The sequence below is a fragment of the Globicephala melas genome, chromosome 18 (assembly GCF_963455315.2).
Source record: "Globicephala melas chromosome 18, mGloMel1.2, whole genome shotgun sequence".
NCBI lineage: Eukaryota > Metazoa > Chordata > Mammalia > Artiodactyla > Delphinidae > Globicephala > Globicephala melas.
This window is the reverse complement of record NC_083331.1, coordinates 25,280,273-25,424,451: the sequence shown is the minus strand read 5'-3', so window position 1 is coordinate 25,424,451 and position 144,179 is coordinate 25,280,273. Positions and strand designations below refer to the sequence as shown.

Here is a 144,179-nt window from a genome sequence, read left to right as displayed (position 1 = left end):
CAGAGGTTAGCTATTGGGGCCTCTGGCTGGTGAAAGTTGTTGAATATTTTTTTCAGGATGGCTTAGCAGAAACTTGGCAAACTGAAATGTTTTTCTGAGCTGTGGATTTAAAGGTAGAGTCTTCCTCTGTAGAAAAATATCAGCCAGATTTTTTTTTTTTTTTTTTTTTTGCGGTACGTGGGCCTCTCACTGTTGTGGCCTCTCCCGTTGCGGAGCACAGGCTCCAGACGCGCAGGCTCAGAGGCCATGGCTTACTGGCCCAGCCGCTCCGCGGCACGCGGGATCCTCCCGGACCGGGGCACGAACCCGTGTCCCCTGCATCGGCAGGCGGACTCTCAACCACTGGGCCACCAGGGAAGCCCCCTGCTGCCTTTTTATCGTCAGTTGAAACTAGTACCATGCTTAGCTTACAATAGGTGCTGATCAATGAAAAGAAAGAACAAAGGAATGAATGAATATTTTGTTTTTATAAGTATACACCTGAATAGAACTGCACTTTATCATCTAGAAAGCATTTTGCAATAGTTAAGGTCCTTTCACATGGACTGTCTATCACCTAAAGTCACAGCCCTGTGAGTGAGTGTTTTCTCACTTGGTGGGTGAGGAAATACCCAGAAAGGCTGTGTGTTCCCCAGGATCACGTAGCTAATAGCTACGGACTCAGGCTCAGATGTTCCAATTCCAAATCCAATCATCTTCCCACAAAAACAAACCATCTTAGTGATCCATGTTAATCTCGAAAGACTTTGATTTTGGTATTTTCTCTTATTACTAAATTCACAAGGGTCAAAAATACAATTTTAGCTTCTTAAAGACTGTGTTTCACTATTAATAATGCTCTGAGTGACTAGTTTAGAATTTATTATTTTGAACCATGAATAACAACTGAATACATTTCATTATTTAAGAGACTGAGTTATGCTCTTGCCTAATTAGTATTTTAAGATTTGTTTACAACTTTTACAGAAGCAGACTTTTCAATACTGACTCTTCCCTGGGGCTTTCCAAGTCCTTGCAGGTTATGGTTACTCTAGTTGCCCCTGAGGATTTTAAAGCTCTCTACACTTTCACTCATTTCCATAATCTTCCAGGAACAGGAGCACAACACAATCATAGCTAACACTTACTGTGTGCCAGGCATTGTGCAAACTACTTTACATGAATCGTCTTATTTGATTTTCATGAGAATCTAGGAGGAGAGTACTATTAATATCCTCTTTAAAGAAGAGAAGGCCAAGTGTCCACGATGGTAAGTAAATTCCCAAAGTTATCTAATGCTGGATGCAGATCTGGGACTCTACCCCAGGGCTGTTTGACTCCAATGCCCTAGTTAGTAGTCACTTTTTGTAAGGACTCTAACTGGAAACAAGGGGACCTGGGTTCTACATGACCCTCTGTCACCAACCACGTGACAAGGGAGGGAGGAATTCCCAGAAGTGATGCTATTGGAGCTTGAAGGTAAGTAGGCATTTGTAGCAGAGGAAAATACAATTCAAGCAGAGCATCTTCAAAGGCTTGGAGAGGCATGAAAGCTGAAAGCACTCAGGTTGACAGTCATCAAGACTCTCCAAGGTGCACCTTTACGTAGCAACAAGAAATCAGCAACATCCACAGGGGCTTTCTCAAAATGTTTTTGGATACTTTTGGAAGACGTGGAGTAACCTCAAGAGTGATTAAATCTGACAGAGCTTCAGGGTAGCTCAATAGCACTAGGCTTCAGATGTCCCAGAAACAGAATTGTGACCTGGTGACCTGAGTGCCATAGAGCAGAGGCAACTCAAGTCAGAAGCCACTTGGGTTCCATAGGGTAGCAAGTCTATATCAATGTCTTACCATCCTCTTTACTGTGAGGAATTCTCTCTCCCAGCTCATTTTATTGAGCTGCCGGTCACAGAATTCCTCCCCGTGACTACCAGGGTGGCCAAGCATTCCAAAGAGACCAATTACAGGCCTTCTGCAGGGAATCTGAAGCTTTGAACAAACAGGGGAATCAAGAGGTAAGAGCTACACCATCCAATGATCACACTTGAGAGTACTGGTCCAACTGCCGAGGTACCCAGAACTGCCCTGGTGTCTGTCCTACCTGAGGCCTACTTGTTCAGCTACTACTCTTTGCGAGCCACTCTGAAGCCTTCCCATAATGCATTTTTGCCTCAGTTAGTTAAAAATCGGTTGCTTGCAGCCAAATGACTCTAATACTCACTAACAGGAAATGTGAACCTAAGAATGTTTTGTGTGGTCTTAGGCTGATCCCAGGTCAAGCCCAAGATGCCCATTATCTGGGAAGGGGTATCTGGGCATTCTCATAATCTGCTGGACTCCAAGAGAACTCTCTTGGAAATATTCCTATATCCAGCAAAACCTAACACCACCACAACTAGAACCAGATATCAACTTGCCCAGAATATTCCACTCCAACACTGGTGAAGTGGAAAGAGTGGCATCCTCCCCACACACAGTGACAGTCTCCACTCCCTCCATCCCTCTCCCCGCACACTCCTTGCAGCCCATCCAAATACTGTAGCCTAAAGATAAGGGGTCAAGAGGCCTTCTCCTGAAAGCCAGCGGGATTGAAGAGAGTCATATTATATATTACACCAATCCTTAAAATCCTGCAAGAGAGACATAATTGTCACCATTTTATCCATGATGAAACTGAGGCGAAGAGATATTAACTCACTGAGTAGTTTGCACAGCTGGTAGCCACCAAGTTCCATCCTGGCTCTTTTGCTACATGTATCAGACACATCTTGGTACCTCCTCAGCTTCCCCTGTCTTCCAGACCTTTATCCTCTTGCTTCACTTCAGCCACTGCTTTGGCCAACCAATTCCCCAAATCCTACTCCGTTCTTCTACCTGAGGTCAACCAGCCACATAGGCTGTGTGAGGGTCTCCAAGGCCACCCCCAGGTTCAGTAATTCACCAAGAGGACTCGCCCAACTCCAGCATAGATGTGTATTCATGGCTATGATTTGTTACAGCAAAAGGAAGGTAAGCTTATTCTCTAGAAGAATTAGATAGTCATCATTTATATAGCAAATTACTTATTAAACACTGCTGAAATACCAAGTACTGTAATGACCTTGGGGAAACAACAGTGAGTTGAATAGACGTGGTCCCTGCCCTAGAGGATCTTTCAGACTTGTGGAAGACAGAGTTGACTAAACAATGACAAAGAAATTGTGGTAAGTGCTAGGATAAAAATCAGGTGCCGCGCGAGTGTGTGATAGGAGACCTAACTTGGCTCCAGGAGATGAAAAAGCCTTTTGGAGCAAAAGGTGCTTGCATGGGAGATGGAAAATGAGTAAGAGTTAGCCAAGGGAGGGGCTGAGAAGAAGGAAAAGCTCATGGGAGATATCCGGACTGCAGACATGGATTTAAGAGTGTTCTCCATATATAAGCACAGTGATGGGAGCCAGGGCAGTGGTTGAGAAGGTGCAGAGAAAAGTGTTTCTGTCATGGATCAGGCTCTTAGCTGTCTCTCCCTCCTCTGAGCTCCCAAGGAACTCTCTGAACAGCCAAAAACTTTTCAAAGTTCATAACATTTATCCGCTACCTCAACTGTGAGTTAACATCTCATCTGTATGAGTCTTGTGTCCACAACTAAGTTGTGGTCACCTTGTGAACAAGGGGAACAAGAGCCTTGTCTAGCCCTGGAAGCAAGATAAGGGAGAATGTTCGCTTGTCTAATTGCCCTACTGATTTTTTTTAAATATATTTATCTATTTATTTGGCTGCGCTGGGTCTTAGTTGCGGCACGCAGGATCCTTGTTGCCACGTGTGGGATCTTCTTTGCGGCATGCAGGATCTTTTAGTTGCAGCATGTGGGATCTTTAGTTGCAGTAGGCAAACTCTTAGTTGCAGCACATGGGATCTAGTTCCCCGACCAGGGATCGAACCCAGGCCCCCTGCACTGGGAGCACGAAGTCTTAGCCACTGGACCACGAGGGAAGTCCCTGTCCTACTGACTGATTAGGATCCTGGAAAGGGAGAATGTCTTGAGGGTTTATCTTTGTTAACATCCTCTCATTTTGCCTATAGGAAAATGGGAAACCAGAGAGACGAAAAATTTTCCCCATGTCCCAAGGTTTATCACACTGTACTGCAATTGCCAGTAATAGTTCTGTCTCTCGTATTAAACTCTAGAATCCCCGTGAAGGCAGGTCCTGTGTCTACCTTGTTTGCTTTTATATTCCCAAGTTTAGCACAGTGCCTGGAACACAGGAAGGACTCCAGACATGTTTTTTGAATGAAGGGATTAATAAAAAAGCTAGTTCAGGTGAAACTCAACCTAGGAAGCACGTCTTCTGACCCTACGCAGCGTTCCACCCATCAACCCTAAGTCGCTTCCCCGACACGTGCTGAACCAGACCCCTCTTTCGGAGGTTGATAATCCTCTTTCTGGAGCCCCAGACACAAAGTCTGCCCCTGGCAACTGCTCTGAGTGTCAGAAGTATGTAGGGAAAGTACTTTCATTCAAGCACAACGTCCATTTCAGCCCCAGAACTCCGAGAGCTCTATTGATTTGTTGCGGGGTCGGGGGGAGTTGGAACGAGCGGCTGATTTTCTCCAAATGGCACATTTCATTCATGATGCATGATTGTAATCGTGCCTGCCTGAAGCCTGCAGTCCCCAGCTTGGCAGAAAAAAAAAAAAAAAAAGAAAGAAAGGAAAAAATCAAAGAAATGGCTATTTTTTGGAGTGAATACACTGAAAGGGCAAGAAATCCATATTCATTTTCTTGCCTCTCGGCTGGACTCTATATTTCTCAGGCAGGTGGAACAAAAATCTTTAAATATCATGCTGATCCAGGAAGTGCTCGGCAATATTTAAAGAGCTCTGCCTGCCTGCCTCCTGCCCCTCCAGCTCTCGGCAGGCAGGCCTCACGTCACCGGGCTGGACAGCCACCAATGCTGTGACAGCAAGCACCGCTCCAGACCCCGGGTTCAGATTAAGTAGCGCGTGACCTTTACAAAGTACTGTAGTTTATAGGAATGTTGAATTTTTCAGCAGCTAGGGAGGACTGGCACTTGTGGGAAGCGAGGGATGGGAAATGACTCCAGGCTGTTTAAGCCTCCAAGGAGAAAACTGAACTTGGCTTCGACTTTAATTATGTCCGCAGCCCTCCTGAGGTCCATAAAGAAGACAATGGGCTGGGACCATTCATAACGGCTCTCCTGCCCTCACCTCGATAAATAACTTTAAGAAAGTCTTCAGAATATCATTTAGGTTCTTCCCCCTCCCTCCTCCGGTACTGACTTCCTTTTTCCCTGGCAGATGGTTGGAAATCTCAGGACTCCCCGTGTCTTGACCTCCTGCAGATGCTGGGCTCGGGATGAAGTGTGACCGAGGGCTGCTGGGAGAAGAAAAGAAAGAGCGTGAATGCAAATTCAGGGTGTGCCACGGGGTGGTCCACTCACTGCTTTCTTACGATTGTCACTTACCAGCTCTGATTTACCCACACTTAAAGAGTTGTGTGGGCAATTGCAGAGGGCTTCAAAGAGACAGCCATGCGAGGGAGGGCCTAGTATGATCAGGAACCGGGTCAAATGGACGATGAATGGACCATTATGGGTAGGTGCAAACTGCCACCATTAGGGATGCCGTCACAAACTAGATGCTGATATATTGTCCTCTCTGAGGTCCACCGACAGGCCATTATGGCTCCCCTAATGAGATTGGCATGCATTCCTCTTTATGTAGCTATTAAAGTTTTGTCTACATCTGCTGAAGGTTTCCTGGGGAGGGGTGTGAGGGGGCAACGAGGAGGAAGACGATTTTTCTCTCTTCTGCAGTCTGGATATGCCAGAAAAGGCTCAGGCAGCAGACAAACCTTCCAAGGGAAGCACAGGGTGGGAAGGGGCCTGGGTTCAGAGGGCCATGGGAGAGGAGGGGTCAGCAGAAGCCTTCACAAAGGCCACTCCTGATCAAAGGGCCTGCTTGTCCCACCACTTCTTCCTCGCCCCAGATGGCGAGATAACGCGCTCTGTGATCCTCATTCACTCAAAATCCCTGGACATCAATATGTGGGTGGCGACCCAGCTGAGTCCATTTAACGCTGCTCAACTCAGGCACAAAGACTTTATTTTTTTCTCTGTAAGACTGGAGGAGGAGAGATTCGAGAGAAGAGGCTCTGACACCTCTATGACTCACCACCATGTAGGCTGCGGGTTTGGGACCATCGAGGGCCGTGCATGTGTCTGGGGAGACTGATAGCACTGCATGCAAAGCCTTGGCCGCTCTGCCACGCAAGGAACTTAAGGAAAACCCTGCTCCCGACTCCAACAGGAACTCACTCCTTGAGATCCATCGCCAAAGGCCCTGCCCGGACCCTCCGCTATGACTGAGCCGTTTGGTACCTCTTCGCTCAGCGCTGAGATGTGTGACATTTGTCGTCAACATCTCAGGAGCGGATCTCCATGTGTACTACTGGCTCAGTTTGAAATAAAAAAGCACCTGTTTTTTTCCCAGAACAACCACTACCAAAACACACATTTAAATGTTAAGCGGAGTGACTCGGAATTGGTACTAAAACGTCTCCGAAGGAGGCTTTTCAATGAATACATCAGAAGTCTGGAAAGAGCGTCACAAGAGGTGTGCAGAGAAAGCCCCTCTGATCTAATGAGACGGTCAGCGGTGGGTGAATACATTTTGATACACAATGCTTCAGTGTCTGGTTTGTTTTAGAAAAACAGGAGCCCCTTCCCCCTTTTTCAGGCCAAGAGCAGCACAATAGAGCCAAACCCCATGAATCTATTATGCTTATAGGGATTTTAGCAGGAGTATGACTGTTTAACCAGGCAGTGACACGAGAAGAATTATTAGTAGACACTCCAGCTGAAAGTAGAGATTTTATTGATTCCCCACACTGGCCTGCCTTTTTATCTCTGATTGAGTGGCTTTCATGAATCCAAAAAGGTAACACTCTTTCATTGAAAGCAGCAGCAGGCAGTGCAACCCAGACTGAAACCATCTGTCAGTCTAAAAGAAAGATGAAGGTACTTCCCAAAGTACCATCTCTCTGGGCCCCTCTCCCCCAGGGCCCTCCACTGCCCACCCCAAGGGCAGGACCCAGCCCCTCTGTGGTACAGCTTCTCAAGACAACTAAACCTTGACAGAGGGTTTGCCGGAGAGATAAGCAAAACACACCTTCGTATAATTAGGACACCAATTGCACCCTGAGACAGAGTAATTATGTCCCCCTTTTTAGGAAAGCAGTTCGTTCTGCACACTCCTACTTTTGAGGTTTTGAGATCATTATTTTTTTATTGTTTCTGAGGTCTCATTTGGAAAACCATTGGATTTGTCTCTCTGTTTACTAAATATCAGACACGATGTACAAACATCTTTCAATTAGGTGTTCTTCAAGGAGCCCGCTCTCCCCTTCTCTATTTTACACAGGACTCATTTGCATTCATGGGCAAATTAGAATGCAGAAAAGCAGATAAGCAATGTGCAGGTTTACACTTCAGTGAATATTCATAAAGTACCGACTCTCCTTGCAAACATTTCCCCGCAAATGGCCTTCCCACTATGTTCGCTGTGTTTGTCATTCAGGGGCCTTGCCATTTGTTTTAACGTGCTAGGTTTGGAGACAACACAAACGGATTCAGGCAGGCCCTGTGAAAGCCGGAGCTGGAAGGAAACGGTATTTGTGTTTCATGCCACGACAGAGCACGCTGGGAATCCTTGCGATTGACGATGCTGCCTGCCCATGCAAGTATAAGGGAAATAATCCGAAGTGACAAATGGGTCAGGCTGGGGCTGGAGGAGAGCTCTTGCCCAGCAGTACAGGCTCCATCCTCCAAGCCTCTGCCGGGGCAGGGTCCTCCATGCACAATGTCTAGGATGAGGGTGTCTCCTTGCTCACCTCCCTGGGCCCTGTCTTCTCCAAGGTTAGGTCTGCAAGGATGGGATCAACTGGATAATTCAGACTGGATACATAAAACCCTCTTTTGCCTGTATTGTGTTGCTCCAATGAAATGTAAGGTAATTGCATAATCCCCCTTCACATCAAATAAACCCCTCAGTGAAATGCAAGGAATCAATAGGCAAGGGAAGAATAGGCAAAATTAAAGACAAAGGCTTTATCTGAATCATCTGTTGTCTGGGAAGGAAGCACATTTTTGCAGGAAGCCATGTTTCCAATCCCCCAAGTGTCTGTCTGCACTTCCAGTGAGGAATCAGTCAAGCAGACAGCAGGATTAGGGCTGTGTCAGCCCGTGCAAGAGAAGAAAAGAGGGCCCCATATGGACCTTAGGGCCCTGAGTCCTGGGAACAAAGACTGTCGGGCAGACCCTTCTCCTCCTACTTCCTCCCAGGAGAGAACTGCTAAAGCAAGGCTGCCACAAATAGGACCCTGGCTTTGGTGTTTACAGCATAAGCCCTGCCCAGAAGGAATTAAAAAGCATGAGAGGAGAACTATATAAAAATACAAATCGGAGTGGGAAAGAACTAAAGGAGCCAAGAACGCTGGGGTGGCGAGATGCCAAGGAGCTTCTGCCCGACCGCCTCTTGGCACACGGGGGCATTTGTAATTCCAGATGATAAAACCGTGAACAGCAGTCATGACCTGAACTCAGTGACCCAGCTTCCTCCACGGGGGAAATGCAAATGTATGCTTTGTTGACCCATACTGGTCAATCGGCCAACCAGATTTGCATCTTGGGGGGGCAGACACTGGTAGGTGGCTCATAGACCCCCCAAATGCCCCACTATGAGATCCTCAAAGAGGAAACTGCTTCCCTGAATGGCTGTTAGCAATGGACAAAAGCCATCTCTCTTCAGACAGGCAGGTGACCCCAGGCATATGGAGTGCCTTCCCCGGTTCCCCAGTACCACACTTTGAGTTGGCAGATGGTGGAGGAGAGAAAAGAAGGAAGGAGGAACCACAGACACCGAAAGCTAAGCCACAGAGAGAAACGCACCTACTCAGAATCCCCCCCAGACTCAAACATGGTTGAGGACACGAAGATCAAGATGAGCTGGAATCAGTCCTTGGAGACCTCACGCGCTGTCAAGAAGCAGGGGTTGCAGGTTCTTTTGGAAAACGGCAGCCCACGGACCTGTCAAGCATGTCTGTCAAGCATGGTTTTCTTTCCAAGCCAATCGGGAGGAATGAGATGGCATTGGTAGAGCTGGACGCTGCCCCGTCAAGCTCGGGTGGGTGTGCAGGAAGGGAGATTTGCCCAAGGTCACAGCCATCTGCTCTGTGCTCTCCACGACCTCCAGGCATCGACCCATTCTGTTTTTTCTATCATCTTCCTCCCAACCTCAGCCCAGCCCTAAATCCACACTTCCCCATTCTTTTTTTTTTTTTTTTTTTTTTTGCGGTACGTGGGCCTCTCACTGTTGCAGCCTCTCCCATTGCGGAGCACAGGCTCTGGACGCGCAGGCTCAGCAGCCATGGCTCACGGGCCCAGCTGCTCCGCGGCATGTGGGATCTTCCCTGACCGGGGCACGAACCCATGTCCCCTGCATCGGCAGGCGGACTCTCAACCACTGCGCCACCAGGGAAGCCCACACTCCCCCATTTTTACAAAGTGCTGGCTCCCCGGCCCCACGCCTCCCCCAGTCTTGTCCTTCTGCAGTTTCCCTGCCCCGGCCCAGCACTGCGTCCTTTCCCGGCCCCTGCTCCAGGGCTGCACAACATCATTGGAAAGCACTTTCTAACTGGAGCCCAACACAATGCAAGTGGGGAGGAGGACGGGGTGAAGGCTGCTGCATTTGTTATTCCTTCTTAAACTCCCTAAAGCAGCTGATCTAAGTGCCTTCCCTCTCTCCTGCCACCAAGCCCACTCCCAGCACCCTTTCTCCCTGAACATGGCCTTTCTTCCTCCTTCACCAAAAGACCGTTTGATTCCTTTCTGCAGGGAAATCTCTCTTTCCCTTCCTTCTCTTTCGCTGTGCCTCTCCCAGCGAGGAAGTGCCCTTTCTTGCAAAGGCTACCCCTTCCCCCCCACTCCGCAACGCCTTCCCTTGCTTACATTCCAATTTCCCAGTCTCTATCAGCCCCTCCCACTCAGCCTACAATCAGGCTAAGTCACCATGCTTCCCTCTTGGGTCCTATTCTTATCTTCCTCCTTTTCCTTCCCTTCCAAGGGCATTGAAATAGGCACTGGCATTTCCTCTGCTTCATAACTCAGTCCCTTTTCACCCCTTAGCACCTTCCTCATCTCACAGGGCTCAGGAATGATGGTCCCAGGCGCGTAGGGGAGACCTTTCCTCGTTCCTCAGCCCCCTGACTGCCACGCAGCATTTGACCCTTTTGTCCACCAGCCCCTTCTCCAAACGCTCTCGTTTTTCCTGCTACTCCACCTCCCTGAGTGTCCCACCTGCTCTCTGATCACTCCTGTTGGGTCGTTCTTCACTCTTTCTCCCTCACTCCCTATATCTGAGAGCTCCCCAAGGTCCCAAGTCAGTCTTCTTCTCAAGCCAGGCTCATTGCTTCACCTTTTTGCAGAAGACCCACAATCTGTCCCTGCACCCCTGCCCCCTGACCTGAGCCCCAGCTCCTCAAGCTGCCTGTGGATCTCAGACATTCTAGCCAAGCATATTCAAAATGGCACCAATGCTTTCCTTCAACACAAATCTGTGTGGACCAGATGCCAGGCAATGCGCTAGCACCAAACATACAAGGACTAGTAAGATCCAGTCCTTTCCCTCAAGGCCTTCATAATCTAGTGAAAGAGATAGGCATATAATCAGGTGATTGTAAAACAATACGGAAACGCAGAGAGAGAGACACACAAAAGATTATGCATGGAAGAGAAGCACTTAGGAGGGAGTCAGGAAGAGTTTTTGAAAGATAGGATGCCTAAATTGAGTCCCGAAGAATAAGTAAGAAAAGATAACTATGAAAAATTCTGAGAACATAAGTAAGCAGAACTTACTGATCATGTGGTATTGATTGATTTGTACTTGGCAGAGATGCAAAGAAGTCAAGCACGACACCTGAGATTCTGACACCATTCTCCCTGGTACCCAGTGCTCAGAATCTCAAAGCCACATTGACTTCTTCCTTCACCCCTTCCAACCCATAGCCTAGTTCAAGAAATTATACTCACATTGTCTCTAAAGCCATCCTTACTTTGCTTTCCCACTGCCATCCTCGTAGCTCAAGCGGCCATTGTGTTCTCGCCTACTTTTCACTCCCCATCATCTTAACCCTGTTGCTTCAGTCGCTTCCCTGGGGAGCAACACTCATACCTTCCTCCCCTTTGGTCAGAAATCTTCAGTGCATCCCTTCCACTCTTTGTCAGTCAAAGCCCTCTACAATCTGACCCTAACCAATCATTCCAGTTTCTCCATCTTTCTTTCTCTCTCTCTCCCTCTCTCATCAATCTGTTATCTGTTTGCTCTATTTACTCTCTCCTGATGACTCTCCCATCAGTGTGTCTCTGCTTCTACACTGGAATTCTCTCTCTTCCACCCCTAACCCTGCCTAAGATAACCTTGTTCTCCTTGCAGAATAATATCATACCATCTTAGTGAAATCAAGACCCTCTATATTGTTTGTATAAATAGATTCACGTGTGTTTATATAGAATAGACAGGATGTAAAAACATAGTAAGAGCTGGCAAGAAATGAGTGCTTACCCTTCTAAGCCCTAATGAATTGACAATCCTATGAGGTGAGTAAACTTTTCCCCATTTTAAAGATGAGCAAACCAAGGCAAAGAAAGGTCAATAACTTGCCTTATGTCAAGCAGGGAGTAAGTGACAGAGTCAGCATGTGGACTCAGGCGGTAAATTCTGAACCACTGTGCCTCTTGCCAAGAAGATGGGGCGGCGGCAGGGGTGGGGGGCAGATCGTAAGAAAGAGCTTTCATTTTTCACTTTATGCACTTTGGTATTGTTTGAAATTCAAAAAGGGTATGTGTTGTTTTTGTAACTGGGAGGGAGGGATGGAGGGAAGAAAAAGGAGAGGAGAGGAGAGGAAGGGAGGGGAAATAAGAAGAGAAAATAAGGGAGCAAGGGAAGGAGGAAGAGAAAGAGAATGGGAGGGAGATGCAGACACAGAAGCAGATGCAGATGCAGATGGAGGAAGCCAGGGGGCAAGGAGAGGGAAGAGAGAGGGGCTATTTTTGACTCCCATTGCTGCTGCAGCAAATTACCACATACTTAGTGGCTTAAACAATAGAGATTTATTACCTTACAGCTCTGGAGCTCAGAGGTCCAAAATGAGTCAGCAGGACTGTGTTCCTTCTGGAGGCTCTAAGGGGAAGAATCCATTTGCTTACATTTTCCAGCTTCTAGAGGCTGCCTATAGTTCTTGGCTTATGGCCTCCTCCTTCGTCTTCAAAGCCAGCAACGCTGTATCTTCAAATCTCTCTTTAACTCTGACCCTCCAACCTCCCTCTTACAAGGACCTTCATGATAACATTTCAGGCTCACCTGGATAATCCAGGATGACCTCCTCATCTCAAGATCCTTAATTTAATCACATCTGCAAAGTTTCTTTTGCCACATAAGGTATTCACGTGTCCCAGGGATTAACACGTGGACATTTCAGGCAGTGGGGGCATATTATTCTGTCTACAGGGAAGGAAGGAAAGAAGGGAGGAGGGAGGGAAGAAAGAATAAGTTCTATCCAAACTTTAGGATTCCTCTTCCACGGCATTTGTCCTGATTTTTCAACTGGATACTTTCTCTTCCAACTTGGGGCCCCAGCTGTCCTTTGCTTCGGCTCCCTTGAGGCTCTGAGAGAAGGTAGCATGTAAGCTCCTTGAGGCAGGAACCGTCCCCTTCTCCTCCTGAATTCCTCTGCAGCCACGCACGGTGCCTCGTGCAAGGCGCAGGCTCAACAGTATTTGTGGCACTGGATTGAACTGTGGAAAGCACGGCTTCCCTGCCTGGACCTGCCCTCACGACCTCGGCCGACAGCCTCGAGATGAACTGCCTAATGAATAACGTTGCTGAGCCTGGCCAGGCTGTGCCTTTCAGAGTGTGTTTGGGTTTGCTTTGCCAAGCGCAGTTGATTGCCCCTGTCACTCACTTTTCAAGAACCTGAGCTGCCAGCACAGGCAGGCAGAACCACCTGACTGCAGTTTGGAATCGCAGAGGCTGCCAGCGCGCCGTGGCTTCGACTCACCTGCCTGTAAGTGACAGGAAACATAACGCTGGCCTCCGAAGCTGCCAACGGCAAGGCTGCGGAAGCCTGGGGCAGAGCTGTCCCCATCTACCTGGATGGTTCCAGGCGGCCTCTCCCCACCTCCACCCCAAGTCCCCCAGCTTAGCTTGTGCTGGTGATGTTTTAATAAAGATGTTGGCCATGGAAAACAAACTTATGGTTACCAAAGGGGAAAGGGGAGGGAGGGATAAATTAGGAGTTTGAGATTAACATATGCACACTACTATGTATAAAATAGATAACCAACAAGGGCCTACTGTATAGCACACAGATCTAGACTAAATATCTAAAATGGAAAAGAATCTGAAAAGGAATATGTATATACGCACACATATATATATAACTGAATTACTTTGATGTACACCCGAAACTAACCCAACATTGTCAACCAACTACAATAAAAATTTTTTAATTTTTAAAAACTGAAAAAGAAAGGTATTGGCTATGGGTGCTCGGAGGGTGTCCACAGTCTTTTTGTTTGTTTGTTTAAGGAGTCAAGTATATACAGAATATCAGAAACATTAGATCCAATGTGACTGTGAACCTTCACACAAGGAGTCTCACCAATACTGAGGCCACAGATGTCTGGTTTGAGGCAGCCTGGAATGCAGCCCCGTAATGAGTCCCAGGGAGCAGCCCCGAGGCCGTCACCCAGGCAGTTGGCCAAGGGGGCTTCCATCTTTGGATGGGACCATCAGGAAAGCCCCATGGCGTCCGGGACAACCCGACAAGGAGACCCAGTGCAGTCCCTGTGACACAGGGCACGGCCCCCCAGAGCAGTCCCAGCCCAGGAACGAGGATGCCTGGCTGCGAATGTGTGGTTCTTGTCTGCGCTTCCCTCTGGCAGCCTCCCTCCTTGTCCCCCATGGATGGTGGGGTCCTGTCGCCTGGGGCTCCCTGCTTCATCCTCTCTCTCTCTCTTTCAGTCGTTCTCCCCCTCCAGCAACACATCCTCCAGACACCGGTGAGACACCCAAAGTGAAATGAGGAGACAGTGAAGAGAAACCTGATCTGGGAGCAATGAGTGTGATGAAGGTCTAAAAGCAACATACCCTCGTGTGTTTGGGAATCACCACTCATTCATTCAGCAAATAGGCACTGAGTGCCTGCCATGTGCCCAGCACTGCTCTGGAGCTAGGAAACAGTGGTATATGAAACAGACACTGCCCCTGTCCCTGCTCCTGCCCCTGCCGCTGCCCCTGGGGAAGGGAGACAGAAATAAATAAGATAAATAAGTAAAATAGACAACATTCAAGACAGCAATGAGGGCTTCCCTGGTGGCGCAGTGGTTAAGAATCCGCCTGCCAATGCAGGGAACACAGGTTCAAGCCCTGGTCTGGAAAGATCCCACATGCAGTGTAGCAGCTAAGCCCATGCACCACAACTACTGAGCCTGAGCCCTAGAGTCCGCGAGCCACAACTACTGAGCCCACATGCGACAACTACTGAAGCCCACGCACCTAGAGCCTGTGCTCTGCAACAAGAGAAACCACTGCAATGAGAAGCCTGCGCACCGCAATGAAGAGTAGCCCCCGCTCACCGCAACTAGAGAAAGCCCGTGCACAGCAACAAAGACCCAACACAGCCAAGAATAATTAATTAATTAATTTTAAAAGACAGCAGTGAATGCTAAAGAAAAATATGAAGCAGAGAAGGTGGGTAGGAAGTGCGGAGGGAGCTTTGATTTTAGCGGCTGTGGCCAGGAACAGGTGAGTTCCCAGTGGCAGCCCTAAGAGAATGTTTTTAGAGTCCATGTGAAGCCATTTCACTTTCCAGATCCCTGAGTCTCACTGTTCCTAAGACTTTGCCTTTCCTCTTTTGCCTTTCTGCCCAGTTTCATGCCCACTCCACTTATGCCCGCTGCCTGGGAGCTCGCCTATCTAGATTTTAGTAACTGAAACTACAAACACCCTGCACTATTTGTAGAAAAGCCCTCCCACCTGGTCTGAGGATGATTCCCAAACCCAGAGAAGCCAGGTGGCAGATGGAACCCCCCGCCCCCCCGCCTCTTCAGATAACCTACTACGAGCCCAAAGCGAGGCAAGGCTGGATGCGTGGAGGTGCTCACCACAGCACTGAAAAACTGGCACAACTAATGTCCAGCAACAGGAGCCCAAGATGCTTGAGTAAACTAGGCATCTGCTCAATAGACTATGAACTCACCATTTTATATAGTAACGGGATTTCTCAACCTCAGCACTATTGATTTTGGGGGCCAGATGATTCTTTGGGGTGCAGTGTAGGATGTTTAGCAGCAGCCCTGACCTCTATCCACTAGATTCCAGTAGCACCATCCCCTAGTTTTGACAACCAAAAACATCTCCTGATATGGCCAAATGTCCCCTGCCAGGCAAAATCACCCCCAGTTGAGAATTAGAAAGGCCTCGGTGATGGCCTCGGGGCTGCCCCCTGGGACTCATTAGAGCTGCGTTAGAAATATGAAGCCTATGTCAAAATATAGAAAAGCGAATAAAAAATTAGAACAGTGTGACAAAGAACTGCTTCCTGATGCATGAGTTTATTTCCACCATCTTACAAAGGAATACAACTAAATCAAATCTTGTTATACACTTAATGATTTGCCTTTTTAAAAAAATAATAAGAATATTATTCTTGGGCTTCCCTGGTGGCGCAGTGGTTGAGAGTCCGCCTGCCGATGCAGGGGACACGGGTTTGTGTCCCGGTCCGGGGAGATCCCACATGCCGCGGAGCGGCTGGGCCCGTGAGCCATGGCCGCTGAGCCTGTGCATCCGGAGCCTGTCCTCCTCAATGGGAGAGGCCACAACAGTGAGAGGCCCGTGTACCACAAAAAAGAAAAATTGTGTCTCCGCCCCCGAACTTTCTAGCCAAATTTCATGCTTGTTTCAAAGGAGCACAGCAGCTCCCACTTTAAAGCTGACCCACGTGTTCACAAGTTACGTCTTTTCTTCCTACGTGTCAGCACAGTTGGCTGTGGTTGGCTGGAACAATCAAGTCTTTGCTGATGACTAGGGGTAAAAAAAATGGAGAAGCACAAAGCATAACCGAAAATCTAGGTCATCTCTCTTGTAAAATACTGCCTACTCCTTTTCAGTTAGCAGGGCACCTAAATGCCCGCCTCTTTCCTGTCTCTCACTCATCTCAGCATGACAGCCACCATCCTCAACATCCACCAAGCAGGCATAATTCTAGATCGTCATTCTTCAGAGTCTTGACAAAAAGAGAGGGATGCGTTCCTCATAGCTGGGTTCCTGACTAAAAATCTATCTCTTTCCAAGTTACGAGACATCGGAGAAACAGATAAGGCCACGCCTACCCAGAGGAAGCCACCCAAACCCCATGCGTCCTGTCTGAAAACCCCATAACACTATCCCTGCATTCGCTTAAGAGATACACCCAGCAACCTGCAAAGCAATCGCACATTCTTCCTATGTGCATGGCCCATCAAGTCCGATCACTTTCTCTGGTACCTTACTTATGCTCTTAATTCTCATCCAACACAGCATCTGGCAGAGGTGACATCCTATGTATTGGCAGTGAATTAAGACAAGGAGGCAGGTCAAAGCAGGCCAGTGAAAGACAGGAGCCTGATGGCTTGGGTTCAAATCCGACCGTTTGTTAGTTATCTAACTCTTTGTTAGTTATCTAACTCTGAACAAAGGATTTAACTTTTTTGGCACGTCAGTTTCTTGACCTATAACTTGCAGATTGGAATGGTGATGACGGTGATGGCGGTGATGGTGACGATGATGGTGATGATGGTGGTGGTGGTGATAGTGATGGTAACGATGATGATGGGATAGTTGAGAGGAATAGTTAAAATAAACCAGGCAAAGCCCATAGCTTCTAATAAGCACTCGAATGCTGTCATCATTAGACCAATGCAACTTCAGAGCCAGTCCCTGCCACTGAGCTGCTGTGTGATCTCAGTTTAGTCACCAGCCTTCTCTGTAACTAGTTCCCCAGCTGAGAAGTTGCAATCCTTATTGCTTTGAGTTGCCATGAAGAAAACTTTATTACAATTGTGTTCAGCCTCCCTACAATGAGCTCATAGAGCACACCACCTCATTGTTGCTCTGAGGAGCCCTGAGGAAGGCCAGCGGTCAGGGTCAGCGCCAGAACTCTGCTTAAACACAGAAAGTTCCTAATAAACGCTGTCAAAGCTTAGCCGGAGAAGAAATGCAAAAAGGAGCACAAACAATGTATTGCTCTGTCTTCCACATATAAGGAGCCTTCTGATACCACAGAGTCAGAACAATCGCCTTACTCAAGAGAGGCTCAGTGGGTTTCACTGTCATGGTTGACCAATTACCATGTCCCCGCCTGCCCCTAGTGTCCCTATAACTTCACATAGTGTCTATCACCTTTGGGCCTACAGACCATCCTTCTTTCAGGGAGGGACAAGTTTGGGGGCAGGTACCAAATCCATGCAGGTGTAAAGAGAGAAATCAAAATGGAGTTACTCCAGCTGTGGGTGAGCACGCGGCATTTCTGCCACAGGTCCCTCCACAGCTTGGCCTTGGAAACAAATGTGGTGTGGTTTTAATCTAAGCTTAGCCCTGGATGCACACAAAATCTAAGTTGTGCCACTTCTACTCTCTGATTCTCAGTCCCCTTTACTGCTCCGGATGAGCTAAGTCCTCCCTGTATCATGTCACATGACCCTTGGAGTGACAGTCAGGTCATGTGATGCCTTTGGGATGTGGAGGGAGGGGCTACACCCCAGCAGCACGCTGCCCTCCACTGAGAATGAAGGATGGAAGAATCTGCCTCGGCTTTCCCCAGGGAGTATCTCCCTCACTGGACTGTCAGCTCCATGAGAGCAGGGACCATGCCTCACTTTGCATTCCCAGCACTTAGCACAGTGACCACCACATAGCAGGTAAATAAACGAACGAATAAAAATGACTGAATGAATGAACAACTCTGGGAGGCAGGTCCCAACCACTGCCACTTTATTTTTATTTTTTTTTAATTTTATGTATGTATGTATGTATTTATTTATTTGGTTGCACCGGGTCTTAGTTGCAGCAGCTGGGCTCCTTAGTTGCAGTATGCATGTGGGATCTAGTTCCCTGACCAGGGATCGAACCCAGGCCCCTTGCATTGGGAGCATGAAATCTTAACCACTGTGCCACCAGGGAAGTCCCACCACTGCCACTTTAGACAGGACACTGAGCTGGATGTGAGGAAGAAAAGTGACTTGCCAATGATTACACAGCTAGTAAGTAGCAAAGCTGAGACCTGAACTCTGTTCTTCTGATGCCAAATCAAATAAAATATCTCTGTCACTACACAGAGTATCACTTTTTCTGAGAGGCTGGTGGTATATGACTAAGTGTGAAGAAATAGAAACACTGACAGCTCTTTCTCTCTAAAAATAAAAGTTCCAGACTCGGGCATTGAATTTGTATCAATACACTCAACATAAAAGAATTTCCTTCTAAGAGGCTGTAGTAAAGGCTCAAAAGGATTCTTTCACTCAACCGTCATGTCTCCTTTTCTGACTTCATAGCCCCTCTCCTTGGCAGGTCGGGGGTCCGTTTCTCTGTAGTGCCTTGCATCATTTCCCTCAAAGCTTAGCTGAGAGCCCAGCTCCTGCACCAACTTCAAAAAGAACTTTGAGCTTCCATTAGCCACAGGAGGCAGGTACACGATGAGAAATGGGTCCCGCAAGGAGCACAGGCTACCGGGAGAGCTGTGTAGGCAGAACAGACATTGAGGTGACTTGGGTACTGCCTGGACCCTTCCTGAGTAGACAATGACATCAGAGTAACTACTATCCAGAAAGCAATGGGGTGATTTCCCGGCTGCTATCTCCTAGATATGGGAAGGGGTGGGACTTATTTGTAGAAACATCTAGATAGTTACAAGCATGTAGAAAGAACAATGACAAGGCAATCAGGAGACCCTCATTCCAGTCCTGGCTCTGCCACGAACCTTCTGAGCGGCCTTGGACAAATCTGTTCTGCTCTTAGTATGCTGGTTTTCTCTTTGGTAAAATGAGGGAGTTGGGATAGGATGGCCTTCAAGACTCCTCTTCCATTATTATAATACCCGATATCTGCCCTCATGTCGGGGGGCGGGTAGAAATATCACTTCTTTAAACTTCAGAAAAGAGTGTTGGTATCAAGGTGAATTGTTGAATTATTAAGAACTGAATTATTTCTATTGCTTCTGGGTGAGCTGGAAACTTTCTAAAACTATCACCGATCTTGATTTTTTACATTCATGGGAAACTAGGGAAATATGAAATATATAGATCAAACCTCATCTAGACATTTCTTCCAACTTCCTACCCAGAAAAGTACTCAGGAGAACAAAGATATGTAAAACATGAAGAATCACCTTCCAGGTGGGCGGACAACATCAGGAACACGGATGCTGACGCCGGCCAACCAAGTCCTGGCAGAGGTGAGCCCTTCCAGGAACCCTGGGCCAGGAAACAATTTGCCTGTGGATAGTAAGCCTCCAGACTTTGTATCCCGTTTGCCCACATTTCTGTAAAACGCTCTGGTGGATTGCAAGCTACATAACTTTAAGAACCATGTCTTTATGTCAATCCCAATCTCCCAATTCATCACACCACCACCCTCTAATATCTATAAAATGGATAACTAATAAGAACCTGCTGTATAAAAAATTAATTAATTAAAAAAACAGTATGATGAGTATACTGGCATTTCATACACAGTGCTTTCAACTTTTCTGTATGTTTGAAAATTAAAATAAAAAGTTGGAATAACGAATAAATAAATAAATTTAGCCAAAGAAGCATAAGACTTGTACACTGAAAACTATAAAAGATGGTTAAAAGAAATTAAAGGTATAAATAAGTAAAAGACAGCCCATGTTTACGGACTGGAAAACGTAATATTGTTAAGATGGCAATACTCCCCAAATATAGCTACGTATTCAATGTAATTCCTATCAAAATTCCAACAGACTTTTTGCAGAAATGGATAAGCTGTTCCTAAAATTCATATTCAAACTCAAGGGACCCCAAATGGCCAAAACAATATTGAAAAAGGACAAAGCTGGTAAACTGACGCCTCCCAACTTCAAAATTTACTACATAGCTACAGTAATCAAGTGGCACTAGCATAAGAACAGATATAAGCCAATGGAGCAGAATCAAGAGTCCATAAACAAACTCAAATATCTACGGTCAATTAGTTTTCAACAAGGGTGCCAAGACAACTCAATAAGGAAAAGATAGTTTTTTTCAATAAATAGTGCTGAGACAACTTGATAGCCACATGCAAAAGAATGAAGTTGGACCTCTACCTCACACCATATACAAAACTTAATTCAAAATGGACCCAAGACATAAATGTAAGAACTAAAATAATAAAACTCTTCTTATTTATTAAAAAAAAAAAAAAAGAACCATGTCTTACTCTGCTTTGCGTCCTTGAAAGACGACTGCCTTACAAATGAAGCCGGGGCTCAGTTTATCGAAGTAATATTTCTGAGCACAAATCTCATTGTGGAACTTCTTGACATAAAATCAGTACCCGTGTACTCTCTGTCCATTTCACAACTTCCTTAATCAAAAGAATCACTTGGGGGAAATGGTTACAAAACAAAAAATCCTTCCCCCCACCCCCCCCCACCCCGCCAAATTGCCAGGCCCTCTGAGCGAGAATCTCCAGAGAAAAGACCTGGAGCTCTGTTTTTGCTTCGCGTTTTATTTGTTTTCTTTATAAATCCCCACTCTCCAAAATGGTTTTCATCATCCGGTTTTCTCATCATGAAAAACTGGACACGGCTTCCCTAGAGAAATAAGGGTAACGACATTGATTGCAACATCATTTTTGATAGTATAAAACTGGAAACAACCAATACCCCCATCAATAGGGAAACCGATTAATAAAATGTAGTATTCATAAAATGGAATTCTGTGCAAGTTAAAATGTATAAACTTGACCTATCAACATGGATAGAACCAAGTTGAGGGGAGGAAAAAGCAAGATACAGAATGATGTGTTATAGTATAATATAATACTTCTGTGTGTAACATGTGTGCTTTATACGAACCTAAAGGATAAATATCAAATGGATGATCATTGCTTTGGGGAAGGGTGGAGAGAAAGGAATTAGAGGTGTCGGGGTGTTGGTTAAGGGGGCTTCCCATGTATCTGTAGTGTTTGATTTCTTTTTTAAAAGGCTAGAAAAAATATGGTGAAATGCTAATAGCTTTTAATTCTGGGTGGTAGGAATACAAATATGGGTGTTTTTATACTTTTTTTTAATTCTCAAAATTAAAAACAAAGTATAATCTCTTTAACATGACATAGAAACTCTCTCTGATCTAACTCCTGCCCTTTCCCTGTGCACACGCTACATTCTCCAGTTGTACAAAAATACTTCCTGTTCCCCCACACTGTGGTGTGACCAGCTCCCAGGACTCTGCCCATAAGATTTCCTTTGCCTGTCCTGCCTCCCAAGAGCCCCCCATCTGCTAGCGATGTTCTTGTTCATCCCTCAATGCCCAGTTTTACTGCCACCAGCCCTGTGAAGAGCTCTCCATCCTGCTCAGACAGAAGCGGGCGCTCCCTTTGATCCTCAGGCATAGATCTTATTCTTTGAATGTTCAACATCCAGCCCAGTGCATGGCATACAGTCTGTACCCTGTGAAACCCTTTGAACGAATAAAGGGATGAAATGGAAGATTCATATAGTTCCTATAAGCAAGACTCATCTGCATAGATACACATTAAATGCCAATTAAAAGAAACGAAAATATTTCAAGGACACGAACCCCACTCATCCTTAACGATTTGTGCAACAGATAAGACAAAGGCAAGAGAAGGTGGAGGTAGCCATCTTCAAATATATGAAAGGCTTTGAATGGAACTTTGAGAATAATTGCTCTATGTCCACCAAGCACTGAGATAATGAGTTTAAATTATAGCCGGAAAGATACCGATTAGATATTGAAAAGAACTGAATAAGAGCAACATAGGGCTTCCCTGGTGGTGCAGTGGTTGAGAGTCCGCCTGCCGATGCAGGGGACACGGGTTCATGCCCCGGTCGGGGAGGATCCCACATGCCGCGGAGCGGCTGGGCCCGTGAGCCATGGCCGCTGAGCCTGCGCGTCCGGAGCCTGTGCTCCGCAACGGGAGAGGCCACAACAGTGAGAGGCCCGCGTACCGGAAAAAAAAAAAAAAAAAAAGAGCAACATAAAGTAGAGGGAAAACACATGGTTTTGGAGGCAGACAGACCCGGCAATAAATCCCAACTCTTTTCCTCAGTGGCTGGTTAACTCTGGACATGTTATTTCATCTCTCCAAGCCCCAGTGTCTTCATTTCCAGGATGGACAAAATAATACCTACCTTACATGTTACTGTGAGCATCAAAGGCAGAACATGTAAAACCCTTGGCGCACAGTGGTTACTTCCCTTAAATCATCATAGACCTAAAATAGGAAATCTCTCTCTTGCAATTTTTGAGGTTAGATGGCGTAACAGTTGGTTAGTAGTAATCCTAGCTCGAAGCAGGAGGATGGATTCCAGGAACTCCACAAGGACCTTGGATCCTTCGGATCTATTGTGTCATAGAGGGACTTCCCTGGTGGTCCAGTGGTAAAGAACCCACCTTCCAATGCAGGGGACGTGGGTTCGATCCCTGGTCGGGAAAACTAAGATCCCACATGCTGCAAGGCAACTAAGCCCGCGTGCCACTGCTGCTGAGCTCACACGCCTCAACGAGAGAGCCCACCTGCTGCAAACTACTGTGCCCACGCACCCTGGAGCCCGTGCACCACAACTACAGAGAGATAAACCCGCACGCCACAACTAGAGAGAAGCCCATGCGCCACAACGAAGAGTCCATGTGCCTCAACGAAAGATCCCGCATGCCTCAACGAAGATCCCGCCTGCCACAACTAAGACCCGACGCAGCCAAAAACAATAAAGAAAAATAAATAAATACTGTGTCATAGAGCCCTCAGGGCTACTCAGGGAAAAGAGTCTTAAACTCTCCTTTGGGAGTTAAGCCACAGAACTATGAGGTCACTATTTGAGCTACCTGTTATTTCTGTGGCCAGGTATTCTGCAATGGTGTTTTTCTTTCCTCTCTTTAAAAAGAGATGTCATTTGTAGTTCTGTTAACAGCCTAGGCTAAACAGTTTAGCACCTCCATTTTAAAGGGAGATGCTTAAATTGTCTTTTTAAACCTTCATTGTAAAAGGTAATAGTTGAACTGTCTCCCTTCAGCCCTAACATCAACACCTTCCCTAGCTCTTGCCCTGATAATAGGCTCTGAGATTGTGCTCAGACTGCATTTCTCCTTCTCCTCTTCTCCCAGTTGGAGACAGAAATGTGGACGTGCTCAAGACTCTTCGAGATTCTTTTCTGTTCCAATCCGTTCATACTCAGCCCCTAGGAGAGACCTGATCTGATTCTAGCAGCCTCTGTTGATAACGAGACCAGTCTTTACTATAGCCTACTCTAGATGGAGAGTGTATCTCTTGGACAACAAGATTAGAATTCACCTCTGATTTGAAAAATACATGATCCACAATCCATAGGGCCAGCAGAGCTAGTCTGAAAGGCTGAGGTGCCACCCACCCCACCACAACTCTCTCCCACCCTCTACTCTGCCCTTTGCCATCTTCCATCTCCCCTCACCTGCCCCTAGTAGAATGACAGAGCGGTGTCTTCTCCAGAACTCCCAGCATTATGTTCTGTAATTAATACAGCCTTTCCCCCATGGAATCATGACATCATTTACACTTGGTCTCTCAACGAGCGACAGAGAAGGTGGTTATTGCCTTCATGGGCTATGACAGGATTCAATACATAAGGGAAAAAATGTCATAATAGCTTGATAAAGGCACTTTGTAAAACACATGGAACAAGTAATTTTAAAAAAAAAATGCTCTAAATGAAGATTCAGTTCAAAGGGAAGAATGCCTTTGGGTGTTTTGACAAAACAAAATATTCCAAAATTCAACTGTTTAATGGGGCTTTCCCCAAAGCTCTAGCACATATTAATTCTCATTTCAAGGCAGTATGTTTATGTTAGTTCCAACCTACTTTCAATGGTAGGTAATTAGGGAAACTAAAAGTGCATATCTTATTGCTTAATTTAGAGTCTACCACTTTGTTTCTAGGCCTTTCTTGGGATGTGTTTTAATGATACAGAACGATGAAAGGGTCTTATTCAACTTTAACTGCGTGAGAAAGGCAGTGAACAAAAATCAGTTTACGTATTCTGATTTTTAAAAGAAACCTTATCTTATTATTTTAAACACCAGCGTTTACACATCCAAGCTCAGCTCCTGGATAATAAATTGCACCAGAAGTTCTCAGAGCTCCTGACATCATCGTTCCAGTCATTTCTCTGAAGTCCGTACACTTGTCCCATGATTCCCACCAGCGTCACCAATAAAAATTGTCTTGAGTGGCCATCGTGGAAGCCACAAGTGTTTATGGAGCGTCTTTCTATCTAAAGAGATGTAAGAATCCACATCAGAAACAAGAACAACGGTGTAGAATCATAAGCTCCCAGCGTTGGCAGAGACTTAGAGCAGAACTACGCAACACAAATACAATTCAAGCCCGTATGTCATCTCACATTTTCTAGTAGCCCCATTTTTTTAAACATGAAATTAATTTTAACAATTTAACCCAACATTTGCAAAATGTTATTTAATGTTTAATTAATATAAAATTATTAATGAAGTATTTTACCCTCTTCTTTATATTAAGTTTTCAAACTGATGAGTATTTCACTCTTGCAGTCATCTCCATTTGGCTTCTAAATTTTCAGTGGTTAAAGTTAAATGTAGTCTTATGAAAACAATGAAGTAATTTTTGATTTTTAGTTTTTGGGTTTTTTTTTAATTGAAGTATAGTCGATTTACAATGTTGTGTTAGATTCTGGTTACAGCAAAGTGATTCAGTTATACATGCATATTTTTCAGATTATTTTTCATTAGAGGTTATTACAAGGTATTGAATATAATTCCCTGTGCTATACAGCAGGACCTTGTTGTTTATCTATTTTATATATATATCAATAGTAGTTTGTGTCTCCTAAACCCAAACTCCTAATTTATCCCTCCCCCTTTCCCCTTTGGTAGCCGTAAGTTTAATTTCCATGTCTATGAGTCTGTTTCTGTTTTGTAAATAAGTCCATTTGTATCATATTTTAGATTCCACATATAAGTGATATCACATGATATTTGTCCTTCTCTGTCTGACTTACTTAGTATGATAATCTCTAGGTCCATCCATGTTGCTGCAAATGGCATTATTTCATTCTTTTTTATAGCTGAGTAGTATTCCATTGTATATATGTGCCACATCTTCTTTATCCATTCATCTGTCTATGGGCATTTAGGTTGCTTCCATGTCTTGGCTATTGTAAATAGTGCTGCTATGAACACAGGGGTACATGTATATTTTCAAATTACAGTTTTCTCCAGATGTACGTCCAGGAGTGGGATTTCTGGATCATATGGCAACTCTATTTTTAGTTTTTTAAGGAAACTCCATACTGTTCTCCATAGTGGCTGCACCAATTTACACTCCCATCAACAGTGTAGGAGGGTTCCTTTTTCTCCACACCCTCTCCAGCATTTATTGTTTGTGGAATTTTTAATGATGGCCATTCTGCCCGGTGTGATGTGATACCTCATTGTAGTTTTCATTTGCATTTCTTTGATAATTAGCAATGTTGAACATCATGTACCTATTGGCCATCTGTATGTCTTCTTTGGAGAAATGTCTGTTTAGGTCTTCTGCTCATTTTTTGATTGAGTTGTTTGGGGTTTTTTGTTATTGAGTTGTATGAGCTAAAACAATGGAGTTTTTAATTTAATTGTTTTCCTCTAGCTTTATTGAGGTATAATTGGCAAATAAAATTGTGCATATTTAAATTGTACAAATTGATGACTTGATATACACACGCATTGTGAAATGGTTACCACAATCAAGCTAATTAACACCCATTACCTCACATATTTACTCTTTTGTTGGTGAGAATGCTTAAGATGTACTCTCAGTCAATTTCAAGTATGTGATACAATATTATTAACAATATCACCATGATGTACATTAGATTTTTGGAACTTAGTCATCTTATAATTGAAAGTTTGTACCCTTTGACCAAAATCTCCCATTTCCCCCACCCCCACCCCCGGCAACCACCATTCTACTCTGTTCCTATAAATTTAACTTTTTTAAAGATTCCACATATAAGTGATACCATACAGTATTTGTCTTTCTCTGTCTGGCTTATTTCACTAAGTATAATGTCCTCCAGGTTTATCCATGTTGTCGCAAACAGCAACATTTCCTTATTTATGGCTGAATAATATTCTGTTGTGTGGATATATATACCATGTCTTTATCCATTCATCTATTGGTGGGCACTTAGGTTGCTTCCATATTTTGGCTATGGTGAATAATGCTGCAATGAACATGGGAGTGCAGATACCTCTTTAAGATACCTGTTTTGTCTCCTTCAGATATATACCCTTAATTAAAATTTAAAATTCAGTTCTTCAGTTGCCCCAGACGCCTTTCTAGTGCTCGGAGGCCACACGTGGCTAGGCTACTGTACTAGAGTGCAGCTCTGAAGGTCTTATAATCCAGGGCCACTTGGTGCAGGAATCTTAACCAAGGTTTTGCCAGGACCTGACCCTGCCAGTAATGAGGTTCCCACTCTTCCCGCAAAGTGGCCCAGCCCGTTGTCAGCTCAGATGGGCAGAAAGTTCTTCCTCATGTTGAGCTGAAAACTGCTGCCCTCTTATTGGCATCTTCAGATCCCAGCTCTGTTTTCCACAAAGTCTCTCCCCTCCCTGAGTGGCGGGGTGGGAGTGGGGGTTGATGGGAGGAGCCCACACAGGCTCCAGAGGCCAGACAAGCCCAGGTCAGGCCTTCTGAGGTCCCCAAGGGCACCGCTTGTCCCAAGGGCACCATGTCCATTTAAAAGGAGTCAGGCTTTCTGAGAAAGCCCTCTTTCCCAGCCCTGTCCCCTTGATCAGGACAGAGGGGAGGGTGGAGAAGAAGAACAGTTAATAACAGCTTTTCCCTGAGGCAAAGCAACTCTGCTTTTTCTTGGCTCATGCCATACATAAGGCAGCTGCAGAGCAGTGACCCTAAATGTTGCAGGAAAAGATCCCACATAAAACTGAACATACTTAGTACCTGGTACTGGGAGATTTTTCAGAGGAAGCAATTCTGAAGAAAAGATGAGCAAAGTAGGGTGAAACAGTTAAACTTCAATACATATATAGATAATAGTTTTGCATAAATGAGGTCATCTGATAAATGCTGTTATCACAGACGCCTTATCCCACCTCATATCGGCATCCTCAGCGCATTCTCACACACTCCAACCTCTGTAAATCGTTTTAAGAACTCAGCATGTGCCCTAGATTTTCCTCTGAATTTATATAATCTGGTACAGCCCTTTATATACCTACACACAGAATTTGTACCTTTCTTTCAATTTGAAAGAAACAATTATGCAGCGGATCCAGGGAGGTGCACTCGTTTATCTTGGGAAACATTCAATCGCCACCCATTACTTTGCTCACTTCCTCTCTCCCATCCCTGCCGTCCTCCCCAGATCCAGGCAGCAGTGATGCCCCCAAAGACACAGATGTCCTTTAATACCACTTGTCTTCAGGGATGGAGTGGGAACTATGCTCCCCAAAATGTTTCAGGTGTCAGTGCCTGAAGTACCACCAGAAATCATGGGGAAGGAAATGTTTCCTTCATCCATTTTTAATTCCTGCAGCTCGTAATGACATTCTTTGGAAAATAAATACTTAACCATCTTACCTTAGATTTTTCAGACCTGAGGAGGGCGGAGATGTAAAGCTTTCAGCTAATAGCTTAGCTTATTCGGGTGTCATTTGTTTTACTTCCTCTCGGCCGGTTATTTATGATTAAATTTTTTGCACCCTGGTGCTTGGCCTGTTTTCCTTGGGAGGATAATTAAGAAGAAGAATGTAGATGTTCAAGCACTTTTTACCATTGGGCTGGAGGCAGTCGAAGTGTTTAGGGGGGAGAGAGGAAAATATGAGAGAAAGGAGCAAACAGTACCTCAGTCACCACCAAGACCCCAGAATGAAATCTATTATTTCTCTAAAGTGCATTAAGGTGTTATTCTTGGCATATGGGATGGCGCAACCTATTATTCTAACACTCAGTGAATTCTGTCAGGCAAACAACTAAAGGACAGGACTCTTGTGTGTGGACAATTTACCATAGAACTCATCTGTGACCAAACAGCCCTATAATTGAAATGGGATCAAGGCTCTCCAAAGTGTGTGTGCCCTACAGCTGACCTGGTCTTGTTCCAAGTCCAAGGACATGTAAGACAAATAGGATCAGAATGGAAGCCAAAATAAAAATGGAAAAATTGCTGCTCCTGTTACATAAAGAAATTGGTGTTTAATTAGGGGCCATGAATTGCAGCCTCCAAAATAAAATGGAGGGGAAAGAAAATAAACTTTCTCCATGAGTGACTCTTCCTACCCTTGAAGACAGTGATAACGAAACTGACAAATACACCTCGCAGGCTGGCTGCAAGAATCAAATCGATTTGTTTAATAATTTAGGAATCACTTCCAGCCATCTCTCCCATTAAAATCTGAGGGGCCATTGTATTCTCTATTTCCTTGGTTCCCTTCCCTTCTCTTAGTTATACCTCACTGGCTTTAATAAATAAGTAATACAGAGGGGAAAAAAAACACTTATCTGGAGTGCCTCGACTTCGCCTTCACCCTGCAGGGCTCTCTGATTCTTTTCTACCTGAAATAAATGGAGTCGGGAGCAATCTTTTCTCCCCGTAAAGGCTGAGACAGCAAGGTTGGACCCCTAAGAGTGGTGGCAGCAGCCCCGGAGCCCAGAGCACTGCTCCGTCCCAAAGAAGAACTGCAGAATAAATAACAGGATAAGGCAAGCTCGGAGAGGCAAGGGCTCATTCCAAAGGCAGAGCGTGTGTGCACAGGCAATGTCCCTCCTAGTTAAATGGCAAGAAACCACGGCGACTAGTAGGGGAATTCTGAGGGCATCAAAGTAAACTGTGATTATTTGTAGTTTATTGCTCAAAAGCAAGGGCTACTGAGCCCAGCTGCAGTTATATTTCCTCGTGATGTTTTGAAGAAAATGGGAAAGAGATTGCTATTATACAGTAGGTCTCAGAAAGCAAACTTGCTGACGGACGGGGTAGGATTGTGGCTCCACTCAACTACAGTTCCTCCGCTCTCCCTCTGTGGGCAAGCATACCTCTCCCTCACCCTGACACCTCGGGGACCTGGAAGCTCAAAAAAGCCACTGCGCACCTGGAGTGGGAAAGACCCGACTCCCTGCAGAGAGCGGTTCCAGTGGAATGATGGCACAGGAACCACAGCTGGCCGTTGAGAGCCGTTGATAGCGCTGCCGCCATCCCCCACCAACACCCTCAGCCTCTGGACAAAACCCAGGCCCATTGGCCGGACCAGCATCCATTTGCCAACCTCCTCAGGTCACCTCTCAAGATCCCTTTTGCTGCACCTGCCATCCCTACTATTTACAGGTCTTTCTCTGACAGGGTTACTCCCAATTGGAAAGCCTGGCCCCTACATTTTTCCTACCCCTGTCTCTAGCTCCACTGATTTCTTTTTGCCCTGTAAGACTCGTTTTAGGGGTGAGCCACACCCCCGCCAGGAATTTCCCCCATGCCCCTGCCCCACCCATGACACAGAGGACATGTGTTTCTCGCCACTGATCACCTGATAACGTAATTGTCTGCTTACATGCCTTCTTGGTTTGCATCCCCATCCTTAGCATATGCCTTGCACACACAGTAGGTGTTTAATAAATGTATGTAAACTCAATGTTGAGGGAAGCTGAGTTGGCTTACTCTCAGGAGTCTGTGGCTACCAGGTGCTTCCTGAATTTTTCAGTTGTCGGAAAGAGAAAGGAGGAGGGTACTGAAGTGCTTTGTCTCCCCTGGAAACCGGCATCCCGGATCTTCATCCAGCAGCCATCGTGAAGGTAATTTATCCCTGCCAGAAAAACATGGGCACCCAGCCACGTAGCAACTTCTCTCCTTCCACAAATTAATGATGATTCCGGTGTTAATTCCATAAATAATTCATGAAGTCAAATATAAGATATCTCTAAGCCCCTGCCAGCCATGCTGAGCTGCTTCACTCACAGGAGAAATTTACACACAAATCTGGAAGCCTCTTTGGTTTACAGGAAGTTCTGATATGGCTACACACAAGTTCAATTTAGCCAAATGTCCTTTATTACATAAATAGTTATTGACGCCCTGTCTGTGCTGGGCATGGTGCTGGGTGAAACTGGACAAAGGACGTGGTCATTGCAATAAATAAAGGACACAGTCTCTTCCCTACAGTCGCTTAAGAGAAACAGGGAAACATCAAAGAGTGTTAAACACCAAACAGACAACATCGTGCTACATCGTAGCGAAGGCTCTGTGCTCAGGGGTCAAGCAGACCTGGGTTCTAACCCCAGTTCCTAGCTCTGTAACCTTGACCCAGTTCACTCTCTCCAAGCCTTTGTCACCTCATCACTGTATGGTGACAATAATACCCTTTTAATAGATGCAAGTCTCCTTTTTTAAAAAGTATTAATATTTTCAAGACCGTGACCACAGAGCATTTAAAGCAAGTGCTGAGTCCTCGTAAGCAGAGAGCGTGGGGCTATGGCACAGGTCGTAATCCCACGAAACCAGCCCTGGGAAAAGGGATGTTCTCCACAACCCCAAACACGTGACTGAGACTTGGCCTGCAGTAGTGATGGTTTTCGCTTCCAGGAGATTGGGTTCTAAGCCTCAGTGAGAATAGAAGATGCTTCTGACTGATCTAAAGCCTCAGAAGTGACCTTGCCAGTAGCTAGATATTCAGGTTACGTGCACACATGTAAATGATGTCATTGCACCCCCCACCCCACCCCGACTCCTCCGATGCTTGTCCACAAGCAAGAGAATGCACGAGGCCACTTTCCCAGGTCCCTTACCTGGCCTAGAGCTCCTAAAAGAAATCAGTGTGAATCCCGGGATCTAAGGTTCAGGAGTACTGGGTACCTGCCCCAGGTGCTCGCTCAGGGCAAGTCGCCTCACATCTCTGGACACCAGTTCCTCACCTGTGAACTGCAGAGAGCGGACTCGCTGGTCTCTATGGTCCCTTCTGGATAGAATATTCTATATGTTTGTGCAATAGCAGCGGGAGGAAGAAAATAAAACTCTGCAGAGCCAGAGTAAAGTAACAACAATTTTAAAACAAGTTATAGGGCTTCCCTGGTGGCGCCGTGGTTGAGAGTCCGCCCGCCGATGCAGGGGACACGGGTTCGTGCCCCGGTCCAGGAAGATCCCGCATGCCGCGGAGCGGCTGGGCCCGTGAGCCATGGCCGCTGAGCCTTCGCGTCCTGAGCCTGTGCTCCGCAACGGGAGAGGCCACAACAGTGAGAGGCCCACGTACCACAAAAAAAAAAAAAAAAAAAAAAAGCTATATACCTGCTGCCTTTTTAATATACCATTTCTGGCCTGGAAAAAAAAAAAAACTGTATTATGCAAACTAAAATGCTCTTGAAAACTCCCATAACCTCCCCATGTGCGTTTTATTTCGCAGGTGTGGTATATTTCATGCCGTTAGGCTTTGTGTAACAGACCAATCCCTGATAAGGCTGTATTTAGACCACTGGGCCTGGGGAGCATACATTTCCTGTACTTCACTGGCTGGTTTTATTACTTAGAACATTTGCATAAAGTCAAACAATTATCCCCAGGGGGTGGATCATTTGTTCCCGCTTTTCCTTACCTGAAGTTGCCATCCTTCAAACCCCCTTCTTGGAAGCAACTCCCCGACTACCAGCTGAGACCATCCATTCAGCAACAAGCCCCAGGAACTTGGGCAGACCCCACAGGCTGTCGGAAACTCATCGAAGGAATGTGGCATCTTAGAACATCATGGCAGTTACCAGGAGGGCTTGTTAAGCACCGTTGCTGGACACAGCTCTCAGAGTTTCTGATTCAGTGGGTCTGGGTGAGGCCTGAGCAATTGCAAGTCAAACAACTTCGCAGAGAGGCTGACGCTGGCCCCAGAACCACACGTTGAGAACCACTCTATTTGAGAGTGTACAGTAGCAAGTTCCTAGTTGACTCATAAGATGAAGGGCGGGTGGGAGGGTGGTTCTAAAACTTGATCAGGAGAAGCTCACCTCTGCATAATGAATGAAGGGCAAGGCAGTCAGAACTCTCTGAGACTGGGCCTCCCCTTAAGAAGGAATCAGTATCTCCCAGGTAGATTTCCACCTCTGCATACAGAAATGGGTGTTTTCCTGGTGGCCTTTCTGGATATGGGGGGTGGAGAGCAGGGGGAGGGGACCAGCAGGAGAGAACCGATGACTCGCTGCTCAGGGCAAGTCTTCAGTGTGCTCTGGGAAGGGGCCTTACTCTCAGCCTCAAGTAGAGACACGTTTCCCCGAAGTTCCACTGTTCCCTAAATCCTTGAGCTGGCAGCATCAGGATCACCTGGGAGCTCATTAGAAATGCAGAATCTCAGGCCCCACCCCAGATCACCTGAACCAGAATCTGCATTTTTAACAAGATTCCCAGCGATTTGTAGGCGCATGGAGGCCCTTCCCTAAGGGACATGGGGTTGGGGAGAAACAGCTCCAGCACCAAGAAGGGTTTTTCAAGGGTGAATCTCCCTCTTGTGAGGACTTGAGCCTGGGCTGGAGTCTAACTTGGAAAGAGGGAGGTGGGAGGGAGGGGACACATACAGCAACACCGGGGCGCATCCCCTAGTCCAGAGCAATGGCAGCCCAAGCGTGTCCAGGTCTTAAGAGGGGTCGCACACTCAAACGCCGGAATGGAGCACGCGATCAATGCGCGAATCGGAGTGGTATCAATAAGTCCCTAGGGGGTGATAACACCTCTGGCCTACTGGAGGGCATCCTTCCTAAAGCCTTTCAGCTTCGAAACTTTCAGAACACTGTGCTAACCAAACAGAAGTGTTAGCCGGCTGGGGTCTGTCTGCAGGGCTGCCAGGTTTTACTCCCTGCCCTGAAGTTATAACCATATTGCCTAAAATGTTTTGACCACGTACAACACACCAGGCACTATTGTCATCATCCCATGTTACACTTGAGAAGACTGAGGCCAAGGCCAACCAAGTCACTTGCCCTGCAATCATGCAGCTAATAAAGGCCAGAGCGGAGATCTGGAAGCAGGCAGTAGAGCCACAGAGCCTCCTATAAGTGACAGCCACCCCTGTGGATACAAAATGGCATCTCTCCTGGAGACAGGCAGAAGCAGACTCTCCTAGAAGAAACCAGACCTTGTCAGGTGGTCTTAGGACAAACATATAATTCATCATCCAAAATGAGATGCTTAGTAATAACTATGCTGGGACAGATTTGAGTCAGCACGGTCTCCAGCAAACCAGGTGTTTGAGAGGCTCATCATAGGGTTCTCCGGTAGGACTAAAGGTTAAGGATGGTCTGTGCCAGTCTGAGGACAGACAGAATCTAAACAGGAAGAAAACAGGAGGTGAAAGTGCAGATGAAGAAACCAAGACTCAGAACCTGATCATCTAGTTGGTAGTGAGGGCACGGGACTTTCCGCCATTTCTGCCTGTTTGTCTTTCATTATCCACAAACTCCAGTAAAGACTTGTTAAATGTAGCCCTCCCCCTTCTTACCACACCCCCCCCCCCGACAATAGTTAGATAGAACCAGCCAAGAGGGAGGACAGAGTATGAAGCAAGGTCCAACCTTCCCTTTCTCCCCACACGGAGATCCCTCTCACTGTTATCCTTGGAGGGTCATGTCTTACAAAGGGACACTTTGCCTAAAATTAAAATTTCCCCTTAAATTCTCTATAGCAAGGCCCCCATCCAGGAATCTGTAACTCTATACTGCAAGCAAATAAATGCATTCTTTGATCATTTTCAAAGCACTGTCTCATCCCTATCTAATTTCTGCCCTCCCAACAATATGAGAGACAGGTTACATTATCCCTGTTTTATACATGAGGCTCAGACAAGAGCGGTGAAAGCAACCAATTCTGAAATGGAGGTAATCAAACCTGATGAAAAGCAGAACTGATTGGCCTGGGTCCGTTAACTGGGAATTATTACCATCTCATTCCTTTAGGAACTCCCACGGTGACCATTGGGTGGTCCCTCTTGAGTAAATAAAATGAGTGAGGAAACACTTTTGTTATGTATGCAGCTGGCTTGAGGTGGCAGGTCCACAGGAGGAAGCAGCCCCTGGGTCGTGCCTAGTCCCGGCTCATCTTTCTTCCTTTTCCAGCTGCCAGCAGATGTCCTTCCCACAGCAGCCTCAGCCCTCCAGATGGCACGGAGCGCCTAATTGCCATTGTGAGCACTGATGGTGCATTCCAAAAGAGGAGAGAAAATCAGCCAGGAGAGAAACTATCTCTTCTCTCTGAGGAACCACCTACTGCCTGTGTTTAATACAGATGAGCATCCCGCAATGTCACTTCTGCCACCTGTGTCCAAGGGGAAGGACCAGCAGCCGCTTCTGGCTACAGGAACCATGTGGACACCATCAGGAAGGGTGCCCTTGCCACTTTTTGGCCCAACCCTGATGAAAAGGCACTAGCTTCAAAAACTAAAAAATCTGACAAGACCAAGCATTGGCAAATATACGGGACATTCGGATCTCAGATTCTGCTGAGGAGCCTCTAAACTGGGACAACTGCTTTGGAAACCTGTACAGCATTATCTACCAAATTCAGAGATATCCATCTCCTGGGACTTTGCAGTTCCACCTTGAGGTATATGCCCTCTAGAAATGCATGTCCCTGCGTGCCAGGATACACAGACTAGGATATTCATAGTAATATTGTTCATAATTACCACAAACTCAAAACAACCCAAATGTCCATCAGCGGTACAATGGCTAAATGAGTTGTGGTGACGGCAATCAATACCATTGCCATCGTTATTATACCGCAATGAAAATAAATAAACAGAATCTGGAGCAAAAAATATGAAAGACAAAAGAATACACAATGTATGATTCTATTTACATAACGTTCAAAATCATCAAAATATCAAAAACATCCAACACTATACCATATTGTTTAGAGATGCATTTGGATGTAGTAAACATTAATGTAAAGCAAGGAAGTTATGAGCAAAAGTCAGTATAGTGTGGATAGTTCTAAGGGAAGGAAGGAATTGTGAGGGGGTGGGGATTGGAGGGGGTTATATATGAGGTGCTGGCAATATTCTATCTCCTCACATGAGGAAGATGGCCACACAGGTGCTTGCTTGCTTCTGGGTACGTATGCTTTGCGCATTTTCCTGTGGATAGGTTATACTTCATACACGCACACAAAAGAAAATGTTACAAGAAAAAAGAAAGTCTCTCTCAGGCCTGATGACCGCTGCCCCCTACTGGAATCCATGGGAAGTGCAGGTTCCGATGGGGCGTCTTCATTGCGTGGGAGGAGGGCAGAGAAGTGAAAGGGACACAAGAACCCGTAGTGTCAGAAAAGTTGTACCCACATCCCTTTAGGAATTTTTTTTTTTTTTTTTGCCCTGTGTACCGCAGGCCTCTCACTGTTGTGGCCTCTCCCGTTGCAGAGCACAGGCTCCGAACGCGCAGCTCAGCGGCCATGGCTCACGGGCCCAGCCGCTCCGCGGCATAGTGGGATCTTCCCGGACCGGGGCACGAACCGTGTCCGCTGCATCGGCAGGCAGACTCTCAACCACTTCGCCACCAGGGAAGCCCCCTTTCGGAATTTGTTTTAAAGTTCTTACTATGAGTTAACCATTTTGTTTACAAATAAGTTTATTCCAGTGACCTCTGTGGAGGCGGCAGATGGCGGTAAAGAAACCCTCCTAAATGCAGCCCTGTGTGTTTGCTCACCCTCTGCTTATTCTGCCCGGGTTCCCAAGGTTCAGAGGGCCAGAGAGGGAGGGGAGGACGATGACAGCCGCGGGAGGGGTGCGTGGGGATGTGTACACCCGGGGCCTATACAGCAAACAGCCGCCCCAGAACCCAGCCGCTTCCTTTGCTCCGAGAGCCCGCGGATGCACACAGATACCAAAGCCTGGAAAATCTGAGCCGCTAAATGTAATCGCTGGGGCAAGAGCCAGGATTGTGCAGGAGAAAAAAGCAGGGACCGCATGAATTTGTATGAGAATCCAGCAAGGAATTACATGAGAATAAGGACAAGGGCCAAGAGGCTAGAACTCTCAGCTTCCCAATGTACTCAAGAGTCCCATCTTGTCCTTCCGCCGCAGGAGAGAGAGTCGCGGCCTGACAATTCCTCTGCAAAGGAAAAACCAGAGCAGACTTTTTCAGAGAGTTAAGTCCTGCGTGGGAAGGGCGGGAAGTGAGAAAGCCACAGTGAGATGTAGTTCTCTTCTTTAGTATTTTGCAGAGTGGCCTAAATGGGACTATTCATTAGTCAGGTTAAAGTGTGGTTCTCCTGTGTCTAATGTTAGTGACAACCCGATTGAATCAAAGAGAAACTTGAAAGAGTCCTTGGGTCTGTGCTTTTTACATGACATTTTGCCTCTCTTAGCTTTTTCAAATTTGAAGATGTTTAGATTTCCATCATCGAACAAAGGCCTTCCCACAGTTCCTAAAGGATCGTATCAAGGACTTCTGAAGCCATTTCTAATTCATTGCCTTGGCAGTGTTGCCCCCAAGAATAATGACATCCCAAGCCCGAGGTTTCAGGAAGCTCTTCCCATTCAGAAATGGCTATAAGAAATAGGTTAAAAACAACTCTCCGTTTATTCGCCAAATATTCATTAAGTGTTGATAAGATGCCAGGTTTGGAGCGGGACACTGCGGCTAACGGTAGAGCTTCCTGTGTGGTGGGGAAGGAGGGGAACACAAGCGCAAATGAGTTGGGATGGTTATCACTCTGATGCAGGACGTGCAGAGCACTGTGGGAGCACAGAAGGGGCTTCCACCAGGCTCAGGGGGTCAGGGAAGGCTGTCCAGAAGGAATGACGCACGAACCAAGTTTTTTTTTAGAGGAGGAACAGAAGCTGGCCAGGCGAACGGCAGAGGAGAGTGGAGTTCTAAGAGAGGGACCAGCACATGCAAAAGCTCGGAGGTGGGCAAAAGATGCTGCTCAAGTTTCAGAGTCGGGAACCCGGGGTGGGGGTGGGGGGAGGGGTGTGAGAAATGAGGCCCTAAAAACAGGAGGCATCAGCTCATAAGGGGCCTCAAAGACCACCTGAAAGAGCCCAGTGTTGTTCTAGGCACGTGGGAGATCCCTGCAGGGTTGTGAGCAGATTGCTAGATTAGAAAGAGTACATTGGCTACTGTGTAGAGCCTGGATTAGAGGAAAATAAGAAAAGCATCAGGAAGACGAGTTCGGAAACCATCTCGGCATCCTGATGTAAGACGAGGGTGAGCCCCACCAGAAAGTGAGGGTGGCGTGGAGATACACTGGAGAGCTGGCGAGAGAATTAATGGTTCTTGGAACACAGAAAGGGAAGGACCTATGCCTATTAGGTAACTTTGCCTCACGACCCTGATGAAAGGAAACGCTTCAAAGCACAGAGCATTAACTTCTAATACGAGCAATCAATCGTTTCCTTTTAAGGGACATTGTGCACCTACTGTTGTGCTAGGTGAGGACCAGTGCTAGGGATTCGGTGATAACAATAAGATGCCCAGCAAGCCTGCCCACCTGGCACCATCCCAGCCTAGGGGTGAGGGCTCCAAGGTCAGAGTGATCTGGGTTCAAATTCTGGCTCCACTTAACTCTCTATGTGGCCAGGGACAAGTCACTTAATCTCTCTAAACTCATTCTTCTATTTATAAAGTGCCTGCCTTCTAGGTTTGTTGGGAAAATTAAATTGGAGAACGGAACGTAAAGAGTCTAGCATGGCACCAGGCACAAAAGAGTTGTTCCATAAATAGCAGCTCTTGTTATAACTGGGGGTCGTGGTGGTGGACTTTTTGCACTGCTTCCGTAATTCAGTTCTACCTATCTTGTTTTAGCACAGCTGGTGAATCCTGTGCAGACGCGCAAATGTTGTTTCCTGCATTTTTCCTGTGGTTGCCTTGCAGGTGAAAGTCGATGCTTTTGGTCCCAAGTGCCCAGATGACAACGTAGCACAGTTCAAAAGCACATTGATCAGACACTTACAAGCAAGGGGATGCGGGGAGATGCCACCGGCATCAGTATGGTCACCTGAACATGATGATGTTGATGATGACATCGTTGAAATATAGAAACTCTTTCCTCTCAGATCCTATACCCAAGAAGATACACAAGTGCATCTGATGGCTTCGCTGAGTCGGCACAAGACTCTCCACCGACAACAAGACCAAGAGCACATGGCAGGTTGCACAAAACGCTCCACGCGTGGAGCTCGAAACATTCTCGAGTACCACGTTGCTGAGAGCTGGCCCGAATGCTGTTGCCTAGGCAGCAGAGCATCCAGTGATGGACTGTGAACAAGAAAATAGAAAAATGGATCAAGAAAAGTGGCATGACCTTTGGGAGACTGAAAAGCAGAATGTGGCCAGCGCTTCATTTAGCTCCACACTAAACCAACACTTTATAGACCAGAAGTTGTGTCTGATTTTCTTCTTGGCTTCGCTCTCTACTTCTTTAATTTTTTTTTTTTTTTTTTTTACTTTGCCAACAACAGGTCCAAGAGAATCATTCTCAGATGCTCCAACATTGAAGCAAATCAATCTTCAACTCAGCCCCATGGGGCTGAAACTGTATGGAGGATGGATGTAATAACAGCAGTGCAGTAGAAAAATACCTTGAGATTTTAACCAAGGTTCTCATGCTCTGCAATACCCTTGTTCCCTCTACCCACCTCTCTCTCCCCAGGCAGACACTCGACATCCAACACTTAGTGCCTCAAGAAAGAGATGGCACAGCAGAAATGTTGAGAAAAAGAAAAAGTCAATTCTTGATTTGGGAGTTTCAAATATGAAACTCACCGCTGAGTTTAAGGCAAAGACTTCTGCATTCCTAAAGCTTAGGAGAAAGCTATTGTCCCACTGGACTCCTACAGAAAATGTGTGCAGACGAAGGGGAAGCGAAGGTCAGCAGACCCTGGAGTGTATCCCCATCACATCCCCAGGCAAGCACTGGTGCAAAGGGTACCATAAAGACCCCCACAGGGATTCTACCTTAAGACCTTTCTGATGAAGCGCACACACGGGGTAAGGTGGTGTGGGGATTGTAGGCAGCCAGACCTGAGAGAGCCTTTCCTCGCTCCAGCGTGATGCGGGGAACAGCCAGACCTTCCATGTGTCTAAGAAGAGCACAGAAGTAACCAAGTAAAAGACAGATCTGGAGAGGCCGTGCTGGTGGGAGGAGAAAATAACAGCCTCCATCTTTGCTGACAGAAGCTCAGAGGGCTGTGGACTGTGAAAGGGGGGGGGAAGGGAGGAGGCAAGAGATGACAGCAGCCAGTAACCAGATCTCCTCTCCAAGGATGCAAGTAGGCTAAGACGCTGAATTGACTGAGATGAAATTTCCACTACCTGACAATATGAATGGGGCCTAAAAAAAGAAAAAAGAAAGGAAATTAAGTTCAGGTATTAAAAAAAAGAATCATTTTACATTTTTGCGTGCCTGTGAGGCATCACCCTCATTATTAGTGAGTACTGCAACTCCCCCTTTGTAAATCACCTACTATGTGCCAGCCATTAAGGGTGTCACCTTGTACCAGGCACTTTATAAAAACTGTCCTACGCGTTCCTCCCAATAACATTCTGAAGGGGCATATTACTCTCTCACTTCTGCAAATTAAAAAACCAAAGGAGAGATCCGAGTACCTTGCCCAAAACCTCATGGCTGTTAAAAGGCAGACCTGGGATTTCACCGAGGTCTTTCTCTCCCCTCAGGCACAGCCAAGAAGATTTTGCATGAATAACAGACCTGGAACAGCTCTAAGCAGTGAGGGTGAGAGACGGAGGTGTACAAATTTGATATCACTCAGGGAGGCACACTGGCCAGGCTGTGCCGACCCCCTTCACTCACATAAGTGGGCTCCCTTCCCCGAGGACCGGCACAGGGCACAGCATCTGTGATGCACGCGCTCTTCCAAGGTTCCATACCTCCTCACGCCCATCCGCACATAAACACTCACACGTGCTCAGCCCGGTCTGGGAGGGGTTAGCCCCACAAGCCTCCTGAGGACAAGTGCCCTGACTCGGGCTCCAGGAAGGCCAGACCCAACAAGAGTTGTGCTTATGTTCGAAGAGATAGCACAAATCCCTGTTCAATATGCATTTAGGGATGATTTATCATTTGTTCAGTAGGCTGATGGTCTCTCATCCCGCCTGGTGGAACTGATGACACCAAGGCAGCAGAGTCCTGACAGAGGGAGGGACAGAGCTCTTTCAAACTTGTGAATAAATAATCCTTTAAGTAACGGATTTGAGCTAAAAGGAGAATTTTGTCCTAAACAGAGTCATTAATATACAGTCATCGACTTCCATAATACACATCCTCTCCCACCAAAGGAGTATTCCAGTTAGGAGGTGGTTTCCCTTACGCTGGGGTATTTGAGGAGCATGTGAAGCTTGCAATTCAGACTGCCTGTATTCAACGTTTAATTGTCACTATATCTAACAGTAAATCCCTGATCTTCCAAATTAAATCCTCCCTTCTAAATCCTAAAACCAATATCTCAAATCCTTTTTCTTTTTTTCCATTCCCTACCCAGTCAAAATCCATATTATGTTGATTCTTCCTTCACAGTAATCCCCAGAAGGGTCCCTTCCCTGCTCCCTAGTTAAACCCTGCATTCAAGTGTAAATCTCTCCCTGTAACAATCGACCTGGCCTCTTCATCACCTCTCCCTCAGGTTTCCTGCTTCTGCATTAGTTTCCTTTAACTTTTTCAGTAGGACCCATTTTTACTTTCCTCTAGGACTACCAAAAACCCAGGTAAACCACCTGTTTTTCAAAAGAGCAAAAGACAAATGCTTTGCCATATGCTTCTTCTGAATCAAATTTAATATGTTGATTCAACCTTTAGAAGGACTCTACTCCCGCCTACCCTACACTGTGACTCATTGTGGGTAAAGGAGATAAATTACCCTCCATGATACACAGAGTCCAATAAAACCAGACACATTTATTGAGCTCTTGCTTTGTGCCACATTCAGTGCACGAGGCCAGAATCGACAGTGGATGTTCCATAACTCTTCATGGCCATCCCCACACAAACACTCACACACCCAGGAAGCCCAGTCAGGGCAGGGCTAGGCCCACAAGTCCCCAGATGCACCCACATGCCCGCCTGAATACAGGCAGTCTGAACTGCAGTCTTCAGACAGCCCTCAAGTATCCCAGTGTAAGGGAAACCATCTCCCGGTTGGAATGCTGCTTGTTGTGAGAAGAAACCGTACATTCTGGAAGCCAATGGCTGTTTACAAACAGTTCTGTTAAGGGATAAAAAAGTAGTAAACTACAAGCTCGAATCTGATGTGCAGAAGATGAGAATGTTCACAGTAACACATAAATACTGACTCAGCCCTCAGCTCAAGAAGATAATCTTCACCCTCTTTACTTACATCTTGGCACTTACGCACAATGAATTATAATTGGCAGATAACTTACCCATTTCCCCCATTAGGCAAGGAGTTCTTCAAAAGCAGCAACTGCTTGATTCACTGTTGAATCCCAAGTATCCGCCACAGTGCTTGGTACCTGGCAACAAGTATGTGCTCAATGAATATTTCTAGAATGAATGAATGGATAAGTGATGTGTCATGAGAACATGTGAGGTGGGTCAGGAGAGCCTTCATGGAAAAATAAGGTTAGAGGTGTGAAAGTTCTTTGTGCATCTGTGGACCCGCAGGGAAATTAATGTGCTGGAGCACTGGGTTTGTCAGGGGCAGAAAATCAGACTGGACCGGCAGGTGGGGCCCAGTGGGAAAGGCTTCATATGATGGGAGGTTGGACGTAATCCTGTGCGATGAGCACTTTGATGGTCCCCCTTCCTGGAGTCGCCCAGCCCTCTTGAGTTACCCCTCTCCTTCTGGCAACCGTATCAACGTACGGCCACATTTCATTAAGGAGAAGAGAGTGGTATGGGAGTAAAATTTCTAAGGCTCACTCAACATCAGCAGAAGATATACAGCTCAACAGAAGATATACGAATGGCCAATAAACACGATGAAAGGATGCTCAGCATCTCTCGTCGTTAGGATGTTGCAAATCAAAACCGCAGTAAGGTGACAGACACTTCACACCCATTAGGATGGCTAGGATTTACAAAAAAGAAAAAAGAAAAAAAAACAGAAAATAACAAGTGCTGGTGAGGTTGTGGGGAAACTGGAACATTTATGCACCTGCTGGTGGGAACATGAAATGGCGCGGCCGCTGTGGAAAACCGTAGAGTGGATCCTTGAAAATTTAAGCATGATACGATCTAACAATTCTACTTCTGGGTATATACCCGAAAGAACTGAAAATATGGAAAGATATTTGTGTGCCCATATTCTCAGCAGCACTTTTCACAGTAGCCAAAAGATGGAAACAACCCAGATGTCTATCAACAAATGAACGGATAAACAAAATGTGGAATATACATGCGGCGGAATATTATCCAGCCCTAAAAATAGAAGGACATTCTGACACACTCTACAGCATGGATGAACCTTGAAAACATTAAGTGAAATGAGTCAGACAGAATCTAGAAGAGCAGCTACTAGGGCCAGGGGAGGATGGAATGGAAAGTTATTTTTAATGGGTGCAGAGTTTCAATATGAGACGATGAGGAAGTTCTGGAGCTAGATGATGGGGATGGTTGCACAACAATGTGAATACACTTAATGCCACTGAGGACATGCACTTAAAATGGTTAAAATGATAAAAAAAATTGTATATATTTTTTAATTAAAGTATAGTTGATTTACAATGTTGTGTTAGTTTCAGGTGTACAGCAAATTGATTCAGTTAACATATATACGTATGTATATGCATATTCTTTTTCAGGTTCCTAAAATGATAAATTTTAAGTTATGTATATTTTACCACAATTAAAAGAAATTAAAATTAAAAATTTCCTAAGGCCTTGGTTTCTTTGCCGTAGTGAATTTGAGGGACTGGGAAGCATTCCATGGCTGCCAAATCCCCTCATTTCTCTCCCAGTTACAGCACTGGTATATCCTATCTCGGATACTTCCCTTTGGTCCACTAAACCCCTTCACCTCTTTCAAACTCTTGAAGAACGTGTTTTTTTCCACGACACATTTCAATGCTCTCCCAGCCCTGAAAGCCTTTCCCAGCGTTCACCGGGCTCCAAGAGGGAAACATGGCGTCTCTCACAGTTAGGTTGACCAGGTTCCCACTAAAGTTTTTTAACTAAATTATTGCATCCACCTAAGATGCTAAGCCTTTAGTGCTTGTTTATCAGCATCCCATAAATAGGAAGTGTTGTTTGCCTGCCTGTAGGTGTGGCCGAGTGCTCTTGTGAATCTTTTGAGGGAAGCCTCCTACGAATTTGTGAGAGGAAGAAATGTCTGCTTCTTGCCATCAAGAAATGCCATGTCTGCCCAGTCCTCTCTGAGAGCTTCATGGGTACAGGAGCCAAGATGGCGGTAGGAGCAGGCAGGGGGGCAAAGAGAGATGCCCTTGGGGATCTGGGCACAGCTCTTCCAGTTCCTTATAGTGAATATGAGTCAGGCATGGGTAATCGTTTGAAACATTAACTGATGCTCGCCAGTATTTCCAATACAGAGTGGCCATACTTTCTGCCGCTCAGGCAGACAGCAATTCTGTTTTTGTTTCCTCAGGGAAGTCCTGACACAGAAGAGAATGAGAGCCATAGTTTGAGAGAAAAGGGTTTTGAGTTTCAAAAGCCTAGGACTTGGGGCATAAACAAAAGATTTGGAATAAAATGTGATCCCTCAGAACCAGTATTTTTCTGGAGAGAGAGCTGGATAAGGTTTGCCCCAGCTGGGTAAGGAAAAGAAGAGACAGGGTTGAGAAATCTCTGAGCCTCTGCAAGGGCTCTGTCCTTCACCCCTGCTTAAATCCACCCGCACGTGGCATCCCAAGAAAGCCCCAGGGCCCTGCCTCATGCTAGGAGACCAAACATCATGCCCACATGCCAGGGAGGACCTGAAAGCAGCTAACAGTCAGACTCAGGAAGCATATGGTAGAGTCAAAATCCCCAGCAGTGATCCAACTGAACAAATGACAAGTTACCAAGTTAGAATGACCACGTCCTAGCAAGCGTATGAGTAGATGACATCCCAGAACCAGATGCACGCCCCCCCCAACTCCTGCGACCCGACACAAAGCCCCTCCTCCCGCCAGCCCAAAGTAAGTCCCTATTCCAGGAAAGGGAGGGGAGACTCAGAAGTGAATCCAGTGAAGTCTCTACCTCTTGGTGCTGTAGCGATACAAACCTGACAGAGGAAAGAAAGCAAGCCAGATTGCTTAAATAGGTGAGTTTGCGGTCCACGATTGTACCTGCTACATATTAGTGTGTTTGTTACTTTTAATTAATATCCAATGGAATCACATTTTACTCAAGGGTTAAGTTCCAAAGTTGGCCAGTGTGGTGAAAACCAAATATATTCCCAAGCACCCTTGAAAAATCTCTTGATCTACTCGTAACAATACAGTACTGTGCCATTATTCAGTACATTCAAAGCAGCCAGCTTTTCTTCGGCTTTGAAACAGATTGCTGGTTTGCATTTTCCAATCAAGAACCAAATACAGTAACTGGCATTTGTTTAGAAGTATGTTGTACAAAAAAATTTTTCCGTAAGTGTTTTATTTTCAAATATGCTCAAATCACACTCATGTTACGATTCGATCATACGAAGGAACTTGAGGAGAGTAAAATTGCTTTATCACCTGCACTTCCGTTTCATATCACGTGTGTCCAGGCAACGAGACTTTCATGTGAGCACCCTGGAAATGGCAGTCAACTCAGGGTCCAGCTTCATCCCCAGGATCATGGTGCCCAAGAAAAGAATGGTAACAAAACCGGCTACCTGATCCAACCTCACCTACTGACCTTCCAGTTAAGAATGACCACGTGACAAAATTCTGACTAACGAGATGTAAATGGAGGTCTTTGGATGGGGTTTCTGGGAAAACTTTTCAAAAAGGACAGACTGGCTGACCATTCCCTCTTCTTCCTGCCTGAATCCTAGACATCATGCCTGGAGATGCAGCAGTCATCTTGTGCCCACACAGACAAAAGACACCCGCTAAGATGATGCGGTGGAAAGATGGAAAGAGCCCCGACAAAATGGCTGAGACACGTTTTGGCTGTGAATCGCCTACCCTGATCTGCTTTCTATGGGAGAAAAATGAACTCCCTCTTTGCTGAAGCCACTGTTAGTAAGGTATTCTGCAACTTGCGGTCAAATGCATTCCTAACTGTTCCAGTCACTTTCTGTGACACTTGACAGTTGATATGCAGTCTCTTTCCTGCCACAGGACACGCCTCGACAGTGCCCACTAGCCAACACTAGCCAAGGGCTGACCACGGGGCTGCCCCACTCAAACACACCTCGGGGGCTTCCTCCTCTGATATAAAGCCATCAGAACTGTCCTGCCTGGGGCTGCAAAGCCAAACTCATTTAGCAAACATCATATCTGGAATGAATCAAAGTTATACAGGCTGCGCCTTCATGGAGTATGTGATTAAAAGGATTAAAAGAATCATATGCTCATGGCGAAAGTTCTTTTCATATTTCCATAAATTTTGTTTTTAATGGCCAGCTCCCCCTGGGTAGATGGGGTCTCTCGCTCGTCTCCTGATACACTGTGAGCTCTGAATAGCAAGGTTAAGGTCAGAAAGAGAAATTCTGCTGCGTCACTTTCAAACCACTATGTGGGTTCCCTAATGATCATGGGCTAGGAGGTTTGAACATCTGAAAACCAAAGGAGACACCAAGTCTGCCGAAAAGAACCCAGCAGTTTGGGCGGTTAGCAGCCACTGTTTGCCTCACGTTGAATGTCACTTAATAATAATGATGTCGGCAAGCAGTGGGCTTTGCTGTATTCATACTGGCATCGAAGAGCATGGAAGAAACCAGGCTCAGGGCGTCACGGGACTTGATGTATCGCATCGGGGCTTATACATATCAAAACTTTAGACATTAACCCCTATTTACAACATTTGTTCACAGCATATGGCTGAGAACCTTTTTCGTACATCACTTGAGATAAGCTCTCTGGCCCCAAATAAAAGATGTTTGCCAATTCCTTGGTAAGACAGAAGAAGAGCTCTTTATCAAAAGCATATTAGCATATTTTGCCTCATTAATAAATACACTGCAGCATTAATTTGCTTAATTATCACATTTGGAATTCAACATGGTATCTAATTAATTCAAAACTCAAAAATCAAATCCACATTTATAAAGCACACCGACCTGCTTCTGCTTTCGCATTCCTTCTTTTCTTTGTATGCGTGTTTGTCCAAGCGAGTATGTGTGCGCTGTGTGTTTACTCGCTGAAATTCTTTATTCCGTTCCATGTAGTAAAAATTCATTATTTTAATAAAATGTTTTCTTCTAATGAAGTGATTTTCTCCTAGGCCTAGCAGTTTTGTTTTCTGTTACCGTCACCTCTCTTGCTCTTATTTTTTTCTTTTTCTTTTTTTTTGCTTTCTTCTTTTTCACAAACCTCTCCTAAGGTTTCAAATATACATACTTCAAGAGGAAAAAAACATGACTTTTTGGCTTAAGGAACTGTGTCATCACCTTTCCTTACCAGCCAATGCCTTTAGCACTAAGTAAACTAACCGTATTTGTCCACATTTTCTCCTCCACGGAAAGTCCTCCTAGCCAATTTCCAGGAGCCCAGAGTAAACATTAGTCAATACTATCAAAAATAAAAATCAGAGCCTATCGGTTGAAGCCTCCTGAAAGGTTTGAGTTTGTTCAAAATGAAACTGCACAAAACTTTAGTTCAGGACTGGAAACAACAGCTTTAGAGTCAACAATAATATCCTCTCTGTTCACCCAGGGGCTTCTTACTTCCCACAAGAATATCTGATTGTAACAATAGACCATATGCTGCCATTGTAGTGGAAAGATACAGAAAAGACTTAGATCTACATGACATTATGGGGGGAAAAAATAGTTGTTTAAATAAATGCTTTCTCCGCTATTCTGGCTTCGAGGCTATTTTTAAAGCATAGTTAAAGCTGTGGCTAAGAACAGTCAGGTCAGGTCAATGCACTGGGGAAATTGAGATTTTTAAAACTGCTGGTAACAACCCAGTGGGAAATGCAGCTCTGGCAATCTAAGATTAAAACGTGGAGCCTGCCTTCTTCAGGTAATTCATTCTAGCTCAAAGAGCAGATATTTATAGATTATAAGGCATCTCCTGCTATAGGTCAGATCCCCACCAACAATAGTCTACTTCCCTTGGCAGATAATTGCCTGTATGAATGCAGATTTCAAATACTTCTAAACTATAAGCTTAGGGTTTTTGTTTCTGCTGTACCATCCTCGTGACCAAGAATAATCCAAATCCAACAGCTCAACCCACGAATGTCAGCAATGACCAAGAAAAAAAGGTAATTGCTCTGTAGTTGAGTTTTTCCTTCTGGTATGTCTAATGTCAACATGCCCTTGAACCTTGAGACCACCCCCACCATGAACAGACTTAAAATCAATCTAGCAAACTTTCACCTTGCAGGATCCTACGGCAGAAGGTGGACCTCTCAAGGTCTTGATATCTTATCTTAGGATCAGGAGTAGATCACAAATTTTTCAATATGCAGGGACAAAGTTCTCAGGAATACATGAGTCAGTAAACCTTCAACAGAAGAATGAATCCATTTCAAGCCAAGCTATGAAGTAACCCCACGGTCAACCCTGCCTTGTCCTGGAACCAGAACACTGATCATCCGAGCACTGCCCACTGCAGCACCGGGCCTGCCCTCCACCAGACACAGGCTGAACCACCAGCCGTACCCTGATGACGGACACGGGCTCTGGCTAAATCACCAGTAAAAGGAGGGAAAAGGCATTAAAGTCTCTCTCATGCTGCTCTGAAAATAGGCCTGAATCCACAGCGTAAAGCTGCCACACCATCAGGAAAGATTTACTGTTTATTCAGGAGACAGAGGCCCCGAATAACAGGGGTCTAAGGTTAAATAGCATAAGCAAGGAACTGTGAAAGCCACACTCCCCAGCTCTGCATCTTCACGTCTGGGAGCCCGGGAGGCATGGGATGGGCTTTCCAAACCTCAAAAAAATTTAAGGAAAAAAAAAAATGAAACCTAAAGCATTTTAAAATCCTTCATACTCAATAAAGACTGTGCAGACATAAAATCCCTCATTTAAATGGCTGCAGTTTAAATATAAAATGTATTTTACAGGAAAAAGATTTTATGACCATTAAATACTCGCTGCAATCCAACAATGGAGGAAACTGACCTTGATTCTGAATCTCCTGCCTTTTTCCCCTTTTATTGTCTTTACTGTTACTTACTGAACATACTTTCATTATTTCCACTCCTTTTTGGAGCAATAATCATTTTCCCTAGAAGGTAAGAAAATGTGCATTGTTTTCTCAAGACAATCCAACTGACGGTTTCACAAAGAAATGTTAATAAAAGAATAGAGCTGAGACTCTGAAGACCAAAAAACTCAGTCTTGGAAAATAAGAATGGAAACTGGCTTTTTCAGGTCTTACAGACTCAATCTGAGGGGAAAAGGGAAAATTCAAAGAGCAAGTAGTAAGGCAAAAGGAAGATGAAAGATGATAAAATAGCCCTTCCGGAAATTATAAATAAGAAATCCTTAGGGAAAAAAGAGGAGACAAAAATCATCTCCCTCCTGGTAAAATGGGTGTAACAGCAAAACGTTAAGTATGATAGCACTAAAAGGATGTGTACCTGTATCGGTCAAGGTCCCGGAAGGTAACAAATGGCACACTCATGTTGAGCAATCCAACTGTCTTAATAGAGGGGCTAATTTACAAAAGTGTGGGCAGTATCTAGGAAAGCACAAGGGACTGTGCAGTACCCAGGGGCTAGTGACCTAATGTTACCCCTAAGCCGGAAGGGACAAGGGGAAGGAGCAGGTATCAAAACCCAGAAATGCTGAGTGAAATAAGTCAGACAGAGAAAGACAAACACTGTACAATATCACGTATATGTGGAATCTAAAAAATACAACAAACCAGTGAATATAACAAAAAAAAGAAGCAGATTCACAGATACAGAGAACAAACTAATGGTTACTAGTAAGGAGAAGGAAAGGAGAGGGGAAATATAGGGGTAGGGATGTAAGAGGTACAAATTATTAGGTATAAAATAAGCTACAAGAATATATTGTACAACACGAGACATATAGCTAATGTTTTACAATAACTATAAATAGAGTATAACCTTTAAAACTTGTGAATCACTATATTGTACACCTGTAACTTATATGATATGGTACAGCAAATATATTTCAACAACAAAAAAAAAAAAACAGAAAGGGGAATTGCATGGAGAGGGCCACCTGGCCTTCAGTAGAGAACCCAACAGAGAGAAAACTGGGGAAATCAACACCCCAATCTCATTTCTCACCTATCTGCCCTCCAATGCCCTGTTTGTGTTTCACGTTGGCCAAACGCAACTGTAAGCGCAAGAACAGGGTAACCCTTGAAGCAGTGAAGACAGGTCAGTCTACCAGGTCACAGAGCAGAGTGGAGGAGGGTGGAGAGGGGATCCGGAGGAACAAACAGAAGACATCAGCATATGGCCAAAGAGTTCAAACAAACAAACAAGAAGAAAGTCAAAAGTCAGTCAAACCCAAACCTCATAGTAAGATTGGCGAATCTGCATAAACTGCTGATGTTCAGCAGATCTAGATTCAGGTAAAGCCCAGCCCTGTTAAAAACTGTATGGTATTGAAAATCTTACACGTTGAGCCTCCGTTTCTTCCCTGTAAAATGGGGATAACACCACACAGCTCCATGATGAATCATAATGAGGCAAAGCCAAACATTTAATAGATTCTCAATAAATACTGGTTCCACCGCCCTCCCCACTAATACTTCTTCCCTGTCTACAAAGACTGTTAACTGAACTCCTGTTACAAAGATGAAAGAGAAGGAGACTTGAGTCACCGGTCTCTGTGGGTGTAGACACAGCTTCACAGCACCCGTTGGAAGACTCAAGGACACTTCATCCCACTCTTAGCATCGGTGGTTTTGCCCAGCAACCTGTGGCCAGAGAATGAGCTAGGAATGGCTAAACGCAAAGCTTTGAAAGACCCTATCCTGCATCACGTCATGACCTCCATGGGCAGCAGCGCTAGTTATGCGGAGTTGCTGGCGGGCACGTCACGTGGTCACACTACAGTGGGACCGACAGATCATCTTCGTCCTCCTGGACCCTAATTTCCTTTGATTCACCTTACAGCCAAAACAAGAGAGCATTGTGACAGGACTGGGTTAGGCACAAATTCCTTATAAGAACCTCATGTTAGGCTCTTTTTTTTAAAAGCACAATGCCTGTCTGTTTCCTTTCGTTTTCTGAAAGATTCAGCATCTCATTCCTCAGGGCCATCCCCCCCAGCACAAGGATCGCCTGGCCCTCTAGTTTTCAGGAGACACGAGGAAAGAAACTTTACAGCTCTTCTGCACTAGAATGTAATAACTTTCTCCACACGGCTGCACAGAGGATTTCTCTGAGAACAAAGGACCAAGTTTCACAGTTGCATAAATATAAACTAAAGGAGAAATCCATCTTTGAGTCTGCAGGCACAGTCAACAATCCCATTTTTCAAGAGTCTCAAGGTCATTCTTCACTCTGTGTTCTTTCAGCTGGGCTTTAAAGTTAAGATAGTTTAATAATTCATGACATCATACCCATTAAAATATAAGTATTTGCTACCAAAGGAAACAGCCTTTCTTTTTTTTTCCCTTTCACGGTGGAAGAGTCCCAGACAAGCCCCCACCTAGGGCAGCAGTGACATTCTGCAGTTCTAACTGATGAAGTTTCAGAGAGAGGCTTGCAATTTCATCTGCTGCTGCACACAACCAGCCTCATCATGAAAAGCCAGCGCCATATGCCAGAGGAGACAGGTTAAGCCTCTTAAATATTCCTGACAACAATGCGCTTTCATTTGGAAAAAGTAAACATCTGCCTCCTGGGGAAATAATCCACAAAACAATGGAGACGGTTATTTATTTGTTTGATTTATTGTGACCGCACAAGGGGCTGGGGGGTTTCAGATGGCCGTGATAAGTCCAAATAAAAGGAATTTCCTAAACATTTAAAAAAATATTTTGAAATATTAAAAAAAAATTTTTGGAGTATACTTGACTTACAATGTTGTATTAGTTTCAGGTATACAGCAAAGTAATTCAGTTGTGTGTGTGTGTATATATATATATATATATATATATATATATATATATATATATACACACACACTCTTTTAGATTCTTCTCCCATATAGGTCATTACAGAGCATTGAATAGAGTTCCCTGTGCTATACAGTAGGTCCTTATTAGTTATCTATTTTATATATAGTAGTGTGTATATGTCAATCCCAGTCTCCCAATTTATCCCTCCCCTTTTTTCCCCCTGGTAACCATAAGTTTGTTTTCTACATCTGTGACTCTGTTTCTGTTTTGTAGATAAGTTCATTTGTACCATTTTTTTTAGATTCCACACATAGGCAATATCACATGATATTTGTTTTTCTTTTATTACTCAGCCATAAAAAAGAACGAAATAATTCCATTTGCAGCAACATGGGTGGACATAGAGATTGTCATACTGAGTGAAGTGAGTCAGACAGTGAAACTTTCTTTTAAAGACATCAAAGGGGAGCCTGGCCTGCTATAGAAAATTACAGGGAGGAGGTGTTCATTTTAAAGATTAGGAAAGAGAAGACCAGAATTCAGTCCCGGGCTCTGCCACTACTAGCTACGAATCTTGGGCAAATATATTTAACTTCTCAGGGCCATATTTTCCACACCTGTAAATGAGGGTCAAAGTGAAATCTATTCTACTAAGTCAAAGAGCTATCATGAGACACCAGTGATTTATGACTTTAGAAGGACTTTGTAAACTGTAAAGCAAAACAAATGTTAAGGTGGTGGTTTATATTAAAAAGACAAAAGGAACATTTGGTTCTACACTTTTAAAAGTCAATAGACAGAAGATTTATTACCTACATGGAAAAAAGAAGTTTCCTCTTACTTATGCATCTTCCCTGGAAATGGCGGCAGCCCCCAGCTTACCTTAATGCGGCTCAGTGTGCTGGTGACCATGACCACTTGACTGTCACCTGGGAAAAGCCAGTCCATGGTTATCGTTGGTGTGCCTGGGAAGAAGGAAAGATGATAATCATTGTCATGAGTCCCTGCGGTTTGCAAAGTCCCTTCAGACTTTTTTTTTTAGTGTGACCATCTTAAAAACTGCAAGTACAGGGCTTCCCTGGTGGCACAGTGGTTAAGAATCCACCTGCCAATGCAGGGGACACGGGTTCCAGCTCTGGTCCGGGAAGATCCTACATGACGCGGAGCAACTAAGCCCGTGCGCCACAACTACTGAGCCTATGTTCTAGAGCCCGCGAGCCACAACTACTGAGCCCACATGCCACAACTACTGAAGCCCGCGTGCCTAGAGCCCGTGCTCTGCAACAAGAGAAGCCACCTGCAATGAGAAGCCTGCGCACCGCAATAAAGAGCAGCCCTTGCTTGCCGCAACTAGAGAAAGCCCGTGCGCACCAACACAGCCAAAAATAAATGAATAAAAATAAATTAATAAAAAGAAAAAACTGCAAGTACATATACTTAACCTTATACAAAAATGAGAAAATTGGGCTTCCCTGGTGGCGCAGTGGTTGAGAGTCTGCCTGCCGATGCAGGGGACACGGGGTCGGGCCCCGGTCCGGGAAGATCCCATGGAGCGGCTGGGCCCATGAGCCATGGTCGCTGAGCCTGTGCGTCCAGAGCCTATGCTCCACAACGGGAGAGGCCACAACAGTGAGAGGCCCGCATACCGCAAAAAAAAAAAAAAAAAAAAGAGAGAGAAAATTGAGATTCAGAAAGACTAGATTGTGCATAATAGCAAGAACAGTATTAAAACCCAAACCCAAGGAGAGAGAAAATTGTAATCGTTGTCCACTTTTTCCGTGTGCCCCCTGGTCCCAGTACAAACATTAGCATGGCCCTTGTGACCTTCTTACTCTGTTTATGTGTCTCTCTTCCCCTGCCAGGCTGTAAATCCTTGAGGAATCATCACCTTTGAACCCCCAATCAACACTTAACACAAAACTTGGCACACAGCTGGCACCTAAAAGGATGTGTTGAATAAATCAGAAAAGAAATCAGAAAATAGGAAAGTGGGTGTGTTTTTCTTCTTTCTTTTTTTTTTTTTTTTTTCTTTTTCTAACATGTAGAAAAGTCTCTCTACTTCTGCAAGTCCTTAGGCCGTGGGAACATGTTCCTCTCTTGGGCTCAATTACGGAGTCCACAGTTAGATGGAAGGAAGCAGCTGAGTGCCAGCAAGATTCAAGGAGGCTCCAGGCAGGTAGAGCTGGCCAGGGAGGCAGTGTGGAAAGGGGAATAGCGCAAAACGCCTCTGGAAATCATTCCAGGATTCACTCAGGGAGATGTGTGCCAGAGTCCGACCAAACCCATCTATTGTAGTCTGGGCTCTGACCACACAGGGCTGTATCGGCGAATACAAGCAGCCAGCACTGGATCTGGAGGCGGATACGCGAGCTGTGTAGATGCCACAGCCTCTGTCCAGCGTGGGCCATGTGCCTCACATCCTCAAGCAGACAATCAAACACATCCTGCAGTTGATGACGCTTCTGAAGGAGCAGAATGAGCCAGCTTGAGCAAACCCTTTTAAAAGACATTCTTGCAGAAAAGTCTGTTTTAGACATTAATAACAGCCACTGGCTTAGCCCCTTTTTCCCCTACCTCAAAACTGGGCACTTTTCCCAACTTCACCAATACTCCTCCCAGCTTCCTAACTCTGATCACTTTGTTTTGTTTTATTTTTATTTTAATTTGAAGATGTCAAATATATACAAAAGTAGAAAAATTCATAGGATACACCCTCATGTACTCATAATCTAGTTTCAATAATTATCATCTTGTGGTCAGTCTGGTCTCACCTATACCCCACCCTCTCCCACCCTCATCTTTACATTTAATTATTTTGAATCAAATCCCAGACATTATATCATTTCATCCATAAATATTTCAGTATTTGTCTCCAGAGATAAGGGCTCTTTTTTAAAGCATTTCTGGCACCATGTGTAACCTTCTTCTTCATTCTTCACATCCAATTTATCAATAACTCACAATAGTTCTTTTTCCATCATGGCATTTCCCTTTTGTTTGTTTGTATTTCTGCAAATCTCAAGGTGATCTTTGTTCTCTGCTTAGAAGACTGAAAATGCCTCCTACTCAGTGTCTTTTTTTTTTTAACTTTTTATTTTACACTGGAGTATAGATGATTAACAATGTTGTATTAGTTTCAGGTGTACAGCAAAGTGATTCAGTTATACATATACATGTATCTATTATTTTTCAGATTCTTTTGTCATTTAGGTTGTTCCGTATTATTGAACAGAGTTCCCTGTCCTGCTCAGTGTCTTGACTCCAATCTCTCCCTGCTACAAGCTGCCTTGTGTTAGGCAGCCATTCTCCTCGTCCATCCACACCCTCTCGTTATCCCTTTTTCAAGAATCCATGGTGGAGACTTCTGTTTCCTGTAACTAGTACTGGACTAGTCCTCCTGTCAAAACACCTTAAAACCAGACAAAACATATGATGCAACTGTTTTCACAAATCACACACAAAAATCACAAAACTGATTTCTTGAGAGAAGGAAAATTCACAAGTTGAGCCCCCAGCTCTGCACCAGGGAACAACTTCCTAACTGGGTGGCAGTAAGCTGGAAACCAAGCAGAGCAGAGAAGTCCCAGTTAGCTGAGTAGGCAGAGGTCAGAGTTTGGGGCAACTGGAATGGATTCTATGAGGTGAGGCATTGTTGAAGAAGCTATGCAGAGGGGTCCTCAGAAGTCCATGTGGGGATCTCTACACGTGCTTAGCCAGGGACTGAACTACACACGGGCAGGGAGAGTTTAGATAAGGGGAACCAGAATTCGGCTATTCTGTGGTTACGAGCAGAATAGAAATACCAGAGGGTAAGCAGAGTTGGGGGATATTGTCAGCAAGTGTGGAGAGACCTTAATAATACCTGTTCACAGCCGAGGCACCCAGCTGAGACACCAGAAATACGATTCCTCAGGAATAAGAATCATGCCCCAGAGTAAGGCTTACCAAAAACCTGCCATACCAAAGTCTAAAACCAGAAGAAAGAGTGATTGGCTGTTGAGTCCAACAAGTTACAGTTTTTATGCTTTGAAAACACGCTGAGATTTTCACAGATATATTTTCACCCAAGAAAGCATAAAACCAAGACTTACGCAAGTTCAAAACCAAGCCTCACCCAAGTTCAAGGTGATCTGCTGGTAATCTTGCTACCTACTAAAACAAAAATCAACAGAGGAATATCACAATACCCAGTCTCAACACTGATTAACCCACAACATCCAGTATTCAATCAAAAATAACTACACATGCACACATACACACACACATACATACAAGTTGAAATGTAATACACAGTAAAGAAAAAAAGCAGGTAGTAGAAGCCAGACTGGAAGTATTCCACATAAGTAGTTTATGAGACAAAGAAACTGTTATAAATATATTCAAAGAATTAAAGGAAGATACATCCAAATCATAAAGGAAAACATGGTTTTAATAAATGAAAAGACATATAATCTCAACAGAGTAAAGGGAAACCATTAACAAATGGAAACTCAAGAACTGAAAAGTACAATAACAGAAATGAAAAATTCACTGCACTGGCTTCAGCAAATTGAAAGTGGCAGAAGAGAAATTCAGTGAACTTGAAGATAAATCAATAGAAATTATCCGATTTGAAGAAGAAAGAGAAAAAAGAGATTGAATTAAAATGAACAGGGCCTCAAAGATCCAAGGACAATATTAAACAGTCTAACATATGTGTAATTGTAGTCCCATAAGGAGAAGAAGGTGATAATGGGTCAGGAAGATTTTTTTTGTTTAATAAATTTATTTATTTTTGGCTGTGTTGGGTCTTCATTCCTGCATGTGGGCTTTCTCTAGTTGTGTTGAGCGGGGGCTACTCTTCATTGTGGTGCACGGGCTCCTCACCATGGTGGCTTATCTCATTGCAGAGCACAGGCTCTAGGCATGCAGGCTCAGTAGTTGTGACTCGCAGGCTCTAGAGTGCAGGCTCAGTAGTTGTGGCACACAGGCTTAGCTGCTCTGCGGCATGTGGGATCTTCCCGGACCAGGGCTTGAACCCGTGCTCCCTGCATTGGCAGAGTGGATTCTTAACCACTGCGCCACCAGGGAAGCTCCGGACAGGAAGATTATTTGAGGAAACGTCAGAGCGCAGCTGAGCTGGGAGAGAGAGAGAGCTGAGCTCTCAGGTTTTCAAGTAGCAAATTAAAGCAATAAGCCCAAAAATGAAAGAGTTAAGCCTTTAATCACTTACTGTGATGGGATACACAGGAGGCTAAATCTGGAGAAAGGAAAAACTCTCCTTTGTTTTATTTTTCCCCATGAAATGGCACAGCAGTCGAGGGTCAGGTGGATCAGAGCAGACATAGAGATTGTCTCACTGTGGAGAAAGACCTTAACACAAGTCTCCAACAATTTTATGGACCTTGAGGTCAGGGGAAGGGAAACAGGGAAAAGCCAGGACTGGAAAAATACTGGGCACTGGGTCGGAATGGGGAAAGATGTCTTTAAAGTTTTCCCCTCTTCCCTTCGTAAGGAGACCTCAGCAGAGGCACCTGAGGAAGGCCTACTGCCCAAGATAAAGAGATCTAAGAATGAAGGTGTCGGGCTAGAAATGCAAATATTCAAAGAGAATGGCCGGGGGGCCAGAGTCCTCGGTTGCAACTCCCTGTAGGTCCCATAATGCATTGCCTTGCACCATGTCTGGGTGAAGAGGGCAACCTGTTCGGAAAAGCCTTTGTAATTGCCTATAGTCAGGCCTAAAATAGCACACATGTGTTTTTAACCAGAAGCTGGACTCCTCAGAAGTAAATAGCTGAATATTTTCCATACTTGATGAAAAATTTCAGCTTAAAGATCCAAGAAGCTCAATGAACCACAGCAAGGTAAAGACAAAGAACACCACAGATAGATACAGGCATACCTCGTCTTATTTCAATTCACTTTATTGCACTTTGTAGATACTGTATGGATTTTTTTACAGATTGGAGGTTTGTGGCAGCCCCGTGTCTAACCTGTCTATTGGCACCATTTTTCCAACAGCATGCTCACTTTGTGTCTCTGCGTCACAATTTAGTAATTCTCACAATATTTCAAACTTTTTCATTATTATCTTTGTTATGGCGATCTGTGATCAGTGATCTTTGATGTTACTACTGTAATTGTTTCAGGGCACCACGAACAATACACATACAGGATAGCAAATTTAATGGATAAGTGTGTGTGTTCTGACTGCTCCACCAACAGGCTCTTCCCCCATCTGTCTCCTTCTCCTTTGGCCTCCCTATTGCCTGAGACACAGCAATATTGAAATCAGGCCTCTGAGCGTTCAAGTGAAAGGAAGAGTCGCACATCTCTCAAGATGACTAAGCTTAGTGAGGAAGGCATGTCAAAAGCCAGGTTAGACTGAAAGCTAGGCCTCTTGTGCGAAACAGACAAGCTGTGGATGCAAAGGAAAAGTTCCTGGGGGAAATTAAAAGTGCTACTCCAGTGAACATACAAATGATAAGAAAGCCAAACAGCCTTATTCCTGAGATGGAGAAAGTTTTGGTGGTCTGGATAGAAGATCGAACCAGCTACAACATTCCCTTAAGACAAAGCCTAACCCAGAGCAACGTCTTAACTCTCTTTAATTCTATGAAGGCTGAGGGAGGTGAGGAAGCCACAGAAGAAAAGTTTGAAGTTAGCAGTGGTTGGTTCATGAGGTTGAAGAAAAGAAGCTGTGTCCATAACACAAAAGTGCAAGGTGAAGCCTCAAGTCCTGATGTAGAAGCTGTAGCAAGTTACCCAGAAGATCTAGCTAAGATAGTTAAGGTGACTATACTAAACAAGAGTCTCTATGTAGACGAAACAGCCTTCTATTGGAAGAAGATGCCATCGAGGACTTCTATAGCTAGAGAGGAAAAGTCAATGCCTGGCTTCAAAGCTTCAAACTACAGGCTAACTCTCTCATGAGGAGCTAATGCAGCTGGTGAGTTTAAGTTGAAATCGATGCTCATTTATCATTTTGAAAATCTTAGGGCCCTTAAGAATTACGGCAAATCTACTCTGCCTGTGCTCTACAAACTGAATGACAAAGACTGGATGACAGCACATCTATTGACAACATGATAGATATTTTAAGCCCATCGTTGAGACGTACCACTCAGAAAAAAAGATTCCTTTGAAAATATTACTGCTCATTGACAATGCATCTGGTCACCCAAGAACTTTGATAGAGAGGTGCAATGAAATTAATGTTTACATGCCTGACAACATCCATTCTGCAGCCCATGGATCAAGGAGTCATTTGGACTTGCAAGTACTATTATTTAAGAAATATATTTTGTACGGCTATAGCTGCCAGAGATAGTGATTCCTCTGATGGATCTCGGCAAAGTAAATTGAAAACTTTCTGAAATGGATTCACCATTCTAAATACCGTTAAAAACTTTTGTGATTCATGGGAAGAGATCAAAATACCAACATTAACAGGAGTTTGGAAGAAGTTGATTCCAAACCTCATGGATGACTTTGAGGGGTTCAATACTTCAGTGGAGGAAATAACTACAGATGTGATAAAAATAGCAAGAGAAGTAGAATTATAACTGGAGCCTGAAGATGGGACTGAATTGCTGCAATCTCATTATAAAACTTAAATGGTAGGGCTTCCCTGGTGGCGCAGTGGTTGAGAGTCCGCCTGCCGATGCAGGGGACACTGGTTTGTGCCCCGGTCCAGGAAGATCCCACATGCTGTGGAGTGGCTGAGCCCTTGAGCCAGGGCCGCTGAGCCTGCGCGTCCAGAGCCTGTGCTCCGCAACGGGAGAGGTCACAACAGTGAGAGGCCCGCGCACAGCAAAAAAAAAAAAAAAACTTAAAATGGATGAGGATGTTGCTTCCTATGGATGAGCAAAGAAAGTGGTTTCTTAAAATGGAAACTACTCCTGGTGAAGATGCTGTGAAGTTGGTTGAAATGACAACATAGTGTTTACATTATTACATAAACTTAGTTGATAAAGCAGCAGCAGGGTCTGAGATGCTTGACTCCAATTTTGAAAGAAGTTCTACTGTGGGTCAAATGCTATCACACAGCACTGCACGCTATAGAGAAATCGTTCATGAAAGGAAGAGTCAATCGATGCAGCAAGCTTCACTGTGGTCTTCTTTTAAGAAATGACCATGGCCACCCCAACCTTCAGTGACCACCATCCTGATCAGTCAGCAGCCACCAACACAGAAGCAAGACCCTCCACCAGCAAAAAGATTACGACGCACTGAAGGCTCAGAGGATGGTTAGCAATTTTTAGCAATAGAGCATTTTTTAATTAAGGTATGTACGTTGTTTTTTAGGCATAAAGCTATTGCCACTTAACAGGCTAAAATATAGTGTAAATATAACTTTTACATGCACCGGGAAACCAAAAAATTCAAGTAACTCTCTTTACTGTGTTATTCACTTTATTGTAGTGGTCTAGAAACAAACCTGCAGTATCTCCGAGGTCTGCCTATATTTCATAGTCAAACTGTTGAAAATCAAGGATAGAGAAAACTTTGAGAACGGTCAGAGAATAAAAGACCCGACAAACAGAGAAACAATAATACAAATGATGGCTGAGTTATCGTCAGATAAAAGGGAGGAGGCAAGGAAGAAAAAGAAGAATGGAGGCCAGAAGACAATGGAATCACATCTTTAAATACTGAAAAGATAAGATGATCAACCCCAAATTTTGTATCAGGCAAAAATATCCTTCCAGAGTGAAGATAGACATTTTCAGATAAAAGAAAGCTGAGAGAATTTGTAGCCAGCACACTTACACTAAAAGAAACACCAGAAGATGTTCCGTAGTCTTGGGAAACGATACCAGATGGAAACTTGGATCTATTAAGAGGAATGAAGAGCACTAGAATTGGTAAGTGGGTAAACATGAAACACTCCTTTATTTTCTTCTCATAATTTCCTTAATAGAAAACTATTTCGGGACTTCCTTGTGGTCCAGTGGTTGAGAATCTGCCTTCCAGTTCAGAGGACGCAAGTCTGATCCCTGGTCGGGGAACTAACATCCCACATGCCGCAGGGCAGCTAAGCCTGCACACCACAACTACTGAGGCCGAGTGCTGCAACTAGTGAGCCCACATGCTCTGGAGACTTCGTGCCACATCTAAGACCTGAGAAAGGAAGGAAGGAAGAAGGAAGGAAGGGAGGGAGGAAGGAAGGAAGGAAGAAAACTATTTCAAGCATAGTTGTACTGTGAGGTGGTATTTACAGTTTATGTAGAAGTAGAAGAGACGGCAAAATAGGACAAAGGTTGGGACAAAGGGAAATGGGACTATACTGTTGTAAGATTCTTAAATTTGTCATGTGAGAATTAGGGAGTAAGAATTATCAGGTTTGAAGTAGTGTATGAGGACTAAAAAGGGGAAAGTGTGTAGGAGTGAGAAGTGGGACATGGGACTCCAGCACCTGACAATTACAGGCTCACCTAATACAAACTAAAGGTCTGACTCCTGTCCAGGATGTTTTGCTGATGGTTCCTAAGAAGACTTGAGACCAAAAAAAACAAAAACAAAAAACCTAGCTCATGATTAAATTACAGGCTATGGGATTTGAACTGTGGAGTAGAAATCTCTACCACCACCTCCTTAAGTCACACATACAGACCACGGCTTGCTGAGCTGAGGCAGGCATCCAGACCTGATTCCAGCTTTCAATTTACCACAATCTTCAATTTATCAGAACCTCCTTTCACATACTCTCTGAGATAAATAACAATAGAACTTAATGTTTTATCTTCTACTGAATATAGTCATGTATTCTACTGTTTATTACATATAAATATATATAACATATAAAAATACATCTCCTATTATGTTCTATTACAGTGTATTAAAATTATGTACATGGTATGATATGTTATCTTCTAATCTATTGTATTATTGTGTCAACTACTGTAAATCTCAGCATTTTCTACCACAGGCTTGGGAAAAACAGGCCTGTTACAGACAATGATCAGGGCATGGAGCATTCCCAGGAGTCAGCATAGCAGGAAAGGACAGAGAGGTTCTTCATTGATTCTTAGAAGCTAAGCCCTGGAGCTGGTCAATGTAACCTAGGAGGAATAACGTTATCACGATGACTAAACATTAACTCAAAACTTGAAGTAAAAATAAAAGAACTTGGGACTTCGTTAGTGGTCCAGTGGTTAGGACTCCGTGCTCCCAAAGGAGGGGGCCTGGGTTCCACCCCTGGTCAGGAAACTAGAGCCTGCATGATGCAACTAGGACCTGATGCAGTCAAATAAATAAATAAATATTTTTAAAAAATAAAAGAAAAGAACTTGCTCATCAAACACATAGAAGCAAAGAGGAGAATGGTGGTTTCCAGGGCCTGGGGGGAGGAGGCAACGAGGAGATGATGACCAAAGGGTGCACATTTCGGTTATCCAACATGAAGAAGTTCTGGAAATCTGCTGTACGACCCAAGGCCTGCGACCAGCAACGCTGTAATGTATGCTTAAAATTTTGCTAAGGGGATAAACTTTATGTTAAGTGCTTTTACTACAAAAGGAAAACAACAAAAACTATACAACAATGACAACAACAAATAGAGATAAAAGTAAACTTTTGGAGGTGATAGATATTTATGGCATAGATTGTGGTGATGGTTTCACAGGTGTATACTTCCCTGCAAATACATCAAGTTGTACACATTAAATATCTGCAGCTTTTTTATGTCAATCATTCCCCCAAAAAGAGGTTTAAAAAAAAAAAAGGAATAGTAGGCAAGGAGGATTGAAAGAAAGAGAGAAAGAAAGAAAGAAAGAAAGAAAGAAAGAAAGAAAGAAAGAAAGAAAGAAAGAAAGAAAGAAAGAAAGAAAGAGAAAGAAAGAAAGAAAGAAAGAAAGAAAGAAAGAAAGAAAGAAAGAAAGAAAGAAAGAAAGGAAGAAAGGAAGGAAGAAAGAAGGAAAGGAAGGAAGGAAGGAAGGAAGAAAAAGTATGCAATGGCCATGTACCCATCAGTCAGATTTGTCTCCTTTGTCTACCTGCTTCCCTCCCCACATCAACCTCATCACCTCTTCCTACACCCTTCCTCACTCTGTTCTTCATTTATTCCACCAGTCTCTCTCTTGTCATTTCTGTGGGTTCCCCCAAATCATTGCTCTCAGCTCTCTATAAACCTTAAGTCTATCCTTCTCTGGGGCCAGGCATTATTTCTTAGAGCCTGTCAGGCACAAGTTTACAATGGGATCCCTTCCAGAGAGACCATCCCATCCCACAAATATAAATCTGGCATCATGAAATAAAGATGTAGGTTTTAATCCTGCCCTTTTATTCTCTGTTCCTGACTACTTTGTAATTTGGGGCTGGTGAATTCTACTAACTGTATGTCCATGCCTTAATGTGTCTGTTGTTTTGATGGAGGAGAAAGCTACAAACATTTCATTAATAGCCCTTTTTGTTTTGCTGGCTCTTGAATCCCCCAGATGTCAGGATGCCAGTTAAAATAATTTCTGATGGCCTGAACCTGTTATCATTTCAGGCCTCAAGCCCAGACCTTTGCAAGTCAGTCAGTAGAGCAGGCAGCTTACTATTCTCAGTTTTTAAGCTTTCTCCGGCAGATACGGTCTGACTGAATTTTCTTTTGCTGGAGAGCATGAGATCAGTGTTGAGACATCTCACAATGGCTTTTCTTCATCATCCCCAGGTGTCTGGAGAATTGATTGGTAAACTCTGCCTGTGTCTGTTTCCCGTTTCCATGCTTTCTATTGCTGCCTCTGACTGCAACTCATTCCCAGGACCAAAAAAGGATGGGACGGGGGAGAGGGCGGGCAAGCATGTCCTTTCTAACTTATGCCTCTTTTTATTTTTCTTCTGTGCAGTGTGGGTACACCCACTCCTAACTCATTTTTAGCTTTTGGTCAATAATTCCCTGAAATATTTACGGAGCATCTTCTAGGCACAGACATTGGGCAGCAGCAAATCAGAGCTTGGCATCTAGTGGGGAGGAAGAGCAAGACATTAAACAAAGAGTTCTTCAATTAACAATGTAATTACAATTGTGAGAAGTATCAGATGGGAAAGATGCTACGAGCTCATGCAAGTGATGACATAGCCCAGTCGGGAATGTCAGGGAGGGCTTCCGTGAAGAAGTGACTTTGAGCTGAGTAGAAATAAAGGAGCAAAGTGGCTACAGGAGACAGAGGGAATCAGAGGGGCAGGGCAAGAGGTGGAAAGGAATGTGGCCCTTGGAGGCCCTGAAATAAGGATCCAGGGTGGCAAGGGTGCAGGGAACAAGGGGAGAGCCACAAGATGAATGGGGCGAGGCAGGCAGGGGGCAGGTTCCGCACCGCCCAGCAGGCTATAGTAATGATTTGGGGCTCTACCTGTAGTAATGCAATTTGAAACATTCCCAGTCATCCATATCGTCAATTTCAAAGTCAGCGCTGTAACCAAAGAAAACAAATCCACAGCAATTGAGACGTTGCCCAATACCTAATGCCATTGACAGTTTGTAGGGAACTTTAAATCCTCCAGGGACTTCCCTGGTGGCACAGTGGTTAAGAATCCACCTGCTAATGCAGGGGACACGGACTCAAGCCCTGGTCCGGGAAGATCCCACGTGCCGCGGAGCAACTAAGCCCCGTGCACCACAACTATTGCGCCTGCGCTCTAGAGCCCGCGAGCCACAACTACTGAGCCTGCATGCCACAACTACTGAGCCCGCGTGCCACAACTACTGAAGCCTGAGCCTGAGTGCCTAGAGCCCGTGCTCCGCAACAAGAGGCCACCACAATGAGAAGCCCGCACACGGCAACGAAGAGTAGCTCCCACTCGCCGCAACTACAGAAAGCCAGCGTGCAGCAACAAAGACCCAATACCGCCAAAAATAAAAAATAATAAATAAATAAATTTATTTTAATAAATACATCCTCCAGCACCTGCAGCTCTGAGGCTCTGCTGTCCTGCCTCTGGAATGTTCGAGGTTATATCACGTTAACTGAAACAGCGTAGTCAACCGCAGCCCTGCTGAACGGGCTGGGTCTAGTCCCACCATGACTGGGAATAAGGCTCTGTCTTCATGCCAGCAACACCTCTCAGTAAGCCTCGATATCTAGTGCACAGCAGAACCAGTATAGTTAATAACACAGTATTGAATACTGGAAATTTGCTAAGAGAGTAGTTTCAGTTGCTCTTACCACAAACAAAACAAAACAAAAAGATAACTATGTGAGGAGATGATAAGTAAATAGGCTTGACTGTGGTAATCATTTCACCGTGTATATGCATATCAAATCATCACGTTGTACACCTTAAATATACACAATTTTTACCTTTAAACATTAAGTTAACTTTTAAAAGGAGGTATAAGTCTTCCACCTCCCATTGTGGGCACAAACAAGTGCCCTGGTTGTTGTTTATAAATAACGGACAGCTGGGGGCACTGGACAGTCACGCTCCACAGCTCAGCATCATTCCAAAGGGAGCTGACAGCTGACAGTGGGTTTTCCTCCCGGGGCAGGAGTGGGACTACCTCAGGCAGCCTGGCTTCTGAGCAGCATCCTGAACAGGCCACCTTGCTTCGGCAAAGAGGCTGTGGTTTCTCAGGCTCTCTTTCCACACCATCTCGTGTCTCCCCTTCTCTCTCTCTAGCCCTCTGTGTCTGTGTCAGATATCTTCCATTCACTCCTTCGGATCCACTCTGCATCCCCCTCCACCCATCTCTGGACAGCAGTTCTTTCCCATGGAGACTACATCAACGAGGTCCCTTGCTCTCTGGTTTCCAGTCGAAGTCAGCCCTTGGGAAGCACCAGAAGGAAAGAAGAGAATGAGGGTGGGTTTGTATTACTTCCACTCTCTCGTGTGGGTCACTGCAGACTAACTCTACGCTCAACCGAAGGGGACTCTCCATACAGCTGTTCTCACTGGTGCCAGGAACGGCTCCCTCCCGTGCTCCTTCATGCCTGGGGGTGGTGATATCTCCGGTGCTGTCCCCTTGGACACTGCACTGTCCTTTCTTGCCCTCCCTACACTCCACCCTCCTCTTTGTAAATAGTACCTTTATTAAATTCCCAAGGCACCTAATTTGAAGTGCCCTGCTTCCTTCTCGGTCCCTGACCCACACAGCACCAGACTCAGAGCGGAGAAATCTCAGTGTTCTAGCCTCATCTTTGGCCAGTGACTGCCTTTTTTTCTTTTGAGGCAGATTTTGATTCAGATTCCCTGACGACTGACCTGTGCAGGCCCTCAAACGAGCTGAAGAGATTTGGTAAGTGCGGAGCACAGAGAGATGCGTGGACGATACTGTGCTTCTCCCCTTCCCTAAAAGGCCCTGCCTAGTCTGCCTCCCTCCCCTCTGGCCACACTGGTCCCCTTGATGACCCCTGAACAGCAGGCACAACCCGCTTCAGTCTTCACCATTCCTGTTCCCTCTGTCTGGACTATTCTTCCCCCAGAAATCCACATGGCTAGTTCCCTCACCAGCTTCAGATCTTTTCCTCCAATGTGACCTTTTCCATTAGACTTCCCTCCCTATTGAAAATAGCCCCCACCCCAGCATCCTCATCCCCTTCCCTGCTTTATGCATTTGTCACTTTCTAATGTACTCTATAAGCACTTATTTTACTGATCATACATATACACCCTGGCACAAACGCTCTATGAAATGCCCCACGAAGGCATGGATTTTTGCCTGTTTTGCACAATTATATGCTCAATAACCAGAACAGAATCTCATATGCTATTTTTTGAACAAGTAAAATCCTGGTTCCGGAGGGAGATGTGTAGAAGGGATTCCACACCAGTGACCACTTTTGTCCCCAAACTTCTGATCAGTCTCAGCATGAGACCAGTTCTTGCCAGCTGCCACCTGCAGTTAAGAGTCCACACCTCACCCACGACTTTCCGCAGAACAGAGAACATGAGCTGTGCTGTGTGGCAAGTCCAATCACATCCAGTCTGGCTGCATACATGGGGAGCTGATGACTCGCTCTTTCCCGTCTCCATTTCAGAAGACAACGATGTGCTGGAACACTAAAGCGTCTCTTCATCTGGGACGCTGACCCTATTGATCCTGGAATGAAATATATGCTTTGAGCAGATAGAGCTGTTCACACTCTGTTCATTTTGAAAGCTCCTACTATATGCTCGGCTTTGTAACTGAAACTGAGAAAGCAAAGATGAATCAAATATGGTCCTTACCCTCTGGGGGCTCTGACATACCGTGCCGGACCTCTACAAGGTGAAAGATGAAAGACTGTCTTCTCTGGTACGGAATCCACACACTTGATTTCGCCACCTACAGGCAGTGCAACGTCACTAAACGCACAGAGAAACTTTCCACACCCAGGAGAACCAAGCCTTGACAAACCTGAATCCCCAGGCTCTGAGAAATCAGAGACATGGTCCATTCCAGCAACTGAGATGCCGGGAGAGAAAGTCTAAAATCGAGGTGAGTCACCACCACATCCTGGGATTTGAAACAATCACAAACTCCTGGAGTCAGGAACAGAACCAAGATCTTTCCTCGGGATTGGTTCAAGACGGCAAAGTAGAAGGACGTGCTTTCACTCCCTCTTGCGAGAACAGCAGAATCACAACTAACTGCTCAACAATCATGGACAGGAAATCATTGGAACTCACCAAAAAAGATACCCCACATCCAAAGACAAAGGAGAAGCCACAATGAGATGGTAGGAGGGGTGCAATCACAGTAAAATCAAATCCCATAACTGCTGGGTGGGTGACTCACAATCTAGAGAACACTTATACCACAGTAGTTCACCCACTGGAGTGACGGTTCTGAGCCCCACATCAGGCTTCCCAACCTGGGGGTCCAGCAACGGGAGGAGGAATTCCTAGAGAATCAGACTTTGAAGTCTAGTGGGATTTGATTGCAGGACTTTGACAGGACTGGGGGAAACACAGACTCCACTCTTGGAGGGCACACACAAAGTAGTGTGCCCACCAAGACCCAGGTGGAAGGAGCAGTGACCCCAGGGGAGACTGAACCAGACCTACCTGCTAGTGTTGGAGGGTCTCCTGCAGAGGCGGGGGGTGGCTGTGTCTCACCGTGAGGACAAGGACACTGGCAGCAGAAGTTCTGGGAAGTACTCCTTGGAGCGAGCCCTCCCAGAGTTCACCATTAGCCCCACAAAAGAGCCTTAGTAAGCCCCAGTGTTGGGTTGACTCAGGCCAAACAACCAACAGGGAGGGAACCCAGCCCCACCCAACAGCAGACAAGAAGATTAAAGTTTTACTGAGCTCTGCCCGCCAGAGCAACAGCCAGCTCTACCCACCACCAGTCCCTCCCATCAGGAAACTTGCACAAGCCTCTTAGATACCCTCATCCATCAGAGGGCAGAGAGCAGAAGCAAGCAAAACTACAATCCTGCAGCCTGTGGAACAAAAACCACATTCACAGAAAGATAGACAAAATGAAAAGGCAGACAGCCATGAACCAGATGAAGGAACAAGATAAAACCCCAGAAAAACAAATAAATGAATTGGAGATAGGCAAGCTTCCAGAAAAAGAATTCAGAATAATGATAGTGAAGATGATTCTGATCTCCATTCGGAAAAAGAATGGAGGCAAAGATTGAGGAGATGCAAGAAATGTTTAACAAAGATCTAGAAGAATTAAAGAACAAACAAACAGAGATGAACAACACAATAACTGAAATGAAAAATACACTAGAAGGAATCAATAGCAGAATAACTGAGGCAGAAGAATGGATAAGTGACCTGGAAGACAGAATGGTGGAATTCACTGCTGTGGAACAGAATAAAGAAAAAATAATGAAAAGAAGTGAAGACAGCCTAAGAGAACTCTGGGACAACATTTAACACAACAACATTTGCATTATAGGGGTCCCAGAAGGAGAAGAGAGAGAGAAAGGACCTGAGAAAATATTTGAAGAGATTATAGTCAAAAACTTCCCTAACATGGGAAAGGAAATAGCCACCCAAGTCCAGGAAGTGCAGAGAGTCCCATACAGGATAAACCCAAGGAGAAACACGCTGAGACACATAGTAATCAAAATGACAAAAATTAAAGACAAAGAAAACTTATTGAAAGCAACAAGGGAAGAATGACAAATAACATACAAAGGAACTCCCATAAGGTTAACAGCTGATTTCTCAGCAGAAACTCTACAAACCAGAAGGGAGTGGCATGATATACTTAAAGTGATAAAAGGGAAGAATCTACAACCAAGATTACTCTACTCAGAAAGGATCTCATTCAGATTTGATGGAGAAATCAAAAGCTTTACACACAAGCAACAGCTAAGAGAATTCAGCACCACCAAACCAGTTCTACAACAAATGCTAAAGGAACTTCTCTAAGTGGGAAACACAAGAGAAGAAAAGGACCTACAAAAATAACCCAAAACAACTATGAAAATGATAATAGGAACATACATATTAATAATTACCTTAAACGTGAATGGATTAAATGCTCCAACCAAAAGACACAGACTTGCTGAATGGATACAAAAACAAGACCCATCTATATGCTGTCTACAAGAGACCCACTTCAGACCTAGGGACACATACAGACTGAAAGTGAAGGGATGGAAAAAGATATTCCATGCAAATGGAAACCAAAAGAAAGCTGGAGTAGCAATACTCATATCAGATAAAATAGACTTTAAAATAAAGAATGTTACAAGAGACAAGGAAGGACACTACATAATGATCAAGGGATCAATCCAAGAAGAAGATATAACAATTATAAATATATATGCACCTAACATAGGAGCACCTCAATACATAAAGCAACTGCTAACAGCTATAGAAGAGGGAATTGACAGTAGCACAATAATAGTGGGGGACTTTAACACCTCATTTACACTAATGGACAGATCATCCAAACAGAAAATTAATAAGGAAACACAAGCTTTAAATGACACAATAGACCAGTTAGATTTAATTGATATTTATAGGACATTCCATCCAAAAACAGCAGATTACACTTTCTTCTCAAGAGCTCACGGAACATTTTCCAGGATAGATCACATCTTGGGTCACAAATCAAGCCTCAGTAAATTTAAGAAAATTGAAATCATATCAAGCATCTTTTCTGACCACAATTCTATGAGATTAGAAATCAATTACAGGGACATATATATACACTACCAAATGTAAAACCGATAGCTAGAGGGAAGAAGCCACATAGCACAGGGAGATCAGCTCAGTGCTTTGTGACCACCTAAAGGGGTGGGATAGGGAGGACGGGAGGGAGGGACACTCAAGAAAGAAGGGTCATGGGGAAATATGTATATGTATAACTGATTCACTTTGTTATAAAGCAGAAACTAACACACCATTGTAAAGCAATTATACTCCAATAAAGATGTTTAAAAAAAAAAGAAATCAATTACAGGGAAAAAAACCGTAAGAAACACAAACACATGGAGGCTAAACAGTACGTTACTAAATAACCAAGAGATCATTGAAAAAATCAAAAAGAAAATCAAAAAATACCTAGAGACAAATGACAATGAAAAAATGATGATCAAAAGCCTATAGGAGGGCTTCCCTGGTGGCGCAGTGGTTGAGAGTCCGCCTGCCGATGCAGGGGACAGGGGTTCGTGCCTTGGTCTGGGATGATCCCACGTGCTGCGGAGCGGCTGGGCCCATAAGCCATGGCCGCTGAGCCTGCGCGTCCAGAGCCTGTGCTCCGCAACGGGAGAGGCCACAACAGTGAGAGGTCCACATACCGCAAAAAAAAAAAAAAAAAACCTATGGGATGCAGCAAAAGCAGTTCTAAGAGGGAAGTTTACAGCTATACAAGCCTACCTCAAGAAACAGAAAAATCTCAAATAAACAATCTAACCTTACACCTAAAGGAACTACAGAAAGAAGAACAAACAAAACCCAAAGTTAGCAGAAGGAAAGAAATCAGAAAGATCAGAGCAGAAATAAATGAAAAAAAAACCAAAGAAAACAATAGAAAAGATCAATAAAACTAAAAGCTGGTTCTTTGAGAAGATAAACAAAATTGATAAACCATTGGACAGACTCATCAAGAAAAAGAGGGAGAGGACTCAAATCAATAAAATTAGAAATGAAAAAGGAGAAGTTACAACAGACACCTCAGAAATACAAAGCATCCTAAGAGACTACTACAAACAACTCTATGCCAATAAAATGGACAACCTGGAAGTAATGGACAAATTCTTAGAAAAGCACAACCTTCCAAGACTGAACCAGGAAGACACAGAAAATATAAACAGACCAATCACAAGTAATGAAATTGAAACTGTGATTAAAAATCTTCCAACAAACCAAAGTCCAGCACCAGATGGCTTCACAGGTGAATTCTATCAAACATTTAGAGAAGAGCTAACACCCTTCCTTCTCAAATTCTTCCAAAAAATTGCAGAGGAAGGACCAGTCTCAAACTCATTCTATGAGGCCACCATCACCGTGATACCAAAACCAGACAAAGATACTACAAAAAAAGAAAATTACAGACCAATATCACTGATGAACATAGATGCAAAAATCCTCAACAAAATACTAGCAAACAGAATCCAACACATTAAAAAGATCATACACCATGACCAAGTGGGATTTATCCCAGGGATGCAAGGATTCTTCAATATATGCAAATCAATCAATGTGATACACCATATTAACAAACTGAAGGAGAGACACCATATGATCATCTCGATGGATGCAGAGAAAGCTTTTGACAAAATTCAACACCCATTTATGATAAAAACTCTCCAGAAAGTGGGCCTAGAGGGAACCTACCTCAACATAATAAAGGCCATATATAACAAACACACAGCAAACATCATTCTCAATGGTGAAAAACAGAAAGCATTTCCTCTATGATCAGGAACAAGACAAGGATGTCCACTCTCACCACTATTATTCAACATTGTTTTGGAAGTCCCAGCCATGGCAATCAGAGAAGAAAAAGAAATAAAAGAATACAAATTAGAAAAGAATAAGTAAAACTGTCCCTGTTTGCAGATGACATGATACTATACATAGAGAATCCTAAAGATGTTACCAGAAAACTACTAGAGCTAATCAATGAATTTGGTAAAGTTGCAGGATACAAAATTAATGCACAGAAATCTCTTGCATTCCTATACACTAATGATGAAAAATCTGAAAGAGAAATTAAGGAAACACTCCCATTTACCATTGCAATAAAAAGAATAAAATTCCTAGGAACAAACTTACCTAGGGAGACAAAAGACCTGTATGCAGAAAACTATAAGACACTGATGAAAGAAATTAAAGATGATACCAACAGATGGAGAGATACACCATGTTCTCGGATTGGAAGAATCAATATTGTGAAAATGACTATACTACCCAAAGCAATCTACAGATTCAATGCAATCCCTATCAAATTACCAATGGCATTTTTTACAGAACTAGAACAAAAATCTTAAAATGTGTATGGAGACACAAAAGATCCCAAATAGCCAAAGCAGTATTGAGGGGAAAAAAATGGAGCTGGAGGAATCAGATTCCCTGACTTCAGACTATACTACAAAACTACAGTAATCAAGATAGTATGGTACTGGCACAAAAACAGAAATATAGATAAATGGAACAGGATAGAAAGCCCAGAGATAAACCCATGCACCTATGGTCAACTAATATATGGCAAGGGGGCAAGGATATACAATGGTGAAAAGACAGTCTCCTCAATAAGTGGTGCTGGGAAAACTGGATAGCTACATGTAAAAGAATGAAATTAGAACACTCCCTAACACCATACACAAAAATAAACTCAAAATGATTAGAGACCTAAATGTAAGACCGGACACCGTAAAACTCTTAGAGGAAAACATAGGAAGAACACTCTTTGACATAAATCACAGCAAGATCTTTTTTGATCCACCTCCTAGAGTAATGGAAATAAAAACAAAAATAAACAAATTGCACCTAATGTAACTTAAAAGCTTTTGCAAAGCAAAGGAAACTACAAAGAAGACGAAAAGACAACCCCCAGAATGGGAGAAAATATTTGCAAATGAATCAATGGACAAAGGATTAGTCTCCAAAATATATAAACAGCTTATGCAGCTCAATTTTAAAAAAATAAACAACCCAATCAAAAAATGGGGAGGAGACCTAAATAGATATTTCTCCAAAGAAGACATACAGATGGACAAGAAGCACATGAAAAGCTGCTCAACATCACTAACTATTAGAGAAATGCAAATCAAAACTACAATGAGGTATCACCTCACACCAGTTAGAATGGGCATCATCAGAAAATCTACAAACAACAAATGCTGGAGAAGGTGTGGAGAAAAGGGAACCCTCTTGCACTGTTGATGAGAATGTAAATTGATACAGCCACTATGGAGAACAGTATGGAGGTTCCTTAAAAAACTAAAAATAGAATTACCGTGTGACCCAGCAATCCCACCACTGGGCATATACCCAGAGAAAACCATAATTCAAAAAGACACATGAGTGACTTCCCTGGTGGTCCAGTGGGTAAGACTCTGCACTCCCAATGCAGGGAGCCCGGGTTCGATCCCTGGTTGGGGAACTAGATCCCACATGCATGCTGCAACTAAGATTTCGCATGCCACAACTAAGAAGCCCGCATGCCGCAACAAAGGTCCTGCGTGCCGCAAATAAGACCCAGCACAGCCAAAATAAATAAATAAATAAATATTTTTTAAAAAAAGACACATGCACTCCAATGTTCACTGCAGCACTATTTACAATAGCCAGGTCACAGAAGCAACTTAAATGCCCATCGACAGACTAATGGATAAAGAAGATGTGGTACATATATACAATGGCATATTACTCAGCCATAAAAAGGAATGAAATTGGGTATTTGTAGAGACATGGATTAATCTAGAGACTGTCATACAAGTGAAGTAAATCAGAAAAAGAAAAACAAATATCGTATATTAATGCATATATGTGGAACCTAGAAAAATGGTACAGATGAACCGTTTTGCAGGGCAGAAATAGAGACATAGATGTAGAGAACAAATGTATGGACACCAAGGGGGGAAGCGGTGGGGGTGGGGGGGAGGTGGTGTGATGAATTGGGCGAATGGGATTGACATGTATATAGTGATGTGTATAAAATGGATGACTAACAAGAACCTGCTGTATAAAAAAATAAATAAAATAAAATTTTTAAAAAATCATTCCTTGGGCCCAGAATGGGCAGAGTCACTGTCAAAGAAATATTTGTCAAATAAGTGAGTGAATGAATGAATGAGTGAATAAATGAATGAGAAAAATAAAATAGCTAATGGCAGGTTAAAGTCTCAGGTGGATTCATTGTTCACCCCTCCTAAACTCTAACATCTGCAGTTCCGGATGTGACCACTGAAACTGGAGAGCTGAAGGGCTGTGCCAAAGATGGGTTCAGCGTTAGGAGAATAAGCTCAGTGGTAAAGATTAGAAACAGAGAACAAATCAGTAAGTTTAGTTCAGGATTAGTGTTCGGACCCTCAGGTGTCAGCTGAACATTGATTATTCATTAGATAATGCAATTGCACTCAATAAACGGCACAGCAAGAACCCTGGATGGTTTTCAATAGCAGAGTTTGGCTATTTGGACCCTTTGGGCTTGTGTGCTCTGAGAAACTAAATGTAATTTCTCAGGAAGGATGCCCAGGCACAGTTTTTTATCGAATTGGCCCAAATACATCATCTTTTTGGCCTGCTTTCCATTAAATTTCAGTAACTGTCTCCAAGAAGTTAGATTCTAAGAACCCGAATCAAGGATGCAGGCTCCAGGATGGCCAAGGGGTGAGAGGCAGGTCACCAGGAGGCCTTGTGCAATGAATTAATTCTCCAAATGCTGGGCCCAGAGGCCCAGGAGGATGGGGCCCCACTTAGGAATCTGCACAGGCCACCTCCCAGCTGTTGCCTGATGTTTCTGCTGTTCAGCTGGGGTGATGAATACTCTTGTTCCTCTGCATTTCAAAGTAGCAGCAGGAACCTGGTTATAAAGCAACTTAGTATGGAAACAACAATTTCTCGTGTAAAGCAGATGTGTGTTCTTCTGCCATTTCTTAGGCATATGCGAAACTTACAGGGTGTCGACACTGCAAAGCCACTCTTTAAAATACAGTACCTGTGGTAATTCTGTTCAAACGTCTGAAATGATGGTTGGCACAGTCTTCATGCAATCAATTCCAGAAAGCTCCTATCAACTCCTTTCAGTCCCGAGTATTCCCAGAAAGAACAGGACTTTTTTTTTTGAGCAGCCTGCCAGCTGGTCTGGGAAGAGCAGGTGCAGGTTTTTAAAATGCCATATGTATTCATGTACTCTCCCAGCTTCCTCGCCTCCCCGCCACAATTTTGAGAAGGGGTTGTTTGGGTTGTTTTATATTTTCTTCTATACCGTTTTCCCCAAGACTGCTGTAGTTGAAAGCAGCAGTTATAAAAACGAGGAAAAGTGTTAATCCCAGTGATTTGAACGTCAAAGTGGATTTTCAGCACTTTCTACATGAACTGCTCTTCTGTGTTTGGGGATCTGTCTAACCCATGAAGACTCGCCAAGGCTGTTTTGGTAAAGGCAGGAGGCAAGTTTATGCCTATGTCATAGGACTAGTAGGCTAAGAATGCCCTTGTCTGTAACTATCCCCTTAGAATAACGGAGGCAGGGAGCTGGGTGGATTATTTCTTTGCGGTCTTGCCATCGTCACCATCCTGCCAACACATGAGATTTTTTCCATTTTGTGCAGGAATGAAAATAAAATCGCGAGGTCCCAGCTAGCTCTGATACAAGCCTAGAATAGCAACTAGAGGAATAAACAGCTCCAAAGCCTCATGTTTTGCTCTTTCAGGTAGAACCCTATCCCATTTAAAAGTATCCTTTGAAATTCTGATTAGCCGGAAGCCTTTGAAAGCGGATACTTATGCAGCAGCCCAGCTAAAGCAAAATTCTTTTGCCATCTGACAGCTCCCCAGCCTTTTGACCCTTTACCCTCTTGAAGCCTCTGGTCAGCCTCCAGCCTCCTGAACCAGACGTTTTGGAGCTCAGTGAGGTCCAAGCCCCCTCCTGATGGGCATATGACACTGGGGCAAAGGGCAGACCGCTCATGTTAGGAAAATCATTATGCAGATAGATCTGAGAGAACAGATAGCGCTGATTTAAACACAGCCAGAGGGACCGTCACTTAGCCATTCATCCTACAAACATTTCTTGAGCATCTACTACTCACTAGGTACTGAGGAGCTGCTGAGGATATGATGGTGGTGAGAAAAACAGACACGGCCCCTGCCCTCTAGAAACTCCCAGTCTGATGGGGGAGACAGGCATTAACCAAGTGATCCCATAAACCATGAACAGCAGCTGTTGAGGCCAATGCAACAAAGCAGGGTCCAAGGGGTCCCGAGAGTATGTGCTGAGGGCTTTGACCGAGCCAGGGAAGCCAGGGAAGTCTTCCAGAAGAAGCTTTGACCTGAGATCCAGAAGATGAAGACATGAAAGAAGGAAACCAGAAAGGCCTTCACAATGGAAGTTGTCATGGTCCTCAACGCGATTCAACCTGAACAGATGCCAGGCGTTGCCTAAACTGCCTCACTTAGGCTGAAGGTCTGAACTGCATGGGGCCTTTGGATACTCAGCTGTTTTCTTCATATTTTCTGAGCATTTGCTCTGAGTTTAAACACTTCATGAACATTATTACATCCATTCTTTACAGCATCCCTGGCATCTCAGCAGTACTAACACCTGCCAACCAAAACAAGATGAAGGACTGGATTTGACTTGTGGGTCATGGTTTGTCCATCCCTGGTCTGGAATGCATGTGTGGTGGCTGGAGTGAGAGCAGCCATCTTGGACCATGAGGTGAAAGTATCTACTGAGGATGGCAGAGAAACAAACTAGAAGGAACCTGAGTCCCTGGTTATCAGAGAGCTACCCTGTGAGCCAGGGAACGAAGGGGCAGAGAGGTTGAGCAACATGCCCAAGGCCACCAACAAGTGAGAGGCTGAGCCAGGGTGTGTACCCAGGCCTGTGGGACTCTGAAATCTGTGCTCCTCACCCAACCCTGCACCATCTCAGATCAGGGATTCGGTGCCCTAACTTTAGCTTCCCAGCACAGCAGCTCATCACTCTAAGAAGGCTAAGATTTCCTTCTTCACGTCTTATCAAAAGTAGCCCATTTCTTCCCTCTTTCGTGAAATATAGGCAACAGTTTGCCCACAATTGCCTCATTAAACAACACACACACACACACACACACACACACCCTTAAATGCTTGAAGACAGTGTGGCCACATCACCACTCCACTTTCTCATCTCAGGGAATAACAACCCCCCGTCTCCCATATAGCACCCAAGTCTGCCCGAAGGAGCAACTGCAGCATTGCTTGGAGGAGCAGAAGAGTGGGTGAGGCTCCTAGCAGAGTCAGGTGCAACGTTCCAGCAGCTGTCAGGGAGGAAACATTCTCGGAATCAGAGCCAAGTTGCAGAGTTTTTCCCATAGCTCTTTAATTTCCCATTACCCTGTGATTCTCTCTGTTTGCATGAGACTCCCAAATTCTACAAGCTGGGCTTTGGCATTTCCCCAAGGAATTCAGCAGTCAGTCCCGGTCGGGCACAAGAAATTAAGTCATGGGAAGAGTTACTAAAGGGCACCAGAGGCTCACCCAATACTACTGATTCCAGGGACAACTTCCAACTGAGAGCCAAACCCCTACCCCCCAAAAAAAGTGCTAAAACTCAGAGCACTTGCATTTACAGCTTGTAAAGCTCATTAGCCTCTGTCTGAGCTGGGCTCCTGTGTGCTGAGCTGGCAGACAGGTGGGTTGCTGCATCCTGCCACCCCCAAGTCCTGTCAGTTACACGGACCACAAGTCAGTTACGCTGACTTTCTCTGAAAGCCCCTCACCACCTGGTGGATCATACAAAGATCAACCCAAAGGTTTATTTGTGGCCTCAGTTAATCGAAATGGGTGGGGAATTCCAGAGGTATACAGAGTACAGAACACACTCCTGGAAAATGCATGCTTCATTCCTTGTTAGATCTTTTTTTTTTTTTTTTTTTTTTTGCGGTACGCCGGCTTCTCACTGTTGCGGCCTCTTCCGTTGCGGGGCACAGGCTCCGGACATGCAGGCTCAGCGGCCACGGCTCACGGGCCCAGCCACTCCGCGGCATGTGGGATCTTCCCGGACCGGGGCACGAACCTGTGTCCCCTGCATCGGCAGGCGGACTCTCAACCACTGCGCCACCAGGGAAGCCCTCCTTGTTAGATCTTTGATCTCATATTCTTCAATAGTCTCCTACTCTGGTAAGTTGGGCTTAACCACACATGAATGGTGTATCAGTGTGAAGTAAACTCATCTGCAACTGATTGTAGCATAAACAAGATAGAACTTTATTTCTCTCACATAAATGAAATCCAGAAGGCTCACAGAATGGCTCTGTGAAAACTGGGGACTCAAGCTCGTTCGAGCTTATTTCTCTGCCATCCTCAGTACATGGTTTTCGCTTCATGGTTCAACATGGCTGTTCTCACTCCAGCCACCACATATGCATCCTACACCAGGGACGGGCAAACTACCACCCACAAGTTAAATCTGAACACCCCCAACATTTTTTCATAAATAAGACCTTCCTGGAACACGGCCATACCCATTTGTTTACATATAGTCTGTAGCTGCTTCCACAGATCAACAGCAGAACTGTGTAGCTGCAACAGAGATCGTAAGGCCCACAGAGCTAGAAACACTATCTGGTCCTACAGAAGAAGTTTGCTAACTCCTATTCTAGATAGAAAAAGAAAGAAAGACAAATAAGGTCGCAGCCATCCAGGTCATTTCCCAAAAATCACACAGGACATTTCTGCTCATATGCCCAGGCCAGAACTTAGTCTCATAGCCATATCCAGCTACAGGGACGGCTGAGAAACGTAGTCTTGATTCTAGATGGCCGTGTGCCCAGCTAAGGCTTTAGGGTCGTATTATTAAGGCAGAAGAGGAAAAGGGATGTGAGACTTCGACTCGCCCTTCAGGGATATTTTTTGCCTCAGACTCAGGACCCGGAAAGAGAGAGGCTGACCAGCCTCCTTGGCCCCTACCCCTGGTCCACAGACTGATTCTGGCCCCTAGGTGTTTGCTCTCAGACAGGGGAGAAGGCAGGGAAAGAGACATGCATGAAGTTGAGCCCCTGGCAGAGCTGCCTGTCCCATTTCTGAGCCACTGCTGGTTTCCGCTGGGCTGTACAGAGAGGCTCCCCTCTGCAGCAGGCAGCCAAGACCCAGAGTCTCGCATCAGCCACATGGGAGCAACAGTTTAAAAAGGGAGAGGAGGTGAGAGGCAGAGGCAGAGGTAGAGCGTTAGATACACGTGAGAGAGGCCTGGAGAAAGCTTTGAGTATAAAACTTTGTTCACAAATACAGGCATAAAAGATCTATTCTATTTTCTTCATTAAATGCAGCTCTAAAACACCATCCTGCTGAACTGGCCAGAAACTCCGTGTAGTCAGTATTGGGCCTCCTCTTACCAGGTTCCAAAGTTCCCGCTGGCTTCTGCATGCAGGGATCCCTCCCATCAGAGAGTCATACCAGCTATACTAGGACATCAGATAGTCCCTTCGTTCCAGTGAGGCTGGGAGACCCAGAGAGCCAGACTCCCCTGGCCCTCCAAGGCATGGCCCCTCCCCAGGGCCTGGTCACCTGTTTCTTTGCTAACAGAGGGACAACTCCAAACACACTCCCATTCCCACCCCCAGAAGCTACCCCTTTCTCTCCTTCCCCTCTGGCCTCTTCAAGCAGCTTCTATTTTCTGCCCAGTTTTTTACTGCATAGTCAAGGAAATACCAAGATCTTGACCACCTGTTGGGATGGGAAGTAGTTAGAAAAAGAGTAAAACTTAGTACTTTAGAGAGAGAGATAGAGATGGCCAGGTTTAACATCTGTGTTAATATCTGCCAACTTTAACATCTGTGTCTCTCCCGTATCCCATAGCCCATTTGCATGTCTCTGTGGACCCCTTTAGGTCTTTTTTTTTTAAGATTTTTTTGATGTGGACCAATTTTTTAAAAGTCTTTATTGAATTTGTTACAATATTGCTTATGGGTTTGTTTTGTTTTGTTTTGTTTTTTTAACCTTTTGGTTTTTTGGCCCCCAGGCATGTGGGATCCTAGCTCCTGACCAGGGATCAAACCCGTACGCCCTGCACTGGAAGGCGAAGTCCCCAACCACTGGACCGTCAGGAAAGTCCCCCCTTTAGGTCTTAACCTCAGGCTGGGTGTCCTCCTGTTGGGGGGCAGTGGGGTTGGAGGAGCGGTGGAACGATTGGGAAGTTGAGGAGAGAGGAGGACATCTTGAGCGCCCCCTGGAGGCATTTCTTCAAATGGCCTGAACTTGCTCTGAGCAAACCACCCCTAAATTTAAGCCTATCCTAAAACAATCATTTATGTTAAGGTCCTTGTTGTCAAGAGAAACTGATGATTGCTACGTGGTAAATATCCAGACACCATCGATGAATGGAGTTGGAGCTCAACCTGTGGAGAGTTCCTCAGGGTGGGATAAGCAGAGTTCATATTCAGCCCACACACACCAGGGAAATGCTGTGCCAGTTGTTAAAATATGTACTAAAATCCGTGACACAGACTGGTAAAAATCCACTGCCGTGAACTCCCGAGTGCCACCTAGCCCCTCCCCAGCGATCTCCTCAGCTTCCCGCAATCCAGCAATTAAAGGGTCATTGCCTGCTCAGCGGAAGCCTGTAGAACTGCTCCCAGGCTAAGGTCAGTGTCCATTCTGATTGGTCAATGCCCATGCCAATAACCCTAGATGAGAATGTTTTGAAGAGGGAGAAACATGAGGCAAGGAAAAGCATCACTTCCGGGGTCACCATGCACAGTTGTACAGGCTGTTCACTGCACAAGTTCTCCCGACTGAAGTAGCCACTGGGAGTTGAATTCCAGCCTGTGCTCTGCTTGCCAAGTCATGTGCCCTGACTTGGGACTGCATCCATCCAAAGAAAAGAGAGCCTTTTTCTAATGTACACAAAGCTGCTGTGTGTTCTAGCAGCCGGCTCACTTCAGAAGCTATTTGAATCAACCAGGCCTGAGCGGAAGAGGCCTGACCTAGGGTGGGGGCCATAGTCTGAGAAGTCAGACGGAGATGCAAGAGAATTTTGGAACAGAACCTGACCCTTTAAAAAGCTGATGGTTAGAGGGAATGAGGGAGTGTGGACATATAAACCTGATTCCTGTCTGGGGGACTGAAAGACAGTGTGTTCCCAACAGAGAGAATGATGCTGAAAAAAGAACCAGTTGGAGAAGTGATGGGATGAGTTTTTGTCCTGCCTGCTCTCTGGGAAATTATAGGTGGGTATCCAAACAAGACGTCAAACTAAAAGATATAGAGTTAAGCTCAAGAGAAGGGCCAGGGCTGGCAGTGGAAAAGCTAATGTCCTGAATATCTGAAAACCTTGAAGAGCCTCTGGGAGTACGGAGGGACCAAAGGAGCAGACATTTCTGGAGAGCAAGATGGTGGTAAAGTTGGGGCATAGTTCCATAAACTACGAAGTGAACCTTTAGAATTGAATTTAAATGTTTCCTTGCCATGAACCAGCTGGGAGCCCTTGCAGACATTATTTAATTTCTCTGAGCCTCAGTTTCTTTGAAATTTGTCATAATAATACCTACTTTACAGAGCAGTTGAATTAAATTAAGTATGTGAACTGCCTAGCACAATATGTGGCAAGAATCAAGTGTTCAATACGGTAACCATTATTAGAAATATGACTGCTATTATTATCAACCAAGGGCTGCATTCTAAGTCTTGGGAATACCTACAGAGTAGAACAGGACACACACAGAGCCAGCCAGAACATATTAAAAGGATGTACAATAAGGAACTAACTTTCCAAGATGTGTACTAGGACTGTATCCCATTCTCCTAGAGACAAGATTTAATACATGAATGTGATTTTGATAAATGACATGTATTGGGTTGGCCAAAAAGTTCATTCAGGTTTTTCCGTAACGTCCTACGGAAAAACTTGAATGAACTTTTTGGCCAACCCAATAATATGAGCTTATCTAGGAATGAACTAGAATCACGTCTCAGCTGGGTTTGGCATCAGGAGAGCTGGAGGTGGGGAAGTGGTGATGCCAGAAAGCCCCTGATAAAGAAGAAAGATGCTGATGTCGAAGGTCAGATCCTGGAGGTAGCTTGAGCAGCCTGGAGTTGAGAAGGGGTGAATGGGAGGCAGCCAGCCCTGTCTAGAGGAGTTGGAATCCGTCTGGGGGCTCTCAGGGAAGAGGGGCCAAATGCTTCCAGGTATGGAATCCAGAGGAGGCAGAATAGGCAGGATGTCCTTCCAGTCTGGAACTGGGGCATTGCATCTGTAGCATCTCAACTTCCTGGTAGCACTGTCCAAGGTCTGGCCACCTCCTGTCTTAGCCTGAGGGGACTCGAGACATCATGTTTGGGCTGCATCTCAGACACTGGATCTGCCCTGACCACCTTTCCCAATTCACACTTACTAAAATTAACCGGGAGTCTCCTGCTTATGTGTGGTGGCAGGGAGTCGATATTGTGTCCCTCGTACAACTGAAAGGCATCTATTTCGTTCATTCATTCATTCATTCCAACACATATTTGTTGGTGACTTCTTTATGCCAGACACTGTGGATAAAGGGGTGAACAACCTCCTCTCTATGCATGTCCAGCCTCTAGCTCCTCCCATCCCCAGGTGAGATCTTTACCTGCCTTCCCCTTACCTGCCCCCCACCTCTTGGATCAAAGGCACTGAAAACTTTCCCATGGACTTCAGATCTAACCTCTTTCTTGCCTTTCAGCAGTTGCCCAAACTGTTTCCCTTCCCTCATCATTTCCTACCTGCCACACTTGCCTGTAAAACTGGGGCTTAATGTATATAATACTTTACTGTTGTTAAAGGGTCTCTTTATTCCTTATATCGTGGAAACCTCACCTCAACTCTGAGATAGGTGGGAATTACCCATTTCATTCAACAAATTCGGAAACAGAACGTTTAGACCAGGATACCAGTATCATGTCTCCTCGAATCCTCTAAATTCTATATTAAAATAATGTATGGGCTTCCCTGGTGGCACAGTGGTTGAGAGTCCGCCTGCCGATGCAGGGGACACGGGTTCGTGCCCTGGTCCAGGAAGATCCCACATGCTGCGGAGCGGCTGGGCCCGTGAACCATGGCCGCTGAGCCTGCGTGTCCGGAGCCTGTGCTCCGCAACGGGAGAGGCCACAACAGTGAGAGGCCCGCGTACCACAAAAAACAATAATAATAAAATAAAGTAATGTATTATTTTGTGTATTACTTATGCTTCACCTACTTCCAAAAAAGATGTGAATATTATATTACATTTATCTTTAATAGACGTTTTATTCTTTGGGTCTTTTGGATATTGGTGGTTATAAATGGAGTTTTGGAAGTACACAGTGGCAATCATCCCTGCCCTAGGCTTACTCCCAAGTCCAAAGCTTGGCCTAAAATAGCCCCTCTTTCTCACAAAGAGCTCCCTGAGCCATCTCCTCCCCGTTTTTTTATTTTTGTGGTACTTGGGCCTCTCACCGTTGCGGCCTCTCCCACTGCTGAGCACAGGCTCCAGACATGCAGGCTCAGCGGCCGTGGCTCACGGGCCCAGCCGCTCTGCGGCATGTGGGATCCTCCCGGACCGGGGCACGAACCCGCGTCCCCTACATCGGCAGGCGGACTTTCAACCACTGCGCCACCAGGGAAGCCCTCCTCCCCTTTTTAACTGAGCTCCTGGAACCTGATCTTCTCTCCTGGGGATTTCTCACTAAAGGTATCATTATTTATTACTAACCACATCACACTGATGTGCAATGGTGCAATGGTGTAGCTGCCCTCTCTACTGACCATAATGTCTTAGAGGGCAAGAGCTTATATCCCAGCGCCTCCCACTATGGATGGCACCGTAACAATGAACTAAATTCTCCTGGTTCAGTTCTTCCTAAAAATTGTTCATGATCCCCTCTTTACTGATTACCCAGCAAAAAAAAAAAAAAAAAAGCATTTATTCTGCAGGCTTCCCAGAGTGTCAACATCCATATTCATGTTGTTCTCTGTATTTGTTTGGCTGCCCTGGGTACTTCCGTCCACGTGATTGTAAACCCCCTAAAAGGCAGATGGTTTAACCCAACTGTAAAGCCTTCAGCAGAGCAGAGTTCCACACTCTGAAAGTTGCTTGGTAAAAAGTTTTTGATCCTGGTAGTCAGTTGATGGTGGTAAAAGTAAAAGCCATTAAGACCGTGATTAGTGAAGATACTTTATGCAAGTTTTCCCCAAGCACCAGCAAAAGGACACGTAATTCCATTACCAATACTCAATCTTTCACTCTTGGGGGATTTCCTCACTAATTAGTCTGAAGCTGTAATTTAGCCTATACTTTATGGAATGCGTCACACAAGGACACTTCTAATTTCTTTCTGACCTTCCTTGAATTTAGAGGCACATATGCCTTTGACCGGCATTTCTCCCAGCTACTATTTTCCTGCAGCAACCAAAAAAAAAGTAATGATTTGTCCAAGACCTGAGAAGCGGAGACCAGCTCAGAGCATTGTACCCTGGCACTCAGCCTGTCTAAAGGTTTTGTCCAACTCTCCTGCTCTTCCCAAAAGCCTGCCTTCTAATAACCAGGCAGAACGAGCTTCGTACTACAGTACAGGGCTTTGAAATGAACGAAGAAATGTAAGCAGAAGTGAAGTGTGGAAATTTTAAGAGCCAGTGCACAATCTGATGCATTCCCCCTTCCTTCTGTCACGTCAAGGAGCAAGTTCCAGATGGCTCCTCCATCGGTCTAGGTCCCAAGGAAAGACAACATATAGACCATCCCCCAGCCCAGCTGGGGAATAAGCAAGAAATATACCTGTTGTTTTAAGTCACTAAGATTTGGGGTTGGGGGGGCGTAGTTTGTTGCTGAAGCATAACCTAGCCCACCCTTCTGATACAATTATCCCAAATTAAGGAACTCCTACCCCAGACTTCAACAAATTATATTTTGCTGTTGCCTCTGAATTTCCTCCTGGAAGCCTGTCTCTTCAGTTGACTTCAGTGAACAGCCTTTCTGATCCCTATAGATTCCATGGCCTCCTTAGCACTAGAATCCCCCTCCAGAAATATTCTACTCACAACAGTCAACTCCTGGAAAAAGCCACTCCACTTCTCCTTTTCTAGAAGGCCAGCAAAACCTCCACCAGGGTTTGATGGAAAGGTGTGTAATCCATCACACATCCTATATTGTTCCCTCCTCCCTGCTCCCAGCCCTGAAGGATACAGGGCCCGGCGGGGCCCCCTGGCCACGGAGGGAACAGGAGTCACACAGTCGCCATGTTCTGACAGCTTGTCACATTATTTTTCCCTGTGGAGGCTCTGATCCCTCCATCCAACACTCTTCTCAGTCCCCTGAGACCATGGGCCTCTCTATACAAGGCTCTCCAGGCAAAGCAAAGCAGAGCAAGATTGATGCCCTACAAACAGCCGGCTGTGCCCGGGAGGGCTCTGGGTTCAATGCACGGAGCAGCCCATTCTTCCCCATCTCAGGTTCCCACACTGGACGCCAAAGCGGGAGCTCGGAGCCGGGGCAGCAAGAATTCAAGCTTTATTCATCCTGGAACACAAATGATCCGCCACACTCCCCTAATCACCCTGGCCCTCTCACGTCCCCTGCTCAAGATCTCTCTGAAGGGCCCCAGGCCTTCTTGGACCAACATGTGAGTCACACTGCCCTTTGGACCGAGGAGCTGGAATCAAGAGAGGATGCCAAAAGGTTGGGGGAAAAGAAATACTCATTTACGTATTGGCCACAGAGCATCCCGTCTCCTATTCCCACTCCCACCGACATTCCTCTTTCCCCACCTGTCGCTGTTAAACCAAGTAGTGTTTAGTGATTCTTTAGCTGCTAAAGAATCATAAATTAGCATTAAATGCTGATGGTTATTTGCATGCCAGTTCCCTGCAGATAAAAGCCTCCAAAGGGTTTAGACCTAAGAGCAGAGCTATGAGGACCATCAAGCAATACATATAAGAATGATTTCATCTAAACTCCCTGAGAGATTTCATAGACCAAAGCACCTCTGAAGGACAAAAAGACAACTATAAAATTACCTGAAAATAAATGCTTCCATAGTGTTCAGAAAGAATCCAGGGTAAGGGGGACTGGGAGGCTGATAACTAATCCATCAGCCTATTTTTTTATCCCACATCTAGACTTTTTTTTTTCCAAGGCCTCAGCCTGTCACCATGTAGTTTATCAGCTGTCACTCCATCTCGATTCTGGATGACATGAGATCAATGGCCTTAAAACTGCTCTCAGATCTACGGAGAAATTTATAACGCCAGACTCTGCCCATACCCTGACTGGGCCCGGGTCCCAGGGCTCTGAGGTTGAGACTGCCGTGCAGACTTCATTTCCATTTCAAAAGTGGATTGTGACCCACTTAGAACAGGAGAGTTCAAGCCATCGGATGCAAAGGAAGGCCTGAATCAGAAGTCTTGTGCACTTACACTCACCGAACAATGACTTTGAGGGGGAAAAAAAAAAAGACTAATCAATGATTAAAATTCTCTCTGCCTTGAAAAGGCTCTAGCTTCCTGCTTTAATTTCTTTTGAATCCTGTGGAATTTATTAATACCAAAACCCAAAATTTGCAGCAACATATTTTAGGCTCTGAAATCAATTAGTCCATCCCACTTATCTAACTTTAGAAATCTTGTGCATGGTTTGAGCAGAGACTTATGGGGGTTTTGCTTCTCACAGAAGGTTCTTTTGGTTTTCAACAACCTTTCTTTTCCACCATGAACTCTGTAATCGGTTCTAATTCTGCCTCAAAGTGCCCACGAACCAGAAACAAGGTCCCAGGAGCCCAGGCCATATCCCATATCCCACGCTTTCCGACCAAAGAGCACCAGGGAAATTCTGAATGCCTCCCCCAACAGGAAATCCTGGGGTTATAAGGGGAAACTGGCTCTCTGTCCTTGCCCCAAGCCATGGCCAGCTGTGGGACAACCCGCTCCCCTCCCACTACCTTTTGGCTTGGACAGACACGCAACAGAAGGTATGCGGACTTGCTCCTGGCTGAACCCAGAGAAACCTCAGCTCCTCCCTCTCGCTGCCATCCACCTGCATTCTGCTTGCAACCAGACATCCAAGAGGAGGTTCCCAGGAGAAACTGTAATCTCCAGAGGACTGGTCAGGGCTGGAGCTTCACCAGCCAGCTCTTCCCAACTGCTGGCTTCGGCAACCTCTGGCTAGAAGAGAAGGCAGGACTGACACATCAGGAAACATAGTCCTCTGGCTGAACCCGCAGACAGCAAGCGCCGTCTCAACCCATGTCTTTCTGCGCTGAGTCTCTCGGGAATCCACCGGACTACTAACCAGCTAGTCACTGCTCCCCAACCCACAGGGGCAACCTGAGAGGGTGGCCCCTCACCTTCCTCCCAGATCAAAGTCTACCAGGTTAGGCTCTTTGCTCCAACTCCCTTCCCTGCTCCTCTTTCCCCATCCCTTTACTCTAGTGAGCCCCCTGATATCAGGGGTGACGTCCTTCAACAGCTCCCCATTGCCTTAAGAATAAAAGTGAAATTCCTTAACGCGGTGTACGAAGCACCTACACACCCGTCCTGGCTTTCTTCACCCCTCTGCCGTTACCCCAGCCCCTCATGGGCCCCTGCACCCCAGCCCTCAGACCTTCGTGCCACTGAGTTTGCTGTTCCTTGAGCAAGAAAGGTCCCATTCACCTCCACCCCTCCACCTCCCCTTCCCCTTCCCCTTAGCTAATACTTCTACTCATTCTTCAAAACTCAGCCCAAATGTCACCTCCTCCTGGAAGCCTTCTCTGAGCATCTCCAGTTCCCGGCACAGTCAAGCCCCTGCCTCCTCTGGGCTCGACAGGCAGGGAGTGCACACCTGCATGTGACCACAGTCCGCCCTCCAAGGACTGCGGGCAGCACCTGTGATCAGCAGCCACACTTCTCACGCCCGATTCTGTCTCTTCCCTCTTCTCTCTCCCCTGTTTCTGGGCTGGCCGGCAATGTCTATCATTTCTTTGGTTGGTTTTCTTTTTTTTAATAAACTTTATATTAGAACAGTTTAGATTTACAGAAAAATGGCTATGATAGTACAAAGAGTTCCCCTAAACTCCACACCCAGTTTCCCCTGTTATTAACATCTTACGTTAGTATGGTACAGTGGTTACAATTACTGAACCATATTGATACACTGTTATTATTTAAAGTCCATCCTTTATTCAGATTTCCTTGGTTTTTCCCTAATGTCATTTTCTTTTTGTTCCAGGACACTCCACTGCATGTAGATGTCATGTCTCCTGTCATGTTTCTCTTAAGTGGGACAGCTTCTCAGACTTTCCTTGCTTTCGATCACCTTGACAGTTTTGAGGAGTCCTCGTCAGGTATCTTGTAGAATATCCTTCAATTTGTGTTTGTCTGATGTTTTTCTTATAATTAGACTGGGGTTCCGTGTTCTGGAGGTAAAGTGCCATTTTCATCACATCTTATCAAGGGTACATACGATGCACATGACCTATTGCTGTTGATGTTGACCTTGATCACGTGGTGGAGGTAGTGTTTGTCAGGTTTCTCCATGTAAAGTCCCTCTTTTCCATGCTGTCCTCTTAGGAAGGAAGTCCCTATGCACAGCTCACCCCTAAGGATGGGGACTGCTTCTCACCCTCCTAGAAGGGAAAATACCTGCATAAACTGTTTGGGATTCTTCTTGCATGAGAGATTTGTCTCTTCTCTCCCATTTATTTACATCAGTATGGATCATTGTTTTTGTTTTTAATCTCTGTTCCTACAGCACACACCACAGAGTCTGGCACTTAGTAAGTTCTCAGTAGTGTTTGTTGAGAGAATGAGGGTGTATGAAGTGACCTGTTTCCCCTCAAAATTCATATGTTGAAACCCTAACTCCTAGTACCATAGGATGTGATCGTATTTGGAGACTGGGCCTTTAGAGAGGTGATTAAGGTCAAATGAGGTCATAAGGGTGGGGCCCTAATCCAATACGACTGGTGTCCCCTTTAAGGAGAGGAAGAGATACCAGGGCCAAGTGCACACAAAGAAAAGGCCATGTGAGGATCTGCAAGCCAAGGAGAGAGGCCTCAGGAGAAATCAATCCCACCTGCACCTTGATCTTGGACTTCTAGTCTCCAGAACTGTTAGAAAAAATTTTCTGTTGTTTAAACCATGCAATCCGCAATACTTGTTATTGCAGCCCTAGGAGACCAACACAGAGGGGAAGCACAGGCTCAAACATTTTTTTACACATCAGCTCCATGTAAGTCATAGGAGGTTACCTCATGCTCCTGGGCATCCTACGAGGGAAAGTCCTTTGGAATATTCCTGCTCCCCCAGAATTATGGGTCACTGTCCACTAAATATTTGTATCTGTAAGTGGTTTCAATCATGATACGTGGCTTTTGTGGAAATGAGTGGTGAAAAAGTTTACTGAAAATTCCTTTTTGCCATCATCTGATCTCAATAAGACAGCAAGGGACCAAAAGATTCTGAAATGACATGAGGGCGTTAAAGTTACTTGAACACTCACATGACCATTTTCTCCTTCTTTTGGGATCTGTACACCTACCACTATGTCTATTATTATTTCCAGAAAGGGGGCAGGGGTGGGAGGCAGGAAGCCAAAGCAATGTAGACAGGAAATGGGAGGGTTTTTCTTTCTTTCTTTCTGAACAAATCCCTCACCTATAAAATAAGACGTTTAGATTATATGGCCTGGATCTTTTCTTCCCCCTGTGCTTTAAAAGGAAAGGATAACTAACAAGTATTCAGAGCTTCCTAAGCAGCTGATACTATATTATCTTACATAGTCCTCAGGACAATCTTACAAGGTACTATTATTAACCCCATTTTACAGATAAAGCAGCTAAGATTCAGAGAGATCAAGTAACTTGCCCACGGTCACCCAGCAAATCAATAGTAATGTTCAGATTGAACCTAAGCAGGATGATTCCAGAGCCTGCAGTCAACAGCCGTGTTTTGTTTCTTTTCAGGTTAAGTGGGTTTCCCAGAGCATCCCGACACACAGAACAAACAAAAGGATGGGTGGCCCGGGACCTGGAAATGGTCCAGGGTTTCTGAGCATCAGGCACTGGGGTCAATCCAAAATCAAAGTTTAAACAACAGTTACCTTCACCCCCAAACTGTCTCATTGTCTGATTGCTGAGTTTGGATCAGCGCTGTAGAGGATGTTGCTCTGCGGTGTGATATTAACGTTTAAAAGTCACTATGCCAGTATTAACAGACCAACATGGGGGCGGGGGATCTTTCTCTAAAATATGAAGTAAGCAGTTGGAGTGTAGAAAAGAGCTTGGTTGCATTTCTAGAGAGCAAACCCCAGAAAACCCAGCGACTTAGTAATTCTAAGAGATATCTACAAAGTGTGCTTTGGTTACAAGAATGAACTGGGTGCCTCTGAAGAGCTGCCTCTGTTCTCTGCTTGGATTTCCACTTGCTGCAAACTTCCCTGTAAGGTTTATCCGGTGGAGTGAGCCTGTTGGAGGAAAGACGATGGGCCCTGGCTTTTTTTTTTTTTTTTAAGTTAAAAGGTGAAACAAATAACCCCTGTCCCCATCCATCCTTAGAATTACACTTTCCAGCAAAGTCCTTTTCGTGGTAGATATAATCCTAATTAAAAATAAATTGCATGCTGTATAGAACTTTTAATGGAAAAGATAATCCTATTACGTATGAGAATATATCCTGATTTTCTTTCCCGCTAAACTGTGGGAGATATCGGATCAGGCTGAGCCCCCCTATTGTCGCTGCTTCGAAAACTTTCCTGGAGCCCTAATCCGTCACGTGACGCCCGTGTCAATCTCGGGGTCTGCACGCGAGTTTCACAATGCGGGCATTAGGCTCGGTAACAGAAACCCAGCTTTGCGGAGCCCGCAACATTTGCATGCCGAGGAAACGCGGGCCATTGTGGGGCCCTGTTTGTTCTCAGGATTGCGAGACAGTTGCCGGCGAAGTTGCTAAAACCCAAAGAAAGGGGCTCCTTTGAGCCAACCCGGGCCTTTGGTATGATAACAAGTCGATTTGAGCGGCTTTGTGGCGCCCGGATCAGCGCCGGGGGAGGGCGAGCGGCGATCCCTTCCCCCTCCGCCTCCGGCCCCGCCTCCTCGGACAATTGGCTTCCCGAGGGAGTTGTTGTAGGCGCTGGTGCGCTATTTTAAATCGTATTTCCATAATCTGGAGGCTGCAGGCCCGGAGCTCTTTCTGCTCACGTGCCTTCACACCGCTAGGCTGGCTCGGAAAGGCCTCCGCGCGCCAGCCAGGGCAGTTGCTCGCCGCCCTACTCCCTGACTCCCTGCTCTGGGCTCTGCGCTCCGCGCTCCCCGGCGCCGCCGCTGTCGCGGCCACTTGGAGCGGCCGAGGAGCTGGCAGCGGATAAGATGCTTTGGGCTACTAGCCGCGCCAGATCCCTCCTCCCTCCTCTTGGCTTTTGCCTGCTCCCCCCACCTCCCCCACCGCACCACCTGCACTCCTTTGTTTATTTCAGTCTTGAAAATGAGCATGATGACGTGGACGCGCTTTGAGTAAAAATATTAGGTAGTTCCCATTCTCCCGCCAAGCCAAAAACCCAAATTTCAACAGCGCGCTGCTGGGCTCCAGCGATCCAGCCCAGAACCAAGAGGCGCGGGGGCGCAGGGGACGCACTTGCGTCTCCCAGCCACTCGCGGGCGGGCTCTTCGCAAGTGTCTACTCACGGGGGCAGCTGAAAATATCCTTTCTCTGCGACTCCGGCCCCACCGCCCTCTCCATCCTTCCTCCTGCCCTGTTCTGGGCTCGGCAGCGGCAGCACACCGACCTGAACTCTCGCGGTTACACTAGCGGCAGTGCGGAGGCCGCTGTCCGACTGCCGAGCTCGGAATCTGTCCGCGTCCGGGCTGGCCCCGCACGGGGTTGAGGAGCGAGTGCAGGAACCTGGGAGCGCCAAAGGTCACCAGCGCGCCGGGGTGGGAGTGTTACGGGCTCGGATGGAAGACGGAAAGTTCTTTCGGCTGCTCATACTCTCCGAGAAATGTCTCTTGGGCGGGAGCAGAAAGAGAGACCAAGCTATTAAATGGCAGTTGAGAGGGGGGAAAAGTGGAAGAGAAAGCTGGGAATTGGGCTCCCGTAGGGGGCGTCGCCCTTTCCACGTTCCAGCGCGTCCGCTGTGCCTGGCCTCTTTACTTTGAGCATTACCAGGCCCACGAGGTGGAGGAGGCAGGGAAGGGAACCGAGAGGCCAGATCGCTCTGAGGAAGCCCCCAACTATCAGCAGTCTAGCGCATCCCGCCTCCCCAGTCTCATAAGAGCTCTTATGATGTTTGGGCTGCATTTTTTGCCCTCTGGCAACTCCAGAGCTCCTCTGTCATCCTTCTCCACCCTCACTGCCCACCCAGCTCCCTGCTTGGTCTCCCTACTCTGGGAGGACTTCTGTAACTCTTCCGAAAAGACCCCAGACACATCCCCTCGGGTTTGAGGGAAAGGAAAACACAGATAGGGTGTTGACAGTAGAACTATAATCAGGATTCAGAAGAACATTTGCTAAATGCAGTCTGCTTATCAAATCCATCGCCTTAAAAAAAGAAAAAACTCGCTGTGGGTGACATTTTTTTTACCTCTCCTCCTTCGTGTGTATTTGCATAGCCTGCTCAATAAATCTCTTCAATTAGAATCAGTAAGAATCTGTCTTGCTCGGGTTTGGAGACCCATCTCCCTGGTCTTCAGGGATACTAGGGGGAGGGAGGAATACCTGTGCGGGCAGCGCAACGCCTGACCAGCCGGGAGACCCGCCCAGCCCAGAGCTGGCAATGCCGAAGCTCCACACTTTAGTAGGCAAGGCAGATGGTTAAGTTCCCCCAGGTTCGTGCCAGGTTTCAACGTCATGCTGTGATTTTGTTCTTCTGGAACGGGATGAGTATTGCTTCCCAGAGCGGCCCTATTAGAACAGAAAGAAAATCCTCTAAATAGGCGGAACAAGGCATCAGGAGGGAAAGTTCTCTAAATGCACTTTAATACGAGCCGCGTATTGTGTGGAATTCAGCGCCCATCACCGTTTAGCCAGAGAGCTATGGTAGTGATTGGGGATGAATAGAGGAACATAATGGATACATGTGGCGTTTGCTCATTATATTCAAGTTAGCCCAACTCCGCTGTGGAAACTGTTCAACTTTCTCTCCCCTTAGCTTGTCACAGTTAAATAATACAGACATTGGGGCCTCCAATGGGATCGCCTGCCACGCCATCCTATTTCCACTACTAACGAGGGCTTCATAAGCCTTTGATACAGTCTGATCTTTGAAACCTTTCCAAATCTCCTCAAGCTTATGCTAAATCCTATTTGGAACTTTTTTCCCCCTTGTCTGCTAGCGCCCAGGGCTTAAGAAAGCCATTTGGACAATGACATATATACTAACACGTCGCAGAGCTCTTTTCTGAAAGGGAAGTGGCAGCTCTGATCACCAGGGTCACACGAGCAAAACACAACTGCGTACACAAATTTGAATAAAATCAATTTTCCCTTATCCTTCGGGCTCCTAAATCGAGAGGCTATTGCCGAGCGCCGTGGGAAGCTGGGAAAGAACGCGAACTGAGCCTCACCCGGCAGAGCAAGTCTGTGCAGAGGGGGCCGCGAGCGGTTTCAAAGCCTCCGAAGTGCAAAACGCAGAGAGTGAGCGCGGGGTCCCGAGCCACTGGGGCGAAATCCCATATGATGGCTGTCAGTTCAAGCAGCCAGCACAGGAGGGGCACAATTAACAAAACCGTCCGCTCCTTTAACGCCCGGCGACCCGTGCCAACTCCTCTACAGGCAGAGCGCTGACAGGAAAGAAAAAAAGCAAAAGGAGTTAAAGAAACAAAGGAAAGATTTCCTAATTTTCATTTCTTGTTTTCCTCTCTAAGCCTTTCCACACTAAAGGGATTGTCGGAGGCTGGCGTAGGAGCTGCGCGAGGGCCAGGCCGCCATTGGCTGCCCGGTTCGGATGATTTGCATATCGGCTGCTATAAGACCGGAGGCGGCGCTCGGCGGCGCAGCTCCAGCGAGAAAAGGCGAGGGAGAGGTGTGGGCCGTGGGCGGCATCCACGCGTCCTCAGAGCCCGCCGGCACCTCCAAGCTGCAGCCTGCAGACCTCTCCCGCACACGCCTCGCAAAAAGCGTGCTCTGGGGACCCTGGGACTCACGCCCAGACCTGCAAACCAGAGAGGAATCGCTCCCTCAGCCTTTTGGAATAGCGCTCGGGGCTGGCGGCATGAGTCCAGCGAGGCGCGGGGGAATCCCCTGCCTTTTCCCCCTGCAGCTCTTCAGCCTTTGCTGGGTGCTCTCCGTGGCCCAGAGCAAGACAGTGCGATACAGCACCTTCGAGGAGGATGCCCCCGGAACGGTCATCGGGACCCTGGCTGAAGACCTGCATATGAAAGTGTCCGGAGACACAAGCTTCCGCCTGATGAAGCAGTTCAACAGCTCGCTGATCCGAGTGCGCGAGGGCGACGGGCAGCTGACCGTCGGAGACGCGGGCCTGGACCGCGAGCGGCTGTGCGGCCAGGCCCCGCAGTGCGTGCTGGCCTTCGACGTGGTCAGCTTCTCGCAGGAGCAGTTCCGGCTGGTGCACGTTGAAGTGGAGGTGAGGGACGTCAATGACCACGCGCCGCGCTTTCCCCGGGCCCAGATCCCCGTGGAGGTGTCCGAAGGCGCGGCCGTGGGCACGCGCATACCCTTAGAGGTGCCGGTGGACGAGGACGTGGGCGCCAATGGGCTGCAGAGCGTGCGCCTGGCCGAGCCGCACAGCCCCTTCCGCGTGGAGCTGCAGACGCGCGCGGACGGTGCCCAGTGCGCCGACCTGGTGCTGCTGCAGGAGCTGGACCGCGAGAGCCAGGCCGCCTACAACCTGGAGTTGGTGGCCCAGGACGGAGGCCGCCCGCCGCGCTCCGCCACGGCCGCCCTCAGTGTGCGCGTGCTGGACGCGAACGACCACAGCCCGGCCTTCCCGCAGGGCGCCGTGGCCGAGGTGGAGCTGGCGGAGGACGCGCCCGTGGGCTCGCTACTGCTCGACCTGGACGCGGCGGACCCCGACGAGGGCCCCAACGGCGACGTGGTGTTCGCCTTCGGCTCCCGTACCCCGCCCGAGGCGCGCCGCCTCTTCCGCCTCGATCCGCGCTCGGGCCGCCTCACCCTGGCCGGGCCCGTGGACTACGAGCGCCAGGACACTTACGAACTGGACGTGCGGGCGCAGGACCGCGGCCCCGGGCCCCGCGCCGCCACCTGCAAGGTCATCGTGCGCATCCGCGACGTCAATGACAACGCGCCGGACATCGCCATCACCCCGCTGGCCGCCCCGGGCGCGCCTGTCGCCTCGCCCTTCGCCGCCGCCGCCGCTGCTCTCGGGGGTGCGGACGCGACCTCGTCGACCGGGCCCGGGACGCCAGAGGCCGGAGCCATCTCTCTGGTGCCAGAGGGGGCGGCACGCGAGAGCCTGGTGGCGCTGGTCAGCACCTCGGACAGGGACTCGGGAGCCAACGGGCAGGTGCGCTGCGCCCTCTATGGGCACGAGCACTTCCGACTGCAGCCAGCCTACGCGGGCAGCTACCTGGTGGTGACCGCGGGGTCGCTGGATCGCGAGCGCATCGCCGAGTACAACCTGACCCTGGTGGCCGAGGACCGCGGCGCTCCCCCGCTGCGCACCGTACGGCCCTACCTGGTGCGGGTGAGCGACGAGAACGATAACGAGCCGCTCTTCACGCGGCCGGTCTACGAGGTGTCGGTGCGTGAGAATAACCCGCCCGGGGCTTACTTGGCCACGGTGGCCGCCAGGGACCCGGACCTGGGCCGCAACGGCCAGGTCACCTACCGGCTGCTGGAGGCCGAGGTTGGCCGCGCTGGGGGCGCCGTGTCCACCTATGTCTCGGTGGACCCGGCTACCGGGGCCATCTACGCGCTGCGCAGCTTCGACTATGAGACGCTTCGCCAGCTCGACGTGCGCATCCAGGCGAGCGACGGCGGCTCCCCTCAGCTCTCCAGCAGTGCCCTGGTGCAAGTGCGAGTGCTTGACCAGAACGACCACGCACCGGTCCTGGTGCACCCGGCACCGGCCAACGGCTCCCTGGAAGTGGCGGTCCCCGGGCGCACGGCAAGGGACACGGCCGTGGCGCGCGTGCAGGCCCGGGACGCAGACGAGGGTGCCAACGGGGAGCTGGCATTCGACCTGCTACAGCAGGAGCCGCGAGAAGCCTTCGCTATCGGCAGCCGAACGGGGGAGATCGTGCTCACCGGCGACCTATCTCAGGAGCCGCCCGGCCGAGTATTCCGGGCGTTGCTGGTCGTATCCGACGGCGGCCGGCCCCCGCTCTCCACCACCGCCGCTGTCAGCTTCGTGGTGACAGCAGGAGGCGGGCGCGGGCTGGTGTCGCCAGCCAGTGCAGCGAACTCGGAGCGCTCTCGCCCTCCCGGCTCTCGGCTCGCGACGTCGGGGCCGGCGCTACAGTGGGACACGCCGCTGATCGTCATCATCGTGCTGGCCGGGAGCTGCACGCTGCTTCTGGCCGCCATCATCGCCATCGCCACCACCTGCAACCGCCGCAAGAAGGAGGTGCGCAAAGGGGGGCCCCGCCGGGAAGAGCGGCCCGGGGCGGCGGGCGGCGGAGCCTCGGCTCCCGGCTCCCCGGAGGAGGCCGCCCGGGGAGCCGGGCCCAGGCCCAACATGTTCGACGTGCTCACCTTCCCTGGCAGCGGCAAAGCGCCCTTTGGCAGCCCCGCGGCCGACGCGCCCCCGCCCGCGGTCGCCGCGGCCGAAGTGCCGGGCTCGGAGGGCGGCAGTGCCACCGGGGAAAGCTCCTGTCACTTCGAGGGGCAGCAGCGGCTCCGCGGCGCGCACGCCGAGGTGAGGCCTTCCTTCGGCTGGGCGCCCCGCTCGGTGCTCCGCGGACAGGCTGGGGGAAGGGACTGGAGGGGTCTGGGTATGCGTGCGTGGGAGAGGCCTAACCTGTCGCCCTTGTGTTTTTGTTTCTTGTCCAACCCTCACCCCTGCTTGCTTTCCCCATTCCCTGCTGCAGCCCTACGGCGCCTCCCCTGGTTTCGGAAAGGAGCCGGCGCCCCCTGTGGCTGTCTGGAAAGGACATTCTTTCAACACCATCTCCGGCCGAGAAGCGGAGAAGTTCAGCGGCAAAGACAGCGGCAAAGGGGACAGTGATTTCAACGACAGCGATTCCGACATCAGCGGGGACGCTCTGAAGAAGGATCTCATCAACCACATGCAGAGTGGTGAGGACTCCTCTTTCCTGCCAATTCAGCCTTTCTTCTCTCCCTCCGTTTCTGCAACAGCCTCTCTTCTCAATCTCCATTCCCGGACCCCCTCCCTCTTTCTCACTTTTTTCTGTCCTTGAGTTCTGGATTCCAGCCTGCCTCAAACATGAATTTCAAAATGCCAAGTCGAGGCAGCTCCACCACCTAAAATAAACCAGACTCCCATCCTGTTAGGTTGCTTTCTGAGAAGAGAAATTCTGCTTATCAATTTTTTTTTCTTTTTTGCTTCCAGCTAAAGCTGAGCCAACTTCGTATTAAAGTGGCTTTGTAGGAACCAATATTCATTTCAGATCTGGAATCAGGGCGTTCATCTTCTTACACGCTTTCCTTTTCAGCCGCCCTGACCCTGTCTGACGCTTTGAAGATGGAGGCACAGTGCGTGTAATCTCAGTAATCATCGTGCCCTCTTCCTTTCTCTTTTATGTTAGGACTGTGGGCGTGCACCGCGGAGTGTAAGATCCTGGGCCACTCTGACCGCTGCTGGAGCCCCTCCTGCGCTGGAGGGCCCAGCACACATGCTTCCACTCACCCCCCAGCCCAGATGTCGACCTTCTGTAAGAGCACGTCCCTGCCCCGGGATCCTCTGCGTAGGGACAATTACTACCAGGCCCAGCTGCCCAAGACAGTGGGGCTGCAGAGCGTCTATGAGAAAGTGCTACACAGAGACTATGACAGGACAGTCACTCTGCTCTCCCCTCCTCGTCCAGGGAGGCTCCCAGACTTGCAGGAGATTGGGGTACCCCTCTATGAGTCCTCCCCTGGCAGGTACCTGTCCCCAAAGAAGGAAGACAATGAAAATGTGTAATCCCATGCTGCATGTTGTCACGCATATACAGGTCACTCCAAGAAGCCCCTAAGTTATTGACCGGTTTCAGTGTTGTATATAGAAATATGCAAGATGTGCCTTAAAATGAAGTTGTTGGAAGCTATTTCCAATCACATTGGTACTGTTTGGTATTTGCAAACAAAAATGTAGTTAATGTAATTTTTATGAAATGTGTGCAGTATTTAATTCTTATCATGCTATTGACTTTAATTTCCCTTGTGGCTTGCCATTTTCTTAGTGTTTTTAACCTGTACATGGTGTAATGTAATGTTTGTATATAATGAAATTTTGTTATATTTTTATATAATAAAAGCTAAAGTGGAAGTTATTGCCAAAGGAACTGTCTGTAAGACAAAAAAACAAAACATGTTGGAATTACTTAATGGAAATTTATCTTTCACCCGAAACAACCTAGTGTTAGAGAAGTTTTGCCTTGCCAAGTATAACTTGTATATCTTGAGTCTGTGGTAGATTTCAAGTTCAATGTTATTTAATTACATGTGGTTTTCTGTAAACCATGTCACTTAAAAGCAGAGTAATAAAGGATTTGTCATGTGTTTGAAGAATCTGCTAATTGCTTTTTGTGGACTTACGGACAGTCAGGCATTCACAAAAAATCTGAGTACCAGAATTAAACCTTCTTCAAGTGCTAATTATTTGGGCATTATTAACGTTCACAGCAACAGTAAACCTGTGGGATTTCAAGTATTGGAGTCTCATCCAAGTATTAAAAATATTTGTTGCTTTTGTAAAACATGTGCATATACATCAGGCACTCTATAAAATTCCTGCCCTCATTTATTTACTCAACAAATATTTATGGCGCATCTACCAAAAAGTGGAGGAAAGCTGAGTTTGGACTGTTCATTCACTAATTAAACCAACATCTGTAAAGCGTTTCCTAACTGCAGTAACTCCTCTAGGGTCTGGGGTTTAAGGTTAAGAAGATATAGTCCCAAGAAGCTCTTACCTTAAATATTAAGGATTTTAATATCAAAAAGAGACTCAAACTTATGGGTGAAAAGACATGATGCTTGAGATGTGTTTTAAAATATTCTAGAAGAAAACATGAGACTATATGAAATGAGATTGAAAGATATATTGATCATGGTCAATGCTAACATTGGTACGTGTGTGTGTGTGAGTGGAGAAGATTATACCAATCTATTTGTGTGTTTGTGTGTGAAAATGTGCGTAATGGAAGTTTTTTTTAAAAAAAAACACTCAAAAGACCTGTTATAAAATGAAATAAAATTTCATTTTATTTGAAATTAAAATAATAATAATGAGAGCTAACATTTACTGAACAAGTTTTTATATGAGCGGAGCTCCTTACAAAGATATTCTGCATGAATTATCTCATTTATTCCTCAAATAACCCCCATGAGATGGGAACTATCATTATTTCCATTTTACAGATAAGGAAACTGGGACACAGAGAGTTTAGGTAAAATGCCCAAAAGTCACACAGCTGGTAAGTGGCCAGGATGAGATTTAACCCAGATTACTCAAGGCAAGAAAATAAAATAAGCAATGATTTTGTTTTCTTTTTAACTTGAAAGAAACAAAGAGTTAAGTAGAAAAGTCCCAACGCATCGCCTTTACTGACTGATTATTGTTTAGCACTTTATATTTGTGAAGTGCCTGTGTTCCTTTATTATGATTATGGAGAGCGAAGCTCTGTAATGAATAGAGGAGCCCTCGAAGCTGCCTGTTGAATTCATAATTGAAACCAGTGGTGGCCCCAAGCTGAACAGCAGGGTGGGCACACACGAGTGCTTCGCCACCCGTGGCCTGTGCAAAGTTCAGCGGTTTCTGAAGGCAGCTGAGCTGCACGTGAGCTTTATGAGCTCAGAGAGCCCAAACAGACTTCAGGTTCTGGAAGAAAATGTTGGATATGGCCAGGTTACCGGACAGCTACAGAACCGTGATGACCAAGCCCCAGTGGAGAGACCCCAGCTAGACCTCCTATTCTAACATCCAAAGCTTTATTCTTGAGCCAATCTCATCCAATGCAAAGCAGAAAAATGAATAATCCTGCAATGGCAGCCTGAAAGCATCCAATCTCTGAAAGTGTTTGCCGGCTCTTGTCCTTCAAAAGTAAAATAATGTCATTGTCATTATTTTATTTTGTGCTGTGTTAACTATTTCATTGTCCCCAAAATTCAGTTATCAAAATCACCATGACTTCACTGTCCTATTTTTCCCTTAAAGAAATGACCATTAAAAGGCCCGATTTTGCTTGGAACTTTAAAAAAAATCAAAACATAATTCAGTCCTTAAAATCGTTTGTTTAAACAAAAAAAAAAAAGAGGGAAGGGGACTCATCTCAGAGTCAGCCATAGGACCTCTCAGAGAAACAGGAACTAGACGAAAGAAGCTCTCTGCTTTTCTTGAGAAGTGTTGATTCTCAAGCATATTTTTAAGAAAATATATTGCTTTATTAAATTAAATGAGATAATATATATGCAGAATACTTAGGACCACGCCTGGCCTACAGTAATACATTCTATCTTCCTCTTTCCTTGCCTTCCTTTGGAGCCAGTCTCTATCAGTGCAGCCCCACCCACTAAGGAAGATGAAACAGACTCAGGATTTCTGGCCTTGTTCTGACACTGGTTTGCTCTCTTTGCTTCTTTCACTATCACTGTGTAGACCAGGGCCTCATATATAGTCGACACTCTACAAGCAAGTATGGTTAAATGAACATCACAAGCAAACTCACAAGCCTTAGGGGTTTGTGATGGTGCCACAAGTCTGTCTTTGGAGGTGGAGGCCTACAACCCCGGGGCACCTTTGCAGTGAACACTGGGACATGGAAGGCACTTGGGGAAGTGGGAGGTCACCTTGAAAGAGAAAACTAGAGCCAGACTTTAACTATTTCACTTTTTTATGTCTGGCCCCATTGACCTGGATGTCCTACACTTCTTATAATAAAATATCCATCAAAGAAACCACTTCAGAAAATTAAAATGTAAGTGGTTTCAACATCTATTGAAAAGTGCATTCTGAAACAGCAAAAACAGGATGCATGTCTCCACATACAAATATACATGCACATGGAAAGAAAAAAATATATAATCAAGATGAGTTCCATGCCACAATTAGCTAAATATCTGGTTTATCTCACTCAGCAAATATAAGTTTTTATCATCCAAAAATTCCATTTTAGAAATAAGCATATTCACTTTAGTACTGAATTCAGTAACAACAGATAATTGGAAATGCTGTAAGTTTTGAAGGCAAACTGAAGCAAAGTAATATAGTACCTGATGGGGCACTGTGCTTTGCAACAACTCAGAAGGGTTTTGAAAATGCTGTCTAGGTTTCAACAGCTATGCAATAACTCAAGAGAGTATTTATCATTCTGTTTCTTCAGGGGAAATAATCTGCAGTGGAATTCACCACCAGGTTCAAAGTCACCTAATAAGAGAAGAGCAGGCAGAAAGAGACAACAGGCTGTTTTAAAAGCCATCACTTAAACCACCAGATTAAATGTGCTCTTGTAGCAAGGACGGAAAACATCTTCACTCATTATCAGAGTGTGAGATTTGCTCCCTCAAAACTTGCTTAAGAAATTCCAACAAGTCCAAGTGAAGCCTGCATAGTTTAATGGGGAATTAAGAAAATTCCATTTTCCAACCCAGTATGACACTTGGCTAGATCACGGACACCTCGGACTTGACATGTCCGAATCAAAATCATCCTCCTTCCCTGGCATCATTACCAAAAAACTACCCCTCTGGCAACTGTTTTAAACTCTGCAGTTTTCAGACCAAACCCCAAATACTAAAGTCATTTTAAGATGCCATCGAATTTCTTCCTTCCACTCACCAAGGTCTGTTGATTCCATTTCCTAAATATTGTTTAATTGTCCTTTCACTCCACCCCCACTGCTGCCCTCTGCATTCACTTCTGCTGTAGTGGATGCTTCTGGTTGCCCTATGACTGTCTCCAGAGGCAGATGTCTGATCTGCCTCTGCAGCTTGAGACTTGCTGAGAGCTTGGGGGTCCACCAGTGTTGGGGCCACAGAAGCTTGGTCAGCTTGTACATAGGGCAGTCTGGAAACACTGGGGGTTTAAGAACTGTCCCTCATCCCATTAGGGACAGGCATTGGTGGATAAATATGCCAGCTTTCCCATCCCTTGGGAGGAAAACTCTGAGCTGTATTCTACACAGTTCCCCTGAGGGTCTCAAGTGAACTTGAACCCCAGTTGCTCACAGCAGCATCCTACTCAGCCAGACGCCCTTCACTGGCTGTCCCCCTGCCCTGTCTCACTTTCCCCACTCTGTCACTTGTACTTCCTGGGATCTGCTCTGAAATAAACTTCCTGCACCCAAGCCTTTGTTTTAGTAACCGCTTTTAGGGAGACTATCTAAATCAGGATGGATGCATAAGAACAAGAATAAGGACACCAGTTTTTAGCGATTACTGCATTTTAGGCACTGCACCAAGAACTTTACAGTTAATCCTCACAACCTTATGAGGTAAGTGCTGATTAAACCATTTTACATATGGGGAAAGCGAGACTTGGAGGGGTATGGTAACTTGTCATAGATCACACAAGCTCCTATTAGGAGGAGCTTGGATTTTAAAAAGATCTTTCTGATACAGAATAAGACATCCTGCTTTATATGAACTCTCATTGTTTCTTTCCTGGGTTCCAGCATGAGTCTCCCATCTGCTCTCCCTGGATTCACTACCTGTTTCCCTTCACTCCATCCTCCACGCTGCTGCCATAAAGACCTTTTCTAAAATCTGATTTTGTCACTCATCTGATTAATACCCTCATGACTTTCCATCACCTCTAGGATAAAGTCTGCAGGGTTGTCCATGGCATCTCAGGCCCTCAGTCCTCTGGTCCCTTCCTCCTTCCCCAGACTGGGTACTGGTCCCCCTACTCCCCAGCATCCACCTGGAACTCCAGCCAGAAGGATCTACTTGTGTTTCACCTTTCCTTCCTGGTCCATTTGCCTAGGATGACATTCTAGTTCCTCTTCTCTTCTCCCCACTCCATCCTTTCTCTTTTCTGGCTCTTTTTCTTATCCATCAAAATTATTCAAGAATCACGTCAGCCCCTCTCCCAGCCAGCAGCCAGACAAGGCACAGTGACTTGTGTGCTTCCTCAGCACTTCCTCAGCACGTAGCCTCACCTACCTATCTCCCCACTCCTGGCCCATGAAATCAAGGTCTGTCTGTGTCTTTCATCTCTCCATCCCCAGCACCTGGATCACTGGCTGGTCCCTAAGAAAGATTCAATAAAGGCACTTGCTGAGTGGAATGATTCACTGAGCCAAGTACAAAAGGTCATGGTTACACACCACAACCAAGAGACTCTGCATCTACAAGTCAGCAGACTTCCCTACAGGGGGACTGTGCTAAATCTGCCTCCAGAATCAGAATCAGAGGTGACCGAGAGATTCAGCGTCTTATCTAACCAGCTTAGTGCTTAGAGGATTCAGAAGCTGCACAAGCCCTGACCATATAAGTCACCTTAATTATTGAAGGAGAGGCCCGCCCCAACTTCTAGTTTCAGCACAGCAGCATCTCTTCAGACCCAACTCAAGAGATTCCCAGAAGTTGGTACCTGAAGCCACATGGCTCAAATAATCCAGATAATTGTCAAATCTCCACTTTGTTCCAGGCAAACACAGCAAACAGCGAAGTTTGATAAAGGCATCAAATCGCTTATTACGCTAAATGTTAGATATTAATCTCTTATTTTATTGAGCCTGTCTAGTTCGCCAAATTTTCTCCCTATCAATTCTAGGAAAGTAGTTGTTGAGGGGTGAGGATTTGCTCCAAATGAATGTCACTAGATCATCAGAAGGACTGAGCTGTTGGTGGTGGTAGATACCTGTCTGGGAATGGAATCTCAATTTTATTCAGCAACTGACTTTCTGTCATCACTTAACCTCCTTGTGATCCATTCTGCTTATCTGCCAAAAGCACTTCACCACCAGCCTCACCGGAGTGCGAGAACAAACTCATGAAGTACAGCAAGAAGGCTAAGCACTGGGTCAGCCGTCTTCCTGCGTTAAAGAAATTCAGTGTCACCACTCTGTCCTTGGACCACTCTGTCCCTGGCTTTCCTCCCTATGCTTGTGGTGGAACATCTCCCAGGCTATGTTTACACCCAAAAGCTAGTAAAAATCACATTCTACTAATTATCTAGATATTTTTAGGTACCCATATGGGACTCTTAATTCTTCATAAATCCTTCAATTCTTCCTTTTACTTGGGTGATTGTCTTAACTCACTTGGGTGGTTAAGTTTCTGAGCAGCACAGCCTGAGTCAGGGATTCTTTTATTTTTTTAATTTCATTTCATTTAATTTTTTATACAGCAGGTTTTTATTAGTTATCTATTTTTTTTTTTTTTTTTTTTTTTTTTTGCGGTACGCGGGCCTCTCACTGTTGTGGCCTCTCCCGTCGCGGAGCACAGGCTCCGGACGCGCAGGCTCAGCAGCCATGGCTCACGGGCCCAGCCGCTCTGCGCGGCATGTGGGATCCTCCCGGACCGGGGCACGAACCCGGACCGCCCGCATCGGCAGGCGGACTCTCAACCACTGCGCCACCAGGGAAGCCCTAGTTATCTATTTTATACATATTGGTGTATATATGTTAATCCCAATCTCCCAATTCATCCCACCACCACCACCCGCCCCCCACGCCTGGCTTTCCCCCCTTGGTGTCCATACGTTTGTTCTCTACATCTGTGTCACAATTTCTGCCTTGAAAACTGGTTCATCTGTACAATTTTTCTAGATTCCACATATATGTGTTAATATACAATACTTATTTTTCTTTTTCTGACTTACTTCACTCTGTATGACAGTCTCTAGGTCCATCCACATCTCTACAAATGACCCAGTTTTGTTCCTTTTTATGGCTGAGTAATATTCCAATGTATATATGTGCCACATCTTCTTTATCCATTCATCTGTCAATGGGCATTTAGGTTGCTTCCATGTCCTGGCTATTGTAAACAGTGCTGCAATGAACATTGGGGTGCATGTTCTTTTTTTGAATTATGGTTTTCTCTGGGTATATGCCCAGTAGTGGGATTGCTGGGTCATATGGTAATTCTATTTTTAGTTTTTTAAAGAACCTCCATACTGTTCTCCATAGTGACTGTATCAATTTACATTCCCACCAACGGTGCAAGAGGGTTCCTTTTTCTCCACACCCTCTCCAGAATTTGTTTTTTGTAGATTTTCTGATGATGCCCATTCTAATCGGTGTGAGGTGATACCTCTTTGTAGTTTTGATTTCCATTTCTCTAATAATTAGTGATGTTGAGCAGCTTTTCATGTGCCTCTTGGCCATCTGTATGTCTATTTAGGTCTTCTGCCCATTTTTTGATTGGGTTGTTTGGTTTTTTAATATTGAGCTGCATGAGTTGTTTTTATATTTTGAAGACTAATCCTTTGTCCATTGATTCATTTGCAAATATTTTCTTCCACTCTGAGAGCTGTCTTTTTGTCTTGTTTGTAGTTTCCTTTGCTGTGCAAAAGCTTTTAAGTTTCATGAGGTCCCATTTGTTTATTTTTGGTTTTATTTCCATTACTCTAGAAGGTGGGTCAAAAATGATCTTGCTGTGATTTATGTGAAAGAGTGTTCTTCCTATGTTTTCCTCTAAGAGTTTTATAGTGTCTGGTCTTACATTTAGGTCTTTAATCCATTTTGAGTTTATTTTTGTGTATGGTGTTAGGTAGTATTCTAATGTGATTCTGTTACATGTAGCTGCCCAGTTTTCCCAGCACCACTTATTGAGGAGATTGTCTTTTCTCCATTGTATATTCTTGCCTCCTTTGTCATAGATTAGTTGACTATAGGTGCGTGTGTTTATCTCTGGGCTTTCTATCCTCTTCCATTGATCTATATTTCTGTTTTTGTGCCAGTACCATACTGTCTTGATTACTGTAGTTTTGTAGTATAGTCTGAAGTCAGGGAGCTTGATTCCTCCAGCTCTGATTTTTTTTCCCTCAAGATTGCTTTGGCTATTTTGGGTCTTTTGTGTCTCCATACAAATTTTAAGATATTTTGTTCTAGTTCTGTAAAAATTGCCATTGGTAATTTGATAGGGATTGCATTGAATCTGTAGATTGCTTTGGGTAGTATAGTCATTTTCACAATATTGATTCTTCCACTCCAAGAACATGGTATATCTCTCCATCTGTTTGTGTCATCTTTGATTTCTTTTATCAGTGTCTTTTGAAGATCATTTATTGAGAAATTGCTCTCAGAAGAGGAGAGAAGGCAGCTGGAGACCGCAGGGAATGAAAGCTCAACACAGTCATGGTCTCAGTTTCAGCCTGGTCCCACCTGAGCTTTGGAGCACAAAGTGGTTCTCTCTGGAGGCAATGGGCCAGGCTTTCCTACCCTATGTCAGTCATTGGTTTCTGGATAAGAAAGGGGGTACATTGCATCACCTCCCATGGCAAGGAGGCTCCTGGTAGGCTGAGGGCAATTCTCGCAAGAAGGGACCCATCACAAGCCTTTGGCAGCCAGTATGGTAGCTAGGAATGAGTGCACAGTCTATATGGGTGCATGTGGACGAGGCGCCAATAGTATCCCCTCTATTTGTTGATTTCAAATCAGAACCACCTGGAGGGTTTGTTAAAGCAGAGCGCTGGGCTGCAGCCCAGAAGTATCTGACACAACAGGATTGGGGTGAGGTCCTATAGTTTGCATTTCTAACATATTCCCTTTTCTAATAAGTTCTAATGCCACTGGCCCAAGGACCACCCTGCAGAACCACTGCACTATAGAAACTATGCAGTGTTGAGCCAAGACATACCTTCTGACCTGCTGTGACTGTCAGATTTCACCCGGGAGAATTTCAGCTCTAGAATATAATTGTCAACCAGCGTCTGCAGAACGTTCAGCTCTACAATTGTCACAAACACAGAAAGCAGGCATACAACCCCTTTAGAGAGAAGGTAAAATGGTGAGTGTGGAGGTTAAAGCTAAAAAGGCAAGGCCATGTCTCATCTACCAAGCCATCATCAACACCATGTTCCCTGCCTCCATCCTCCCACTCTCCCCCCTCACAGCACACAGGTGGGAAGGTGAGGGGTGAGGCAAAAGGGGAAGTGAAGAAGTCAGCTGATAGCAGTTCAAGGCTGCTCACAGGTGGTTAGGCTCTCTTTGGAGCACTGAGTGACACACCTCATCAGGGACCCAGACCAATGGGCATATTCAAAGAGGATGGTTTAGGAGATAAGGAGACTCATTGCAATAATGCTTCATGAAGGAAATTTGGTAAACAATCTATAATGATGCAAGATATGCAGAACTAAGAAGGGCTACTTCAAGAAACAGTAAATCCTTGTCACTGGAAACTTTCATGCAAGGACGTGACAATCAGCTGATGGAATGAGCAGGTAGGGGATCTGATTTGGGGATTAGATGAGGTAACCTTTAAGCGTCCTTCTAAGCCTATTTGTTATTAGTTTATGCAAATTCCTCGATATGCCCTTTCTCCCACTCTCCAGATGTTCTTAACATTCTCTCCTGCTCTACCTGATCCTCAAATGATAGAAAGTTGAGCATGCTAGCTTTTATTCCAGTTGGCTTATAAGAGCCCCTGCATTCCTTCCCATTTTCTGAGAAGAGCCACAGTAATTCCTGCTTTCCTGGTTGTAAACTTAGCTGATCTGGGAAACTAGCTCTGTTATTTTCTCCTTGTATGGTATAAAGCCCAAGGCTTGTCCCTGTGAAGTTGCCTTTAACTTGTTGTAAGGTATTTTCTAAGCCATTTTCTAAAATACGCTGCTCACACTGACAGCCCCCTGAGAGCAGATCATGATGAGTGGCTCCATCTTACAGGGAGGGAAACTGAGCAAATGATCTTCAGAAGCAGGTGTCTTCCCAGCCTTTTCCTTAGCCCTACCACCTCACCACTCTCCTTATTGCCTATTAAATGGGGATATTTTTTCAGGAAAAGTCTCCAGGCTTATGTCGATTTTAAATCATTTAAGGATTGAGTCCCTGGGGTTGTGTTTTGGCCGACCTCCTGCATTTGCTCATCCCAGACCCATGTTCTAGAATTCAAAGGCGCGGTGATTCATTTCTGCTTTTCAGCCTCACTAATCAGAGAAGCTTATTGCTTTTGCCATACGCTGAGTGATATAATGGAAATTTCTAGGTTGAGGGCATTAGATTCAGATGCAGCACACACAAAAAATTGTCAGGCAATCTGATTTACTGTAGCTGGAGAGATTGGGAAGAAAAAAAGAGCAAGACTGGCTTGTTTGTGCTCTTTCTTACTCCTGACTATAGACCCAAACAACTGCCAATTTGCTTGACCAAGTCATCTGTGTGGGCATTGCTAGGGTCCCGTAACTCCAGCCGGACAAGAAGGACTGAACAGGCCTGGGCAGTCCACAGACAACCAGTTTATAAGGAGTATCAAAATCCCCATGAAATAAAACTAGATCTGGAAAATTATAGTTTCCAGAACCCCTCTCAAAAAGAGTCAGCATGGGACTTCCCTGGTGGCTCAGTGGTTAAGAATCCGCCTGCCAATGCGGCGGACACAGGTTCAAGCCCTGGTCCAGGAAGATCCCACATGTCCCAGAGCAACAAAGCCCATGTGCCACAACTACTGAGCATGAGCTCTAGAGCCCGTGAGCCACAACTATTGAGCCCGCGTGCCACAACTACTGAAGACCACACGCCTAGAGCCTGTGTTCCACAACAAGAGAAGCCACTGCAATGAGAAGCCCACGCACAGCAACGAAGACCCAATGCAGCCAAAAATAGATAAGTAAAAAATTTATATTTAAAAAAACATATTTACATTAGATTAGTAGTATTTTTTTTTAAAAAAGGAGTCAGCGTGTGGTTGGCATATTGGAATGGGGGGTCTTGGGGTGGGATGGGGGGAGATCAGCTGCAAAACTGCCTTCTAAGGAGCATTTATGCATTAACTGTGTTGCTTTTTGTTTGCTGAATGGGGCAGGCAAGGTTGGGGAGAGATGAACTGCTGGGAGGAGGAGAGGTAATTGTCCTTCCCTGGCCTTTCCTCACTGCCATCCTTCAAAATAAATGTGAAATGAATATTTAAAGGATATAGGCTTAGGGGGACTTAAATCTTGTTTGTAATGTTTTATTTCTTTTATTTAAATTGATCTACAATGAATATGGCAAAGGATTAACATTTGTCAATTCTGGTTGGTAAGGCACATGCGTGTTTGTTTTTTTTATTCTTTCAACTACAACAAAAAAGTATGACTTTGAAGAATCACTCCATTTATTAGCTTGAGCAGGGCTTCTGTGTGTCTTTATCCCACAATATTACCATTGCCACCATCCCCAACCTGTACCTCTTATCCTCAACTGAATACTGCTCTGGTCAGGATAAAGATCAACATATGAGTGGTGACTATAGTCACAGACCTAAAGATATGAGCATATGGATTCCCTGGTCAGAGAGAAGCACGTGAGGGTCAGAGATGCATGGATAATGCCTCTAGCAGCCCATCTCTCCTCCATGGACCAACTCAGAGTCAGAGACATCACTCACAGCCAGCCGTATGGAGGGGAGAGGACCACCCTTACAGGCAGTGTTCATGCTACAATGGGCTTGGGACTAGGCCAGGATCTGTGGGGCCACTAAGAGCTCTGACAACATAGGATAGGCCATCTTCCCAAGATTGGATGTAGACACTTCCTTATGAATGATAGCTTTACAATATCCACACCCCTGCAAGTAAGCTTGGTCTCGTTTTATTTTGAAGAACCCCACCCGTTCAAATACAAAACATGTAGGGAAGAGATCTAGGGGTCCCCTAGAATCTTTTAGAAGGTCTACAAGAGAAAAACTATTTTCATAATAATACTAAGATGTTACCTGCCTTTTTTTTCACTGTGTTGACATTTCCTCTGACAACGCAAAAGAAAAGCTAGATGAAACTACGGTTGCCTTAGCATGAATCAAGGCATTGTATTCCTTGCACTTGCAGAAAGAATGTCCTCAAGAATGACCTTCATGAAGCAGTAATAATTATTAATTTTATTAAACCTCAACCATATATAGTATGTATTTTTTTAATATGTTATGTGACAAAATGGGAAGTACATACAGAACACCTGTGTTTAGACAGAAGTACAATGGTTGTGTCAAGGAAAAGCACTGATGTGAATGAGCTGCAGGCTGAACCAGCTCTTTTTTCATGGAACACCATCTCAACTGGAAGGAATGACTGGCAGACAAACTACGGTTATTTGGGCTTGGGTATGAACAAAGTGAGTCTACCACTTTGAGGGAGACAACAGATAGTGCTTGTTCCAATAATAAAATTTAAACTTTCAAGGGAAAATTAGAATTTTGGAAAACCTGTGAGCTTAACAGCTCTCCAGTACTTAAAGACTTTTTAAATGAGATTGGTTGTGATATTAACAAATGTGAATGTTCCAAATTTAGCTGATCTGTGTAACTCAGTGACATTTTTCATGTGATCAATGCATGATGTTAAAAAGGCATGCATGGGGCTTCCCTGGTGGCGCAGTGGTTGAGATTCTGCCTGCTAATGCAGGGGACACGGGTTTGAGCCCTGGTCTGGGAGGATCCCACATGCTGTGGAGCAACTAGGCCCGTGAGCCACAACTACTGAGCCTGCACGTCTGGAGGCTGTGTTCCGCAACAAGAGAGGCCACGACAGTGAGAGGCCCGTGCACCGCGATGAAGAGTGGCCCCCACTTGCCACAACTAGAGAAAGCCCTTGCACAGAAATGAAGACCCAACACAGCAAAAATAAATAAATAAATTACTAAACTCCTACCCCCAGCATCTTAAAAAAGAAAAAAAAAAGGCATGCGTGGGTAAATGATTCATTCATTCAAAGTGCAAGACAAACCAATGAATTTTAATGTAATAACAGATAATGAAAATTTCATTGGTATGGTTTCAGATTCCAGATTGCAACAAGCCTTTAGGAAACTATCACTTGTAGAATTTTGGTATAGTAGCCAAGAGGACCACTACTATAAAAAAAGGCTAGTAAAATACTCTTTCCTTTTTCAGCTACATATCTGTGTGATGACAGATTTTCTTCATATATTGAATACTTGAACCAAAACAATACTTTCCAACAGTATAAATACAGAAGCAATTATGAAAATTTAATTATCTTCTTTTAAGCCAGACATTAAAGACATTTGCAGAAATGCAAAACAATGCCCCTTTCCCATAATTTTTTGTTTTTAAAATATATTTTTATAATAATTATGTTATTTTGTTAATACGTTTTTGGTTTATTATTGTTATTTTAAGTTACTAGTTTAAAATTTTCTCAGGTTTATATATACCTTTCATATATACATCATTCATATAGACGTAACCTACATTAAAAAAAGGTCTTTGGGGTCCTAAATAAATTTTAAGAGTGTAAAGAGGTCTTGAGACCAAAAAATTTGCTAATCACTGGATTAGGGCATTATGTGGAGATTGAGTATATATGTATATAAAATGCCTGACTTATAAATAGTGCTCAGTTGTAATATTAATAATCTGCATATATTTATTATGTACAGACACTGTTATAAGTGTTTGTTTAATCCTCACACACCTCTATGAGATAAGTACCACTATTATCTTTTTACAGATGAGGAAAATGAGGAACAGAGATGTTAAACAAACTGCCCAAGTAGTAAATGGTAGGGCTGGGATTCCCAATCCCTATATTATACTGTTGGTGTTGATGTTGGTAACGGTTGTAAATTAGATTCTATAGTTTCAGGTTACTAACTATAATTGTTTTCCCCAAGCCTTTTATAAGGTCTTATTTAATATTCCAAATTAGTCTCAAATGTGCTATAGGATAGTAGGGGACTGGAATAAAGGAATGGTATTAATAGAGAAAACAGTACCCCCTCCCATTCTTGTGGTAGAAACCGTATAGATTCACAGAGCTCAGAAGAATCAACTGAAAAGTCCAGCTGTCCTTCCTTATGGAGAGATTTTTCCCTCCATAATCAATCTAAAGGATTCATATTGCATTTGTTAAGTAAAATGGTACTTTCCCTATACCTGCACCCTGGCCCTCAAAAAAATGACAATCTAATTAAGGGGATAAAACAAATATATGAAATAACAGCTAGAACAGATGACAGTACCTAATTAAGTGCTAAATTAACATGAAACCAGATTGAACCTTTTTTTAAAAGACCTTCTCTTAGGTGATTCCTAAAATACTTTAGGATCTACGGTGCCTCTGGGTCATAATTAAGAACAGTAATTATTATTGTACTCCTGATGTCACAGAACTCTGAATTAAATTCTTTCACATCTCAGTTTAGCAAGCTTTTTTCCTCCACTACAGATCCAGGCTTTGATTTTCAGTTTTCCCCACATCCACCGTAAAGCGCTTTTTTCAGGATGTTTCTCTGTGTTGCCATCAGCCACTAGCCCCTCACTCGGAGAAGATTTTTCTGTGTACCTTTGGAATGGTGTTGAGGACATTTGTTACAACAAACAGAGCCCTTCTTATGGGTGATGCCTGTCAGGTACTGGCAGCAACAGGAATTGGACTTCTCTGGGCTACTGGGCTATTTTTCTTTCACACACATTGTGGATTTTCAAAACAGAAAATCCTTTCTGTTTTGACTTACAGACGTTTAAAAGCCAAGTCTGTTATCTTCTTGTTATAGGTTTCTGTTTGGACCTCATTCTGAACTCCTTTTTAAGTTATTTGCTTTCTTCTTTTCTTCCTCATTGTCATCTTGCTATCTTGTATTTTAGTTATCCTTGAAAACTCTTCTAAGTCCTTTGCAGGAATAAGATGGGTTATAAGTAACCATTCTGTTCTGTCACCAACTAGCAATATGACCTGAGCAAGACCTTCAGCTCTGGGCTTCTGTCTGTAAAATGCTTACCTCCAAGGTGCCTTCCAACTCCGGTTATGATTCTTAGTAGCGGATATCAGAGAATTAGGGCAAACAAGATGTTTCGGGGCCAAGCTTACAAATTGAAATGTGCACTAAAGAAGAATTTGCTGGGGTCCTTCTCAGACGTTACCAATCAACAAGTTTCTGGAAAAGGGTGCAAATAGTGGAAGGTGGAAATGTTACTGTCACAATACTTCCCTCTGGTCCTAACCTGTGCCAAGGACATTTTCAAGACCTGTGGAGTATCTACTTTGTTCAAGGTAGGATGCTAGGAGAAAGGATGGGGAACAAAATCAATGAGATCTGGTCCCTGCATTTGAGAAGCTTGGCAAGTAAGGGAGACAAACTCTTACGAAGAGAAAACAAGGGAGGGAGGGCTGAGAAAGGGAAGAAGTGCCAAGTGAGGGATGCTTAAAGGGCCAGAGCTCCTTTAGCATCTCGGGAGCTAAAGCACGGTCAGCCCTGACCGGAAGAGCAGTGCCGAGGGGCCAGGGGACCCCTCCTTGGCTGCCCTGTGGTTGCAGCAGAAGAGGAGCCCCTGAGGGGAAAGAGGCAGCTCACCCGGCTGCAGGTGTAAGGGCTCCATTCATGCGAATCCATAATAATAATAACTTCACACGCGAGTTAACTTATCTTTCCAGGCTCTGCCAAGTTTACGTGCCAGATGGTCCTTGCCTCCTACATCTGATTTACTGTAGGGCAGACCAGTTGTGCCTCAGCCCAGGGCAGGCCCACATCTGGCAGCCAGTTGGTAAAAATCTCTGCATACAACACTCGCGCCCCCATATCCTATTCCCCAGAGCAATTCTCTTCCTATCTGTCAAGGTTTTTTATATGTTTTTCTCTTCTTGGCTTATTTCTAGGACTATTTTGAATATCTGTCAGCAACAGATCTGCTTAAGCACCTTTATGTTGAGGAAAGGCTCTTACTGTGATATACAAGTAATGCAACTACCATATTTCATAGTAAAAATACACATGGATGAAGTACAGAGGCAGACGCGGTTGACTTCCTACTTCCCTTTTCCCTGTGTTTGTAGGATCCCAATTTCATTTGGGGAGGCAATTTGCTCCAGGAAGGACCTCAGCCCTCAGCTTCAAAAGATGTGGACTGATTGATTCAAGGTGACCCCATTCCTCTTTCTAGTAATTGGATAGGTTGTGTGAAGGTGAAACAGGAGTAGCCAATGGTACATAAGTGAAAGTCTGCTGGGGGGCTTCTGGAAATAATTGTACTCCCTCTCTAAGAGAGAGAGAGAGAGAGAGAGAGAGAGAAAGATACCAAGATAAATAAAAACATACATGCACACAAAGACTAGTACCTGAGTTTCATAGCAGCTTTATTCATAATAGCCAAAAACCTGAAACAATCCAAATACCTACCAGAAGGTGAATGGATAAACAAGTCCTAGTATTTTCAAACAATGGAATTATTAGTAACAAAAAAGAGTGAACTGACTGATACATGCAACAACACTGATGAATCTCAAAATCTTTATGCAGAACCAAGAGTCCATACTGTGTGTTCTATTTTCATGAAGGTCTAGAAAAGATAATTTGATCTATAGTGATAGAAATCAGAGAATAGTTGCTGGCCATTGGTGGGGGGGATTGACTGGGGAGATGCTCAAAGTAACTTTTAGGGGTGATGTTCTGTATCTTGATTGTGGTGATGATTATACACATGTACATATTTGTCAAAACTCATCTGACCATACACTCAAAGTAGGTGCAATTTAGAGTATGAAATTATATCTCAATATACTTGAAATTAAAAAAAAAAAGAAGCAGTGCTCACTTTGGCAGCACAGAATGTAAGGGGAAAAAAAGTCAAAAAAAAGAGAAAGAATAATCTACATACTCCTCAGGTATCCTTTGAGTTTCTTTTCTATGCATTTGTATGCAAATAGTTGTAGTTGGTATGTGTGTTTTTAACATAAATGTAGCAGTTTTCTAACTTGATTTTTTTAAATTCATGCTCCCTTTGAGAGCAGGGACTGACTGAAAGAAGCAGACCAGCCTACAAAAGGGCGAGTCAACGTACCGTAGCCACAATAAAATTTTTTTTAATTTTTAAAAAATTTTGCTCTCTTTTTCTGCTCCCATTTTTGCTCCCGTTTTTGCTCTCTTATGTCTTAGGGATTTTTTGAAACTACTGCTATGTATTGCATTGTGTGAATATATTATTCCACTACTGATGGGATATTCAAAGGATATAGAATTTTTAAGATAAGCGTCGTTTCAGAATAAATATAAATATTTATCCTCATAAATAAATATAAATATTTATAAATGTCCATCATAAATGTCTCTCATGCAAGGCAACGTTAATTCTGTTAGCAAAGATGCCTCAGAGTGATGATTCAAAAGATGTGCCAATTTTATCTTTTGAAAAATACCAATAGGCTGTACCAATTCACTCTCCCATCAACATGAGAGTACCAGTTTCCCACACCCTCCTTAGAAAAGTCATGGTGATCGACCTCTCAGATGATAAGGATAAACCCAAGCAAGTCCCTTCCAGAGATGGATTTAGTGCTGGGCAGGGGACCCAGTTCTGGGCTAATGAAACACAAAGAGAAATCTGCCTGAGGAAACTTCTGGAAAGACTTCCTCATTCCTAAAAGGGTCACAAAAAGAAGATTCCCTCTTCCTCTGAAACTGATCAGGACTGCCTGTGGCACCTGGAATTTCCTCAACCCTCTTGCCACTAAGAGGAAAATCTTAAAAAAAAGTTTCGCAGAGCAAAAGAAGGAACCTGGGGTCCTGATGTTACTACAAACCACTGAAGTTTCCACACCTGGAACCGGCTGTCCCTCTAGACTTTTGGTTATGATAGATCACAAATTCACTAATTCCTCAAGGCAGTTGAAGTCATGTCTTTGTACTATTACTTGCAGCCAAACTTTCTATGTGCCGTTATTGAAAGGTTTTCACTTTTTAAAATTGTTGTCAATCTTATTATGGGTAAAAATTGATATTGCATTCTTATTTTAATTTGCAATTTCCTTTCCTTAATAATGTTGAGTATTTTTCACATGCATAGTGACCTTTTATATTTCTTCTATTGTGAATTGCCAATTCATATTCCTTCCTCATTTTCCTTTTTTTTTCTTTTAAGAATTTTTTTTAACATCTTTATTGGAGTATAATTGCTTTACAATGGTGTGTTAGTTTCTGCTTTATAACAAAGTGAATCAGTTATACATATGCATATGTTCCCGTGTCTCTTCCCTCTTGCGTCTCCCTCCCTCGCACCCTCCCTATCCCACCCATCTAGGTGGTCACAAAGCACCGAGCTGATCTCCTTGTGCTATGCAGTTGCTTCCCACTAGCTATCTATTTTACGTTTGGTAGTGTATATATGTCCATGCCACTATCTCACTTCGTCCCAGCTTACCCTTCCCCCTCCCCATACTGCCTCATTTTTCTATGGAGTTTTCTGTTGACTTATGAGTTAGGTATTATGTACATTAATCTTTTATGTATTTTTATCTTGAAAACTTTTCCGCCCATAGAGAAGTTTTTTTTTAATGTAGTCAGATCCAGCAATGATTTCTTTTTTGATTTGTTGGTCTGTGTCTTATATAAGAAGGCCTTCTCCATTTCCACATGATCAAAAAATATTATCCTATATTTTCTTTCAATGATTTATATTTAGATTTTACGATTAGCTTTTTAATACATGACTAATTTACTTTTGTGATGGTATAACATTGAAACCTAACTTTCTTTTCCAAAATGAATAGGTAATTATCTCAACATTTTTTGATCATTTCCCCACTAACTGAAATGTCATCTTTATCATAATGTCCCATAAATTGATTCTTCTGTTCCCAGATCCCGTATCCTGTATTACTAATGTATTTGTCAGTTTTTGCACCAACACCACACAGTTTCAATTATTAAATTTTGGAAGCATATTTTCACATCTGGTTTTTGTGGTACGCGGGCCTCTCACTGCTGTGGCCCCTCCCGCTGCAGAGCACAGGCTCCAGACGCGCAGGCTCAGCGGCCATGGCTCACGGGCCCAGCCGCTCCGCGGGATGTGGGATCTTCCCGGACCGGGACACGAACCCGTGTCCCCTGCATCGGCAGGCGGACTCCCAACCACTGCACCACCAGGGAAGCCCAAGCCATTCCTCTTTTACTTTCTTCAAGTGTTTCTCAGACTTAAAGTGTTCTCATGCTTCTTTCCTCCCATATTAATTTTGGAATAAGTTTGCCAAATCCTGGGAATTTTATTTGGATTGTACTGACTTTGTAGGCTGATTGGGGAAGAACTCTCAGTATACAATGTTGATTTATTCTACCTAGGAAGTGTCTCTCCTTTCATTTAGGATTTGTTTTGTTTTGTTTTATAATGTTCTCAGTTTCATTTTATAGTTCTTTGTTCATTCCAGTCTTGCCCATTTCTGGTTCGGTTTATCATATCCATATTCTTGGTATTTTCTGGGGTTTGTTGCTATTGTGAATGTGATTTGGATCTTTTATCCTTTTAGTTTTCTAATTGGTTATTATTGCAAGCATATAAAAAAGCTATTAATTTGTGCAGGTTAATTTTGCATCTCGTCTCCGTACTGACTGCCCTTATCGGTTCAGTTGATTTACTTGTGCTTCCCAGCTAGAAGGTCATATAAAATATTGCTCTTGATTCACTTTAGTTCATTTGACCTTGAATTTCTTTTATCTGATACAAATATTACCACACTTGCCCTTTGTGTCAGCCTTTTCCTGGAAAATATTTTCCCATCCCTTTATTTTCAGCCTTATTGGGTGTGCATGTGGTGTGTGTAGATTGTTTGTTCAATTTAGATCTAGTTTTTAAACAGGATTTTGAAAAACTAATCTTAGAATATGGATTCATTCATTCAACAGATATTTACTAAGAGAGACTAGGCAATGAACAGAACCAACGATGATTCCTACCTTCCTGGTGCTCACATTCCAGACTTTAACCCACTCGTCCCTCTTCTGTTTGGATTTATTCCTGTTGGCCTGTTTTCTGCTTTCTCTTCCCATGTGTCTTGTTAATTTTTTTCCCCACACTGGCCTTTTAACAGATTGGGATTTTTTTTTCCTCTTTTATGATCTGGAAATTACACTTCTTATTTCTGTTTTTCTAGTGGTTGACGTTAAATTTTGACAAATCATTAAATTTTTCTATCAGTGCCTAGATTTAGTATCTGTAGCTTCTTCCTAACAACGTAAGAATCTTAGTAACCTAACAGCAGCAGTTATTCAGACTTTTAGTTCCAGGCTATGGTGGATATTTTTGTATTATGCATCCATATATATTCAGATTAATTATAAGTTTTACTAATGACTTTGTGCAACCCTCTTCCATATTCCACCTTCCTGCTCCTTGAAACCATTTTATCTTTTTGCTATAATACCTCCCTGAGGAATTCTTTCAGACAAGTTCTGTGAATAGAAAACTTTCTAAGTCATTACCCGTCCTAAATATCTCTTTATTTTGTCCTCACACAGGAGTGCTAGTTTGAATGAAGGTAAGATTCTAGGTTCAAAGTTATCTTTTGCTCATTAAAAATTGTATAAAAAATAAAAATTAAAATAAATTTTTAAAACTCCTGAAAAAAATTATCTTCCCTCAGAACTTTGAACATTTTTCTGCCTTATCTTCTAGCATCTGTGTAACTAGTAAGAAGTCTGATGCCAGTCTGATTTTCATTCCTTTGCAGGTGCATATTACAGAAACTGAACTCAAACCAGCTTCAGCCAAGTAGGGAATTGAGAGACTCAAACCTGGGCAGTCCAGAGGTGGAGCTGGCCTCAAGCATGACTGAATCCAATGGTCCAAATGGTGTCATCAGGGTTCTTTCCGATGTCTTGTGGCTCCATTTGTCTGTGTTTCTTTCTATAAATTGGGCTCATACTTGGGCTCAGACAAGCTTCCTCTGTGCAAGAAAGATAGCTACACACAGCTGCAGCTAACATCCCTGCAGCCACAGAAGCCGTAAGAAAGGGATCCATTCTCCATTAACACATGCAGAAAGCCTGGAGGGGACTCTGCGTTAGCCTTTTGAGTCACCTGCCATCATGAGCTAATCACACTAGCCAGGGAATGCGATTCTCTAATGGATCAGGTCTGGGTCCCTGGGTCCCTGGCCTCTCCCTGTGGCCTGGGTTTAGCTAGGTGATCCTGTAAATTGTAGTCCCTAAGTGGAGTGGAGAGAGAAAAGATTCTCCAAAAAGAAAAAGAGAAAGACAGAGAAAAAGAAAGAAAGAAAGAAAGGAAGGAAGAAAGAAAGAAAGGAAGGGGGAGGGGGGAAGGGAGGGAGGGAGTGAAGAAGGGAGGGAGGGAAGGAAGGAAGGAAGGAAGTTGCTCTTACTGGGAAAAAGGAGAAGGAAAAGCAAACAAGAAAGGAAAAACTATACCTACCATTGTCCATTATAGTAGAAAAAATTTCTTTTCTCTCTGGAAGTTTTTCAGATTTTTTTTTTTATCCTTAGATTCTGTTCATTTTGCCAGGATTTTCTAGTATGGATTTTTTTTTTTTTACATTAGTTTTAATGGCTTTTAGTGACGCCTTTAAAATAGATGGGGTTTTTGTTTGTTTGTTTGTTTGTTTCCAGATAAAAGCTCACTAGGACATTTACTAAAGTCACCCCTCCCTATTTAAAGACTTAGGTGAAAAGTTGTGAATGAAAAGTATAAAGACTTCCTATGTTCTTTTATTTCTTTATGTCAAGTGTGTCTGTGTTTTATTTATATTCTAATTTCAAAGATAGATATGTTTTTAAATCAAATAGATATTTATTGTTGAAGTTTGGAGAAATCTAAATAAGGGGCAAAATGGAGTAAGATCATCCACTATTTAACCATTACTGCTTTTAATATTTTCTGTGCAAAAATAGATGATTGTCTCTTTTTAACTTGGAGAAATACTTCCTTCATTATTTCCTTCTTTCCTATGTCTCTGTTCTCTGACTCTGGAATCCCTGTTCAGTTGATATTTGGGGCCTTCCTGGATTGATCTGTTTTGTCCCTTAACTCGTCTTTGTATTTCCATCTCTGTGTATTTTTGCTCTAAGTTCTGGTAGGTTTCCTGAGTCTTATCTTCCAGATCACTAATTTGGCCTATTCTATTGCTCAGTCCCTTCACTATATTTTCCATTTCATTTTTTAATGAGGCATAGTTGATGTTCCATTTCATATTTTTCACTTTCTAGGATTATTTCTTGCTCTCTGCATCTTGTTTTTCAGAGCAGTCTATTGTTATTGTTTTAACCAGTGCACTTCCCTCGCAGTGTATTTTTTAACTTCTCTTCTGTTACCTGAATTGTCCCTTTTTCCTCCAAGATCAGCAGTTCTTGTTAATCTTGGTACTTCTTCTTCATGCTGTTGGTTTTGCACAAATACCTGATACTTGTTTGTTGCCCCTTCATGTTCAGATGACTGTGGGTAGCTGGCAAGTGTTTCTTCTATAATTGTGTCTGATTGGTTTCCCCAAAAGGCCTTTCCCCTGAAAAGGTTCTTGGTGAAGAGGACACCCAAACCAGGAAGCTTAGACCGCAGGCAGGCTGGGGACCCCTCCCCAGCTGCCAAAGTGAGGAGGACTCTACTCTCTCAGTGAAGAACTTCAGTGATTCCCCTCCTGAGAAGAGTGTCTTTCCTTCTTCTCTCTCCTTGGTATCTCATGGATTCTGGAACTTTCTTGAGGTCATCTTGGTTATTTCACCCCCAGGCCCTCCAGTCACCCGAGAAGCTCCCCAACACACAGGGTAATTTCCCCTCTTGTGTTTTGTTTTTTGGGGGGTTATTTGTATAAACTATCTCACTATTTTATTTAGACAATATTAAAAGTTATTACAAGATAATGGTTATAATTCCCTGTTCTATGCAATATATCCTTGGTGCTTATCTATTTTATATGAAGTCGTTTGTATCTGTTAATCCCATACCCCTAATTTGCCCCACCTTCCCTCTCCACTTTGGTAACTAGTTAGTTCTCTATACCTGCGATTCTGTTTCTGTTTTTCACAAACATTCATTTGTATTATTTTTTAGATTCCACATATAAGTGATATCATTCAGTATTTTTCTTTCTCTGTCTGCCTTATTTCACTAAGCATAATATTCTCTAGGTCCATCCTCATTGCTGCAAAAGGCAAAATTTCATCATTTTTTATGTGTTTTATATATATAATGTGTTTTTATATATTTATATAAGTGAAGATGTGATATATATGTGTGTGATAAATATATGTGATATATATATATTTATCACATCGTTATCCATTTGTCTGTTGATGGACACAGATTGCCTCCATGTCTTGGCCGTTGTGAATAGTGCCGCTATGAACATTGGGATGCGTATATCCTTTCAAATTAGTGTTTTCATTTTTTCCAAATATATACCCAGGGGTGGAATTGCTGGATCATATGGTAGTTCTATTTTCATTTTTTTAAGGAACCTCCATACTGTTTTTCATTATGAATGCACCAATTTATATTCCCACTTTGTCAGTCATATCATTTGCATCCCCACCTGCGTTTTTTAGCCAAACTTACTGTTTGGCAAGAGGTTAGTGAGAGTTGTAACTACCCCTCTTGTTCTGAAGACAGTTCTCAATTTAGTTTCTAACAATTGTGCCAGGACTCTCTTCCTGCTCATTGCATTTGCTGAAGCTGAGCTCATAGTTTTCCTCATTCTACTCTTTTTTTTTTTTTTTTTTTTTTGCGGTATGCGGGACTCTCACTGTTGTGGCCTCTCCCGTTGCGGAGCACAGGCTCCAGACACGCAGGCCCAGCGGCCATGGCTCACGGACCTAGCCACTCCGCGGCATCTTGCCGGACCGGGGCACAAACCCGCGTTCCCTGCATCGGCAGGCGGACTCAACCACTGCACCACCAGGGAAGCCCCCGTCATTCTACTCTTACTTGACAGTAGTTTTCTACTAGGTGGGTTTGGACTGTGATTTTCTTGGTTCTTTCCAATCCCATCCATTCGAGGAACTCCTCTCAATTTCTGATGTTAATTTCCTTTCACTGCATTGAAGGAATTGGAGAGAAAGAAAAGTACCCTCCCGTATTCCGACCCAGTCCTCTATGTGTTCCAAAGTATTCGTCACACAATTATTTTACGTACTAAACTGCCCGAGGAGCCCTGAAAAGGAGCCAGCTTGCTAGAATTTGATTTGGAGGCACAGGGGATGTGAACACACTTTTTTTATTGCTTTTAATATGTTGTGAGTATCAAATGCCATGCTAGTCGTTTTATATACATTTCCCCATTTAATATAATTCTCACAAAAAAATCTATGTGAGCCAGAGAGGAAGGCTGAGATGGGGAAGATGAAGAAACCAATGACACACAGAACAATTGTATAACCTGCCCACAGTTATACAACTAGTAAGTCACAAAGACAAGCCCCAAACCCAGATCTCTCCAATCTCAAGATCCAAGAATACCAAATGCTGCATATAATATCTCAAAGCAAATGGCCAGATATTATATGATAATGTAATCCTACCATCTTGAATGTTGAATTCAGTGAATTACTCATTGAAGTAAGTGAGCTAATGTATACCTGCTGTAGTATAATTTAATTTTTTGCAGTACAACTTGACAGAGCCTACAAAAGACCTTCCATTTCTCAATGATCTGACATGTAGGAGAGCTGGAACATGGGGAGTGTTGGGAATTAAAAGCAAATTAAGTTCTTTTTCTCCTCAGAGATTTTGCATCTTTGAGCGGATGCTGCCCTTTCTCTGCTTAAAATATTTTTTAGCACATCCTTCCCACCACCTTTTTCATGATTGGTTCCTTCAAACTCCACTAAGAAGTCAACCTCCACATAAACACTACCAAACATAAAATAGATAGCTAGTGGGAAGCAGCCACATAGCACAGGGAGATCAGCTTGGTGCTCTGTGACCACCTAGAGGGGTGGGATAGGGAGGGTGGGAGGGAGACACAAGGTGGGGGGATATGGGGATATATGTATATGTATAGCTGATTCACTTTGTTATACAGCAGAAATTAACACACCGTTGTAAAGCAATTATACTGCAATAAAGACGTTAAAAAAAAAGAAGTCAACCTCTGGGAGTAGTCCTCCTGCAACTGCATCTAAGATAAATTCTCCTCCTGCCCAACCCATCTTTTCTAACTCAACACTCTGTTTCCTCTCTTAACACAACTTGTAATTATTTTGTTTACTTGTTTTAGTTTTGTGTGTGTATATGGGTTTTTTTTTTTCTTAATCTGTCTTTTCCACTAAATTGTAGGCTCCAGGAGAGAAACCTACATTTCTTACATCAGACCCTATCCGTTAAACTATTAGTTAAACCATGGTTGTTATTAAGAAATAAAGTGAAATAATTTTTCCTGAGCCAACAGGCAGTGCTATGATTAAGGTTAAGAATAGAAGAAAGATATAAAAGCAAAGAACCTGGAAAATCTGCAAAATCATTTCATAAACAACAAAAGTTAAATCTTGTGCCAGAGATGCCCATTTCTGTACCCTCTGGACATTCTCCTTCCGAGAATCTGCTTCCCCCACCCACTCTGAGACCCAGCCAAAGCTGATTAGTCAAAAAGTGGTCTCCTGACTGGACCATGCTGATTGGAGCAATTTGGTCAAATGACTAACTTTAGGTCAATGTAAAGGTCAGTTAGAGTCACTGATTTGGGGAATTTGGAGTTGGGACCCTAGGATTCTTGATATACCAGGGAAGGCAGATATGCTTGGTGCATGTGTGAGCTAAGAAAACCAGTCAACAGAGGAGAGAAAAGTGAATCAGGCTGACAAAGGGAAGCAGAGACCCTGAGACCCCACAGTGTAGCTGACATGACTCCCGGTGGCTTTTCAGTTCCTGGACTCAGGCCCCCTGGGAGTCCCACTGCCATCTCTGCTCCTGGACTCTGTGAGACAAATTTTCCTCTTTGCTTAAGCCAGCTTGAGCAAACTGTGAGCAAATGGTCCCTAATGAAGACAAATGTAAAGCAATTGTTGTTATTCCTCACCTCCTTCCTCTGTGTGTGTGTGTGTGTGTGTGTATTGAGGAAGGGGCCATTTAACCTCACCCCAAAGGCCTCCCATTTCACCATATGGACATGATTACACTCTTTCTTACAATCAGGTCCCGTCTTATACACAAACAACATAAGCTATAGAGTATGATTTCTGAGACACCACAAGCATCCTTCACACACCCCCAAACTCTTCCCACTATTAAAACTGCACCATTATAAACAACAAGGTCCTACTGTATAGCACAGGAAACTAGATTCAATATCCTGTGATAACCCATAATGGAAAAGAATCTGAAAAAGAATATATATATAAAACAGAATCACTTTGCTGTACAGCAGAAATTAACGCAAAATTGTAAACCAACTATATATCAATAAAATTTTTAAAGAAAATTTTAAAACTGCACCATTGCAAGTTAATTCTTGGGCTTAGGCCTTGTCTCCCTGAAAAACGGTAGCACATCCACAATACAGCAGGTTCCTTATAAGCAGAGACTGGCCTTGTTAAGTCCTCACTGTATACAGGACTGCACGCAAGTAGAGCCCGGCATACACTCCTGCTGGAATAAATGAAACAAGTGGAGAAACGTGGTCAGGAAGGGAAGGTGGCGGCACCACACTCAGACGTCTTCAGCTTCACCATTTTGAGCTAGGTTAGTTCCAATCATAGGTGAGCTGTCAGATGACAGTTACAAAGAATAGAAAAATCCTAAACTACATGTCAGGCTCTCCATCCGTCTGTGCAGTTTCCATTTACTTTTACAAGCATTAATGCCACCTGGCCAGATTCATTTCAACAAAGAGGAGCAGAAAGGTTTACATGTTCCAGGGGACTGAAAGGCAGAGAGGGAGAATAAAAGAAAAAGAGAATTGCCAGGCAGAAAGGCAGAGTCATCAGAATCTTTCCCTCCTGCTTTCTCTTTTCCCACCCTTGCTCTATTTCATAAGTTTTATTGCCATCCTGACTTTATCTAAATTATGATTTGAAATGCACTCAAGCAGACGAACTCGTGGTTGCATTTGTAAAATTTGAAAAAGCAAATTTAATTTCTTTCTTCAGAAAAAAAACTGCAGTGTTATAAATACAACTAAGGGACCGTTCATGCGCACCCAGTGACTGGAACAAGCAGATGCATGGTTTTAATATCCATTTTCATAAGCCTGGAGGTTAGTCTCCCAACGGTACCCAACAGGATTCCATAGCATCTTCTCAAAGCGCTTCCATAATGAGCTGCCATCATCTGTGCAAACAGCCCTGTGAGAAGGGGGAAGTTGTACCGGTTCCATTTACAAATGAGAAGACTGAGGTCTGGGGAAGGGAGACGAGTTTTCCCAGCTGTACAGCAAACTCATGGCAAGTCTCAAAGCTCTGAGCTCCCTACACTGGATCCCCTGAGCCAGCTACCTACTTGAAATGAAACTCCCTCAGGCAATTAATTCTTAGATTCTAACATAGCGTAGAATAGACTCAGAAATTCCACAAATGGAGATAAAGTTAAAGCAAATGTTATACAACACCCATGCACATATATAAGTGTTAACTATTTTTTTCACATGGCTCATGGACATTTTAAGAAAAATCATGGCTGTCTCAGGAAGAGCCTTCTTCCTAATGAATACAAATGGAACATTAGCCCACATGGATATAAGGCGCAAGGAATATTTCTGTATGCTATTATTGGTCTAGCACAGGATGTGAATCTAATTGGTACGGTTTTGATCCACGTCTAGAATTTTCCAATGAATAACCCATTGCCTAATTGGCCCCTTGAGTTAGCAAATGGTTGCTATTTTGATGACTGAGTTTTCCTTTTGGTAACGACTTTTTACTCCATCCAGTTCAACATACATTTATGGGCAAAATTGATGCTAGATATTTGTCAAGGCAAGGACGGAGAGAGGAGTTGGGGAAGAAAAATAAATGCTATGCAGTCTGTTGCCCCTAGGAACATCAAGCCCATTTGTCTAAATAACTAACTTAATTATAAGGCAAATGGAATTAGATGCTATCAAAGAGGTAAAGGTATCAGAAGGCAGAGGAAGAAACAAGGAATGTTATAACAGGATGACAAGGGGCAGGGGAGGCAAAGTATAAGGCTTCATAAAGGAGACAGCATTTGAGCTGGGTCATGAAGAATGAATAAAACGTCAATAGATGAAGATGAAAAGGGCATTCCAGACAGAGGGGCCACATAGCAAGGACATAGATGAAGGTAGAAGGACAAAGCTTGGGTAAATCAGAAGTGCAGGTTGGGATCAAGTGTAAAGGACCTTGAATTTAGTTCTGCAGGCAGTGGGGAGCTACCAAGTGTTTTTAAGTAAGGAGTCAAGAGCTTAACTGCCAGCCTGAAACAACTGGGTTACTTCTAATGAAGAAATAAACTATCTTATTTAAAACATGGTATTTGGGAGGCCACCTTTTTACAACAGCTTAGCCTTATTCTAATAAAAATGCCCTCATTTTACAAATGAAGAACCAGAAGCTTAAAGAAGACAAGTGCCTTCACCAGCATCATTTTACCTATCTGTGGCAGAACCAGGACTAGACAAGAAAAAAAATTTTTTTCTCATGCCAGGTCCTAACATAATCACACTACTTTTATTTTATTTTATTTTTTAACATCTTTATTGGAGTATAATTGCTTACAATGGTGTGTTACTTTCTGCTTTATAACAAAGTGAATCAGCTATACATATACATATATCCCCATATCTCCTCCCTCTTTTGTCTCCCTCCCACCCTCCCTATCCCACCCCTCTAGGTGGTCACAAAGCACCGAGATGATCTCCCTATGCTATGTGGCTGCTTCCCACTAGCTATCTATTTTACATTTGGTAGTGTATATATGTCCATGCCACTCTCTCACTTCGTCCCAGCTTACCCTTCCCCCTCCCCATGTCCTCAAGTCCATTCTCTATGTCTGCGTCTTTATTCCTGTCCTGCCCCTAGGTTTATCAGAACCATTTTTTTAAATTTAGATTCCATATATATGTGTTAGCATATGGTATTTGTTTTTCTCTTTCTGACTTACTTCACTCTGTATGATAGACTCTAGGTCCATCCACCTCATTACAAATAACTCAATTTCATTTCTTTTTGTGGCTGAGTAATATTCCATTGTATATATGTGCCACATCTTTATCCATTCATCTGTTGATGGAAACTTAGGTTGCTTCCATGTCCTGGCTATTGTAAATAGAGCTGCAATGAACATTGTGGTAAATGACTCTTTTCGAATTATGATTTTCTCAGGGTATATGCCCAGTAGTGGGATTGCTGGGTCGTATGGTAGTTCTAATTTTAGTTTTTTAAGGAACCTGCATACTGTTCTCCATAGTGGCTGTATCAATTTACATTCTCACCAACGGTGCAAGAGAGTTCCCTTTTCTCCACACCTTCTCCAGCATTTATTGTTTGTAGATTTTTTGATGATGGCCATTCTGACTGGTATGAGGTGATACCTCATTGTTGTTTTGATTTCCATTTCTCTAATGATTAGTGATGTTGAGCATTCTTTCATGTGTTTGTTGCCAGTCTGTATATCTTCTTTGGAGAAATGTCTATTTAGGTCTTCTGACCATTTTTGGATTGAGTTGTTTGTTTTTTCTGTTATTGAGCTGTATGAGCTTGTAAATTTTGGAGATTAATCCTTTGTCAGTTGCTTCATTTGCAAATATTTTCTCCCATTCCAAGGGTTGTCTTTTTGTCTTGTTTATGGTTTCCTTTGCTATGCAAAAGCTTTTAAGTTTCATTAGGTCCCATTTTTTTATTTTTGTTTTTATTTCCATTTCTCTAGGAGGTGGATCAAAAAGGCTCTTGCTGTGTGATCATAGAGTGTTCTGCCTATGTTTTCCTCTAAGAATTTTATAGTGTCTGGCCTTATATTTAGGTCTTTAATCCATTTTGAGTTTATTTTTGTGTATGGTGTTAGGGAGTGTTTTACTTGCGTTATTTTACATGTAGCTGTCCAGTTTTCCCAGCATCACTTATTGAAGAGGTTGTCTTGTCTCCACTGTAAATTCTTGCCTCCCTTATCAAAAATAAGGTGACCATAAGTGCTTGAGTTTATCTCTAGGCTTCCTATCCTGTTGCATTGATCTATATTTCTGTTTTTGTGCCAATACCATACTGTCTTGATTACTGTAGCTTTGTAGTATAGTCTGAAGTCCAGGTGCCTGATTCCTCTAGCTCTGTTTTTCTTTCTCAAGATTGCTTTGGATATTTGGGGTCTTTTGTGTTTCCATACAAATTGTGACATTTTTTGTTCGAGTTCTGTGAAAAATGTCACTGGTAGTTTGATTGAATTGAACTGAATTCAATTGAATTGAATCTGTAGATTGCTTTGGGTAGTATAGGCATTTTCACAATGTTGATTCTTCCAATCCAAGAACATGGTATATCTCTCCATCTGTTTGTAGCATCTTTAATTTCTTTCATCAGTGTCTTATAGTTTTCTGCATACAGGTCTTTTGTCTCCTTAGGTAGGTTTATTCCTAAGTATTTTGTTGCAGTGGTAAATGGGAGTGTTTCCTTAATTTCTCTTTCACATTTTTCATCATTAGTGTATAGGAATGCAAGAGATTTCTGTGCATTAATTTTGTATCCTTCTACTTTACCAAATTCATTGATTAGCTCTAGTAGTTTTCTGGTAGCATCTTTAGGATTCTCTATGTATAGTATCATGTCATCTGCAAACAGTGACAGCTTTACTTCTTTTTTTCCAATTTGGATTCCTTTTATTTCTTTTTCTTCTCTGATTGCTGTGGCTAAAACTTCCAAAACTATGTTGAATAAGAGTGGTGAGAATGGGTAACCTTGTCTTGTTCCTGATCTTAGAGGAAATGGTTTCAGTTTTTCACCATTGATAACAATGTTTCCTGTGGGTTTGTCATATATGGCCTTTGTTATGTTTAGGTAAGTTCCCTCTATGCCTACTTTCTGGAGGGTTTTTATCATAAATCGGTGTCAAATTTTGTCAAAAGCTTTTTCTGCATCTATTGAGATGATCGTATGTGTTTTATCCTTCAGTTTGTTAATATGGTGTATCACATTGACTGATGTGTGTATATTGAAGAATCCTTGCATTCCTGGGATAAAACCCACTTGATCATGGTGTATGATCCTTTTAATGTGCTGTTGGATTCTGTTTGCTAGCATTTTGTTGAGGATTTTTGCATCTATGTTCATCAGTGATATTGACCTGTAGTTTTCTTTCTTTGTGACATCTTTGTCTGGTTTTGGTATCAGGGTGATGATGGCCTCGTAGAATGAGTTTGGGAGTGTTCCTCCCTCTGCTAAATTTTGGAAGAGTTTGAGAAGGATAGGTGTTAGCTCTCCTCTAAATGTTTGATAGAATTCACCTGTGAAGCCATCTGGTCTTTGGCTTTTGTTTGCTGGAAGATTTTTATTCACAGTCTCAATTTCAGTGCTTGTGATTGGTCTGTTTATATTTTCTATTTCTTCCTGGTTCAGTCTTGGAAGGTTGTGCTTTTCTAAGAATTTGTCCATTTCTTCCAGGTTGTCCATTTTATTGGCATAGAATTGCTTGTAGTAATCTCTCATGATCCTTTGTATTTCTGCAGTGTCAGTTGTTACTTCTCCTTTTTCATTTCTAATTCTATTGATTTGAGGCTTCTCCCTTTTCTTCTTGTTGAGTCTGGCTAATGGTTTATCAATTTTCTTTATCTTCTCAAAGAACCAGCTTTTAGTTTTATTGATCTTTGGTACTGTTTCCTTCATTCCTTTTTCATTTATTTCTGATCTGATCTTTCCTTCTTTCCTTCTGCTATCTTTGGGGGTTTTTTGATTTCTTTCCTTCTGCTATCTTTGGGGATTTTTTGTTCTTCTTTCTCTAATTGCTTTAGGTGTAAGGTTATGTTGTTTATTTGAGATGTTTCTTGTTTCCTGAGGTAAGATTGTATTGTTATAAACTTCCCTCTTAAAACTGCTTTTGCTGCATCAGACAAGAAAATTTAAATTGGGATAGTCTGCTGCTTCAAAACATGTGATGATGAAGATACGATTGTCATGGTGTTAGTCATGTGATGGTGGTAATGTGATGATGAGGATGATGGTGGTGGTGGTGGCAACACAGTCTTCGTTTTTGATAAGCTGGTCTTTAGACGTTTTGTCTTGTATCTCCTACTCTTTACATTTTTCTATTTTTTAGTGTAAAGTCACACAACAGATTATCCATGTAACCACTTTAATCAATTATCTGTGGGTGTTAACTTCCCTGAAACTTAATTAACAAAGTTCTTTCCAAGACTAACATTACCTTACAGCATCATCTAAAAGTAACCTCAGAAAGACAGAACAATTCATTAAAAATCACTAATATCTGTGGGGTTTAAAGATGCAATGTGTTCATTTGGGGAATGAAAGAAACCAACGCACGTTGACTCTTGCTGTCCGGGTCTGTCACGCTCTGTGTACGTGGGATGACTCAGATTGCTGAAGCCCAAGTTTAATTAACTGTTTAAACAGCCAGTGCAAACATTTAGATCTGAGTCAAAATTGTTTGCAGTCTGCCAGTTTAAGCATTTAATTTATTATAATCCGTTCCATAATACATGCCTTGAAAGTCATTTTTTTGCACTGAAGAATATCGTTAGTATTTCAAATGACGATATTGAATCCAGGACTATCAGAATGTGATGTGAGAACTAATTTGGATTCTAATCAAGGTCAATAAATGAGATAAGAAACGAATCTTCATCTGTCCTGACTCCCCCAGTTGACCAGGTGATAACAATGACCAGTACCAACTCTGGGCCTGAATTTTGCCCCATAAATCTCTGCTCTTGTAGAGAGATGCCACAAGAAGATAAGACAAGGATCTTGGAAGCCTCTCCAACATTTCATTTTGAGAGCCCTTTCCTATATCCTGACCTCTTACCTCCCCACAGATATTTTTTCAGAATATCGAATTTTGCTAGCTTTCTACAACTTCCCCTTTCCTGGGGCTAAAGAATGAAAATGCACTGGAAAAAGAAATGCTAACAAAGCTCCGTTAAAGCCATGCTGACTACACTGGTAAAGACCCCAAGCAAGCAGCCAAAGAAGCTAGACACAGAGACTCCAAAGCAATGACCCTCTGTGGCTCCAGGGGACCACAAGGTGGCAGTGAAGGTCTTTTTTGCCCTGCCCATTGGCACCGGCCCCCCCCAAGCCCTCAACTCCAGATATCCTGCTTTCTCTCCACCATCTCCCAGGGAGAGAGATAGGTATACCCAAGAGCTGATACGTTAACATTTTTAATAAAGATAACTGTCTGCTTTGTTATGAATAACATGGAAACTGGAAAATGGTTGGAAATTCCCTCAATAACTCTTGCTTGAAGAAAATGGAGCATTGAGTTGGGACCAAGAAGAAAGTATCAAAGAGTAATAGATGCTGTCACACAAACTCATTAAATCTAAGCTTCCTCATCTACCGGGTGAGAGGGTTGGCCCGTCTCATCCCTGAAGTTTCCTCCAGTGGTCTTTCCAGACTGAGAGTAGGAGGGATCAAACTCTTGGAGCGAGGAAGAGGGTGGATGCCAGGAGACAGCCAACGGACATTGCTGTGTGCTAATCAAGGTCAACAGGAACTGAAAACCTGAATTCATTCACTCTCTGCCTTCCATTTCCTGCTGGGAAAACTTTCAAGGTCTTCCACAGAGCATTCCAGATTGTTTAGACCTGGAGATTGAATCATCTAGCAAAGAGCTTGGTCAGATTTCATAATGAGGCTATATCTACCCAAAAATCGGCCGACAGAAGAAGGGAGGAAATAGTTGAATTCAGCCAATTTGTTATTTCTAAAAACAATCAACTCAGATCAGTCCAGCTTTGTTTGTTTTTCCAAGAAGTGTGGGTGTTTTTTAGACACATGAGAGCATTTTCTCCCAGAGCAGCTCCCGAAACTTCTCATTCAAAACACTCTGCAATGCTTGAATAAAAACTATGAAGAACCTGGAAAACAAACAAACAAACAAAAAAAAACACTCCGTAAAATGAAGATGGATACCTGTCCCTCTTCATATGTTTACCGTCTAAATACTGGGATGGTTAATTGAAAAATAAAAGACAAAAATCATTTCTCATTGAATATTTATGCTGAGGCATTTTAATGTCTAAATGAGGCCTTAGCTTTTTAAAACCATTTGTAAAACATTAATCATCATAATAATTAGCATTACATCCTTACTATGTGCCAGGTATTATGTTAAACACATGGTATGTATTGCTTCATCAATTCTCATTACAACCCTGAAAAGAAGAAACTGACATTCCCCCCATTTTATAGATGCAGACACTGATGAGGTGACCTGCCCAAGGTCACGCAGCTGGAAAGCAGGTACACTTATCTGATTGCAAAGTGCCAGCATTTCAAGCAATTTACTCAGCTCAAATTTTGGTTTTAGTTTTCACATAACCCTCAAGGATGAGTCCTCTTTTCTTGCGACCTGGGGAATTTAATTCATTTAATATTTATAAAATGAGACCAACTCATTACACTTTGCAGTGGGAAGCCCAGACTACTATGGTGGAAAGGATACCAAGGGTCACTTAGGGTAGCTCTCGGCCTCAGTGCCGGTTACATGCAATGGCTGCTAGTCCCCAGCTTTGCGTCCATTTTTTATTTATTTATTTATGTATTTATTTTTGTCTGTGTTGGGTCTTCGTTGCTGCACGCAGGCTTTCTCTAGTTGTGACGAGCGGGGGCTATTCTTTGTTGTGGTCAGCAGGCTCCTCATTGCGGTGGCTTCCCTTGTTGCGGAGCACGGGCTCCAGGCACGTGGGCTTCAGTAGTTGTGGCACGTGGGCTCAGTAGTTGTGGCTCGCGGGCTCTCGAGCACAGGCTCAGTAGTTGCAGCACACAGGCTTAGCTGCTCCACGGCATGTGGGACCTTCCTGGACCAGGGCTCGAATCCATGTCCCCTGCATTGGCAGGCAGATTCTTAACCACTGCGCCACCAAGGAAGTCCCTTTGCTTCAAATTTGTCACTGAAGGAGATTCCACACTCTCAGAGTTAAGGAATCCACTCTTAGTCCATTCAGGCTGTTATAACAAAGTACGATGCTTATAAAAAAACAAGCATTTATTTCTCACCGTTCTGGATCTGGGAAGTTCAAGATCATGGTGCCAGCAGATTTGGTGTCTGGTGAAGGCCCTCTTCCAATTGCAGACTGCAGACTTTTCACTGTGTCCTCACATGGCAGAAAGAGGGAGAGAGGTCTCTGGGTCTCTTTTATAACGTACTAATCTCATTCATGAGGGCTCCACCCTTGTGACCTAATCACTTCCCAAAGGCCCCATCTCCAAATATCATCACCTTGGGCATTAGGATTTCAACATAAGAATTTGGAGGGAAACACAAACATTTAAACCATAGCATGCCCCAGTGGCCTTTGCTATCATTTAAGTGCCTTTCCTCTTGTCTAATATTCAATGGAAGCAGAAAACCACCAACTATCACATTCTTTCTGATACTGAACTTGAGTACTATCAAGAAAAGATACAATCCCAGGACTTCCCTGGTGGTCCAGTGCTAAGACTCCGTGCTTCCTTTGCAGGGGCCACGGGTTCGATCCCTGGTCAAGGAGCTAAGATCCCACATGTGGTGTGGCATGGCCAAAAACAAAAACAAAACAGAACAAAAGAAACACCACAATTCCTGAGCCAGATATGATGTCAAGAGGTCCTCCAGTCCTGTCTTTTGGTTCCAGATAGAGATAGTATAACCAAAAACAAACTTACAAATCACAAAATATTAACGATAGCCACTTAACTTTTCTGAACACTCACTAGAATGTAAAGAGCTTTACCTGTATTAACTCATTTTACAGTGGGAGAGACTGAGGTATAGGGAGGTGAAGTGACTTTCCCAAAGCCACACAAATAGAGTCATGAAGCTAGGCTGTGAATCCACTGTGCTCTGGATTTAATTTGTCAAATCCCTGCTCCCTCTACCCGGGCTGGACTGATGCATGGAAGACAGCGGAAGGCCCCTGTGGTGGTAGAGTCCAGCCAAAGCACTGAAATGGGAAAACTGGCAGTGTTTCTCTAAGCGAGTCCCGTCACCTCTCTGGGCCTGTTTCCTCAAAATTCCCTAAGGACCCTTTTTTAACTCTAGAATTCTAGGATTGGGGTTCAAAGAGGATATACTTGAGTTGAAAAAAGAAGCAGGAAAGTAGCACATTGGGAAACCAAGGGAGCAGCTGAGGGCCATAGTTTTCCTGTTCAGTCTGCAGGAATTCTGTGCCAGCCAGGAACTTTTTCTTCCATTCTCCACATTATGCATTCAGCATTAGACTTCTGTTTTATCTTCCACATGTTAGTATTACACGTTTATATTTCGCCAGTTATCTCTTCTATTAACCCAGGCACTCTGCAAAATGACTTGTCATTAATAACGTGAACTGGCTTTTTCAGTTTAGACAGAAAGGAAGATATGGAATTGAAGGAACCGCGTTATCTAATGCATTTTCAAGGAGACTTGTTTGGAGAGAGTGCTTGTTGGAAATACCTAAGCAGAGGGCGTCACATCTTTGACAAAATATATCTTAGAAATATTGCTTAGAGGACTTTTCGGGATTAAAGTCTACCAGCATGCATTGCTTCAAATCTTCTGACAAAATTTCAGCAGCAACAATACTAGAATCTTATAACCATGAATGCCAATACCCAAATCAAAAATGTCATCCCTACTGGATGTGGATTTCAGGGTACATTTGTTTAGGGAGGTAATTTTGGCTTTACTGTTTAGTTTGCTTGTTTACTTTTATAAAGACAGGCACAGAATTCTAGAACTGGGAAGTACCAGGTAGATTATTCCCCAACCCCCTTGTTCTGTGGAAGAGGAAACTGGCCCCAGGTACAGAAGTGTCCCCAGGTCATACAACACAATGCAAAGCCAGGACACAGAGCAGCTGCTTGGCTCCTAGCGCCTCACTTTCTCCATCCTGCCAGCTGCCATGTTCCACAAAAGGACAGAACCAGAAAAAAAAGGAGCCTCAGAGGACAGCGTCATTAGTTGTCATCTCTGAGCCTAGAGACGGAGGTTCCGCGAAGCCTGTCGGAGCCCCAGAAAAGGGTAAATAGATTCAATACACGGAAGCTCTGCAGACCAGGGGGAGCAGCTGGAGAGGGCTGAGCTCCACCCTGACACTCGAAGTGTGGAGACCAAGCCTGGTGATCCACTTGGGAACAGAGTTTCATACAGAGCACGTATCTTATTACAAAGCTGTCAGACCCTTCACCTTCAATGCCATGGAGAAAGCATGGGATGTGGGGTCCTGGGAGCCTTGAGTGTGAACCCCAGCTCTGCGTCTCACTGCCTGTGACCTCGGACCCTGATGTCACTTCATCCCTCTGAGCCTCAGCGTCCCCATTTGCAAATTAAGCCATTTTTGTGTGCTGTACAGCCCAGTGAATGTGTACATTTTCATATGTGGTTTACATTGGTAAGTTTTTATAATGCAGTCAGCAACCAGCCAACCAATCATCTTCGTTCTGAGGACACAAGCAGCAAATTCTGACTCAGAGAAATGAGTCTGGGCTTGGATTCCTTCAACCAGAGGTGGCCACAAATTATACAGTGTGGGCCTGTACCCCCAGCCCAAGCTTCCCATCCTACCACCCAGCTGCTCTGCCTATGTTTGTTTAAGTTAATTCAAACACCAACCAAGCCAGGGGAAAACACTGCTGCTATTGTAAGGGAAGCACGAGGCTGGCAGAAAGAATGCACTAAACAGCCCTGACGGGTGGCTGGGCTCCGCTCTGTGTGTGGAGAGGTGAGCCTGAACTGTCAACAGTCCCCTGTGGGCCGGAAGAAGCCTGCTGAGCCGCTGGGTTTGGGGGCAGACTAAAGACGGCTGGCAGGTCAGGCTTCTACGGAGAACCCGAAGAGAGCCCAAGGCCTTTTCAGGACACATCTTCTATCAATGTGACTGGGTAACGTATCAACGATGCAAACCAAGAGAGCTCAACTGCAGAGTCTGTCTGAAGGCAGATAATGAGGAAGAAACAAAGGCCAAAGGGAACATAAAGCCCAGAGGGAAAGTCCAGAAACTTCACAGACCAGGTCACCCCAGTTTTGTTGTGTTAAAAGATAAACTGAGGCATATTAAAAATGTTGCGTTTATTTGTGCAAAAATCAATTCCAGTCAAATACAATCCAATCCCGTCCAGCAGAGAGAAAAGGGCTCCGAGGAGCTGTACAAAATGAAAGACTTTTATAGGCTGAAGGGAGCACGGCAAGGAAATAATACTAGCAAGACTCAGTACTAGGTTGGTCACTTTCATTTGGGGAAGGCAGGGGTCTATCAGGCAGATGGCCTCAGTCAAGGTGATTCCTCATTGACTGGTTTAAGATTCCATTTCTGGGAGAGGCTGAAACTGTAATCAAGTTAAGTCTGGGTTTTGTCATGTGGGATTTAGCATAAATGGAGCATAAACCGGCTCCATTTGGGGGCCAGTTGTCTTGTTTCTAACAGCTGTCGTGGAAGGATCATTTCCCCCATGGTAGAAAGCCTGCAGTCCAGTCACTAAAAAACCAACCCTACATTGGGTCTCAGTGTTTCTCATACATAAAAGGCAAGCCCTCAACTATACAATCTCTTGGTTATCTTTTGTCTCTAACACTAGCTGTGTCCCTGATTCTAAGTAGAAAGAAACATACCAATGGTAAGTAAACTAAATAACAAGTTAATTTGAAATATTAATCAATCGTGCTTTTCTTTTTGTGATTCTTTTCTTGATCAGTCATAGTCATCCATGTGGCCTGGGGGAGAATTCAGAATGCTTTAGCAGGAATACAAAAGGAAAGAAATATCTTTTTACTTTCAAAAGAAGCCTTTACTTCTCAAGGTGAAGCCCCAAGGGGAGCTGGAAAGAGTTTTTGTCATGACAATGGGCTGGAAAGAAGATGAGAAGCCACTAGGTGAGGGTGAGCTGGACTGGGATAGGGGCCAAGACCCAGGATAAGATGCCAGGTGGGGTTGAGAGGACATCAGACCAGGTGGGAAGGGAGAGCACTCTGAGGAAAGGAGCAGTCATTGTAAGCAGAAAGTAGACCCAGACAGTCTCACGGAAGCCATCCTTGATTCCTGTCTTTGCTCACACCCCACATTTACTCCATCAAAAAATCCAGTTCTACCTACAGAATGTATCCAGAATCTGAACACTTCTCACCGCCTCCACTGCTACCACCCTGGTCCCAGCCACCAGTATCTCTCACTTGGTTTATTACACACCTCCCAATGGGCCTCCATACTTCTACCCTGGCTCCCCTTAATCTATTCTCAACACAGCAACTGGAACTGTGTACAATGTAAGTCAGATTATGTGACGCCTCTGGGCAAACCCTCCAGTGGCTTTTCATCTCAGCTCTTCATCTTGTGCAGTGTCAAAGCACACCCTTTAAGACACCTCCAGGTCCTGCTGTGAGTGGGCTCCTTTCACCTCTGTGGTCTCCTGTCCTCCTTACAATGGCCTGAACGTGCTGGACATGCTCTCACCAAGGGCCTTTGCACCAGCCCTTCCCTCTGTGGATGCTCTTCCGATATCCTCCTTGCTGCTGGCCTCAATCTCTGCTCAAACTCACGCTCTCATCCTGTTGTCGACTGTCCCCTAAGCACTCCTAACTGGTCTTGCCCTGCTCTACTTCCCCTCTTTATACAGCATTAATCACCTTCTAACATACTACACAATTGAAGAACTTATGATGTTTATATAGATCTTTTTCCCTTTGCTTACAGAGATCTTTGTTTTATTCACTGATGTATCTCAAGTGCTTAGAAGGTGTTTGATAAATATTTGTTGAATGAATGAGTGAATGAAGACCATCCCCATTCCTGCAGCAGTGTCTGTGTGGTCCAGGCTAAACAGCTGGGAAACCACTGTTGGGTAAGAACCTTCAATAGACAGCTGTCCATAGACTGTCCAGCACGATGAGGCTCACCTGGACCCTGCGACTTTTCTGAGCCTCGTTCCAATTTACCCTTTATGAATACTCCCCTTTTAAATGCTCAGGAAGCTATGGTAAGGAGGAAGGGAGGCATTGCCTAGTGGTGAAGCCCATCCCAATGCTCAAGGTCTGATAGTGCCCTTTTGTCCTATTTTATGCTATAAAATTTTACTGAATATGGAAATCAGTAGTGCTCAGGGCTGTGGAGAAATTTTTTTTAATGAGTCCACATCAGAATGTGTAAAGCACTCTTATAAACCAAAAAGAAAAACACAGAAAATCCAATAGAAAAAGGGGCAAAGGACTTAGACACTTCGCAAAAGGTGATATCCAAATGGGCGATAAACATAGTGAAGGTGTTCATTAGACATAAAGGAAATGCTAACTACAGCTACAATGTGATACCACTCTACCCCACCAGAATGACAAAAATTAAAAGTAGGAAATTACCAAGTGTCAGTGAGGGAGCAGAGCAAGTGGAACTTTCATATATGGTAATTGGTGCAATTACTTTGGGAGCTGTTGGCAGTATCCTCTAAAAGTGAACATATGCATACCCTATGGCCCAGCAAGTCCACTCCTATGTACATATCTAACAGAAATGCATCCATATGTTTGCCAACAGATAGGAACTAGAATATTCACGGCAGTGCTATTGGTAATAGCATAAAACTGGAAACTACCTAATTGCCCATCAACAGTAGAATGAAGAAGTAAATGATGGTTTACTCACACAACGGAATACAAAAAGCATGGCCTACAGCTACACACAAATACATGGATGATTCTCACAAAAGCCAAAGACAAAAGAGCACACACTATGTGAGTCTATGATTTTAAATTATGAAAGCAAGCAAAATTAATCTCTGGTGGTAAAAGTCAGGATGGTTTTTATCTCGATGGGGTAGTGACTGGAAGGGAGCATGAAGGGGGTTCTGGAGCGCTGATTATGCTGTTTCTTGATTTGAATGTTGGTTACATAGGGGATAAGTTTGTGAAAATCCATCAAAGTAGCCATTCGTACCATGCGCACTTTTTGTGTAGGTATATTATACTTGTTAAGAGAAAACCACAGGCCCAAAATGGCGTTACGTGGGCTAAGGCTTATGATAGCAAACCTAGATTTAATACCTGACTTAACCAGAAATGTAATCTTAATCCACCAGTCTGGAATTTTCTGGGCAGTGCCAAAGAGATATCTGTCATGTGGGCCCTCTCCATTCCCTGCCCCGCACTCAGAGAAAGAATAGGCAATCACATGATAAAAACCCATGTTTGGGGCTTCCCTGGTGGCGCAGTGGTTGAGAGTCCGCCTGCTGATGCAGGGGACACTGGTTCGTGCCGCGGTCCGGGAGGATCCCACATGCCGCGGAACGGCTGGGACCGTGAGCCATGGCTGCTGAGCCTGCGTGTCCGGAGCCTGTGCTGCGCAACGGGAGAGGCCGTAACGGTGAGAGGCCTGCGTACCGCCAAAAAAAAAAAAAAAAAAAAACATGTTATTCCCTCCTTCCCCACCAAAAGAAAAAGATGTCCTGACCTAAAAATAATCCTTTTTCTCTTTGTTGCTAAGAGCTCCCTTGCCCTACCCTTCTTCCTATAAAAACCTTCCATTTTGTACAAAGCCTTGGAGCACTCAATTCAGGAATCATTGAATAAAGCCACTTAGACCTTCAAATTTACTCAGTTGGACTTATTTTTTTAACATACTTCAATACAAAGTTTTTTTTAGTGAATTACATGTGGCAACTTCCTTCTGTCGACTGAACAAAAATGCACAACACGAGAGTTGTGAGTTAAGTTTTATTTGGGGCCAACTGAGGACTATAGCCTGGGAGACAGCCTCTCAGATAGCTCTGAGGACCTGCTCTGAGAGGTAGTGGGGGGAAGTCAACGTATATGTGATTTTGGTGAAGGCAGATACATGTAATCAACACATTTTGGCAAAGGGTTGTTGCTAGTCACAAGGAGAAGCTGTCACTGTTAATGATTTTAGTGCTTTTCTAGATATGAGAAGATGCAAGAACTTGGACTCATAAAATCTTCTCCTGAAAATGTCTAACTATCTGAAGGCCTGTTCTGCCAGGTTTTCACAGAGCACAGAATGCTTCTTGCCTGATCTTCACCCTGAACTCCTTTCAGGGTGTTTTAGTCAGTGGCCACAGTGGCTAGCGACTTAATCTTCATGGAGACAGATGACAATTTTTAGTTGACTCTTCAAAGAACTCACATCTAAGGAGGGAGAAAGACACATGAGCCACTCCCCATGCTGTAAGGAGGAACAAAGTAGGTGAAAAACACGTGGAAGTGATGTGCTGTGAAGGCCAAGGGGGAAGGGCATGTTCTTGGAGGAGAGGCAGTCTACACAGGAATCTGGGCTTTAGGAAAAAAACATAGATGAGCAGAGAATCATCCAGGCAGAGAGCTGTGTGTGCAAAGGCCAGAAACACAACATGAAGCACAATGCACGTGAGGACTGAGGGGAGAGTGAAGAAGCTGGAGCCAGGAGGGGGCAAGGGGGAGGCAGCCCCACTCGGGCCACCTCCCTGTCCTACTTCAACACCTGCCCCTGTGTTGTGTGCTAGCTTCTGCTGACTTCTACAGAACTGCAGTATGCTCATAAGCACTGAAAAACACCTTACGTGGCCAAAGACATTTAGAAAACACGGTCTGTTAGATGTCGTGGAGATTCATAACACTTTTTAGCCTATAAAGTCTGTACCACCCTGCAGTCATGAAACCTGCTGAAGTCAGTGTTTCCCAAACGTAGTTGACTGTGGAATCTTTTTTTTATTGGATACTTATTAAGATACTGCCCCTGTCACCTCTAGTGAGTTTGTTAGGGTAATGTCAGCTGCTGTAACAAAGAAGCCCTAACATTTCAGTGGCCTCCTCAGTAAAAGTTTACTCTTTACTCGCACTATGCTCTTAGTACAGTGCAAGTATTAGGGCTCAGTGGGCACCCTTCCACGTGGTGAATCAGGGCCCAAGTCACTCTTCCATTTTTTTTTTTTAACTGAAGTATAGTTGATTTACAATGTTGTGTTAGTTTCAGGTGTACAGCAAAGTGATCCAGTTATATATATATATATATATATATATATACTTTTCAGATTCTTGTCCGTTATAGGTTATTACAAGATATTGAATATGATTCCCTGTGCTCTACAGTAGGTCCTCGTTGTTTATTTATGTTATGTATAGTAGTGTGTATCTGTTAATCGCAAACTCCTATATAGTAGTGTGTATCTGTTAATTGCAAACTCCTAATTTATCCCTCCCCCAGGTTACTTCCATTTTATGGCTTTTCTCTTGCCTAGGGTGCAGAATCCTCAGAATCCAAGTCAGCAGATGGGGAAGACAAAATAGAGAAGCAGGCTCAGCTCTCAAACACCTTAACTGAGAGCTAGTCATGTGGTCCAAACTAGATGAAAGGGGCTTGGGAAATGAAGTCCTTGTCTGGGGAGCTAGTCTGTGGTATTAAAGGGATAGCACAAATTACGGTAGCCTATCTCTACCACACCCAACAATTGAATATATTCCCTAAACCATGGCTTTTTATCAGTATGCCTTTACTCATGCCATTTCTCCTTCCTAGAAAGCTCCTTCCCCTCCCGCAAATCCTCTTTCTCCAACTGGCAAATTCTTACCCACCTCTGGAGCCAGTTGAAAGGTCGGTTGCGCTATGAGCCCTTCCTTGACCTTGACCCCATTTCTCTTCTCTGTGCTCCTATTAGACTTTGGACAGTGACCATTAAAGCCGTGCATCTATTTCCAACCAAAAGGGGACCCCCATAAGGGCAGGGTCTGTAACTCAGCCACCTTCATATTGCCAGTGCCCAGAGCTATGTCTGATAAACTGTAAGCCAGGAAGGAAGGGAGGAAGGGAGGAGGGAGGGGAAGGAGAGAAGAAAGGAAGGAACTGTACATATGAAGGAATATGGTGGGAGGGAGCAGCCCCCTCCAATCTGTTACTCTGTAATTAACAAAGGGCAAAGTGTGTTTTATAAGAGTTTTGCTCTGCTTAGGAGCCTAGGAGTTAAACATATGCCACTGTAGGAAATTTATGCTCTCATCTTTTTTTCTGAGTGTTTTTTATAGATGGCCTTTAACAGCATGCAAATGAGTGCCCCTTCCTTCTTTCAATCTTGTGACTGATACAAATATAGTAAACAGCTACTGAAGTTCCATATCTGGAAGATGCCTGGGTTATTGTTTTTGTCTGAATGTAGTCAGCTTGAACTTGATGGTATATAATTTGAAAGAACATAATTAAAAGAGGCTCAGAAAAATCTGGACAAGATTTACTTCAACAAGGGGCGGCCCGGCCATAGGGAAAGATGGGTGGGGCCTGCCTGTCCCTCCTCCAGAGCCTCCACTCTGGCTGGACGGTGCCCCTGCAGCAGGCCCTCTCTTCAGCGGACGAGCAGAGACGCTGATGTGAGCCCCGCCCGCCGCCCGATCTCCGGGGCCACACGCTTCTCTCCAGATGGGCAGCTGTCAAAGAAAGCACAAACAATGGAAGGATGGATACCTCTGCATATATTAAAAGCATGTTGAAAGGCAAATAAGAAAGCCAGGAATCTCAGCATGAATCGGTCTAGATCTAGATCAGATGGTGATGGTGAAGAAACCTCATCTCAAGACCAGAATCATCATGAAAACTAGAGAAGATTGCAGCAAGAGCGTCTCCACAGAGAAGCTTATATCCATTTATTAATAACCTCAATGACGAAGATTACCGGCTAATGAGAGATCATAATCTTTTAGGCACCCCTGGAGAAATAACATCAGAAGAATTACAACAATGGTTAGATGGAGTCAAGGAACAGCTAGCATCTCAGCCTGACTTGAGAAATGGGACAAATACCAGAGAATGAAAAGAAAAGGACCACTCCTGAAAGATATCAAACAGAATCTGTACCATAAGGATGAATCCAGCAAAGAGATGAATGAGACGTCTGAAGATGCTGTGTTAAAGTCAGAGTTCATAAGATGTCTGAGGCCTTTTCGTGAACATTTCTTCCACACAAGAACTTACAGTGAACTTTTCATCTTCCTACATCTCTCCATTTGAATAACCTCTGGCCAGAGGAGGAAGAAATGGTGTAGAAATAGGACCCCATGTGAAGTGGGTGGTTGTTACCTTTGTAGTGGCAGCAGGCTCCTGTAGGGTCTCTCCCTCAACCTTGTATGATGCTGGCAATCAGAGACCTGGGATATCTCTCAGCACAGAGGCAGGAGATGATTTCCCAGGAAGCCAGAGCCATCTCTCATCAAGAGGGCCAAATGTTCCATGTTCCAAAGGATACGACTGAGTGGCAGTGGTGATCGTTTCCTTGATGTTGGCAGACAGGTTGGGGGTGCTTTTCAGTGACTGAGCGTATTAGGCCCTGATGTACCTGCCCTTGTGATAACTGGGGATCCATAAATACTTTCAGCAAGTAAAACAAACAAACAAAAAAAGATTTACTTCGACAAAAAGAAACTTTCAAAATGCAATCTCCCAATCTCTTTATTGATATTCTTGAGATAAAATATCATGCCCAGAGAGGGTGTCAGTCTTTCTTCCCCACTTACCAGAAGAGACACCCGACCCAACGGTGGGCGCTGGAGAAAACTCGCCTGCTTCAAGCCAGGGTCACGTGGGAGTTGGCTGTCCTCACCCCACCCCATCCCCATGAAGCCTTGTTCCTGATTCAGAGTGTGTACAGCTCAAGCAGGGTTTGAACCCAGAACCACAGATTGAGCCCTTGTCAGGGCTTGTGCTGAGTCAAAAATGAAAAAAAGTGGGCTTCCCTGGTGGCGAAGTGGTTAAGAATCCGCCTGCAAATGCAAGGGACACGGGTTCGAGCCCTGGTCCGGGAAGATCCCACGTGCCGCGGAGCAACTAAGTCCGTGCACCACATACTACTGAGCCTGTGCTCTAGAGCCCACGAGCCACAACTACTGAGCCCACATGCCACAACTACTGAAGCCCATGCACCTAGAGGCCGTGCTCCACAACAAGAGAAGCCACGACAATGAGGAGCCTGCACACTGCAATGAAGAGCGGCCCCTGCTCACCGCAACTAAAGAAAGCCTGCCCGCAGCAACGAAGACCCAACACAGCCATAAATAAATAAATAATAAAATAAAAATTTTTTAAAAAAGAAAAGAAAAGTACAGATCCTGAGGTCAGGTAGATGGGCAGTGGGATTCTTGAGGGATTCCACTCAGACGAGAGGAGAACAAATCAAGTTCTGGTCTTGGTGATGAACTTTCCTGGCCTTATTTTCCTCACCTTTAAAAAGGAGCTAACTGGGAGCTTCCCTGGTGGCGCAGTGTTTGAGAGTCCGCCTGCCGATGCAGGGGACACGGGTTCGTGCCCTGGTCCGGGAGGACCCCACATGCCGCAGAGCAGCTGGGCCCGTGAGCCATGGCCACTGAGCCTGCACATCCAGAACCCGTGCTCTGCAATGAGAGAGGCCGAAACAGTGAGAGGCCCGCGAACCACAAAAAAAAAAAAAAAAAAAGGAGCTAACTGTATCATTCCTTCCAAATCAGATTGGGTATTTACATTTAGCCAGGAGAGACCAGGGAAGAGGGGAAGTGTCCAGATGTCCTTCCAAATGCGGGAGCTGCGCCACCCTTACCCACACCAGGGAGTCCCTTCTGGCATTTCCAGTACTGCCCATCCACAGAAAAATGACCCATTCATTTTTCTGCCATAAGAAGCACGGCCGTGAGAGCCTGACTTGATTAATGTCCCCCAGAATCGACAGTGGATATGTGTCTGGCCAGGGTGTAATGCAGGGTATTGATGATAGCTCTGTCCTTAATGCCTGAGCCCTCATTTCACATCTTGACCCGATCTTA

General features: G+C 44.5%; 1 protein-coding gene and 1 long non-coding RNA gene across 3 annotated transcripts; one reads left to right on the top strand and one right to left on the bottom strand.

Moving 5' to 3' along the window:
• Window positions 1–37,263: 37,263 nt before the first annotated feature.
• Window positions 37,264–93,302, bottom strand: LOC132593852 (uncharacterized). Its single transcript, XR_009559788.1, has 6 exons — window positions 92,951–93,302; window positions 92,103–92,288; window positions 52,295–52,377; window positions 41,684–41,773; window positions 39,242–39,617; window positions 37,264–38,542 (listed from the first exon to the last, which is right to left on the bottom strand). It is a non-coding gene; the product is annotated as an uncharacterized lncRNA (long non-coding RNA).
• A 24-nt stretch (window positions 93,303–93,326) lies between these two features.
• Window positions 93,327–98,027, top strand: LOC115839055 (protocadherin-8). 2 transcript variants are annotated; one of them, XM_060288043.2, is made up of 3 exons: window positions 93,327–95,931; window positions 96,395–96,602; window positions 97,073–98,027. In XM_060288043.2, exons 1-3 carry the CDS (start codon window positions 93,331–93,333, stop codon window positions 97,447–97,449), a joined length of 3,186 nt encoding a protein of 1,061 aa, XP_060144026.2. In that variant the 5' UTR covers window positions 93,327–93,330; the 3' UTR covers window positions 97,450–98,027. The 2 variants fall into 2 exon arrangements, with proteins under 2 accessions (XP_060144026.2, XP_030686216.3); XM_030830356.3 differs by having other exon boundaries at window positions 93,327–96,222.
• The last annotated feature ends 46,152 nt before the right edge of the window (window positions 98,028–144,179 follow it).

Bases quoted from the DNA above. Each gene is read 5' to 3' on its own strand.
- LOC115839055 (XM_030830356.3), top strand. From the start codon at position 93,331: ATGATTTGCATATCGGCTGCTATAAGACCGGAGGCGGCGCTCGGCGGC. The intron at 96,223-96,394 runs GTGAGGCCTTCC...TCCCTGCTGCAG, and splicing joins TCCGCGGCGCGCACGCCGAG to CCCTACGGCGCCTCCCCTGG. The intron at 96,603-97,072 runs GTGAGGACTCCT...CTTTTATGTTAG, and splicing joins CATCAACCACATGCAGAGTG to GACTGTGGGCGTGCACCGCG.